At 35.1% G+C, this 144,179-nt stretch overlaps 5 protein-coding genes and 2 long non-coding RNA genes across 59 annotated transcripts; all 7 read right to left on the minus strand.

The window, feature by feature from the left end:
- Positions 1 to 11,206: 11,206 nt before the first annotated feature.
- Positions 11,207 to 13,729, minus strand: LOC127905854 (uncharacterized). The gene is made up of 3 exons (XR_008060343.1): positions 13,515 to 13,729; positions 12,563 to 12,622; positions 11,207 to 11,457 (listed from the first exon to the last, which is right to left on the minus strand). It is a non-coding gene; the product is annotated as an uncharacterized LOC127905854 (long non-coding RNA).
- A 5,562-nt stretch (positions 13,730 to 19,291) lies between these two features.
- On the minus strand, positions 19,292 to 21,824 carry LOC112328766 (uncharacterized). The gene is made up of 3 exons (XR_008060344.1): positions 21,600 to 21,824; positions 20,648 to 20,707; positions 19,292 to 19,542 (listed from the first exon to the last, which is right to left on the minus strand). It is a non-coding gene; the product is annotated as an uncharacterized LOC112328766 (long non-coding RNA).
- Positions 21,825 to 42,288: 20,464 nt separating this feature from the next.
- Positions 42,289 to 44,585, minus strand: LOC112328899 (pentatricopeptide repeat-containing protein At2g36980, mitochondrial). Its single transcript, XM_024610220.2, has one exon. It carries the CDS (start codon positions 44,259 to 44,261, stop codon positions 42,390 to 42,392), a length of 1,872 nt encoding a protein of 623 aa, XP_024465988.1. The 5' UTR covers positions 44,262 to 44,585; the 3' UTR covers positions 42,289 to 42,389.
- A 1,087-nt stretch (positions 44,586 to 45,672) lies between these two features.
- On the minus strand, positions 45,673 to 49,901 carry LOC7475389 (bifunctional 3-dehydroquinate dehydratase/shikimate dehydrogenase, chloroplastic). Its single transcript, XM_002314438.3, has 11 exons — positions 49,731 to 49,901; positions 49,395 to 49,645; positions 49,208 to 49,313; positions 48,896 to 49,114; positions 48,323 to 48,669; positions 48,042 to 48,105; positions 47,822 to 47,930; positions 47,585 to 47,728; positions 46,844 to 46,992; positions 46,037 to 46,199; positions 45,673 to 45,944 (listed from the first exon to the last, which is right to left on the minus strand). Exons 1-11 carry the CDS (start codon positions 49,752 to 49,754, stop codon positions 45,904 to 45,906), a joined length of 1,617 nt encoding a protein of 538 aa, XP_002314474.1. The 5' UTR covers positions 49,755 to 49,901; the 3' UTR covers positions 45,673 to 45,903.
- Positions 49,902 to 56,105: 6,204 nt separating this feature from the next.
- LOC7475387 (chromatin structure-remodeling complex protein SYD) lies at positions 56,106 to 82,569 on the minus strand. Of its 42 annotated transcripts, none has more exons than XM_052456647.1 (37): positions 81,761 to 82,569; positions 81,401 to 81,524; positions 81,243 to 81,304; positions 80,322 to 80,437; positions 79,534 to 80,202; positions 78,895 to 79,175; positions 78,380 to 78,546; positions 78,195 to 78,259; positions 77,151 to 77,759; positions 76,652 to 76,830; positions 76,418 to 76,515; positions 76,067 to 76,252; positions 75,718 to 75,898; positions 75,450 to 75,644; positions 75,292 to 75,335; positions 74,887 to 74,943; positions 74,594 to 74,690; positions 74,119 to 74,291; positions 73,814 to 74,027; positions 73,505 to 73,630; positions 73,295 to 73,384; positions 73,024 to 73,140; positions 72,834 to 72,914; positions 72,493 to 72,600; positions 66,968 to 67,137; positions 66,206 to 66,284; positions 66,043 to 66,117; positions 65,074 to 65,171; positions 64,869 to 64,976; positions 63,905 to 63,962; positions 63,598 to 63,828; positions 62,247 to 63,489; positions 61,552 to 62,156; positions 60,280 to 61,260; positions 57,878 to 59,493; positions 57,371 to 57,478; positions 56,106 to 56,866 (listed from the first exon to the last, which is right to left on the minus strand). In XM_052456647.1, the coding sequence occupies exons 2-37, from the start codon at positions 81,512 to 81,514 to the stop codon at positions 56,590 to 56,592; spliced, it is 9,678 nt and encodes a 3,225-aa protein (XP_052312607.1). In that variant the 5' UTR covers positions 81,515 to 81,524; positions 81,761 to 82,569; the 3' UTR covers positions 56,106 to 56,589. The 42 variants fall into 42 exon arrangements, with proteins under 42 accessions (XP_052312607.1, XP_052312601.1, XP_052312597.1 ...); XM_052456641.1 differs by having other exon boundaries at positions 56,106 to 57,118; XM_052456637.1 differs by having other exon boundaries at positions 56,106 to 57,226.
- Positions 82,570 to 87,430: 4,861 nt separating this feature from the next.
- On the minus strand, positions 87,431 to 93,532 carry LOC18102254 (lipase). 2 transcript variants are annotated; one of them, XM_006377993.3, is made up of 11 exons: positions 93,344 to 93,532; positions 93,194 to 93,265; positions 92,875 to 92,963; positions 92,716 to 92,781; positions 92,582 to 92,629; positions 92,369 to 92,436; positions 90,669 to 90,741; positions 90,420 to 90,581; positions 88,411 to 88,605; positions 87,947 to 88,035; positions 87,431 to 87,821 (listed from the first exon to the last, which is right to left on the minus strand). In XM_006377993.3, exons 1-11 carry the CDS (start codon positions 93,363 to 93,365, stop codon positions 87,614 to 87,616), a joined length of 1,092 nt encoding a protein of 363 aa, XP_006378055.2. In that variant the 5' UTR covers positions 93,366 to 93,532; the 3' UTR covers positions 87,431 to 87,613. The 2 variants fall into 2 exon arrangements, with proteins under 2 accessions (XP_006378055.2, XP_052312649.1); XM_052456689.1 differs by lacking the exon at positions 92,875 to 92,963 and having other exon boundaries at positions 93,344 to 93,523.
- A 9,722-nt stretch (positions 93,533 to 103,254) lies between these two features.
- On the minus strand, positions 103,255 to 113,243 carry LOC7475967 (uncharacterized). 11 transcript variants are annotated; one of them, XM_052456390.1, is made up of 21 exons: positions 112,962 to 113,243; positions 112,003 to 112,068; positions 111,846 to 111,913; positions 111,421 to 111,488; positions 111,161 to 111,330; positions 110,587 to 111,074; positions 110,440 to 110,506; positions 109,951 to 110,345; positions 109,795 to 109,861; positions 109,239 to 109,672; positions 108,844 to 109,167; positions 108,433 to 108,765; positions 107,975 to 108,356; positions 107,790 to 107,890; positions 107,604 to 107,638; positions 106,893 to 107,088; positions 106,057 to 106,201; positions 105,391 to 105,524; positions 104,390 to 104,588; positions 104,172 to 104,239; positions 103,255 to 103,553 (listed from the first exon to the last, which is right to left on the minus strand). In XM_052456390.1, the coding sequence occupies exons 5-19, from the start codon at positions 111,216 to 111,218 to the stop codon at positions 104,448 to 104,450; spliced, it is 3,300 nt and encodes a 1,099-aa protein (XP_052312350.1). In that variant the 5' UTR covers positions 111,219 to 111,330; positions 111,421 to 111,488; positions 111,846 to 111,913; positions 112,003 to 112,068; positions 112,962 to 113,243; the 3' UTR covers positions 103,255 to 103,553; positions 104,172 to 104,239; positions 104,390 to 104,447. The 11 variants fall into 11 exon arrangements, with proteins under 11 accessions (XP_052312350.1, XP_052312353.1, XP_052312351.1 ...); XM_052456393.1 differs by having other exon boundaries at positions 108,844 to 109,161; positions 112,962 to 113,242; XM_052456396.1 differs by lacking the exon at positions 103,255 to 103,553 and having other exon boundaries at positions 103,942 to 104,239; positions 108,844 to 108,896; positions 108,981 to 109,167.
- Between the last annotated feature and the right edge of the window lie 30,936 nt (positions 113,244 to 144,179).

The following is a 144,179-nucleotide window of genomic DNA, read 5'->3' on the forward strand; positions in this document are numbered from 1 at the left end:
TAAACAAATAAAATAAATTTATTTTTACACATCCACATATTTTTATTTTTCTAGCTAAATAAAATAAAATATAATGAATAAAAATAATATAAATTTAAACCGGTATTTTTATTCCTGACTCTGGCGTCAGTGAATAAACCAATAAATTTTTATTATTTTTATTTATGCATACACATTTTTTCTTTTTTTTCTTTTTTTATTTTTTTTCTTTTTCTATTTTTTATTATTTATGTTTTTGAGGGCTGGGCCTAGCTCAGCCCATGTGGGGGCTGGGCTGGACCCAGCCAGCCCGGCCCGGCCCGGTCACTGGCCCAAGCCAGTGACCCGGCTGGGCAACATAAAGCACGCGTGAATTAAATCACGCGTGCATGTGCAGGTAAAGGGAGTGAATTAAAATGAAAAGTGGGGGAAGTGAAGCTTACTTACCTGGTTCTGAAAAAAATCGAAAGCAGTAGCAACGATGGTGCTGGTCACGGTGGCCTTCCTCTGCTTAGGTTCTTCCCTTCTGCTTTCCTTTGCTGCCTTGCCCACCGCCTTTTCTGCTTTTTTTTCTGCGTTCCTCTGTTTTCTCAGTTCTTGAGATGAAGGAATTAAAAAGATGACGATGTCGGTTCTCTCGGGTGATTCTTCCTTTTCTGCTTGTTTTTTTCTTTGTTTTCTTGCTCTGTTTTATTCTGTGTTATGCTTGAATTCTGGGACTAAACCAAAGCTGGGTTTAGTCCTCTGTTTCCTTCCTTTGGTGTTCGTTTTCTCCCCCCTGAGTCTGCTTCATTTCCTCTGCTATGTCTCTGTGCGTTTGGTGTGTTGAGCCTGTGCTCTGGGGAGAGGGGAAATTGGAATCCCCTAAGCTGGAGTTCCGAAGGAGGGCCAGCAATCTCTCCGGCCTGTTTCAGCGTTTCTTCCTTTTTTTATTTCTGCTTGTTTATTTCTGGTCCCCCTCTATTCGTGGCTCTCTTTTTTTCCATTCGTTTCTGTGATTCCCCCCCTCTGCGCTCTCTCATCTTCTCTGGCTTTATAGCCAGAGAATGCCAAGCATCTCTACAATTGAAACGGCTTCAAAGCCATTACTGCAGAAACCGTTCCTGTGGAAGGAGACGAAGAAGGCGACGACTGATTTCTAGAAACGGCGTCGTTTGTGTGATGGGAATGGCCATTTGCAATCTAGTCACTGAAGTTCTGAAATCGTGTAATCAAGCCCCTGGATAAATTGTAATTGGACCCCTGTTTTTCAGCGCTTTTTACAAACTAATCCTTGGACTTTAATCTGTTTTGCAATCGTGCCCCCAATTAACCCCAAACTTTGCTATTTCTTCAATTAAGTCCCTGATTTCATTAATTTAATTAAATCCAAAGTCCAATTAAGTCTAAAACTTATCGATTCTTCAATTAAGCCCCTGATTGGATTAATTAAATTAATTCCAAGCTTAATTAAGTCTTAAAACTTATCAATTCTCCAATTAAACCCTTAATTGGATTAATTAAATTAATTTCAAGCTCAATTAAGTCTCAAAACTTATCAATTCTCCAATTAAACCCTTGATTGGATTAATTAGATTAATTGCAAAGTTTAATTAAACCCCAAAACTTCTAATCATGTTGCCCTTAACCCAAATTTTAATTCATTCTTCATTTATCTCATTTTACTTGTTTTTTTTATCATTATTATTTTTTTATCATCATCATCATTTTTTTTATCCTTTTCAGTAAATAAAATAATAATAATAATTAAAATAAAAGGGTCAAAAATTGGGTTATGACAGTTGCCCCCTCTTTATAATATTTACTATGCAAAGATATTGGAAAATTTCATTTTCTTTTAGCTTTATATAGTAAATTTATAAAGAAAAGAAGATACAGAAAGAACCTTTGCTTTTTTTCTTTTTCTTTTTTTTTTATCTTGAAAACTTCGAAAATAATAGATTGACACATGACCTTTACAAATAGATCAAGTTATTTGGAAGACGACCCATTTTTTTTTTTGATGGTATATTGTAATGGGTTACCTGCCCAGTATAGGATGGTATATTGTAATGGGTTACCGGCCCAGATGGTCACATTGTAATGGGTTACCTGCCCAATATAGGATGCTATATTGTAATGGGTTACCGGCCCAGATTGTCACATTGTAATGGGTTACCTGCCCAGTTGGTATATTGTAATGGGTTACCTGCCCAGATGGTCACATTGTAATGGGTTACCTGCCCAGTTGGTATATTGTAATGGGTTACCTGCCCAGATGGTCACATTGTAATGGGTTACCTGCCCAGTTGGTATATTGTAATGGGTTACCGCCCCAGATGGTCACATTGTAATGAGTTACCTGCCCAGATGGTCACATTGTAATGGGTTACCTACCTAGAGGAAAAATACGAGGATTTTTTTTTTTAATAAGACATGATAGGGCTCGAAGGCACATTATTCAATAGATGAAAACTCGAAGGAAATGAGGGCTTGGAGGCGCACTCAAAAGAAGGTAGGATAGGAAATGCACTACCTTTGATGGTCGAGGGCTCGAAGGCGTGCTCGAATTGAGGTAGGATAGGAAATGCACTACCTTTGATGGTCGAGGGCTCAAAGGCGCGCTCGAAAAGAAATAAGACAAGGGCTCGAAGGCGCGCTCGAATAGAGATAAGACGAGGGCTCGAAGGCGCGCTCGAATGGAGGTAGGATAGGAAATGCACTACCTTTAATGGTCGAGGGCTCGAAGGCGCGCTCGAAAGGAAATGAGATGAGGGCTTTGAAGGCGCACTAAAAAGGGAGGTAGGATAGGCAATGCACTACCTTAGGAATGGAATATGAAAGGTGGTGGAAAAATACAGAGATTTTTCATGTGGCCTAATTCTCATGGGCGGCTTGCCCAAGATTAAAAAATTCTCAAAAATGAAAAATTTTCAACAACAATTTCGATCTTTGGCCATTTCAAGTTGGCCTTCCATTTGATGGATTCCGTTGGAATTTCCTCATCTGAAATTTGCAAAACTCATAGTCCAATGTCTCAAAGTTTAGATGATATGCATGCATCTTTACCTGTTTTGAAATATAGGCCCCCGTTTCTTCTTAGTCTTCTTGTTGCTTGACTGATAAGGACTTGTTACCTCTGATTTGGGTCATCTTTGTCGTTTGGCTTCTAGCCTACTCGAGTTGGCCCATGTAAGTTTATTCCCAGATTTGTTTACACAACTCAACCTTTGTGGTGCCCATCGTGACCCACTTGCTTGCTAAAGATTTTCTGACTCGTCAAATAATTTGAGGAGACCACTCATTACTCCTCATTTCACTGTTAGAAACATTCGATGTCACTTGCTGAAAGGATCAAGCTGTGTTTTGTAAACCAAAATGCCCCCTTGTCTGGTTGAAGGAAATTAGAATTTTTCCTTCTAAACACAATGTTGCCCCCTTGTATTGCCCCTAAGTGTGTTCTGTCAGCGACATAGGTAAATGGTTTTAAGAGGCCATTCTCTCATTTCTCTCCTTTTCAGTTTGGTGAAGGAATATGGGTCTAGAATGAATCTTGAAATCTTGATCTCGCATTTTAAAAACAAAAATTATTTTGATGTGAATCTAAAACAATTTGCTTTTGAAATCTTGCAACTCCTTGGTTATTTTCTTTCTTGGAAAAGAAATTATTTGCTCTTGTGTTTGGCAATGAGGTCTTCGGTGAAAATACGTCATGAGATGACCTTTTGTTTTTATGGGTTTTCAAAGTGAAGGGCTCGAGAAAAAAGCTCGAGGTTTTATTTGAGAAAAAACTTGTCTCTTTTTGAACATTCATTTTTATCAGCATGAATAATAATGAGTAGTTTATTCTTGATGTCATGAATCTTATGAAAAAGTATTCTTTGCATTTTGAGAGCATTGTTTATTGTTCCAAGTTGCTTGCTTGCTTGATTAGAAAGGACTTTTACAGGCACGTAACGTAGGCTGTGGTTTTTGGCTATGAAAGAAAAGGATTCATAAGGCTCAAAGAGTGTTTCAGGGTTTCAAAGACTGAGGATCACTATCAACAGTTTGACTCTTGACGTCATTCATATTTTCTTTTGCCGCTCTTCTTTGATTTACTGTTTTTTTTCTTTTTTATTGCTTTGCTAAGGCATACTCATTTTATCTTGGAAGTCACTTTTTCTAGTGATTTGAGTATGCCCCCTAGCATTTTGAGTTTTTTGAGCTCTTATGCCTTTTTGGCTTTCTCACGGCTTTTTGTCTTTTCTCATTGAAGTTTTCTCTTGCCCCCCAGTGTGGGGTGTGATCCTAGTCGGGATTTGTTTTCATGAAAGAAAAATTATTCAGGCTCAAAAAGGGATCGCAAGGGATGTACTTATTTCAGAACGTGAAAGGAATAACAAAAATGGCCTTTCCTCATTTCAAACGCAAGCAGTTAAGATCAATAAAATTTGACCTCATCCAGTGTGATGTTTTGGTCTTTGCAAAGATGCATTTCATGGATCATGAGCAACGAGTTCACTACATACCATTATTCATACATTTAAAAACACATGATTCAAGAGTCATGGGGTAAGGGTGTTTATTCATTTTCACATTTTTTTTTATTTATAATTTAGTCACCTCAATGATGGAGTTGCTTGATTCACTTGTCATTCTACAAGTAGAATGTCAAAAATATCGTTTTTGAATAAACATCAAATTATTTTTGAAATCAAAACGCCAGATCAAATTTTCAAAACTCCAATAGGAAAACTGATTTTGGTATGAGAGATGAATTGCGTCTATGAGATCGCGTAAGGCTTCAAAGATGTGTTTGTGAGTCTTTATAAGAAAACTCTCTTAATCAGATGAATAATGCTTAGTCGTGAACACGATTGAATGACAAACTCATTATTTCATTGAAGCTTAGGAAAAGAAGTTCAACAACAAAGATCTTATGCCAACATGAACACGATTGAATGGTTTCCCTCAATTATCCTTATCCTCTCTTCTAGGACAGTCCATTTTTCCAAACCCTCTTCTTTCACCATCTTGCCCTTTTGAGATTCTTTCTTTGTAGAATCAATGGTAAACGGCATTCTCATGGGGTATGCTGGTTGAAAATGCATGGCTTGTTGAAATTCAGATGACACCCTATTTGCCCCCAGATTTTGTGGATCAAAATGAGTTACATGCATATCTTCAGGCTGAGCTATAAGTGTTGCTTTTCCAAATTTATCTCTCAAGGCCTGCTCGAGTAGACTAGTAAGCCTTGCGACTTCTTCTTTAAGATTGTCCACCTCTTTTTGATGTTGGGCTTCCAACTGAGCTTTTTCTTCGTTTTTCATTTGTCTTTTTCTTGAACGAGTGTTATAGATGGGTTTCAATGGGGAACCTATATTTCAACCTGCTAAATGTAAATCATGCAATTTATGCAAAAATATTGATTAAAAAAAATGCGTATGAAATGCGGACTTGCCCTACACGGGATGACAACCTAATAGGAAGTTCCTAATTATTGAGTGCATCAAAGGGTTGGTCATTATCTAGTTTCAAAGGGTCTCTCGCATGCTCAGTGATCGTCCATGAAAGGTCAATATGAGGCTTACAAGTAGTGTGAAGATAGAGCCCCTGAGTAATATCAGTTTGGCATATCAACCACTTCCAAGTAAACAATCAAGCGAGAGTTGGATGGTTTCACGAGTCTTATCCAGGCTAAAGCCATTGGGGTACCGTTACTCCCCCACTTATCCTAGTTTGTAAAGTGTGTGCTTCCAAAGTGATGCATGACAACATAAACAAAGATGCATGATAAAGCAGTAAATGCAGGAAAAATAAACAAATCAACAAAAAAAAAAACAATAATAAGACAAAAGACAAAGCTTAATCCTAAGGTCCCCAGTGGAGTCGCCATTTTGTCGCACCCGACATCGCGGCGGCCCTAAAAAATATTTACATGGAAAGAACAGATTTCTGGCATCTGGTTCTTTTAGGGGAAAAGTCTTGTTTAAGGAGTCGCCACCTAGTATTATGGTCACTAGGAACCCTAACTGGTCAACAGAGATTCTATGATACGGGATTGGTTACGTAAAAGGGAAGATATTATCACCCCTTAAACATTCTGCCTGAGGCAGACTGCATTGCTGATTTTGTCTTAAATTGCTAAATATTTATTGGTTTATGCTCTGATGGTTTACTTGCAATATTCCTGACTCTGGCGCCAGTGAATATTCAACTACGAATAATTCCAACTCTGGCGTTGGTAAATATTACGTAGCTATAAAATAAATTTGGATCAATATTTTTATTCCTGACTCTGGCGTCAGTGAATAAACAAATAAAATAAATTTATTTTTACACATCCACATATTTTTATTTTTCTAGCTAAATAAAATAAAATATAATGAATAAAAATAATATAAATTTAAACCGGTATTTTTATTCCTGACTCTGGCGTCAGTGAATAAACCAATAAATTTTTATTATTTTTATTTATGCATACACATTTTTTCTTTTTTTTCTTTTTTTATTTTTTTTCTTTTTCTATTTTTTATTATTTATGTTTTTGAGGGCTGGGCCTAGCTCAGCCCATGTGGGGGCTGGGCTGGACCCAGCCAGCCCGGCCCGGCCCGGTCACTGGCCCAAGCCAGTGACCCGGCTGGGCAACATAAAGCACGCGTGAATTAAATCACGCGTGCATGTGCAGGTAAAGGGAGTGAATTAAAATGAAAAGTGGGGGAAGTGAAGCTTACTTACCTGGTTCTGAAAAAAATCGAAAGCAGTAGCAACGATGGTGCTGGTCACGGTGGCCTTCCTCTGCTTAGGTTCTTCCCTTCTGCTTTCCTTTGCTGCCTTGCCCACCGCCTTTTCTGCTTTTTTTTCTGCGTTCCTCTGTTTTCTCAGTTCTTGAGATGAAGGAATTAAAAAGATGACGATGTCGGTTCTCTCGGGTGATTCTTCCTTTTCTGCTTGTTTTTTTCTTTGTTTTCTTGCTCTGTTTTATTCTGTGTTATGCTTGAATTCTGGGACTAAACCAAAGCTGGGTTTAGTCCTCTGTTTCCTTCCTTTGGTGTTCGTTTTCTCCCCCCTGAGTCTGCTTCATTTCCTCTGCTATGTCTCTGTGCGTTTGGTGTGTTGAGCCTGTGCTCTGGGGAGAGGGGAAATTGGAATCCCCTAAGCTGGAGTTCCGAAGGAGGGCCAGCAATCTCTCCGGCCTGTTTCAGCGTTTCTTCCTTTTTTTATTTCTGCTTGTTTATTTCTGGTCCCCCTCTATTCGTGGCTCTCTTTTTTTCCATTCGTTTCTGTGATTCCCCCCCTCTGCGCTCTCTCATCTTCTCTGGCTTTATAGCCAGAGAATGCCAAGCATCTCTACAATTGAAACGGCTTCAAAGCCATTACTGCAGAAACCGTTCCTGTGGAAGGAGACGAAGAAGGCGACGACTGATTTCTAGAAACGGCGTCGTTTGTGTGATGGGAATGGCCATTTGCAATCTAGTCACTGAAGTTCTGAAATCGTGTAATCAAGCCCCTGGATAAATTGTAATTGGACCCCTGTTTTTCAGCGCTTTTTACAAACTAATCCTTGGACTTTAATCTGTTTTGCAATCGTGCCCCCAATTAACCCCAAACTTTGCTATTTCTTCAATTAAGTCCCTGATTTCATTAATTTAATTAAATCCATAGTCCAATTAAGTCTAAAACTTATCGATTCTTCAATTAAGCCCCTGATTGGATTAATTAAATTAATTCCAAGCTTAATTAAGTCTTAAAACTTATCAATTCTCCAATTAAACCCTTAATTGGATTAATTAAATTAATTTCAAGCTCAATTAAGTCTCAAAACTTATCAATTCTCCAATTAAACCCTTGATTGGATTAATTAGATTAATTCCAAAGTTTAATTAAACCCCAAAACTTCTAATCATGTTGCCCTTAACCCAAATTTTAATTCATTCTTCATTTATCTCATTTTACTTGTTTTTTTTTATCATTATTATTTTTTTATCATCATCATCATTTTTTTTATCCTTTTCAGTAAATAAAATAATAATAATAATTAAAATAAAAGGGTCAAAAATTGGGTTATGACACCGGGTAAGGGGATCGCCTTGTTTTGACTAGCATACATTCAGTGTATGTTAGAATCCCGGGTAAGGGGATCACCATGTTTTCGGCTAGCATACATTTAGTGTATATTAGAATCCCGGGTAAGGGGATCGCCATGTTTCGGCTAGCATACATTCAGTGTATGTTAGGATCCCGGGTAAGGGGATCACCCTGCATCGACTCCTATGGGATGCTGATGATGATACCAGTGAAAGGGGTATCGGAAATGGGTTAAACGAAGATAATCATATTTGATCTTATAAAACCTGGAATGGAGGTTAATAGTGAAAGAGGGAACGATTATTAATAGTTTGAATAAGGAAGAGATTCTAATGAAAACCAGAAAGGAGAAGGGAACAATATATGAATGCATGTTACCCTTTTAAAATTGCTTGATTTCATGTTGTTATTTCTTTTTATGTGATAGTCACCTTTCAATAATATGTATTTTGTTTCAGGAACATCACATGCACGGCAGGAGTAGATCCTAGCTTATGTTTCCCTTCTTGTAATTTAGGTTATAAGGGGTATACCCTTATATTTTGTAAACATGAAAATGTGTGTATAACTTAATTTGTATAATTAATGTTTAAACTTGATTGAATGAACTTAATCTCTGTAGTTCATGTAACCATTTTTCATGTCTAAGTATTTACTTTTATTTTCATCCATGATGATATTTTGTTATATAATGTATATCATGAATATCGGGGGTAATAGGTCTGAGAATATTGTGGAAATTGAAACCCAAGACGATTGGGTCGGGATTTAAGTTATGAAATGCGAATTATTAGAAGTGTAAACAGGTTACATATCAATAACGTGGGACCTTCTGGTATAGGGGGGACTCCGTCGAAATTTCGGTAAATTCTAATATGAAAACCTATATATATATATATATATATATATAATTTCTCTGTTTTCGGTTGACATAAGAGTGTTGTTTTTATCTCCAAGTAGGGGATGTTACAGTTGGTATCAGAGCCCAGGTTGTTATTCCGGGGATAGGAATGATTATATGATTTTGAAATGTGTTTCAGGATGGTGAGAACAAGGCAAGGAGTCAGGACTGATCCATCCCCAGTTCGGGGAAGTGACCAGAGTTTTTGAAATGAAAGTGATCCAGACTGGGATCCCTTGGCAGACACCTCCTCTCATATACCTGCAACGTTAGTGTACTCTGAAGCTGGCGAGTCAGTGAGACTTTGAGATGATTCGTTGTCCCGTCAGGCAGATGTGTCCATGCCCGAGGTATCAGACAGACGGGGGGAAGATAATATACCCCCACCAGTGGAACCGGTAGCTGGATCAAACCCATTTTTAGATCCTGCTTTTATGGAACATATAGTCAGAGCTGTAGCAGCAGGAATGGTAGCGGGAGCCTCGGGTACAGCTCCTAGAACAGGGGGAGTAATAACTATAGTGCATTGAGTGAAGGGTATGAGAGAGATGGGTTGTATGACTTACGGTGGTGAAGAGGATGCTGAAGTTGTTGGGCATTGGCTGAGGAAAGTGGAGAGAGTTATAAATTAGATGCAGGTGCTAGAGGAGCTACGAGTGGATTGCGTGACTCAGCTATTTATTGATAGTGCCCACTATTGGTGGGAGACCATTAGAGAGAGGAAATCAGGGGAGGTATTGCGATGGAGGGACTTTCGTGAAGAATTTGAGGAGAGGTACTATTCCTGGGAACATAAGAGGGAGAAAGAACAGGAGTTCTTGGATTTGAGGCAGGGAGATTTGACAGTTCTAGAGCATGAGAGGAGATTTCAGGACTTAACAGCTTTTGCCTCCACCTACCTTCCCACGGAGCGCCACAGGGTGGAGAGGTTCCGTGATGGACTGAGGCGGGAACTGAGAATGATATTGATAGCCATGCAGTTTCAGTCTGTGCGGGAATTGGTATGGGCAGCTCAGGGTATGGAGAGGGTAATAAGGGATACCCCAAAACCAGTGGTCGAGCAGAGTCAGGTAATTGGAGCTAAAAGGAGAGATTTTGAGTTTTTAACAAGGAGACCTCCTCTCCCAAAGAAAGAGAAGAGTGGGCAATCATCAAGTCAGTTCCAGAAAAGGGGCGGGAGTTTCATCCTAGGAGGGAGCTCAGGAGGATCTAGACGGGTCAGTGGAAAAGGAGCTTGGGGAGGACAGTCTAGACAGAGAGTCAAAATTGCTAGAGGGTCTACAGAGCAAAAGGGACCAGTATATCCATTTTGTTAGAGGTGTGAGCAGCGACACCCTGGAGATTGCTCTGCGATGCCGGGGAGATGTTATATTTGTAGAGGTGAGGGGCATCGATGGAAAGAGTGCCCGCATGTAGGAAGAGGCTGTTACTATTGTGGGGACACGATTCATAGGAAGAAGGATTGTCCTCGTAGAACTACCGAGGGAGCCCATGGTCAGAGGATTGAGGTTCAAAGCCAGTAGCAATCGGTGACAGTCAATCGTCCTATCAGGCCTACCCAGTCAGGGATGAGTGCTACTCGTGGGAGGCCTAGAAATCAGGAGGGGAGGACTCAGGGTCGGGTATACCACATGACCTATGAGGATGTGAGAGCTGTATCAGATGTGGTGGCAGGTACCTTACAGTTAGATACAATGCACGTTTATGCTTTAATTGACCCTGGAGCTAGTCATTCCTTTGTATCTTATAGAATTGTGAACGACTTGCGTGTGTTATCTAGTAACTTCGATGTAGGAGTGACACTTAGTACACCTCTAGGGGAGAATATACATATTGATGATATTTATAGAGGGGTAAAACTATATATTGGGGGGTTAGAACTGAGGGTAGATCTTATGCCGTTAGAGCTATATGATTTTGATGTAATTCTGGGTATGGATTGGCTAAGTAAACATAAGGCACATGTAACAACCCCAATTTTTCTATTAGTTTATCCGTTAATCTTCCCCCCTATAAAGGGTAGATGGAGCAAAAATTTTTTTTTTTTTTTCTCGCCGAAATTTCTAACGAAATTTCGGCAGAGTCTCCTCTATACCGGGAGATCCCAAGTTATCGACAATGTACCCTGCACACATTTAGAATTACATCTCATCCACAATCACATCCATGTTTAGCACAATCAATCGCATAATTCATTCCAGATTATGCTCAGGATCATATTCATTCCCAAACTCCATCTTACATCACACGCATAAGTTAATAATTAAAATAGCCAAATTCGAGCACGAAGATTGCATATATATAACACAACATAGTTTAATATTCTAACATAGTCTAGTACATTCTAATATCCCAAGCATAGGTGGATACATTTAACATTTCAGAAACAAAATATTACGAATATAATATTCTATACAGGTTACATGTTTACTGCATGACAAAATTACACCACAAATCCCTAAGTTCTTAACTTATACAAAAAGGGATCAAAGAACTTAAAATCTATTCCTGACGTGAATGGGAGGGACCTGCAAAAATATAAATTTTCCATATAATTAAAAATAAATGATTCAAATACAAGCAATTTACGGAAGAAAAATTAAACAGCATATCTATCTACTTAAATCATAAACCCCTTTTTATGGTTATATAAGAATTCTCTTTTTTTTTTCTTTTTTTTTTCTGTTGACTACTTCTCCCCCCCCCTCCACATCAAAAAGACTATTGCCAACACCATTGGCCTCCATTAGTGTCTTTAGTTGCCCGTCCTGGAACAACTAATCAGTTTCATGAAAATGCCGACACGAACGTAACCGTTTGTGTCATTAACTATTTTTTTTTTAAAAAAAAAAACTAAAATAGTTAATCATTGTTCCATATTACCTTGGGAGGTTCTCAGGTATGCCGATGTCAAAAATTCTTAACATCATTAGCTTCCACCTCGGAAAGTTAATCAAGTCTATAAATTTTGCCGATATCGACGTCACCCGCCGATATCATTAACTATTCTGAAACCGAATAGTTAATCAAGTTTATAAATTTTGTCGATATCGACGTCACCCGCCGATATCATTAACTATTCTGAAACCGAATAGTTAATCAAGTTTATAAATTTTGCCGATATCGACGTCACCCGCCGATATCATTAACTATTCTGAAACCGAATAGTTAATCAAGTTTATAAATTTTGCCGATATCGACGTCACCCGCCGATATCATTAACTATTCTGAAACCGAATAGTTAATGATAGTTTATAAATTTTGCCGATATCGACGTCACCCGCCGATATCATTAACTATTCTGAAACCGAATAGTTAATCAAGTTTATATTTCTCCTTTCACGTACCGGTAATGTCGATGTTATCCAGCTTGGTTAACATCATCAGCCTCCCATATCAGAAACAAACAAATCAAATTTGAGAAACAGTCATTACCAAAATTCGTTGTTACTCCAAAAGAACCCATAAATTAAATCTAGTCCTCCGTTTCATTTTATTTTATTTTTCGTCATTTAACCTTTCCTTCCTCCCCCCCCCCCCCCTTTTCCTCATCAATAAGCACCAAAATTTTATAGTTCAAAAGTTAATGAAAATAATTATTAACTAGAGGAGATATAGGTACCAAGTACCTACCTGCTGTAGACGCTCGACTTGCGTTCCCCTGTGGTTGTTGTACTCCTCCCGCGGTTCCTCCTGAAACCACAAACACCCATCATTATTCCATATTAGTCCACATATCAAATGCAACAGCAACAATGGAAATAATATTCATTTCTCTTTTACCAAATCTTTTCTTTCTCACTTACATTCCTCATTATTATCCTTTAACTTTTCAGCTCATTTGTAGTCTAAGTGAACATCATAAATTCAATTTTGATTACCGTTTATTCTTTTTGAAGATCAAGACACACTTTATGAAGGGCAAGAAAACAAATTCTACCCTTAATATGGCTAAATTTCGCCGTTTTATCAACTTGGCCGAATCTGCCAACAGGGGTGGCAGCTTGACCTCTCCTCAGTTTTTTATTTGTATCTGGAGTTCTAGGACTCCAAATTAGGCGGGGTCGGATTCGTTGGAAAGCTAACACTTCCGGCTACAACTTCTATGAGGGGACCCTCCCTGAATTCTGTAGTTTTCAGGTCCAAAATCCCCCCAGAAGACAGGGCAGCGAACCTGCCCTGTTTTGCTAATGGAGAAAGTATCTCCATTTCGTCTTAAATCCCTGCTTCTTCATCAGTCACAGCCCCTTCCCTTTATTCATGGCATTCCCGTCTCATTTTATGTCCTCTTAAGGTCACTTGTACCAAATTAATTAATTAAGCATATCATACGTTCTCATTCCCCTCTGCAGTATCCAGCAGAGAACGTGCCCAAAGGAACCAAAAGTTCCCTTCCTCTCTTTTATGCACTCATTTGTTCTTCTTCTTTAAGGCACTTAGATTATTCTAATCCATTAAACCTCACTCATTTCTGCATTTTCCCAACATTTTATGTTAAAGAACCCTAATTCCCAATTCAAGAAAAGCATAAACTTCTAATCAAATTGAAGTTGATTTCATAGAAATTGGAATTAGAACTCCTTACTTGGATGGAAATCTAAACTTTACTTCACAAATTTTTAGAAGAATCTTAGCCTTCTTCTCCTTGTATGTAGTCAGCCACTCTTCCCCCTCTTTTCTTCACCAACTCTTCACTTTTCTTCTTGTTAATTCTTCCACCCGATTGTGTTCCTCCACTTAATAATTCCAAGGCTTATTTGGGTTTACTAATTTTAAGTGTTCACTCCTAGTTTTGATGAAGGAAAAATATGAAATTCTCCTCCCCTCCTTATTCTTATTATCAGCCGGCCATGGATGAGAGAAGGGATGGGTATTTATAGTCCCATCTCTTGTTAATTCCATTTTGGCCCCATCTTTCACCTTTTTTTTTTTTTTTATATTATAACAACATTTTGAATTATTATAAACCCCCCCCTCTTTGTATATTTTATTCTCGGGCTTCACATTCTTCCCTCCTAATAAAAATTTCGTCCCCGAAATTTAAACTGCATACCTGACTCAAGGAATAGGTGGGGGTATTTTTCCTTAATCTCTGATTCTCTCTCCCACGTTTCTTCCTCAATTTGTGAGTTCCTCCACAACACTCTGACTAGTGATACTCTCTTATTCCTCAATGTTTTTTCACTCCGATCCATGATCTTGACTGGCCTGGTTTCGAGTGTCAAGTCTTCTTTTACTTCCATAGGAACTGGAGGTAACACTCGGGAAGGATCCACTTCCGCCTTCCGTAATAATGATACATGAAATACATTGTGAATCTTCTCTAGGTGTGCCGGTAGCTTCAAGCGGTAAGCAACCAGCCCTATCCTAGCTATCACCTCAAATGGGCCAATGTACCTCGGAGCAAGCTTTCCTTTCATTCCAAACCGAATGATGCCCTTCCATGGTGCCACCTTTAAGAATACTCTATCCCCTATTTGGAATTCTAAAGGTCTCCTCCGGTTATCTGAATAACTCTTCTGTCTATCTTGGGCTTCCTTCATTCTTTGCCTAATAACCCTTACTTTATCAGTTGTTATTTGTACCATTTCAGGACCCAGGAGTTTCCTTTCTCCAATTTCATCCCAACATATCGGAGTGCGACATTTTCTCCCATAAAGGGCTTCATATGGAGCCATCCCGATAGTAGCTTGGTAACTATTATTATACGTGAACTCTACCAACGGTAACAAGTCTTCCCAGTTTCCCCCAAACTCTAGCACACATGACCTTAGAAGGTCTTCAAGTGTTTGGATAGTTCTTTCAGATTGGCCATCTGTCTGGGGGTGGAATGCCGTGCTCAGGTTCACCTCGGTTCCCAAAGCTCGTTGTAAGCATGGCCATAACCTCGAGGTAAATCTCGGGTCTCGATCTGACACCATTGATATGGGCACTCCGTGTAGTCTAATCACTTCGTTCACGTATAATTTGGCTAACTTGTCTACGGGGTCCGTCATTTTGATGGGCAAGAACAGAGCCGACTTTGTCAGTCGATCTACCACTACCCATATAGCATCATTGCCTTTTTTCCCCTTTGGCAATCCGGTTACGAAGTCCATGGCTATATTTTCCCATTTCCATTCTGGAATTGGTAGTGGTTGTAATTCTCCTGCCGGCCTTTGATGTTCTATCTTCACCTGTTGACATATCCCACATCTTGACACATATTCCGCTATCTCCTTCTTCATATTTGGCCACCAGTAATACTCCCTGAGATCCCTATACATCTTGGTGCTCCCAGGATGGGTTGCAAACCGAGATTCATGAGCTTCCTTCAATATCTCACCCTTTAAGGTCTTATTCTCAGGCACGTAAACTCGTTTTCCCATCGCCACCAACCCTCCTGGCAACACTTGAAGGAATAACTCTTTGCCTTGCTTTATCTTTTCCTTGATTTTCCTTACACCCTCATCCGCCAACTGAACTTCTAGAACTTTATCCCGTAACACCGATCTGATCTTCATATGAGCTAGTAGTGACCCTTCAGGACCCACACTTAATTGTATTCCCATCCTTTTTAATTCCCTCACATTCCCTTGTTCTGAAGTTTCTGTATCACCCATCACTGCTTTCCCTTTTCGACTTAATGCATCCGCCACTACATTGGCTTTGCCAGGATGGTAATCAATTATGCAATCATAGTCCTTTATCAATTCCACCCACCTCCTCTGCCGCATGTTTAATTCCTTTTGCGACATTAAATACTTCAAACTTTTATGGTCGGTAAAAATCTGCACTTGTGTTCCATACAAGTAATGTCTCCATACTCGTAGGGCAAATACTACTGCTGCAAGTTCCAAGTCATGGACCGGATAATTCACTTCATGCGGCTTTAGCTGTCTGGAAGCATATGCGATCACCTTTCCATGCTGCATCAATACGCATCCCAAACCCCTGCTTGAGGCATCACTGTAAACAATAAACCCTTCTGTTCCAGAAGGAAGGGCCAAAACGGGGGCTGATGTAAGCCTTCTTTTCAACTCCTGGAAACTCTCCTCACATTCCTTTGACCAATTAAACCTTACCTCTTTACGAGTCAACTTGGTCAGAGGCGATGCTATTGTAGAAAATCCTTCAATAAACCTCCTATAATACCCTGCGAGGCCCAAGAAACTTCGAATTTCAGTCACATTTGTGGGCTTCTCCCACTTTAGAACTGCCTCTACTTTTCCTGGATCCACACATATTCCTCCAGCTGAGATAACATGTCCCAAAAATATCACCTCTTTGAGCCAGAACTCACATTTATCCAATTTCGCATACAATTTATTTTCTCTCAATATTTCTAACACCTTCCTCAAGTGCTTCTCGTGCTCCAGATAAGAGCTCGAATATACCAGTATATCATCAATAAAAACTACCACACATTTATCCAAATAAAACCGGAACACTCGATTCATTAGATCCATAAATACTGCAGGGGCATTAGTTAACCCAAATGGCATTACTAAGAATTCATAATGGCCATAGCGAGTTCTGAAGGCAGTCTTCTGTATGTCATGTTCTCTGATTCTTAATTGATGATACCCCCGATCTCAGATCTATCTTTGAGAATACTCTCGCACCCTTTAACTGATCAAACAGGTCATCTATCCGTGGTAGCGGATACTTGTTCTTTACCGTCACTTTGTTCAGTTGACGATAATCGATACATAACCTGAATGTACCATCCTTCTTCTTTACAAATAACACCGGGGCTCCCCAAGGTGAATTGCTCGGCCGTATGAATCCTTTGTCCAACAACTCCTGAAGCTGGATCTTCAATTCGGCTAGTTCTATAGGGGCCATTCTATAAGGGGACTGTGCTATAGGGTTGACTCCTGGAAGAGTCTCAATGGAAACCTCAATTTCCCTGATTGGAGGTAGTCCTGGTAATTCCTCTGGAAACACGTCTGGAAATTCTTTTACAATAGGGATATTTGTTAATTCTATGCTTCCCTTCTTTAATTCTCTCACATGAGACAACCAGGCAGGGCATCCCTTTCTAATCAGTTTTTCGGCCGTCATGACCGAGATTATGGAGTTTGGAATTACCCTCCTCTCTCCCCTGAATACTACCCTTTTTCCACTCACATCTTGGAGGTTTACAGTCTTTGTGAAACAATCAACTCGTGCTCTATGTCTACTCAACCAATCCATTCCCAGTATCAAGTCAAAATCATCTAATGCTAAAGGCATGAGATCTGCCCTTAGCTCTGCCCCCTTAATGTTTAGTATCACTCCCTTGTATACCTCATCAATGTTTATATTTTTCCCTAAAGGTGTACTAACTACCATTCCCACATTCAATCTACTTGGTAACACATTTAAATTTCTAGTAATTCGGTGGGACACAAACGAATGACTGGCCCCAGGATCAATTAAAGCATAAACTTGTATTAAACTTAATTGTAGTGTACCTGCTACAACATCTGGCATTGCCCCCATATCTTCCTGGGTCATGTGGTATATCCTGCCCCGAGTCCTTTCCTCCTGGAATCTAGGTCGGCCTTTGTTAGCACTTGTCCCTGACTGAGTAGGTCGTACAGGCCGATCAACTGTCATTGACTGTTGCTGGCTTTGGGTAGCCATCCCCTGTCCCTGTACTCCTTCAGTGACTCTATGTGGACATTCTTTCTTTCTATGACCCGTTTCCCCACAATGGAAACAACCTCTTCCCAAATACTGGCAGTCCCTCCATCGATGCCCTTCCCCTCTACAAATATAGCATCTTCCTGGTGTGGCTGAACAATCCCCGGGGTGTTTCTGATTACATCTCATGCATATCGGATAGATAGGTCCTCTATGCTCCATGGAACCCCCTATAACACTTGCCCCTTGGCGAGTCTGACCTCCCACGGATCCCCCAACATTAACTCGTCTAACTCCTCCTGAACTCCCACCATGAACAAAACTCCCCCCTTTTTTCGGTAATGGCCCGAATGATGACCCACTCTTTCCTTTCTTCGGAGGAGGATTCCTCCCTATAGGAAGTGCGAAATCCCTTCTTTTGAATCTTGTGGTCTGACTCTGTTCACTTGTTGGCCTTGGTGTGTCATTCATTACTCTTTCTATACCCTGAGCAGCTCGCACTAACTCTCGAATCGACTGAAACTGCATAGCCACCAAAATTAATTTCAGCTCCTGCCTGAGTCCATCCCGAAACCGTTCCACTCGATGATGCTCAGTGGAAAGATGGGTGGTGGCAAAGATAGATAAATCCTGGAACCTCCTTTCATACTCCAAGACAGTCATATTCCCCTGTTTCAGATCCAGGAACTCCTGCTCTTTTTCTTTTCGGTGCTGCCAGGAGTAATACCGTTCCTCGAATTCTTCTCGAAAGTTTCTCCACCTCAAATCTTCTCCTGCCCTTCTTCCTCTAATGGTCTCCCACCAGGAGTGGGCACTCTCCGTTAACAGCTGGGTCACACAATCTACTCGGGTTTCCTCTGGCACTTGCATCTGATCTATAACCCTTTCTACCTTCCTCAACCAATGCCCTGCTACTTCGGCGTCTTCTTCCCCTGAATAGGTCGTGCAACCCATTTCTCGCATGCCTTTCACCCATTGAACCAGGGTGATTACTCTTTCCGCCCGAGGAGTAGAATTGGATGCACCTGCAGCCATCCCTGCTGCTACTGCCTTGACCAATTTCTCGAGAAATATGGGGTCCGAATAGGGATTCGGGGTGACCGTTGATGTCACTGGCGGTGGCCTGTCTTCTGATCCTGGGCCACCCAGTGTTTCAGCCGGCGACATTTCTATCCGAGAAGTGACAGGGTCATCCTGATGTCCCCCTGAATCTCCACTCTCAGAATGGGCCGACGCCACAGATTGATGGGAGGCAGTGCCCATTAATAGGTCCCTTTCGGTTTCATCCCCAGAAAGTGAGTCATACTCTCTTCCTTGTACAGGGGACGGAACAGCCCTTGCGGCTTGCCGTGTACGAGCCATCCTGCAACATTTTTTTCCAAAATCACATTAGTATTTCAATCCCTGAAACTGCAACCAAATGCTCTGATACCAACTGTAACAACCCCAATTTTTCTATTAGTTTATCCGTTAATCTTCCCCCCTATAAAGGGTAGATGGAGCAAAATTTTTTTTTTTTTTTTTTCTCGCCGAAATTTCTAACGAAATTTCGGCAGAGTCTCCTCTATACCGGGAGATCCCAAGTTATCGACAATGTACCCTGCACACATTTAGAATTACATCTCATCCACAATCACATCCATGTTTAGCACAATCAATCGCATAATTCATTCCAGATTATGCTCAGGATCATATTCATTCCCAAACTCCATCTTACATCACACGCATAAGTTAATAATTAAAATAGCCAAATTCGAGCACGAAGATTGCATATATATAACACAACATAGTTTAATATTCTAACATAGTCTAGTACATTCTAATATCCCAAGCATAGGTGGATACATTTAACATTTCAGAAACAAAATATTACGAATATAATATTCTATACAGGTTACATGTTTACTGCATGACAAAATTACACCACAAATCCCTAAGTTCTTAACTTATACAAAAAGGGATCAAAGAACTTAAAATCTATTCCTGACGTGAATGGGAGGGACCTGCAAAAATATAAATTTTCCATATAATTAAAAATAAATGATTCAAATACAAGCAATTTACGGAAGAAAAATTAAACAGCATATCTATCTACTTAAATCATAAACCCCTTTTTATGGTTATATAAGAATTCTCTTTTTTTTTTTCTTTTTTTTTTCTGTTGACTACTTCTCCCCCCCCCCCCTCCACATCAAAAAGACTATTGCCAACACCATTGGCCTCCATTAGTGTCTTTAGTTGCCCGTCCTGGAACAACTAATCAGTTTCATGAAAATGCCGACACGAACGTAACCGTTTGTGTCATTAACTATTTTTTTAAAAAAAAAAAAAACTAAAATAGTTAATCATTGTTCCATATTACCTTGGGAGGTTCTCAGGTATGCCGATGTCAAAAATTCTTAACATCATTAGCTTCCACCTCGGAAAGTTAATCAAGTCTATAAATTTTGCCGATATCGACGTCACCCGCCGATATCATTAACTATTCTGAAACCGAATAGTTAATCAAGTTTATAAATTTTGTCGATATCGACGTCACCCGCCGATATCATTAACTATTCTGAAACCGAATAGTTAATCAAGTTTATAAATTTTGCCGATATCGACGTCACCCGCCGATATCATTAACTATTCTGAAACCGAATAGTTAATCAAGTTTATAAATTTTGCCGATATCGACGTCACCCGCCGATATCATTAACTATTCTGAAACCGAATAGTTAATCAAGTTTATAAATTTTGCCGATATCGACGTCACCCGCCGATATCATTAACTATTCTGAAACCGAATAGTTAATCAAGTTTATATTTCTCCTTTCACGTACCGGTAATGTCGATGTTATCCAGCTTGGTTAACATCATCAGCCTCCCATATCAGAAACAAACAAATCAAATTTGAGAAACAGTCATTACCAAAATTCGTTGTTACTCCAAAAGAACCCATAAATTAAATCTAGTCCTCCGTTTCATTTTATTTTATTTTTCGTCATTTAACCTTTCCTTCCTCCCCCCCCCCCTTTTCCTCATCAATAAGCACCAAAATTTTATAGTTCAAAAGTTAATGAAAATAATTATTAACTAGAGGAGATATAGGTACCAAGTACCTACCTGCTGTAGACGCTCGACTTGCGTTCCCCTGTGGTTGTTGTACTCCTCCCGCGGTTCCTCCTGAAACCACAAACACCCATCATTATTCCATATTAGTCCACATATCAAATGCAACAGCAACAATGGAAATAATATTCATTTCTCTTTTACCAAATCTTTTCTTTCTCACTTACATTCCTCATTATTATCCTTTAACTTTTCAGCTCATTTGTAGTCTAAGTGAACATCATAAATTCAATTTTGATTACCGTTTATTCTTTTTGAAGATCAAGACACACTTTATGAAGGGCAAGAAAACAAATTCTACCCTTAATATGGCTAAATTTCGCCGTTTTATCAACTTGGCCGAATCTGCCAACAGGGGTGGCAGCTTGACCTCTCCTCAGTTTTTTATTTGTATCTGGAGTTCTAGGACTCCAAATTAGGCGGGGTCGGATTCGTTGGAAAGCTAACACTTCCGGCTACAACTTCTATGAGGGGACCCTCCCTGAATTCTGTAGTTTTCAGGTCCAAAATCCCCCCAGAAGACAGGGCAGCGAACCTGCCCTGTTTTGCTAATGGAGAAAGTATCTCCATTTCGTCTTAAATCCCTGCTTCTTCATCAGTCACAGCCCCTTCCCTTTATTCATGGCATTCCCGTCTCATTTTATGTCCTCTTAAGGTCACTTGTACCAAATTAATTAATTAAGCATATCATACGTTCTCATTCCCCTCTGCAGTATCCAGCAGAGAACGTGCCCAAAGGAACCAAAAGTTCCCTTCCTCTCTTTTATGCACTCATTTGTTCTTCTTCTTTAAGGCACTTAGATTATTCTAATCCATTAAACCTCACTCATTTCTGCATTTTCCCAACATTTTATGTTAAAGAACCCTAATTCCCAATTCAAGAAAAGCATAAACTTCTAATCAAATTGAAGTTGATTTCATAGAAATTGGAATTAGAACTCCTTACTTGGATGGAAATCTAAACTTTACTTCACAAATTTTTAGAAGAATCTTAGCCTTCTTCTCCTTGTATGTAGTCAGCCACTCTTCCCCCTCTTTTCTTCACCAACTCTTCACTTTTCTTCTTGTTAATTCTTCCACCCGATTGTGTTCCTCCACTTAATAATTCCAAGGCTTATTTGGGTTTACTAATTTTAAGTGTTCACTCCTAGTTTTGATGAAGGAAAAATATGAAATTCTCCTCCCCTCCTTATTCTTATTATCAGCCGGCCATGGATGAGAGAAGGGATGGGTATTTATAGTCCCATCTCTTGTTAATTCCATTTTGGCCCCATCTTTCACCTTTTTTTTTTTTTATATATTATAACAACATTTTGAATTATTATAAACCCCCCCTCTTTGTATATTTTATTCTCGGGCTTCACAGCACAAGTGGATTGTTTCACCAAGACGGTGACAATCCAAGGAATAGGTGATAAAAGAGTAGTATTTAAAGGGGAAAGAAAAATAATTCCAAGTTGTGTAATCTCAGTCTTGGTGGCTAGAAAATTACTGAGGAAGGGTTGTTCTGCTTGGTTAGCCCATGTAAGAGAGCTGGAAAAGGGAAGCATAGATTTGACTAGTATTCCCGTTGTAAGAGAGTTTCGAGATGTATTCCCAGAAGAGTTGTCGGGATTACCTCCAATTAGAGAAATTGAAGTTTCCATAGAAACTATTCCAGGAGTTTCTCCTATAGCCCAGTCTCCTTATAGGATGGCACCTATGGAATTGGCGAAACTAAAGGTCCAGCTTCAGGAATTGTTAGATAAAGGCTTCATCCGGCCTAGTAACTCGCCCTGGGAAGCTCCGGTATTGTTTGTAAAGAAGAAGGCTGGCACCCTTCGTCTGTGCATCGATTATCGTCAATTGAATAAAGTGACGGTGAAGAACAGGTACCCACTTCCACGAATAGATGACTTGTTTGATCAGTTGAAGGGTGCTAGGATGTTCTCTAAGATAAATCTGAGATCTGGATACCACCAGTTGAGAATCAAGGAATAAGACATACAAAAGACTGCATTTCGAACCCGTTATAGGCATTACGAGTTTTTAGTGATGCCTTTCGGGTTAACCAATGCTCCTGTCATGTTTATAGACTTGATGAATCGGGTGTTTTGGCCTTACCTAGACCAATATGTGGTTGTATTTATTGATGATATCTTGGTGTATTCAAACTCTCACTTGGAACATGAACAACATCTAAGGGTTGTGCTACAGACTTTAAGGGAGAATCAATTGTATGCCAAGCTGGATAAGTATGAGTTTTGGCTTCAGGAAGTGATATTTTTAGGCCATGTAATATCCGCTGAAGGAATACTTGTGGATCCAAGAAAGGTTGAGGCCGTATTAAAATGGGAAAGGCCTACTAATGTGACTGAAATTCGGAGTTTCTTGGGCCTTGCGGGATATTACCGAAGGTTTATTGAGGGGTTCTCTACCATAGCTCACCTTTAACAAAGCTGACCCGCAAGGAAGTCAGGTTTGTTTGGTCGGAAGAGTGTGATGCGAGCTTTCAAGAACTGAAGGAGAGGCTCACTTCTGCTCATGTGCTGGCCCTTCCATCAGGGACAGAAGGGTTTGTGGTATATAGTGATGCCTCAAAAAGGGGCCTAGGATGTGTATTGATGCAACACGGGCGTGTGATTGCTTATGCATCAAGACAGCTAAAGACGCATGAGGTGAATTACCCGGTTCATGACCTAGAACTTGCAGCAGTGGTGTTTGCCTTAAGAGTATGAAGACATTACTTGTATGGGACACAAGTTCAAATCTTTACCGACCATAAAAGTTTAAAGTATTTGATGTCACAAAAGGAGTTGAACATACGACAAAGAAGGGTTTGTGGTATATAGTGATGCCTCAAAAAGGGGCCTAAGATGTGTATTGATGCAACACGGGCGTGTGATTGCTTATGCATCAAGACAGCTAAAGACGCATGAGGTGAATTACCCGGTTCATGACCTAGAACTTGCAGCGGTGGTGTTTGCCTTAAGAGTATGAAGACATTACTTGTATGGGACACAAGTTCAAATCTTTACCGACCATAAAAGTTTAAAGTATTTGATGTCACAAAAGGAGTTGAACATACGACAGAGAAGATGAGTAAAGTTAATAAAAGATTACGATTGCATTATTGACTACCATCCTGGTAAGGCTAATGTTGTAGCTGATGCGTTGAGTAGGAAGGGAAAAATGGTGATGAATGATATGGAGCTGAAGGAACGGGAAAGTATAGTGGAATTAAAAAAAAATAGGCTTGCAACTAAGTGTAGGGCCACAGGGGTCACTGTTAGCTCAGTTAAAGATCCGGTCTGTGTTTCGAGACAAGGTCTTGGTGGCTCAACAACCAGATGGGAAAGTAAAAGAGATCAAGGGGAGGGTAAACAAGGGTATAAAGACATCATTTCAAATGTTATCTGATGGGCTAATAGCTATGGGAAGGCGAATTTATTTGCCTGAGGATAAGATTTTGAAAGACGAAGTATTAAGAGAAGCGCATGAATCTCGATTTGCTACTCATCCTGGGAGTACAAAGATGTATAGGGATTTAAAGGAATACTACTGGTGGCCAAATATGAAGAGGGAAATAACAGAATTTGTATCAAACTGTGGGATCTGTCAACAAGTAAAGATAGAACACCAGAAACCTGCAGGGGAATTACAGTCATTATCAATTCCGGAATGAAAATGGGAGGATATTTCTATGGATTTTATGACAGGATTACCCAGGGGAAAGAAGGGGAATGATGCCATATGGGTGGTCGTGGTCGACTAACGAAATCTCCTTTGTTTTTGCCTATGAAGATGACTAATTCGGTGGATAAACTGGCAAAATTATATGTAAATGAAGTAATCAGACTTCATGGAGTGCCAGTTTCAATTATATTGGATCGGGATCCAAGGTTCACATCGAGGTTGTGGCCTAGCTTACAACAGGCAATGGGGACAAAGTTGAATCTGAGCACGGCATTTCATCCTCAAACGAATGGTCAATCTGAAAGGACCATTCAAACTCTGGAGGATCTCCTGAGGTCCTGTGTGCTGGTGTTTAGAGGGAATTGGGAGGATCTTCTGCCCTTGGTGGAGTTTACTTATAATAATAGCCACCAAACTGCTATTGTTATGGCTCCATATAAAGCATTGTATGAGAGGAAATGTCGTACCCTAATTTGTTGGGAGGAAGTAGGAGAAAGGAAGCTTTTGGGACCTGAAATGGTGCAACTGACAACTGACAAGGTGAGGGTGATCAAAGAGAGGATGAAGGAAGCCCAGGATAGACAAAAAAGTTACGCAGATCGCCGAAGAAGGCCGTTGGAATTCCAAGTGGGGGATAAAGTATTTTTGAAGGTGGCTCATTGGAAAGGCATCATTCGATTTGGAGTAAAAGGGAAATTAGCCCCGAGATATATTGGCCCTTTTGAGATTAAGAAAAGAATCGGGCTCGTTGCTTATCAATTAGAATTGCCTATATATTTGGATAAGATTCACAATGTGTTCCATGTGTCATTGTTGTGAAAGGCTAAGATAGACCCCTCAAAGGTATTGCCACCGGTTCCTTTGAAGATTAAAGGGGATTTAACCATGAAAACTAAGCCTGTTAAGATCTTAGATCAAGATGAGAAGTTGTTGAGGAATAAGAGAGTTCCCTTGGTGAGAGTATTATGGAAAAGCTCTCGAAAAGAAGAAGAAACATGGGAAAGAGAATCTGAGATGAAGGAGAAGTTTCCACACTTATTCTCCGACATAGGTACGTAACTTAAATTTTGAGGATGAAATTTTGTTATTAGGAGGGGAGAATGTAAATCCCGAGATAATCAAGGTTGTATTAAATTAAAGAAAATAAACTAAACTAAAAAGAAGTGGGGGCAAAACGAATACATTTAAAGAAAATGGGGTCTAAATGCAAATAAGAATAATTATAGAGCATAAATACCACTCTTCTTACAAAAAAAAAAACAGATCTGGAACTATCGTGAAGAAAGAAGAGAGGGAATTTTGGTATCTATTTTTACAGATCAAGAGACAGACACCAAATTTCAAGAACCCATCCAAGATTTAGGGTTATAGGTAAAAATAAACACTGGTAGGCAAGGGATTAACAAGAAAAAAATTGAACAAGAAGAGAAGAGGGGAGGGTCGACTGTCATTAGAAAGAAAAGGAGGGATCGAGACCTTGATTCGTATCGGGTAAGATATTCTAAACATGGTCTTATGAGTTGTTTTAAAGTCGATTATGAATTGATACCTGGATGTTAAATTATAGATTTGAGTTCTATAACTCCAGATATAGTTAAAAATCTAAGGAGAGGTCAGACAGTAATAGTTCAAAAACAGACAGTAATAGTTGGACAGTAGCAGTCCAAGTGTTCGTTGATGAGTGATTTTGACTATCTTAGAGGTAGAACTGGGTTCTCCTCAAATCATAGAACTTGTAGCCTCATGTCTTATCTTTCCAACGACATAAATGTTTCTTGAATCGGAGTTCTATAACTCCAGATATAGTTAAAAATATTAGGAGAGGTCAGACAGTAACAGTTCAAAAACGGACAGTAACAGTCCAAATGTTCGTTGATTTGCAATTTTGACTATGTTAGAGGCAGAACTGGGTTCTCCTCAAATCATAGAACTTGTAGCCTCTTGTCTTATCTTTCTAACGACATAAATTTTGCCTGAATCGGAGTTCTATAACTCTAGATATAGTTAAAAATCTGAGGAGAGGTCAGACAGTAACAGTTGGACAGTAACAGTCCAAGTGCTTGTTGATTTGTGATTTTGGCTATCTTAGAGGCAGAACTAGGTTCTCCTCAAATCATAGAACTTGTAGCCTCATGTCTTATCTTTCCAACGACATAAATGTTGCTTGAATTGGAGTTCTATAACTTCAGATATAGTTAAAAATCTGAGGAGAGGTCAGACAGTAACAGTTCAAAAAACGGACAGTAACAGTCCAAGTGTTTGTTGATGAGCGATTTTGACTATATTAGAGGCAGAAATAGGTTCTTCTCAAATCATAGAACTTGTAGCCTCATGTCTTATCTTTCCAACGACATAAAGTTTTCTTGAATCGGAGTTCTATAACTCCAGATATAGTTAAACATTTGAGGAGAGGTCAGACAGTAACAGTTCAAAAACGAACAGTAACAGTTGGACAGTAACAGTCCAAGTGTTTGTTGATTTGCGATTTTGACTATCTTAGAGGCAGAACTGGGTTCTCCTCAAATCATAGTACTTGTATCCTCATGTCTTATCTTTCCAACGACATAAATTTGGCTTGAATAGGAGTTCTATAACTCCAGATATAGTTAAAAATCTGAGGAGAGATCAGACAGTAACAGTTCAAAAACGGACAGTAACAGTTGGACAGTGACGGTCCAAATATAAAGAAAGGAATGATAACTAGTATTGGACAAAGAACGACAATAATAATGAGTGAAATGAGAAAAACATAAAGTACTAAGAAATGACTGAAAGAAAGACTTATTGGTTGTTGATATGGTTATTATAAAACATATCCTTGAATGAGGAAAATTTATGAGATAAACCTGTGATTTACAGGAGGGACCACAGGCGTGGTGCAACAACAGCAGCAGGGGAGCACGAGTAGAGCTTCTATTGCAGGTAGGTGAATCACACATTTACCTTCTACGTAAATTCCATGTTTTTAATATATATTACTAATATGAAATGTGAATTACTGAATGTATGTGTACTCAATGGGAAAGGTTGTTGTGTGAATTGCTAAGTGATGAAATTATCACTAACAAATGAAATATGAGAAGTGTGATTTGAGGCGTAAACTAGCATATATTTAGTGTATGTTAGGATCCCGGGTAAGGGGATCGCCTTGTTTTGACTAGCATACATTCAGTGTATGTTAGAATCCCGGGTAAGGGGATCACCATGTTTTCGGCTAGCATACATTCAGTGTATGTTAGGATCCCGGGTAAGGGGATCTCCATGTTTCGGTTAGCATACATTCAGTGTATGTTAGGATCCCGGGTAAGGGGATCCCCTGCTCCTATGGGATGGTGATGATGATACCAGTGAAAGGGGTATCAGAAATGGGTTAAACGAAGATAATCATGTTTGATCTTATAAAACCTGGAATGGAGGTTAATAGTGAAAGAGGGAACGATTATTAATAGTTTGAATAAGGAAGAGATTCTAATGAAAACCAGAAAGGAGAAGGGAACAATATATGAATGCATGTTACCCTTTTAAAATTGCTTGATTCATGTTGTTATTTCTTTTTATGTGATAGTCACCTTTCAATAATATGTATTTTGTTTCAGGAACATCACATGCACGGCAGGAGTAGATCCTAACTTATATTTCCTTTCTTGTAATTTAAGTTATAAAGGGTATACCCTTATATTTTGTAAACATGAAAATGTTTGTATAACTTAATTTGTATAATTAATGTTTAAACTTGATTGAATGAACTTAATCTTTGTAGTTCATGTAACCATTTTTCATGTCTAAGTATTTACTTTTATTTTCATCCATGATGATATTTTGTTATATAATGTATATCATGAATATCGTGGGTAATAGGTCTGAGAATATTGTGGAAATTGAAACCCAAGATGATTGGGTCGAGATTTAAGTTATGAAATGCGAATTATTAGAAGTGTAAACATGCTACATATCAATAACGTGGGACCTTCTGGTATAGGGGGACTCCGTCGAAATTTCGGTAAATTCTAATATGAAAACCATATATATATATATATATATATATATATATATATATATATATATATATATATATATATATATATATATTTCTCTGTTTTCGGTTGACATAAGAGTGTTGTTTTTATCTCCAAGTAGGGGATGTTACAGCATATGTATTTTGTTTGGGTGATTACTTGTTTTATAGTTTTTTCTCATACAAATTTGTTGTATAGATTTATGATTTGTATATGTTAGGTTTTGTTTTAGATTTTGTAAAATTGAATTTATTTGTAAATTGATGAAACTTATGTTGAATTTCTAACTTAAGTGTTTTGTGATAAAATAAATAATGACTTATTTAACAGGTTTCTTTTATCTTTTGTTAATTTTATTACCGAATTGAAATTTTTGGTAAATGTGTAGAAATTTGAATTTATGTAGATAATTGATAATGAATTAAGATTATTATTGAAATAGATTGAATAAGTTTGAGTTAAATCAATATTGTTTTCAAATTATTTAGTTAATGTATTTAATGAATACATGTTGTCATCATTATTTTATATAGGTTTGATATAAGTAATCGATGATCGTTTATGGATGTATAGAGAGATTCATCCAAATAGTTGCAGATGGTGGATTATTGTAATGAGGTTTAGGGTTTTATTAATTAACACTATCTAATCCGAGAAATATTAGAGGAGGTGGTATTAGATGTTTATACAAGAGGTGTAAAAATAAAAAGTTTCACGATCCAAATGTTGTAACGATGCATCTTCTATAAAAGAAATTCATGGAGAAATACTTGTGTTGTTATGCACACAGAAAACCATATTTTCCTCACGATACCTTGGTAGAAAAAATGGTTGGGTCTACTTCTAGTTTTAACAACATGCATGAAGTTGTAGATGAAAATAGTGATCCTTATAGGAATATGATTATGGATGCGATGAGAATGAATCAGAATCATTTCGATTAATATATAATCATAGATGAAGAACCTAATACAGACGCGACTAGGTTATTTGATCTTTTAAAAGATTTTAACGAACCACTATGAGATTGTTGCATAAATCACAGTAAATTATTGGTCGTTGCACATGTGTTCAACATTAAGTCGGATCATGGGTTGAGTAAGGTTGGTTATGACAAAATTGTTGATTGGACAAGAAACATTTTACCTGAAGGGAATCAGTTGAAAGAGAACTTCTATGCTACTAAGTCCATGATGAAACTTCTTGGTCTAGGATACTAAAAAATTGACATGTGTCCAAATTTATACATGTTGTACTACCTTAAAAATTCAGAGTTGATCGAGTTCAGAACATATGGGCATTCTTGTTATAAACTTATGACTAGTAGGGGAAGGTCTTTTGTCGCACATAGAAAACTTAGATACTTCCAAACTTACCTAGACTGCAAAGGTTATTTATGTCACTAAAGATTGCTGGGCACATGACATGACACCAATCACATGATGTGGTGGATAGAGTGATGGTGCACCCTTTCGATGGTGAAGCCTGGACACATTTTAACAGTGTGTATCCTTAATTTTCAATGGAGATAAAGAACGTGTGTTTTAGGTTATGTACAAACGGATTTAATTCAATCAGGTCATTTGTTTCTCCATATTCTTGTTGACCGGTAATACTCACAGTTTACAACTTGCCACCAAAGATGTGTATAAGGCCGGAGTTTATGTTTTTATCTACGGTCATGCCTAGTCCTAATAGTCTAGGTCGAAATATAGATGACATCCGAGGCTTTGACTTATGATGTATTAAGGAAATAAAATTTTCTGATGAAGACAGCTTTGATGTGGACTATCAATGATTTTCCAGTTTATGAAATGATTTTTAGTTAAAGCATGCATGGAAAACTAGCATGTCTATGCTGTATGGAAAATTAACATGTCTATACTGTATGGAAAATAACAAGTCATTCACACTAACAAACAGTAGTAAAAAGTCTTTTTTTTACTGTCACTGGCAGTTCTTGCTGACGGATCACAGGTTTAGAAAGAACAAAAAGGACTTATTTGTTAGCATAGTTAAAAGGAATGTTGCACCGCCGTTTCTTTCAGGTAAAGAATTGTATAACGTGATGTTGGAGTATGGTGACATTGTGTTTGGTTTTCAATCCAGTAAGTAAAAGTTTTTTAATTTTGGTTTAACCCATAATTGGGTAAAGCGAAATATTTTCTTGGAGCTTTTTTATTGGAAGACCAATCCGTCATAACTTTAATGTCATGCACATAGTAAAGAACATGTTTAAGAATATTTTCAACACGGTTGTCACACCCGACATCGCGGCGGCCTTAAAAATTCAAATGGAAAGAACATATTTCTGGCATCTTATTCTTTTGGGGAGAAGGTATTGTTTAAGGAGTCGTCACTTAGTATTATGGTCACTAGAAACCCTAACTGGTCAACAGAGATTCTATGGTATGAGACTAGTTAAGTAAAAGAGAAGATATTATCACCCTTTAAACGTCCTGCCTGTGGCAGGCTGCATTGATGATTTTGTCTTAAATTGCTAAAAGTTTGTTAGTGTATGTTATGATAGATTGCTTGTAATATTCCTTACTCTGACGTCAGTGTTGTTAAATATTACGTAAAAAAAATATGAATGGTGTTCCTGACTCTGGCGTCAGTGAATAAACCAATAAAATAAATTTAAATCTATGCATGTATATATATATATATATTTTTTAAAAAAAGTATTGTACACCGAATTTGTATTTCACAGTAAAAATTCACAGATAAATTACATAGTGAAATACTTAAAAAAAAATGTGAGACACTTACAAATAAATTCAAAAGGGTCCACAAAATATTTTTGAATTTTTTATATAAAAAAAATTCGTTTGGCCAAATATCAAAACAAAAAAGAATAAAATAAAAGGGATTGAGCTGGGTGGGCCTGAGGCCCAACCAAGCTTTTTTTTTATTTTAATTTATTTTATTTTGTTTTATAATTTTTTTTGGATTGGGTCCAGCTTAGCCCGTGTGACTGGGCTGGACCCAACAGGCCTAAACGAGTCATTAGCATAAGCCAATGACCCGGCTGGTCAAGCAACACGCACACACACTCAGCACAATACAAGAGTAATTAAAATTACAAGTGCATAGTGACAAGTGAATTATATTTTTTTTTTTTTTTTTTTTTTTACAATTACAAGTGAATTATATTTGTATGCACAGCTAGTGAATTGAAATACAAAAGGTGAGGGAAAATGAGAGCTTACCTGGTGCAGCTGCGGGGTAAAAACGAAGACGATGGTGACGACTGGTTAGCTCTGGCAGGACGATGTCTTCTCCCTCCTCGTTTCATGTCTGTCTCTTAACCTTTTTTTCTGGGTTTTCTTCCGGTCTTCTTCTGTCCCTTGTTCATGTCTTGTTTGCTTCTCTCTCTACTGGTTTTTTTTTCGCTCAGGAAGAAGATGATGGTGATAAAGGCACGAGGTGCTGCTCGTTGAATGGAAGCTCCCTCCTCTGTGTTTTCTCGTTTTCGTCTCTATGTTAGGCTTGTTTGCCTTCCCTGGTTCTGTTTCTCCTCCCTCCCCTGGTTTTTTTTATTTGTGTTTTTGGTCCCCCTCTCTCGGTCCCTCTTCCCCTCTGGTCCTCTTTGTTTCTTGGAATTTCCTCTGTTTTTCTTCCTCAGTCCCTCCTGTATTTGCCTGTTCCCCTTTGTGTTCTAGGTTCTCTCCCCAGTTTTCCCACCCGTGTGCATGGCCTTTCCATGGCTTTTTATAGAGCCAGAGAATGCCATGCGGTCACCTCTAAATAATGAGGCGAGCGACCGCTGTTATTGCAGGAGTAATGGGGATCGTGGGGCGTCCGTTTCTGGTCAGTTTGTTAGGAGGGCAACTTCAGTAGTCAATTCCTTCTTTGAAAGATGTTTGCTTAGTAGATATTTTCTCTCTTCGATTTCAACCTCCATTTTTTATCACAATAGTGCGATTGCCCGGTAAGACATGTTGGTCCTTGATGTTTTAAAAGCTTTGCAAACAAGCCAATGGATAAACTTTAATTGGACCCCTACATCTCAGCGCCATTTACAAATTGGTCCTTGAATTTTAATTTCTTGCAATTTTAACCAAAATTAGACCTAAACTTTGATATTTTTTAATTAAGCCCCTGATTTCATTAATTAAACTAATTTCAAGTTCAATTAAGTCCCAAACTTATCAATTCTTCAATTAAGTTCTTAATTTGGTTAATAAAACTAATCCAAAGTTTAGTTAAATTCTAAAATTTCCACTCATGTTGCCCTTAACCCAAATTTTAATTCATTCTTCATTTATTTTTTTTATTTTTTTTCATCATTATTTTTTTTTATTATTATTATCATTTTTCAAGGATAATAATAATAATAATAATAATAATAATAAAAGGGTCAAACATCATCGCAATTAAAATAAAAGTTTGTGTTTTCCTGGTGATACCTCAAACATATTAAGATTGGTGAATTTAGAGGATTGCAAATTGTATGGAATGAAAAATCATGGTTGCCACGTGTTTATGCAAACACTCATTCCATTAGCTTACTGGGATTTATTGTGAAAGGGGATACTGGATGCACTCATGGAGATTAGTCACTTCTTTAGAGATATATACTCCAACAAGTTGCAAATACAACACATAGAGAGGCTTGAAATGAATATCGTCCGAACAATATACAAACATGAGATGATATTCCCTCCATCGTTTTTCGACTCAATGAAACATCTACCCATACATTTACCGTTTGAGGCAAAAGTTTGAGGTTTAATCCAATATAGATGGATGTATTCATTCAAGATGTTAGAGTTTACACATGCATCGTAATTAAAATTTTATTGTCTTTCTTTGCATATTTTAAAACATTCATTTAATTCCATGCAGGTACTTGTTCAACCTTAAGAGAAAAGTAAAAACAAGGCACATGTTGAGGCTTCGATATACGAGGCCTATATTGTTGAAGATATCTCAACATTTATCTTATACTATTTTGAGCCTCAGTTGAGAACAAGAATCAACCGCGTTTCAAGGTATGACGATGGTGGGAAAGTGCCTTTAAGTGAGAACTTGTCAATATTCTCCCATCCTGGATGACTCGTACCAAAAAATATTGTGAGGAGAAGATATTTATCAGAAATAAAATTCAGACAAGTACATAATTATGTGTTATTTAACTGCAATAAATTGAGACCTTTTATTTAGTAAGTATACTACTTAACATATCGTTATTTTAAAAAATAATTACTACAAATGCAACTATTATTGATGGGGTTTACCGACAAAACTATTTTGTCGATATATTCCTGAGAGTTGGAAAAAAATTACTATAAATATCACTGATATTGTTACCACCCCAATGAAATTACAGATGGTATTCTATCGGTGATATGTTATAGTTACTTATGGATATATCGACAGAATAAAACAAGTATAATTTTTTTAGCATGCTTTATTCGTCTGTAAATCCATTAATATGTTTATTATTGACGTACTCACCGATAATCCATAAATTATTTACAAGGTTTTTCCGACTAATTGTTTCCATCAGTAACATATTTACTAACGGACTACTAGTGTAAATACCGACATAAATTTATGTCGATAAAACTATTAAATTTGGTAGTGTGCTTAACTATTTTGTTTCCCTTGCATCGTTTTGTTACCGCCTACACCATCCATTACATGTAATCACCTCATGTATAGTTTGGATTGTTACTTTATGCATTCACATCTTTCTAGTTTTCATATCAGAATAAGCAACTTAAAAATACATTATTGTTGTTGTATAATACCTCTTTGTTTATCTAGTATATCTGAGATGTTATTTGTTATGCCCATTGCATTGATATGTTAACATTGAATCTATTATGTGTTTTCAATATAGGATTGCATCAATATTTTTGTGAGGAATTATTAGTTTCAAGTTTGTAGTTGTATGATAGTGTATTTTTTGTTATTTAAGTGAGCTGATTTTTTAGCTTGTCTTTTTGATCGACCTACACTACTGATTACATCATTCAAGAATGGTGAGCCTTGCCTCACTACTAAATTACCTAATCGTAGTTTATACTTTTAAGTCATTTTTTTCCTTTGATTCTTGTTTTGCTATAAACAATGGGTCCAAATTCTTTTCCAATACTTTTTGTTTTTAGATACAAGGTTATCTCTATGTCAAAGTTGTGTCTAAACTTGAATTTTAATTTTCTTGGATTGTTTATCTATTTTGTTGTGAGTTTCAAGATTGTTATCTTACAAGTTTGCATCAATTAATGTTATTGATGTGAACTATATGGACCATTTGGCGAGTTTTCATTTCTTACCTTATGATTTTTATTGATTCTGGTGTTATTGTGCATCTACCTTAACACATGTCTCCTTACTCTTTGCGGGTATGTCATTGCTTTATGCCTAACATCCTCCTTTAACACATGTAATTAAATAATATTATTTAGCCTTTTTATACATTATTAGCTTAATACATAAAAACAACTTTATTATAAATGAATAAGAAAATAAATATAAATAAAACATTTCCTAGTCACATATCCCCTTGACATGGATTAAATTAAACTCAATTTTGCATCATACAAAACAAAAGTTAAGACTTGACCCAACTTAATGCATTTCCATTACTAGTTACATGACTAAATCTCAAATGCGTTTAATAATTAAGATATCTTTAATACAGCAATTAGACTTGCACTGGATTGTGGGTCATCTCGTTGATCAACGGGTTGAACTAATTGATTGATTATGATTAAAAAAAAATACTATGATTCAACATAGAGGCTTATACAAGGGTCAAAAAAATACTAATTTGTTTGTTGAAAAGTGGTTTTTTCCACTATTATTAAACCCGGCCTGGCCCGGCTGGTCGACCCGGTGGCTGGACCGGTCCGAGTTTAATAAAATACCGGCTGTGGCAACAGCCCTGCCAAACTCGGGCGACCCGGCGGGTCGACTCGGAACCCAGGTGACCCGGGCGAACCTGGACGAGACCCAGTTTTTTTTTTTTTTTAAATGTGGGATTTGAAACCCATTAGTATATATACTCTATGTTCCCATGAAAAAAACCATGTTTTTTCAATGTGGGATAAAAACCTTTTGGTTTAAATATTTCAACTTAAAAGGATAACATAGTATCTTTTCAATGTGGGATTTGAAACCCTTTCATATATATACACTATGTTCCCATGAAAAAAACCATGTTTTTTCAATGTGGGATAAAAAAACCTTTTGGTTTAAATACTTCAACTTAAAAGGATAATATGGTATCTTTTCAATGTGGGATTTGAAGCCCTTTCATATATATACTCTATGTTCCCATGAAAAAAACCATGTTTTTTCAATGTGGGATTTGAAACCCATTAGTAAATATACTCTATGTTCCCAAGAAAAAAATCATGTTTTTTCAATGTGGGATAAAAAAACCTTTTGGTTTAAATACTTCAACTTAAAAGGATAATATATTATCTTTTCAATGTGGGATTTGAAACCCTTTCATATATATACTCTATGTTCCCATGAAAAAAGTTATGTTTTTTCAATGTGGGATTTGAAACCCATTAGTATATATACTCTATGTTTCCAAGAAAAAAGTTATGTTTTTTCAATGTGGAATAAAAAACTTTTTTAGTTTAAATACTTTAACTTAAAAGCTTAACATAATATCTTTTTAATGTAGGATAAAAAACTTTTTAAAATATTCTTTTAAACTTCATAATATGTATAATCTATATTTACATGGATTTTTTTCATATGAAATATTAAAACTTTAATTTGTTTTTAATTTTTCTGGGTTAATCCGGGTTGACCTGAGTTGACCCGAGTTGACCCATGAAACCCGGGACCCGGCCCCTTGGCTGGGTCAACCCCCGGGCCGGGTTTAATAATTATGGTTTTTTCTGAAAAACACTTTCCTGACTTTCTAATGTTTTGCCTACATTGTGGGAAACTAGTTAACAAAATTCACTTTGTCATTAAAGAAAAACATGAGCTTTTGAAGGAATAAAGTGTTTTCCAGTTTAAAAGATTGAAAAATACTTTCCATGAAGGACTCAAAAACTAAAATGGTATAATATTTTATTATATATATATATATATATATATATTAATTTAAAGTTTAATATTATTAGAAAATGATAAATTACTAATATACTTATATAGGAAATAATAAATTAAGATATATTAATATACAATATAAAAGTATATTAATTTGATATATTAATGCATATAATAATTTAATTTAGATAATATTGCTAGAAAATACATTCGAATACAAAACATGTTATATTATACAATAATCATACATTTTAAAATCATATAAATTATGTTATGAGATTATAATATCATAGAAAATAAATTTGTTTTCAATGTTCTCCAAACACCAAAAATTGGTTATATGTCTATAATATTATATTTAAAATATTTATATTACATGTATGGTTATATTTTGTAAAAATAAGCTATATATAAATATATGATATAATAAAAATAACTTCTACCATTACATTTTTTATATCTTATTCTTTTCTTGTAAATTGTCAAATAGTTACATTTAATATTCTATATATGTTAGATAAACTTGGAAAAAAAATATTAATAAATTATTTTTCAGCTTATTTTTCATAGCATGACCAAATACTGAAAAATATATTTTGACTCATTTTTCATTACGCTACCAAACATCGTAAAATAATTTACTTTTCAGGAAATCACTTTACAAATAAAAAATACTTTTCAGCAAACAAATAAGACCTTAATAAATGTTATTCTCAAGATCATGGTCATTTCTCCATCATGGTTCCATTATTGAGGAAAGGAAGAGTTACGAGGAAGTCAAGCTTGTGGTATTTATAGGTGATAGAGTTTATACTTGGATTTAGTGTGGTGGCTTTGCTAGGATACTTTAGGGTGGTGAATCAAAAACTCTTGAAAACAAAAAAGATTCAAGTAATGGATAGACAAGCTCATGAAGATTTGGTTCTTGATGCTTTAAGGTTTTTGATTGCCGGGGGGGAGGGGGGAGATGAGGAGAATACAGGGGGAGGAAAAAAAAAGGTAAAAAAAAGATCCAATGATATTTTAATATTTTTATTAAAATTTGAATATGGTATTGACGCGATATATAAAGTGTGATTTCTGAAACTATATGAGAAAGTGAAATCACATTCAAACCTTCAAAAGGTATGTGGGGAAGGATAGATCTAGGGTTCATAACCCATAAATCACTTGTATTTTCAATATTTTTCTCTTACTTGAAACACTATATACAGTATTAACATGTAATTGTATCATATATGTGATTAATTAACAAAGCTTTTAAAACAAAAACAAAAAGATACCAAGGTTGGGATTCTAATCTCAGTTTTTTTTTATTGAAGTCAATATTTGATCCCAATAAATTGCATAATTTAATTGAGTTAACTTAACCAATATAACTTTAAACTCGACTTGAATTGAGTTTTGGAGTCATCAAGTTTTTAAATCAAGTAATCAACCTATCATATCAAATTTAACAACTATAATCCTTATCATAACTTTTAGTCTCCAAAACCAAGGTCTGCATTAATAATTCTGTTTTTGGAATGTCGTATTTATAACTTTTAAGATAAGTAAATGAGAAGGTAATAGCTTCCGTGACTCGTATCACATGAAACTTCTCATATAGGATTTTTCTAAGAAAAATTAGAGCATTTTGACAATATTAAATATTTAGATGTAAAGTAGTCAAGCATATATAATGAGTAATTAGGGATTGTAATAAGTTAATGTCGATATCATAAGAAAAATTCTCAGGTCATTGCCAAAGATTTAGGTAAGTTAAAATGACAACAATTCGAGAAGTCAAGGATCTCACAAAACTTCCATTGAAAAAGCTCATCGATTCCTTGATGAGACATGAAATCGCCATGGATGAACGATAACGAAAAGTAAATCCAAAGAAGATTTTGGCATTCAAAATCATACACCATATTGATGATGGTGATGATAATGATAAAGAAATTGAGAGGGATATTGCACTAATCACAAGACAATTCCGTGTTAATGTAATATGCTATGTAACTATTAAGTTAGCTACATGTAACATTATTATTATTATATATATATATATATTATTAATAAATGCTTAATTTATCTTTAATATTCATATAATATTAGATTAATGAATCTAGAGTAAAGATAAAGTCCATAAGACAAAAATATTTTGCAAAGAAAATTATAAAAGTTGTTATAATTACGACATTCTTATTGCATCAAAGCATTGTTAATGAAATGTTCATAGTCGATGCTCTCTTAAATATTGGACATTCATTAAAGCCGTAAAGATCAGTACATATTTTTTTCTTTTCTTTATAAAAGAAAACAATTGTTCTCATAAACTGATGTATAAAAGATACCTAGAACTAATATGTTGGTACTTGTCATAAAACATGTACATTGAACTGACCCTCATGAGAATTTCATATGGAGAGATCATCTTTGTCTATGAAAAAGCTCACGTGACAGTTGTGTAAGTGATATTTAGACTTGAGATCATTAAGTTATCTTATACAGAGAATGTTATGCTTTGATCTCATTACATGTTATCTTAATAGAGATAATGAAAGAGCAGATATTGAGTGTAACATGAACTATATGAAGGTACTTGAGTGATCAAGAGAGGATTCATCACCCTAAGTGAATTAGGAAAAATGTTTCTTTTGTTCTCAGATAGTATTGATTGAGAAATCCTTGGCTAAGGTAGAATGAATTTGAAAAGAATTTTAAATAATATTCAAACGATCAATGATTATTATGTAGAGAGCATACATGATTTAACATGGCAGACATACTTCATGCTTTAATGTTAAATCAAAATATTATTGATGAAAGGATATTAATTACATTGAGAAATTGGTCACTTGAAGGTTAAGTCAAACCACTAATGACTTTTCTAATATTTTGAGGATTATGACACATTGCTAGACGATGCACTTAATCTTTAAATATAAATTAATCAATTGTTGAATTAATAATAAATTAAAATTTTTAATTTATTGAATTGTATTTAATTAGAATTATAATTTATATTTGAGCCAACATATTAGGAACTTAATAGGTCACACATAATAAGAATCATTAGTCAAAAATTAAACAAGGTGATTTAATTAAGTATGACTTGATTAAAATATATTTTAGAAATTAAGGACTAGAATATGATTAATACAGATATTATATTTCTAAACCTTAAAAAATCAAGTAAAGACTTGATTGAGTTAATTTCTAAAATTATCATGAATTAAATATGGATATTATTCAAGGGAAAAATTGATATTTTATCAATTTATAGAGTTTTTAGATTTTTCTATAAATAGTAAGTTATGCTTCTTATTTAGTATGGTTGTCGGTTAACTGAAAAAACTATGTAAACACAAAATTAGAAGTAACACTCTAGGCATAGGAACCCCTATCTTCTAAATAGGGATTTAGAATATTTCTCACGGGTGGTTCATGTAGATTATCGTTGGAGGCCGAATTGTGGTTTATAACAACCCAGCCTTTAAGGAATTATTCAAAGTCAAAGAAGATCAGATCTTCAGATAATAAATTCTTAAACAACTATATATCTATCTATCTAACGGGATCCTAAGGACTCCCAAATAATTTTGTTTCATAGTTTATGTTGCGTATATGATATTCGGGAAACCCAACATTCCAAAACTTCCTAAGAAAAAAACAAAGATTCTTAAATTTCAAGAAAAATAAGAATAGAAAAGATTCAAGCAAGGAACTTCCAAGATGTTTTGAATGCAACAACAAAGGACACGTCAAGGTAGATTGTTCATTTCTTCAAAACAAAAAGAAGAATCATCATCACCAGAAAGCAATGAAAGCTACATTGAGTGATGATTCAGAATGTAGCTCTAGCGATGAAGAAGAGCAAGTGATAAACATATGCTTCTCACAACTGAAAGCAAAAATGAGGTATATTATTCGAATGATGGGTTTTAATATACTTACACCCGATCTAGTATATTATAATCACTATACACTCTTACACCTTATCTAATTCTATCGAGTTACATGGAGAGTTTTGTTTATCCAATAAAAGTGACTTAATTTGAGTTTTTTTTTTACAGAAAAAAAAAATCAATATTAAAGATCAAATTCTAAAACATTAAATCATGAAATTAAAAAATTAAAAATCTCATCCATGAACCATATCACCATATAATAAAATTTATAAATAAAACCTTAAAATAAAATCCAACATACAAATCCATATATAATAAATTATACATGCATACGAAAAGAAAAATAAACGTAATAATAAGACCCCGTTTGTTTCATGAAAAATGGTTTTCTAGAAACCACTTTCCAAACTTTCCTGTGTTTGTTTGTCATTAAAAAAGTTGGTCAACGAAAAACACTTTCCAATCAAAGAAAAATTTGGTTTGGTTTTCAGGAAAGTGTTTTCCTTTTATTTTGGATGAAAAACATTTTCCAAAAGTTGTGAAAAATTTAGAAATGTCATGTTATTTATTGATTATATTAAATTTCGTCCTCAAACTTTTGATTGCTATATATTTTGTTTTGAATCTTTTTTTTTTCAATTACATCCCTTATAATTTGATTTAATTTTTTTTATATCAACTTTGATCCTTATTTTTTTATTGTTATTTACTATTCTCTAATTTTTTTTTAATTGAAATTTTTTATCTATCAGATTTGGTCCTCATTCTTTTGATTGCTATTTATTTTATTTGAAATAATTTATAAAATCATAATTATTTTTTTAATTTCATTATCTTTCAACTTTTTTATCTGTCAGATTTGTTGGTATCCGTTATTTTGATTTTTTTATTTTATTTGAGAAAATTTTTTGAAATTATTTTTTTTTCAATTTCATTCTCATTTAACTTTTTTAATTTGTAAGATTTGTTCCTCATTCTTTAAATAAACTTGAAAAAAAAAACATAATAAGTTATTTTCCGGCTCATTTTCTATGATATAACCGAACACTGAAAAATGTTTCCCAACTTATTTTTCATGACACTACCAAACATCAAAAAATAATTTACTTTTCAAGAATTCACTTTTCAAAAAAAAATTACTTTTCAGCAAACAAACAAGGCCTATCAAGTTAGAATTCAAGTTTGACAATATATCCGGTGAATCCCTTACCAATCCTAGTAAAATCAAGTTAGATTTCAACTGCACCTAATTTGACCAATGAAATTGAATAAATATTTCTTATAGCTTCCAATTGATTTATATATCCTTTTAATCCTTGTATTGTATACATAGACATGTGAAGTTGGTTTTTTTTAGATTGCATATAATAGCCTTCAAAAGAATAGTGGTGTAACGATGCATTTGATTAAAATCTTAACGTGTTTTAGATATTTACATAAATGATAACATTGCAATTGAATTTTAGAGCTGTTTATAAGTGTAGTTATGGTTATTTTTAAAATATTTTTTATTTAGAAATGTATTAAAATAATATTTTTTATTTTTTAAAAAAATTATTTTTCACATCAACATATAAAAATAAAAATAATTTAAAAACACCAATAAAATATTTGAAGAAAAAAAAAATTCAAATTTTTTCTATTCTACAAATGATAATATACAAGATGAATTGGCCCATGACTCGAAAATGTAAGATATAAAAGAATACATCAATCCTAATCTCATCACTAATTTTGAATAAATGGTTTAAATTTGAACTGCCATTCTTGCCAGTCTTTTTCTAAAAAAATTTAACCTAACGACAGGGGAGCCCACATACGCAAACGTGCTCTTCAAGATCTTGAAATGACCCCCCTGGCTCAAGGAAGGAATGTGTACTTGAGAGACGAGGATGGGTGGGGAGAGGGTACTTACAAGGACAGTTTCGTCAGTTAGTATCAATAATAAGATTTCGCAGAGAGAAGTAAACTTCAGTGGCCTGGTTAGTTTGTCAGAGTGGCAGCTGTTTGATCACTCTGATACTAAAACGACCGCTAGAGTTTAACGCGGGTCTTATTTTCAAAGAGGTGAAATGACTTGGTTCATCCATGAAATTGCTAGAGGTTAACACGAGAATTTCTTCAATTTTCACAATCAATGAAGCATGGATGTCTCATTTCTAATTCCAGGAAATGTAATGTTGTGTACAACTCTTCCATACATGGTTGTGACTGTCCTGCTACAAATGCTGTTACCTTGTTTCCCACTTCAATCCAACTACAACCAGGAATTTTCTTCAACCCTTCATCTACCATTTCCTTTCTAACCATCTCTGCTTCCTTCCATCGCCCGCTAGCGCAATACAAATTCGACCGCAACACATAATAGCTTGTCTCTTTATGAGGTTCTAAATCCTTTAACGTTTCCCCCACATTAGTCCCAGTTTCAACTTCACCATGTGTAGAACATGCTCCCAGCAGAGGTTCACAAGAGCTGGTCTTAACATCACCTGTTTTTGAATGCTTGATAGCCAACTCTTTTGCTTCTGCTAAGTAGCCACCTCGGCCAAGCATATCCACCATGCATGCCACATGATCCATGTTGAAGGATAGCCCGTGAACTAACCTCATTGATTCAAAAAACTCGAGACCTTTATCTATTAGCCCTGAGTGGCTACAAGTCAGAAACAAGCCAATGAAAGTCACTTTATCTGGTTTTATCCCAGATGCTACCATATCTTCATACAGCTGTAGAGCTTGAGTACCCTTTCCATGCAATCCAAATGCAAACAACATGGAATTGAAAGAGACCAGATCCTTCTCGTAAATATCATTGAATGCTAGATTTGACCCTTCTAAATCTCCACACTTAGCATACATGTTAACTAAACCATTGCCAATATACACATGGGCATGAAAACCATGGCGAATTACACATCCATGGACCATTCTCCCATGCCCAAGTATTGCCAAACTTGAGCATGCATGAAGGACAGCTCCAAATGTAAAATCATCAGGAAGCAAGCAATTCCTTATCATTCCAACAAAAAAGTCAAGTGCTTCTTCTCCATACCCGTTTCTTGCATACCCTGTAATCATAGATGTCCACGAAACAACATTCTTATCAGGCATGCGCTGAAATGAGAGAAATGCTTCACTGGTATCTCCTGCTTTCATAAAAACATCAATAATGGCATTCCAAGACACCTGTGTCAGAGTTCCCATGGATTCAAACACCTTCACAGCATCATTCAAGGAACCAAGTTTAGCATAAAAGCTTAGAATTGAATTATTTGCCTCCATTGCTGAGCTCCAACCAGCCTTAATAACAACAGCATGCATCATACATCCATATACCAATTCTAATGACTCGGTGCAAGCACTTATGAGGGCACTATAAGTCCATTGGTCAGGCTCACAGAAACTCTCCCTCATCTCTTTGAACATTTCCAAACATAACTCAATTTCACCATACTGACCAAGACCAGAAATCATTATATTCCAAGCAACATCAACCTTTTTAGGCATGGATTTAAAAACGGAAGCGGCTGCGTCAAACTGACCAGAATTCGTATACGCAAACAAAAGAGAACCCCAGGAAACTTCATTGGAATCGATCATTTCTTGAAAAACTTTATTGGCACTAAACGGACACAAACACTTCCCATACATGTCAATAAGCGAGTTATTAACCGGAATCGAAGATTGACATCCCAAAACAATAACTAAAGCGTGAATTTTGGTTCCATTTCGAAGCGAACTTGAAGCCCCACATGCATTTAAAGTTGTAGTGAATGTGAAGTGATCAGGCTTGGTGTTGCTGGTTCTCATTTGGCGGAAGAGAGACAAGGCTTCTTGGTGAAGACCCAGATGAGAATAACCAGTAAGCATTGAATTCCAAGCAACTGCATCTCTCTTTTTCATTTCATCGAACAGTTTACGGGCATGTGTAATGTAACCTGATCTTGCAAGGGAAGTGATTTTGGAGGTGATTTGGAATAGGATAGAATGCATATCATTTCTTCTTCTGAGGTTGCAACGAAACAGAGTTCAATAAAGCTATGAATGTTAGTCAAGGATTTGATGTTTCTCAGGCTTCGCTGTGTTTCTTTTTTCTTTTTCTTTTTTCCTGTTGTCTGAGAACGAAACAGAAGATATCTGGTGGCCATTTAATAGATTTCTCTTTTTGGAAGACCTCAATTTAGTCCCTAACTGTATATTAATTCTTAATTGCATGCCAAACTTATGGATCTTCTCAATTAGGTTCCAAACATTTCTTAATTGGATCCTTTTCTCAATTTATTTTTTTATTTTTGATAAATTTCAGTTTTAAATTAATGTCTTTTTTAAGAAAACTTGACAGCAAACTTAATGAACATTGATTGAAAGACCTGATTAGTAATTGTTTGAAAGAAGGGATCAAATTGATACCATTTATAGGTTTGGGCCCAATTGAGAATGGTTTACCTTTTTCTTTTTTCTTTTTTTCCAGCATATTATCAACTATGAATATCTCAAGTGTGGTTATTTTTCCTTTATAAACTGAGTTGTTTAATAAAAAATTAAAAAATATATAATTAAATTTATAATAATAATAATAATAAAATAATGAAGATTATGTTTTCAAAGTTTCTAAAAGAAAGTGAGAATGATTCAATCTTTTTAACGAAAATTATAGAAAATCAATGATGAAACAAAATAAAGCCAAATTGATATATATATATATATATATATATATATATATATATATATATATATATATATATATATATATATATATATATATTATTTTAAAAAAAAATATTAAGAGTATACAGAATGTTTTAAGTCTCTTAAGTCTGTCAGTCAAGCCAAACCCAAAATATTTAGGTTTGGCAATGATACCAGACTCAAGAGTCATGGATCTGACAGTCTGTTGCGTCTTATGATCATACCAGTCATGGATCTGGTACTTGGGTCAGTCATGTTATCAAACTCAAGGAAATTTAAGTCAAACAAGGCTGTCAGACTTAAATTTACTTGAATAATAATAATAATAATAATAATAATAGTTAAATTTAAGTCAAACAAGGCTGAAGACAATCACTTAATTAGCATGTTGAGAAAAGATGCAAATTGAACAGATTCAAAGATAGATCACAGAGATTGATGGAACAAGTTACCAAATTAAAAAACAAGAGAATAAAAACGAATATTTGACAAACATTAAGATAAATTTAGGGTTTTGCCATAAAAGATAAGAAGAAATTACTAAAGACCACCAGTGTTTTACACCCTTTTCACGTGAACATGAGATCCACTATAAATTTTATTCACCAATCCCTCCTTTCTATTAGAAAGCAAGAAAAAAATAGGAGTGTACTGAATAATTTTTTGGCAAGAAGAATCCCTACATGCAGCTGTGAACACGGGTTTGGAAGGGATCAGAAGAATGGTCAGACACAGCAACTGACCAAATAAACTTTCATCACTTCGCAATACATAAGGTTTCCACTAGAGTTCACATAAATCCTAATCTATTTCATCAGTGAAAAATGAGTTACAGGTTGTGGGAATTAACAGTGTTAAATCAACCAGAGATCATTTAATACTTTAAATTGAGCCACAACGGAAAAAGAAACCAGCTGCAATATAATATTGGCGTTGCACCACCACTCTAGTACTTTGACATGATCTTCTGAAAGAGTTCTTTGGGTGCTGCAAAGAGAAAATGACAGATATATAGATCTGAATGAACCAAGAGAGTAATAGGGAGCCATAGTTATACAAGCTATAACTACCAAGCTTACCAGGTAATTCAGTAAACCTCTCAAACTGTTCGTATGCTTGCCCAATGAACATCTCTAACCCTGTGACAATCTTGGCTCCAGATTCTTCTGCTTCTCTCAAGAGTCTGGTTATTTTAGGGGTGTAAACAGCATCAAAAACCAGGGAGTAAGATCTCAAAGCGTTCTGCAAACACATCAAGCCTCTCAATACTATTTACCTCTGAAGGTGCTAACAGAGTAACCATGTGCAATAAAAGAACCTTTTATTTAATCAGGAAATCACTAAAAACCTTCTATAAACTTCTAAGATGCCAAATAACATTGCAAAGTGTCTAGCACGCAATCCCCCTTTTGGTCCATGTTTCCCTTAGCTCAGTGCTCTGTACTATTTCATAAGCTATCATCATGCTCTCACATCTAAGACACTTCTAGACCATCGTGGCTCAAACTCACAACATATTTTTCTGTCATTGGTTCATATAGGCCATAGCACATGAGGAAACAACTATATGTAGCTTTCTTCGATCTCAATCACCATACCCTCACAACTCACATGCCAAATTTAATGTTCCCTTCAAATAATGAACAATGATTTATCGATGTAGGAATAGTTGGGGATGTACAGAACGTTTGCAGTTCAGCAAAAGTTTAACCAATAGGATGGGCACATATCCATACCTATGTTCTTAAGACTTCATAAATCTATACAGAAATGAAAGTGCTGGCAAAAAAATTATATGGATGATCCAAAAGAAAACAAAAGTACATTTTTCATTTAAGGAGATGCATAATAATTGACAGAAAAAAACAGCATGATGGTAGAGAAACCTTGGAAACAGGTGTTTCATCGACTTTTGGTTGCATTCCAATAGATGTTGTGTTTGCAAGAATCATGCCATCCTCTGGATGGAAATTCTCCAGATCAGCAAGAGTTATAGCATCTCCTCCAATTATGTCAGCAAGTACTTTTGCGCGCTCTAGAAGGCAAACATATAAAATTAAAAAACTAAATCAAAATAAACAGGAAAAACACGGTTTGGGTTGGTAACACAGTATCCCAAGCAGAGCAAGGAGAATAATAATCCAACCACCACAAATGTACTGTGGAATTAAATCCTGTATAAAATTCACATGCACATGTGTATCGGAGGAGGGGGGGCGTATAATATGATTTTCTTTTATCAGCATGAGCATATAATATGATGGATTAAGAAAAACAAAGTCACCCTTCACCAATGAGTGCCTTGAGTTTTCACAAATTTCAACGACAAGGGAGTTATAAAAGAAACCAGTGAAGAGCTTTGGTTGCAGAAAAGAAACAGTGAAGAGAAGTTGAAAGAAGTGAAAGAAAAACAGTTTCCCCATTACAAGACAGGCTGAGAACAGCGAGTATCAAACATAAATTTAAAAAGGCAACAGCCAAAACGGTTTCTAGACTATTGAATAAATTTCTTCAAAAACCCATGATATTTCCTCTACCAAGTATTGCTGAAACACAGATATCATGAATTAGGAAATGGCATGAGCAGGTAAAAAATATTGCACAAAGTGAATGTACAGGAACCTCACCATAGGTGCGATTGGCAATGACAACTCTTGCCCCCTTTTCTTTTGCACCATAAGCAAGTGCCTTGCCGGCACCACCAGCACCAATGACCACAAACAACTTCCCAGCTAAGGGTGAACCAACTGTATTGCTAACATTTTGTGAGGCTGCAAGAAAATGAATGGAACCAAAACAGCTTAGTGTCTTAAAGGAAGATTCTATCAAGAGAAAAAATGTGTGTTCTCTTAAGAACTAAATACCTCGCAGTCCTTCCTCAATAGCAGAAATAGCACCAACATAATCTGTATTGTAGCCAAATAGCTTCCCATCATTTTGTCTTCTTATAATGCAATTAACAGCTCCTATTGACTGTGAGAGAAGATCAAGAGTAGATAAATCATTCATGTACGAAAGAAAATGTTTCAACACCCCAAGGTGGTCATAAACTTTAAAGTTAATCAAAGAGAGATAACACATTACCTTTGCAACTGGATGAACCTCATCACAGCACTTCGCAGCATCTTCTTTGTGAGGAATTGTGCAACTGAGTTTTAAACATCACACCATCAACAACTACCACACATTGCACTTATATATACAGCACAAGTTCCTTTTCACTTTGGCCAACGACTCATTAGAAGACTACTTACCAAAGGTAACAAAATCACACAAAATGGTTTTTGATAAAACTAAAGCAGGCAGGATATTATTAATATGAAAGCATTGTATTTAACAGCCAGTGATGCAAATAGAAATATAACCTGAATCCTGCAAAATCTGTGGATGAGTAAGTCTGGAGAAAACGTGCAATGTCATCCACTAATAAATGCACATAGACCCCATTGATACCAACTGACTTGAATGCTTCATTGAATAGAACAGGTGATTTGCTGTGGCCAACAGGCTTCCCAATAATTCCGAATACTTTAGTATCAGGTCCAATTAGTCTGAAGTTGTATAGATCTAACAAATCCTTGATCGTTGGTTGACCAGGGGCTGAAACAACCCCTGACTCAAGGGTGCCGAAGGTGAGATAACCACCGAATTTAGCGCAAAGTATCCGTGAAATCAATCCCCTCTCACCCATGACAAGTCCAATTATTGGAACCTAGCAATTATAATTCATGTTACTAAAGTAAATTTAGTTAAAGTTCCAGAAAATCATAAAATTTTAGAGTTACTATTCACAACTAATAATAAATTTAGTTAAACCACCAATCTTTTAAGTAAGTTTTTGATTCATCCTCTAAGCGGAAACATATTGTTAACAAAATAATACAGCCTCCACCTTGCTCTCTAATCCATAACAAAAGCATACTACGTACGCTTCTTACTTGAGAATGAACAGTTATTTGAAAAATGCGCGCAACATCAGAAATATCCAAAGCAGTCGTGGCAATCTTAACAATATCAGCACCGGCAGCCTGTATTCTTGCCACAAGATTACCAAGTTCCTCAACCGAGGGAGTATTCTCATAGTTGTGAGAAGAAACAATGAGCTTGCACTTCCCAGGCTTGTTTCCTCTTAGCAACTCATTGAATTCATGAGCAACCTTCACCAACAAAAATCAAACCGCTAATTAATATTTTTTAAAAAAAAAAAAAATCTAGCTTCTAGTTTCAAAAAAAAAGAAAGAAGAAGCAACCTTGAGCTCAACATCAATATAATCAGCTCCGAGCTCCATGGCTAATCGAAGCGCATCCAATCGCGGTTTTTCATCGCCATTATACTGACCACCTTCCCACATTGGCCTACAACAATAATTAAAAAAAAAATAAAAAGAAAAATCGAAAAAAGAAAAGGAAACGAAAAGGGGTATGTAGGTAAGGCACCTGTAAGTGAAAAGAGTGGGTAAAGGAGAGTGAAGAATTAGGGTTTTGATATCGGAATTAGGATTGAAATCCTTTAAACTATCCAAACGAATTTCAACCAAATCAGCACCCACAGATTTAGCTTCAGCCATAAGAATCGCCATCTTATCAACAGAATCAGCCATGATCGGCGTACATATTAATGTTGGATTCCTCCTTACTCCCCCGCTCCCCATTCCCACCGCGGCAGCAGCAGAAGGTGATGAAGCTAACTGTTATAGTTCCAATTTAAATACTACTTAATCAAGCAAACAAATGCACAGCTATAATAAAAGGAAAATAAATAACGTTAATTACCAGGACGTTGCTTGCAGAATCCATCTTTTCTTTCTTTCTTTTTGCTCTAAAAGTGTCTGTGCTGTTGTGGAAATGTTGACTGAGAGTTGGCAGGGGAGGGATAGAAAAGAAAAGAGAGAGAGGAAAAGGATAATTTGGTGTTTGGTGGAGTGCTGCTATTGTTGTTGTATGGTACAATGAGATGGGGGACTAAATTATAAATTAGTAACTTTAGTTTTTCAAAGGATTAATTAATCCCTATATTTTAAAATCTATTTGTAACTTCTTTTTTTTCCTCCTTCTTCTTCTTCTTCTTCTTGTCATGGTTGTCAAAACTAGCCTCAAGACCGACACCGAAAAGAGCTTGGGTCATTGAGTCTATTCGAGTTAACAGTATCCTTTTATTTTTATAAAATAAGATTAATTTTTTAATGTTGACCTGATTAAACTTGGACATGTCAACTGGATTTCATCAGGTCTTGTTCAATTTAAAAACTAGCTTAGGTCAAGTTCTAGGTTACTGGTTTTCTCAGTCAACTCGTCAAGTAAGGTCGGGTTTAAGAACTTTTTTTTGTTCATTTTATATTTTTTTTAATTTTTTTTTATTTTTATTTCAATGAACAGAAAAGAAAAAAAAATAGATGACATTGAAAGATTGATGGGAGAAGAATACATTTTTTGAAATAAATTAGTGTTAAATTAAGCATGGTAAACACTGGTTAAGGGATTAATTAATTATTTTTTAAAATTAAAAAGGACTATTTAATTTGTTTTGTAAATTTTAAAGGACTAATATATAATTTAATTCAATAAGATGATGTGTTGGTGTTTGGTGTGTTTGGGGTTTGGTGTAGTATGTGGTGTGTCGTTCAAATTTAGGAGTTTGGTAGTGTCACTTTTCAAGCCTCTCTCTTCTTCCCTTTTGTTCTTTTACGAAAGAAACAAGTCTATGTTTGGTCGGGAAGTCGTTCTTCCAAACGGAGTCGTTTCGAAATCTTTCTCTTTTCTTGGCAACGGCAAGTTGGTGACTTGTGAGTTGGGATAGGCATTATTAATTAGTAAGGTTTTTATTTACCGGAAAGTACTTGCTGAATTCTTAAAAAATAAATTATTTTTTATATATGATAATGTTATGGAAAATGAGTGAAAAAAAATACAGTATTTGATTATGTCATGAAAAATAATCTGAAAAATAATTTATTAATATTTTAATTTATTTTCTCAAGTTTATTGAAAGAATAAATATTCTACTTAATAGATGAAAAAAGTTGAAGGATTATGAAATTGAAAAAGAAAATCAATTTCATAAATTGTTTTAAATAAAAAATAGTAATCAAAAGAATAAAGACAAAATCTGATACATAAAAAAATTTCAACTAAGAAAATGATAAGAAAAAAAATGAATAATAATTAAAAGAATGAAGTCCAAGATTGATATAAAAAAAATTAAATCAAATTCTAAAAGATAAAATTGAAAATAAAATAAATAAATAAAGATTCAAAACAAAATATATAATAATCAAAAGATTGATAACCAAATTTGATATAATCAACAAATAACAAGATATTTTTAGATTTTTTATAATTTCTGGAAAGTATATTACATCCAAAATAAAAAAAAATACTTTTATGAAAACCAAGCTAAATTTTTCTTTAACTAAAAAGAGTTTTTTATTAACTAATTTTTCTAATGATAAATAAATATGGAAAAGTTTGTTCCATAAAACAAATAGGGCATTAATAGAAAAAACTTTAAAAATATCATTGATAATTGTTAAGCCCGATCAATTTTGATCGATTGATCTAGAAAACTCTTGATGTAAAACTTGATCCAAAATAGAATTTAAGTTAGATTGGAAGAAATATTGATACGGGAAAGCTTTTAGTGACCTGGCCAAACCTGACCGATACAACACTAATGAATTTTTTTCTCTTTAATAGAAATAATTGATCTGATTAATTTGATAGCTTATAAATTGATTCTAAATAATCATTCTAAATTCTAATTTAGAATAATAAATTATAAGAAATTCTAGATTTCATTTTTAATAAATTCTAAATAAATATAATTTTGAATTCAAATAAAATGAATAAAAAATGTTATGTATAATTTTGAATTCTATTCAAATAAAATGAATAAAAAATTTTATGTACTATATAAATTAAATGTATTACATGAATCTAAATGTTGTAAGCCTTTCAAAAGGAAATGGATTTTATAAAATTTTTATGGAAACCTTTTAAATATTTAAGCTAATGATTTAAAAGTATCATTCCCAATAGACCTAGGTAGGTTGGAATGCGCTAATAAAGCTAGTCCTATTTCAACTACCAGGCATTGAGGTCGTTCAACAAAGCCTATTTGTGCATGCATACAAAGACATGCTAAATGATGTTGAATGCCACAAGTTTTATAATAATTATGTACCTGTCTATATTTACTACTTTAATCAGTATGAATAATTTTAATTTTTTTTGTCAAAATAGAGTTCAAAATATATTTGGAATTGTATAAAAATGGTTTCGACCTCAAATTTATTTGTTAAAGGGAAAAGCCAAATAAATTTTGTATGATCATCCAAAAAAAGATATAATATAGATATCTATAACAAAAAATAGCTGAACTAGCCCCAACCATCATAATAAATTAGCTCTAAAGGTTGACTTTGATGATTAACAGAGGTTGAAAAAGGTAAATTATAGCTTTTGGCTAATTCGCATTCAGGACAAACTAAGTATCTATTATTAAAACAGGCATGAAGGTTATTGGATTTTTAAAATGTTGATAAGATGAAAATAGGCATGCCTTAAATGATGATGTCAATTGCAAAAAGAAATGTAGACGCCTACGAAAGCATAAGAGAGCTTGCTAAAGAGGCTTAGAGAAGCAATAAAGTTCATATTTACTATGGATTTTATCCAGGATGTTCCTCAAGTATTCCTTAATTAGAAAAAAAAAGGTGTTGTGAAACTCAAAATAAACATAATTATCATGAGTAAATTTTAGGCATGTATAAGATTTTTGGTAATCTCAAGAACAAAAAGAATTTGATCTAGAACAAAATACTTAGAATGTGAAGGCAAGAAAGTAGTGCTAGTGTGAGTTATATGCAAACCTGAACCATCATCTACTTGAATTTAATCAGTACCCACATACTTTATGCCATGAACATTGAGATTGTTAAAATTATTGATCAAGTGATGAGTTGCTTCAGTATTAGCATGCCACTCCTAATCACCAAACATCTATTTTTGAGTAGTTGAGAGATTGACCTGAGCATTCTAGCAAGGTGATGGTGTTAAAAAGTTCAGATCAATCCGCTTGAAGCATCTCGAGGCGGTATATACAGGCTTCTTATATATTTGGAACCTTAGATTGTTAGGATTGTGAAAAAAAGAATTTCACAAGCAAATCCTTAAAAAGAAATAGTGTCATGCACCCTTGCCTCGTCAATTGTCATGTCCATAATGACTAGAAAAATCTTGTTTCTTTGTGGTAACATTAGCCAAAGGAGAAGCAGAAGGAGTTGGCCGAAAGTGATGTTGAATTTAGACTTTACATGCAAGTAACATAAAAAAGACCCCCTCAAGAGCTAGGGAAGCATCATGAGCACCAATAGTGGTGACCAAAGAATAATAATCGAGTCCCAACCCTGCAAGAAGGTATGTGATGATAACATCACATTTCAAGGGCTAACCAATAAAAGGTCATCAATAAGCTTATTAATGTGGAAAAAAAAATATTTTGTAGCTGTTTGAGTTGTCTTGCGTGCAGAGGATAGTTGAGATCGCACATGAATTGCTTAAGCCTAAGACTAGGAAGAAAAAGTTGGTGTGAGATCCATCTAAAAGTGTATTGGAGTTGGTATGATAGGTGACTTGCACCAAAACTTTGTTAGTGAGCAAGGAAGTGAAACATTTGAGAATTAAATTATCCTGAGTTTTTTAAGTGTCAAGCAAGGGGTTGGCAAAAGTGGTGTCATCAGAAACAATGAGTTGTTTGAGTGGAGGTCTAAGGTTCCATCAATGTAGCACTCTTTTGCTCTTTAGATATGGAAGCATAGTCGTTTTCCATGTGAGAAAATTTTGTCGACTAAGCTTGGAAATATTAAAAGAGAAGAAGGGATGGAAAAGAAAAAGTTATGTGGCTTGCAAGTAAATGGTAGACATTGTGAAAGAAGAGTGTGAGTAATATTGGTTGACCGACTCTAATACCATGTAAAATTAAACAATAAATAGGATGGAAAGCTCTTTTCATTCATTATTTGATGTGTACATCTTAACCTCTAAATAATACAACTTGTATAACAAACATTTGAAACTAATATAACGAACCGCATATGTTTTGTGAAATTTAAAAAATACAAATATTTGAAACTTCCCCAAGATCATGTTGCTCCTTTTCTGTTGCATGATACTCAACTAAAAACTTGATCTTCGATTCCATTATATGTGGAAAGTCTGAATGCTCCAATAACCCTAAGCCTAAATTACTAAAAAAAATGGTAGTTTTGTTTTTCATTTAACTCAAACTTTATTCTAAAACGATGAGAATTATTGATTGCTCATAACAAATTATATTATTTGTTGTTCACACATAGAACTATGATATATAGAAACCACATTGCTCCAGATCTTTACAATATTATATGATTTTTCAATTTTATTTATTTGTAGAAGAAACTTTTTTTAATTTATTAGAGTTTGATACCTTTAAGTGAGAAATATTATGATTATGTTGGTCTAAATCCACTATATAATTGGCTTTTTAAGAGATTGTATCTTGAGCTTATAATGTTGCAATAGATTTTATCCTTAAAAGACATCTCTTAAGGAGAAAGGTGATATCTCAAGTTTATAAGTTGTTTAGTCCCTCAACTTCTAGCCAATATGAGATATTGGTATCATTATAGCTCCTTTAGTGGAGGGGTTTGTGAGAGCATATTGATCTCTATGATGGACAGAAATAATAACAACCCAATCCACAATGCAAAAATAAAAGCCTTACGGGGCATTGTATGGGCTTAGGCCTAAAAACTAGATTATTGGGAACAAAGGTTTGATCATTTAGAGCAAACCATAACAGATCTAGTTCGGCTGATAGATAACGCAAACAGGCATCGTGAAGAGGAAATGAATTTTCATGAAGAGTTACCTTGAGATAGGCCTAATTCCAGACCTATTCCTGAATTTGATGAGATTTCATTCTATAATGCTAAATCTTTGAAGAAAAGATTTATGAATTTGTTGATAGAATGAGAAACTTATTTTTATTTTAACAAAGTTCTTTATCATAAAAAGTAGAACCTGTTGTACACAAACTTTCTTATGGTGATAGAAAATGATGGTTTGAATTTCTACTTTAAAACTCATATCGATATGCATTTAATTTCATATTAGTAAGATTTAAGACAATCATTAATTTTAAAATTTATACAAGATAATTATGAAGATGTTTTATATTGGATAGATAAGTAAATAGATTGTTGTTGTTATTATTATTATTATTATGTTCAACCTTCTTAAAAGGCAAGGATGAAAAACATACGAGAGTTTGATAAAAACAAAATTTTAAAGTTATCTAATCATGTTAAAGATAATATAATCAAAGAGGGTGTTAGAGTTATAGTTTCAGTCTTTTGACCTAAAGTTAGAGAAGCTAGAGGCAAACTATAATCTTTCAATAATGGATGAAGATCTTACAAATAAAGACACTGAGGACATGATAATTTCTAATAATTTTTCTAAAGATATTATGGAAGATTATCTTGGTGTTCATTTACATACAATGGTTTAAAATATTAGAGGTTATAAATGATAATGAACTCTAATTTAAAGTACAAAAATATTTGAAGGAACTATAAATGAACTTTTTAAAAAAGAAAAATATAACATTAGATTTTTTTTATCTGTATATACACATCATAAATTACAATTAAAAGTTTACATGTCAAAGACATGCAACTTCATGAATAAAATAGCTACAATGTTATGTTTGAAGTATCTTTACCTTTAAAGTGATCGAGTTTAATTTCTAATAGGTAACTTAAGAGCATTTTTTAAAAGTAGAGAAGACTAATATGAAGAAATTTCTTCCATAGACTTTGATAAATCACGCATAATTTTTAATCTAATTATTAAATCAAAATGAAATTTTAACAAACTTTTAAAGGTTCTATTTCAATCAAATATCAAGATCTTCGAATAAACTTAGAAGTTAATGTGTAGGATTATTGTTTTTATTTCCCTTGTGTTTAAATTCTTTTTTCTATTTAAATTAAGATTTTTAATTTAATTTATATTTTACTATTTAAAAATCTTAATAATAGATGAATTCTATTAATTAGATAAGTTTTAATTATAAATTATTTCTTATAAAAAAATTTAGAACTAATATAAATAGAATATTTAGTTTATTTTGATATTAAAACTATTATTCAATTTTACAAAATATGAGTTTTTTCTAAATTTATCTACAACTTAAAAATAAAAACCCTAATATACACGGTACTGTACAACCAAACCATAAATTAGATCACTTACACGGGGCAATATAAAACCAGATTAACTTAGGTGTTGTCAGTCAAGACTGTCAACCCAAATTCAGTGAGCTTAAAGATAGGCTATAATTCAGGAAATTACAGTACAGCTGTACAGCAAAATTCTTGGTTCATAAATACCTGAAACAGAAACAGCCACGGATCTTTGTGATTCCTCCAGTGCCACTGACCTCCCCAACTGGGTCCTTTTCAAATTGGCCCTCAAATCTTCCCACTGATGCTAAAAAATGAAGCCAAGCTGGATGGTACTTTCTTGGCACAATTCAAGCTGAAGACAGCTTATCACTCTACAACTTCAGATAATTTTGGATCCACCAATATTATTCAGCTGGATCTTTCTCTGATAAGACGTCAGTCTTTTCCTCCAAGAGAGAAGATGAAGGCAACATGTTCGCTGGAGCCATCCCATCACACTGAGTTTCATCATCAGTTACAGTTTCAGCTTCCTGCCTTTTTGATTCCTCTGGGACATTTAGAGAAGAGCCTTTAATCTTGTCTTCCTGCATCCCTGAGGAAGACAAGTCCTCTATCTTTTCTGGCATGTTCGCTAGAGCCATCCCACCACATTGAGCTTGGTCATTTGTTTCAGCTTCCGACCTATTTGATTCCTCTTGGACATTCAGAGATGAGCCCTCAATCTTTTCTAACATCTTAGCTAGAGCCATCCCACCAAATTGAGTTTGATTATCTGTTTCAGCTTCTGACCTATTTGACTCTGGGACATTCTGAGATGAGCCCTCAATCTTGTCTTCCTGCATCCCTGAGAAAGATACGTCCTCTATCTTTTCTGGCATGTTAGCTTGAGCCATCCCACCACATTGAGCTTGGTCATTTGTTTCAGCTTCCGACCTCTTAGATTCCTCTGAGACATTTAGACATGAGCCCTCAATCTTTTCTGACATCTTAGCTAGAGCCATCCCACAAAATTGAGTTTGATCATCTGTTTCAGCTTCCAACCTATTTGACTCTGGAAAATTCAGAGAAGAGCCCTCAATCTTGTCTTCCTGCATCCCTGAGGAAGATAAGCCCTCTATCTTTTCTGGCATGTTCGCTACAGCCATCCCACCACATTGAGCTTGGTCATCTATTTCAGCTTCCGACCTATTTGATTCCTCTGGGACATTCAGAGATGAGCCCTCAATCTTTTCTGACATCTTAGCTAGAGCCATCCCACCAAATTGAGTTCGATCATCTGTTTCAGCTTCCAACCTATTTGACTCTGGGACATTCAGAGAAGAGCCCTCAATCTTGTCTTCCTGCATCCCTGAGAAAGATATGCTCTCTATCTTTTCTGGCATGTTCGCTAGAGCCATCCCACCACATTGAGCTTGGTCATCTATTTCAGCTTCCGACCTATTTGATTCCTCTGGGACATTCAGAGATGAGCCCTCAATCTTTTCTGACATCTTAGCTAGAGTCATCCCACCAAATTGAGTTTGATCATCTGTTTCAGCTTCCAACCTATTTGATTCCTCTGGTACATTCAAAGAAGAGCCCTTAATCTTGTCTTCCTGCATCCCTGAGGAATAAGAGCCCTCGATATTTTCTGACATGTTGGCTAGAGCCATCCCACCATACTGAGTTTGATCATCTGTTTCAGCTTCCGACCTATTTGATTCCTCTGGGATATTCTGAGATGAGCCCTCAATCTTACCTTCCTGCATTTCTGAGGAATATGAGGATTTGTCTGTGTTTCCAGATGTTTCTTCTGGTCCAATGCTACCAACCTGTGTGTGTTCGAAACTGGTACCAACAACTTGACTTTCTTCACATTCCTTGCTACCAACATGAGATTCATCGTTTTCTTTTTCAAACTTTTTTGATTCCTCCATTGCTACTGAGATGTCACAAGAACTCTTCTTAGACGAGCCCTCAATCTTATCCGCCTCCATTGTTAGAGAACATGAAGACTGGCATATGTTCTCCAAAGAATTTTCAGGCCCGGTCATAGGAAAATCAGATACAGCCAGTTGGTTGCTACTTTCAGTTTCAGACTGTTTTGCTTCCTCTAGAGCAAGCAAGACGCAATGAGAACTTTTCTCATATAAGCAATTAGCGTTTTCTGCCTTTGTTTCTGAGACAGATGGCACACAACTGTTTTCCAAAGAAGTTTCATGCACAATTCCACCAACCTCAGATACTATCATTTGACTGCCCTCTTCAATTGCAGATGGTTTTGATTGCTTGGCTACTGAGCTGTCATCTTGGTGCTTCTCAGATGATCTTGCAATCTCAGATTCCTGCATCCATATGCCCGTTTTAGTTTCAGGCACAACTCCATCTACCTGAGATGGATTTACTTGAACCTCATTATTAGTAGCAGACCCTTTAGATGTCTCTAGTACTACTGAGAAGCCAAATATATCCTGCTCAGAAGAGCCCTCAACCACTGGTGCCTCTGATACCAAAGAAGATCTTGGCGAAACCATGTTCTCTGATACATTTTCTCGTACCAAAGTCTCAGCATGAGATGCATCTAGTTGCTTGCCTGCTTCAGCTTCTGACCCTCCTGAATTTTGAACTATTACAGAGAAACAAAGCGCACCCTTCTCGGATGAGCCCTCAACCTGATCTTCCTCTATTACAAGAGAAGATGGTAAGGGATCCACAATTTCTTGTACACTATCAGACACCTTCTGCGCGCCCATCTGATCATCATTTTCAACTTCAGATCCCTTTGCTCCCTCTGGCACCACCAAACAGCAAGCCGCATCATTCTCCAAAATGCCATTGATGTTTTCTTCTGCTTCCAAGAAAGATTGGGGTAGAACCATGTGTTCTGGTCTAATTTCTGGAATGATAACATTAGCATTAGATACATCCATTTTACTGGCCATTTGAGCCTCAAACCCCTTTGATGTTTCTGGTTCTATTGAGCTGCCAGCTAAACCCTGCTCAAATGGTCTACTGTCCTTTTCTTCCTCCCTTGCCAGTGGGGACGAGGGTAGAACCATGTTTTCTGACAAATCTTTTGGCACAAACGCACCAACCTGAGAATATTCTGCTTTGTTACCTGCTTCAGTTTTGTGTGGTTCCTCCACTGCTACTGAGCTTCCAACAAGATCATTCTCACATGGGCCATAGGTATTTCCTCTGAGTGGAGAAATATTTTGCAGCACAATCCCACCAAACTGAGAAAAAGCATCCTTTCGATGACTGGCTCCAGCTGCAGAACTGTTTGGCTCTATCTTGTTGGAAGAAGACAGATATTTAAGAGAAGAGGCCTGGTAATAGCATTTTATTAGTTACCAACTGAATCAATGCACAAAAATTGATACGAGGAAAAAAAACATCATACATCAATAGAGCAAGTTGTTAATCACCCACAAAGAAACAACACTCCCACGCATGCACAAACTCCAAAAAAGCCCTTCCTAGATCCTATGTTATTAGTAAAGCCCAATGACCCTCACTGAAAACTGAGTGTTTGCAATGCGAATGACTAACAGTAGATTTAAAAAACAGGCTAAAACTATCCCTAGACTTCAAGCAAACACAAACTCAAATATAAAACCAAACTGCCCCTTAAGTAATCTGCAAGTCCAGTTAGGCACAAAAAACCATCATAAAGAAAAGGAAACTGCACATGGAACAAATAATGGGCAAGTCAGAAAGTAGAACAGAGAGTTATGACAGTATAACTAAACGATATGAAACTCTAAACCCTTAAGCAGTGAAATGTTTTGGCAAATGTAACTTTTCTGTAACCAAATATCTATTAAAAAACAAATCAAAGCAAAACCGCCATATATGGTAACAAGTCACCTAAGAAGAAAACAAAGAGAAACCCCAAATGGTGTTGGAAAAAAAACCAACACCTAAGAGGAGAGCAAAGAGAAATGTCAGATGTTTGGGGGTTCCTATGCAATATTGCCAAGTCTAGTGGACACCTCATTAGAGACAATTTACCTTTAAAAAAAAAACCTCATCCAAGAATTAGAAAGATAAGCAGATGTTGTCCCTGTCTAAGAAAAATCGAGATAAGAAAAACAACAGAATAAAAAACAAACCTCTGATACAGCAGGATCAATTTGCATTTTGCAGACCTCCTCACCCTCAACCTTGGTTATATCAACCCCCGATTGAATATGAGTTTTAGCTTCATCATCTCTGATTTCAAGAGAAGAATCTAGGGACTCTTTCACAGAAGGCTTATTACTGCTTCTAGATACACTATCAGCTACACTTAGGATATTTCTTGAATCTGAATGATCTGCAACAGGAGTAACAGTCCCTAAGGAAAAATAATCAGTATAATCAGGTTTAATGGAAATTGTACGATTGCCAAGGCTAACATGTGGAGAAAACTTAGGAGATGCTTTTGAAGCCTGCGTTCTGTATCCAGAGTCACTCCTAGGGTGTTCTGTTACATCTGAAACAGATAGGGTAACCATGGGAGGATCACCACCATCACCAAGAAGACCTTCAGGAGCAGGTCTCTGAGAAGTAATATTGTCCCTGTCACCAGCATCAAGAACTGAATGATTGACTTCCATATTACTTCCCATGACTGGGTTTTCAGTGGAAGCCCGTATCAACTCTCTCATTTTTTCAACAGGGCCATGACTGGTCTTGATTTCAAGCATAGAGGGATTGATTTCAGAAGTAGGAGCCTTACCCAAAGCAGGAGTATGATCCCCTTCCATCTTGACACCATCTCCAGACCCAGGCTGTTTAGAATCATCATTTGAACTCCCCATGACTGGAAGTGTAGCTTCTAAAATTGACACAGCGGATAGTGCTTTACCCTCTGAGCTTTGGTTTTTTGCCACCTCCACAGACATCTTACTTGAAACAGGGGCACTTCTAACTTCAACTGTAGAAGAGTCACCAATTTTATTTTTTGAAGAGCAAGTCTCAGAAAAAATCTCCTTCATCACACGAGCAACATCAGTTACGTCAGCAGTCTGAATTCGGCCAACAGCCAGAATCCCACTAGCTTCTTTTCTTTTTGGATCTTGACCAACTAAACCACTGGGAATATGTGCTTCCTAAAAGTGAAAAGGAAAAGCGAAAACAAAAACAAACAATAAATATTGAATACGAAACAGCATGTAAACAAAATATAAGACTGATTTACTGTTAAAGAGTAGATGGAATACAGCTAATACAAAGAAAAAGAAATTGCCCTATTATACTTAGGATACAATATAATAGCAATAAATTTATTCAATTGTATCAACTCTAAATTGATATGATAGGGATACAATTATATATCACTATGATAGATTGATAGCAAATAATTATATTGTATTGTACCAAATCACCAAATTACAAAATACCTGAACAACATTCTTCAACTCCTTGAGTTCATTTCCTTGAGCACTCCTCAAGGATATGACCTTGCTCCCTAATGAATCTCTGGACTTATTTTGCATTTGCATTTGAGGATTTACAATGGGATCCTGACCAATTGTAGCATCCACAGCAGGTGAAATTGAACCCTGTTTCTTACCTCTTCGTCTAGGTGCTTCCCCTCTGGTAGGAGCTTTATGACCTTGCCTTTTAACTTGCATGGCTTCAGGAGTGTTAGATTGAAATACTGGAGTAACAGAAGGATAAGATGAAATTGGCTGAGAGCTGGAAGTAATCTTTGGAGCAAGCTGATGCACAGTTTTGCAAACACCTTCTACAGTGGCAGAATGGAGTAATGACTCAGTTGCAGGATAAACCACTGGGGAAGGGTTATCCTCTGAGCTTTGATTCTGGACCACCTCTGCAAAGCGCTTACTTAATTGAGGTGTAGACAGGATAACTCCACTTTCACTCCCAGAAACTTCAAGTACTTTAGCTTTTGAAGAGCTATTCACTGCTGAAACCTCCTTTGTCACAGAAGCTACATCATGCATATCAACACCATGTATTTGTCCAGAAGATCCTGCACAAGCTTTGAGTTCTTCGATTTCAGTATGCAAGATATTATCAATTGTTTCCATCACATCAATTTCAATTCCATTTAGATATCTATAAATCTTACCCATAGATCTGGTAATACCATCATGCGTTGTAAGAGTGCTGGCTGGTTGCCTATGCTGGGCTACATCATCCAAAAGCTCAGTTGCTTTTTTATCCTGGCCAACTTCTTGGGACACTTGCTCCTGGTTAACATCTCTGTCCAGAGCATCATTCTGTTGGTTACTAACCATGAAAATAGCTTTACTTCCTGATTCCCCAGATTTATCCTGTGACAACGTTGGATTGGATTTTGAAAGCTGACTGTCTGAAGCATCTGGAACAGAAGGTGATACTGGCACCTCTTTCTTTCCTTTGCGTCGAGTTGTTTCAGTGCCACTTTGAGTCTTTCGGTTTTGCCCTTTGACTTGCATAGGAACTGAAGAACTAGGAACTATGGATTGAATGGTAGGGGAGATAGAAGGGTTGGGAGGGTTTGGTTGAGAATCCAAAGCAGTCCCAGGCCCAGAATGATGAGTGGCTGCACTAATACCCTCTACAGCAGCAGCAGCAGCAGCAGGAAAATTAGTAGGATGTTGTGGCATGGGAGCACTAGAAACAGTTCCACCCATGGCAATTACTGATGGATTGACAGATACATTCTGTGATTGATCATTTATATTTGGATCAGGAACAGCAGAACTTGAAGTGGTGGGTGAAACAGCCACTTGATTCTTTCCTCTGCGCCGTGGTGTTTGAACTGCACCTTGAACCTTCCGTCCTCGACCTCTTGATTGCAATGGCACAGAAAGGGGAGCAGTAGTGATTTGTGAGCTAAGTGCAACAGAAACTGGAGTGGTTGGCTGAGCACTGGGAGCAATCCTTGATCCTAAATGAGGTGTGGCTCCACTATTACCTTCTAAATTAGGAACAGGAGAAGAATCAAGAGGAGATGTTTTTGAGGAGCCAGACTCTATTCCCTTCTGTAACTCCACATCCACTTTGCCAGTTTCAGGAGGTACTGAGAGTACCATCGCAGCTGGAGATTTATCTGAAGTTGCTCTTCTCGGCCTTCCACGCCCCCGTTTTGATGGAGGAGTTACCTCTTTGCTCTGCTGCAGCAGGAGAGGCTCCACAGGAGGTGGCAGCGGTGGCAGTTGTGGTGGAGCTTGAGGTTCTGTGCAACCAATAGCCAATAAAGACCCACTAGCCTCTTTTGGCAAGTTCCTCTCTCCTGTTTCTTCTTTCACCTTAGGAGAGTCTGGAGATTCAGCCTGACACATCTTCTCAAATTCCTCTTCTGTCCATTGCTCTTCATAAGAGCGTACCTAACAAAGTGAAAGACCAAAATTAAGAAAAAGGGAAAGTGAAGGCATAACATGCTGACATGTTAGATGGCACATGCTATGACCACGAGTCAAATATAAACGATAAACCTCTCTAGCTCGTTTGCCCCTTCCATAATGTTTAGCATCAAGGCCCCCAACATGCTGCCCCTTACGCTTCGCCCCTGCATTGGATTCTGCCCCAGCCTTTGGCATATCATACAACTTCATTGCTTCATAGAGTGCTTTCAAGTCATCATCTGTTACAAGGCGTGAAGGCAAAGGTGGTAGAGGTTCCAAAGCATCCATCCCTTGACCCGATAACAAACTCTTCCATGTTGCCTGCAGAATTAGAAGTTTTATTTAGTTGATGAACCAGAGCAGTTAAGCCATGAAGGCAGGCATATTTTAACCATACCATCTCTTGATGCCGCCTTTGTTTGTCAACTGATTCAAATACATCAATCTCTGATTCACTGCCAACGTAAGTTTTAATAAATATGAAAATTTCAACTTGACAACATAATTCAACAAAAAGGCAATGCAATTGATAGCACAAATAATACAGACTGCTTCCCAAAGTAAAGTAGGCCAAAATAGGTACATCAACAGGGAAGGGATTTCAGGATTCCATCGTATTCAAATTTCAAATCCAAAACAATAATTAGCCCTTCCAAAAGGACTGCTAAGATGGCGACTGGTGATTAAACATGGCCTTTAAAAGTAGAATGGTCAGAAATAGTCACCGAGGAAAAATTCCTCCTCTTATTTAAGTTGAAATGTTATTCAGAAAGCTGCACTTATTTACATGAGTACCCCCACTTTTTGAGACAGTGAATTATCTTAGCTCTACAATGACTCACCTTTCTTTTTACCCAACATAACGTATTGCATAGGAAACCAGAGGATACATCTTATTTGCTGATAATAATAAAAAGGCTTTACAGTCCCACTGGGTATCAGCTAGAGAAACTAATTTAGAAGCCCCAGAAGCAAAGCAACATAAAGATGCAGAAGGCACTAATGCCAGAGGCCTCTCCATTGATCAGATACGATGAGATGCAGTGAAAGGAAAACACATTTGAGTCTATCATGGATCATTTATTTCTTATACGAAAATCTTAATTTATTCAATCATGGACAAAAAGAATTGATAAGTGAATTCAAAAATAGTTTGTTTACATTGAAGCCTATACATCATTTCCAGACAATTTCTAGCCACCCCGAATGAATCAAATTTTTCAACTATGTGGACAAGCTATATATAAATTCTAAAATACAAATGAGCAGCAGCTTGTAAACCATACTATATTATGAGGGTTACCAGTCACAAGAAAATAGAATGCTGACTGACAAATCAACAGCCTTTGAAAAGGATTTACCTGCGAGCTAAGAGATCATTTAGAGCATCATCATCTAAAACAGGGGCAGCCTCCTCTTTCTTGCATTCACGCAGAAGGGACTCCAAGTATTCCCTTCGATCTTCTGCACTGTAAAAACAAGACAGAAATTTCCCCTGGAGCATCAGTTAAAAACCCTTTGGAATAATTTTAAAGAGCAAGCACTTGAACAAATATTCCCTTTAACCTTGTATTATTGTCAAAGAAACCAGCAGTAATGCTCTGATTAGCAACTCCCAGTTTATGCTCAGCAGAAGCTCTGACTTGTTCTTCAACAGTTTGGACCTTATGACAATTAAAATGGTTGAAAACAAGTTAAAAATTAAAAAACATGCATCACCTTCCACAGTCCTTGTGAAATTCAAGATCCAGGGTTCACAACAAGAGAAATCAGGCATTCCTAGCATTCACCATTTTATTTTCCTCTCGATCTTTTTGCTTTGATTCTTTAACTTTCAAGCCCAAAATCATTCTAATATTTAATTCCCCAATTAATGAAAAATCATTCAGAAATTATGCCAATTTACTCCCTTTAGAAAAACCTAAAAGGAAAGATGAGAACAGTGTATTACCAATATTTAGAACCTATGATCAGGCCCTTTCATCATCAAGTATAATTTAGATGTCGAGAAGGCATAAATGGAAGCACCACAAATACTTCTATAAAAAAACATGAAACTTCCTACATGGATGCTCATTCCGCTCCAGAGCATCGGCATTTAGACACTGCTCTGAAATAATGATATCCAAACTTAAAAAAAAGAAAAAGAAGAAAGGAGGAAATGAAGGATACCACCAAAGACATTCTAAAAGAAAAATATAGTTTATCAACTCCTTGATTCTTTTTTGTTTTATTTAGGTTTTCCTAGGGACTGGCAAAAGTACTATTTGTAATCTGATGCATTCCAGCAAAAGAAAGAAATGGCATTTATGAGATCAGTCCAAACCCTCAGCTGCCATTGTGAAAGAAAACTATGCTGGTACTGATCATTTTCAAGTCTCGTGGGGCCATGCACCCAGCCTCTCCGGTTTAACATTAATTCATTAGAAACCAGAGTCAGTTATCATAAAAAAATCTCAAATGTTCACATTTCCAAAATCAGAAAACCAATATGCACTTAGCCTGGAAAGACAAGAAGAGAAAGGAGAGAATTACTGTTTCAAATCGAAGAACAAGCACATCCCTCTTCTGGCCAATCCTATGAGCCCTTGCTTGAGCTTGAAGATCAACCTGATAAGGTACCAACATAAACTAGACCAGTTTAGATTTGGTAACCTAGATAGAAAACAAATCAAGGTGTTGCAACTTCATTTATGACCTGAGGATTCCAATCAGTATCAAATATGATCACAGTATCAGCAGCTTGAAGGTTCACTCCAACACCACCAGCCCGAATGCTAAGTCCATATATTTAAAATGTCAGGCTTATGGAAATTAATTAAACATAAGCATGAAAACACACATGTATTCAATATGCCAGGGCACATCAAAAGGTTTTTGAGATTTAATGTAATTTACTATTAACACGCAATCATAGTAATAAGAGTGAAACAATGAACTGTACAAGCTCCACTGAAATGCAATGTCTCGTTGCATAACCAACCAATCAACCATTTCATTTGCATCACAACCATTAACAAGACTAAAAAATCCCTACAAGTGTGTGCACGTGCCAAATGGTTACAATATACATGGATTACCTCCTCCAATATCCCATCTCCATGTGCACTCTCTCTTTTAAGAAGGAAGGAAACACAATGCAAATTATTAAACATCCAGAAACCAAAATTTCCTACCTGCAATATGCCAACCTCCACAATAGATAAATAGCTAGACAAACAATGTCTAGTATAATTTTGACGTTGGAAATAAAAATATTATCCCTCATCTATCTCAACCTCATCCAATTTTCTAACCTTGGCATGACTACTATACTACCATGCCTTGGTAAACACCAAAAAAGAACCTAAATATCAAGCATACATGACACATGACTCACCAGTAAGAACATAAAACAGGGAAAATCTGGTTGGTTACACAGAAATATCTAAATATCAAGTATATATGAAAAAATGATCACCTGAGCAAGAAAATAAAATATGGAGAATCTTGTTGGTTAAAACGGTCAATGAGTGAACCACGGTCACCTCCAGAGGTATGACCATCCAAGCGAAGGTATCGATACTGTTTCCAAGTGAGATACTCCTCCATAACATCAAGCAGCCTGGTCATTGTGGAAAAGAAAAGAACCTGTATGGATCCAGCAATTGGCAAATCCTCAATACTGGAAAATTAACAGATTCAAAACTAAAGCCCATGGTAATAGGAGTACTTGAAAACCAACAAAGCTTTCATTTATGAAGAAAACAACATTGAGATGTGTGGAAATCAGTCTCAAAATCAGTTAGGATCTTAGAGAAATCTTAGTATATATGGTTTAGGAAAGAGAATCTGGTATTAACTATCCAGATTCTCTAGATTATTGCTTTCTAGTTTAGTGTAGGATACTTTCCTATCTAGTATTTATTTCTTGTTTTGAGGGTCAGTAGGTTAGCTTCTCTTCCCTATTTATTGTACAAACATACTGCTAGTAATATCAAGAAAAGAGAAAGACTTCTCTCAAAATTCTTCATGGTATCAGAGCCTACTCTTGAACCCTAATCTGCTTCTCTAAGGCATGGCAGCAGCAGGACAAAGCTCTCTCTCTGAGGTGACCTCACAGCCAGGAACAGCCTCTCATGGTAGCCTTTCAGGAGGCACTGAAGGCACATCACACCAAATCACAAGACACAAACTCAATGGATATAATTATCTTCAATGGTCATCATCAGTCATGATGTTTATTTGTGGAAAGGGCAGAGATGACTACCTCACAAGGGATATCATCATACCAGAAAAGAATGATCCCATGTTCCGAACATGGAAAACTGAAAATCATATGGTAATGTCATGGCTGATCAATTCAATGACCAATGAAATTGGAGAAAATTTTCTCCTATATGGAACAGCAAAGGAAATCTGGGAAGCAGCAATAGAAACCTACTCAAGTTCTGAAAATACATCAGAACTATTTGAGATTGAGGCAGTGTTACATGATCTACGCCAAGGAGAACTTTCTATTACTCAATACTTCAACATTCTCTGCCGTCATTGGCAGCACCTAGATATGTTTGAAATTCACAGCTGGAATTGCCCTGAAGACACAGTCCTATATAGAAGAATTGTTGAGCAGAAAAGAACTTTTAAATTTCTTCTTGGGCTCAACAAGAACCTTGATGAAGTCAGAGAAAGAATAATGGGAACCAAACCTCTTCCAAATCTCAGAGAAGCATTCTCTGAGGTTAGACGTGAAGAAAGTAGAAAGAAAGTAATGATGGGACCTCACAACTCAGCTCATATAATGGAAGGATCTGCCCTTACTGCTCGAGGCTATTCAAACAGCAACTATGATAACCGACAGAGGAAAGGAAGACCCTGGTGTGATCACTGCAACAAACCAGGACATGTCAAGGAAAACTACTGGAAGATTCATGGCAAACCTGCTGATTGGAAACCATCAAAATCAATAAATGACAAAAACAGACGTGCCAACAATGTTATCTCAGATAACAACCGAGATAAGAACACCATTTTGCCAACAGAAACAAGTCCTTTCAGCAAGGAACAACTTGAGATCTTACAGAAACTCTTCAATCAGAATTCACTATCTCAACCAAGTATGTCAACCTCTGGTTCTGGATCTGGTCTGTCAGCACAAAAAGGTAAATTTTCAGCAGCCCTTACTGTTAGTAAGAAACACTCAAGCCCTTGGATCATCGACTCCGGAGCATCAGACCATATGACAAGAGATGCCACTCTTCTTAATGAATACAATCAGTGCACTAATAATTCTACAGTCCGTATAGCTGATGGGTCTTCCTCCCAAGTAAAGGGAATAGGGCTGAGTAGACTCTCAAGGGACATGATCCTAAACTCTATTCTCCATGTTCCTAACCTAGACTGCAACCTACTCTCAATTAGCAAATTGACTCGTGACTTAAATTGTGTTGCTAAATTCTTTCCTCATTTGTGTATATTTCAGGATTTGGATACGGGGAAGAAGATTGGCAGTGCTAAGATGTGTTCTGGGCTTTATCTCCTCAAAAGTGAGATTCCTCTAAAGCAAACTCAAAACAGAAGCTATGTATCATCCAAGGGTCAGTTAGCTTTAAATTTTCATGTCAATAAAGATAGTGAAGTTTTGTTATGGCACTATCGTCTTGGTCATCCAAACTCCATGTACCTTGAAAAGTTGTTTCCATCCTTCTTTTCCAATAAAAGCTCACAATCCTTCAAATGTGAAATATGTCAACTCTCTAAAAATGTTCGCAGTAGCTATCCCACCATTTCATATAAACCATCACATCCATTTGCAATGATTCATAGTGATATATGGGGCCCCTCACAAGTGCACAATATAACTGGAACTCAGTGGTTTGTCTCCTTTGTTGATGATCACACTAGATTGACTTGGTTATTCCTTATGAAAGAAAAATCTGAAGTCAGCCAAATTTTCCAAAACTTCCATGCCATGATACAAACCCAATTCCAGACTAAAATCCAAATCCTAAAAACTGATAATGCCAAAGAATATTTCAATTCTAGCCTTAATACTTATTGTCTAAATCAAGGCATTATCCATATAAGCTCGTGTTAACACTCCACAACAAAATGGAGTGGCTGAAAGGAAGAATAGACATCTGTTGGAAGTTGCTAGATCCCTTATGCTCTCTACTCATGTGCCAAAACAATTCTGAGGAGAAGCTATATTCACAGCAACCTATCTCATCAACAGAATGCCTTCCAGAGTTCTAAACTTCAGAACTCCCAGCCAAGTCCTTCTACAAGCCTTTCCACACACCAAACTACTCTCTTCCTTAGACCCTAAAGTATTTGGCTGCTCAGTGTTTGTTCATATACACCATAGAGAAAAATTAGACCCTACCTCTCTCAAGTGCATTTTTATAGGATACTCTCCACACCAAAAGGGTTATAAATGTTACTCTCCTGTTCTCAAAAAGGACTATACCTCTATGGATGTCACATTTTTTGAACACCAAGCATACTATCCCAAGTCTGATGTTCAGGGGGCAACCATGAGAGAATATCAGAATTGGGATATACAATCTAATCATGTAATTAACTCAGGAGACAACCAACAGAGTCTTGTCCAAAGTCATTTGAGTCCTTACACTATACCTCCAGCCTCAATCCAATCAGTCCCAGCACCACCAGCCTCAGTCCAATCTCCTGACCAGATTCATCCTACACCAAAACAGATCACAAATCATGAGCTTCTTACTTATTCTAGAAGGAAAAAACTTGGAAAGGAGATAGAGCACACAATACCTCTTGCACATGACCAAGATTCAGAACCAAGTCCAGATTCTGCCCCGATATACTCAAGTATGGAAACTTCTGACTGTGAGAATACTGCCTCTGTTATTGATGATTCAAATATTCCAATTGCTTTGAGAAAGGGTGTTAGATCATGCACAAGTCATCCCATCAGCAAATTTGTTTCATATGAAGGGTTATCACCAACCTATCATGCATTTGTTTCAGCCATTGACAGTGTACAGATTCCTAAGTCTATTGAAGAAGCTCTCAAAGATTCAGGGTGGAGAAAGGCAGTGAGTGATGAAATCAGTGCCTTAAACAAGAATAGAACTTGGGAAATTTCTGAACTTCCACCTGGAAAGAAACCAGTTGGGTGTAAATGGTTATTTACTATCAAACATAAGGTTGATGGAAGTATTGAAAGGTTAAAAGCTCGTCTGGTTGCAAAAGGGTTTACTCAGTCCTATGGAATAGATTATCAAGAAACATTTGCTCCAGTGGCCAAACTTAATACAATCAGAGTGCTTCTATCCCTAGCAGCTAACCAAGACTGGCCATTACATCAACTAGACATCAAAAATGCTTTCCTTAATGGAGACTTGGAAGAAGTATACATGGAGATTCCTCCAGGACTAGAAACATCCTCCAATGTCAACAGAGTATGCAGACTGAAAAAATCACTATATGGACTCAAGCAATCCCCTCGAGCATGGTTTAACAGATTTACAAAGACAGTAGCACAGTATGGATATTCCCAATGCCAAGCAGACCACACACTGTTTGTAAAAACCTCCCCAGAAAAGGAAATAGCAATCCTAATAGTATATGTGGATGACATCATCTTAACTGGGAATTATGAGGAAGAACTGGTGAGACTGAAGAAACTCTTAGCCAAGGAATTTGAGATCAAAGACCTTGGGTATCTCAAATACTTCCTTGGCATGGAAGTGGCAAGGTCAAGAAAAGATATATATGTTTCTCAACGAAAATATGTCTTGGATCTGCTAAAAGAAACAGGAATGCTTGGATGCAAACCTGCAGACACTCCAATGGATTCAACAAAGAAGATAGGAGCAGAAAATGATAGTATACCAGTGGATAGGGGGAGATATCAAAGACTTGTGGGTCGACTCATCTATCTCTCACATACCAGACCTGATATTGGCTTTGCAGTCAGTTTTGTAAGCCAATTCATGAACAACCCGACAGAAGATCATATGGCAGCAGTTAATAGAATCTTGAGGTACCTAAAAATGACTTCTGGTAGAGGCCTTCTATACAAGAAATGTGACAACAGAATTATTGAAATCTACACAGATGCAGACTGGGCAGGAAACATTATAGATAGGAGATCTACTTCTGGATATTGCTCCTATGTTTGGGGAAATCTAGTAACTTGGAGAAGCAAGAAACAACATGTGGTATCTAGAAGCAGTGCAGAATCTGAGCTGAGAGCTCTAGCTCTTGGTATCTGTGAAGGGATGTGGATACAAAGATTACTTAAAGAACTTGGCATGGAATCATTGACACCTATCCAGATGCATTGTGATAATCAAGCAGCCATAAGCATAGCAAAGAATCCAGTTCATCATGACAGGACAAAACACATTGAAATAGATCGACACTTCATCACAGAAAAGATTGAGAAGAACATTGTTCACCTTACCTACACTCCAACAAGATCTCAGATTGCAGACATCCTCACCAAAGCTCTACCAAGAACTAATTTTGAAGAATTGAGTCACAAGCTGGGCATGTATAACATATACAACCCAGCTTGAGGGGGAGTGTGGAAATCAATCTAAAAATCAGTTAGGATCTTAGAGAAATCTTAGTATATATGGTTTAGGAAAGAGAATCTGGTATTAACTATCCAGATTCTCTAGATTATTGCTTTCTAGTTTAGTGTAGGATACTTTCCTATCTAGTATTTATTTCTTGTTTTGAGGGTCAGTAGGTTAGCTTCTCTTCCCTATTTATTGTACAAACATACTGCTAGTAATATCAAGAAAAGAGAAAGACTTCTCTCAAAATTCTTCAAGATGTTTAGCATGCATTTCAACAAAATTAAGAAAAAGGTAATGGGAAAAAGTCTAGAAGCACCCTAATATTCACCCTACAGCAAAATGGTAATAATTCTGCCAGGCACTGGTTCAATTTACTCAAGAAACAAAATAAACTTCTAGCAAACATTAAGTGGCAGATTTAATACAAGAATACCCATACCCGATGGTCTGTTGCTTTCAATTTGGGTAGCAAACGATCTAGCATCTCAAGCTTTCCACAAAGTCTAATAATTGGTGGCAGAAAATGCTTAGGTATCAAAGTATCAACCTACAAAAGGTAATTTCATATTGAGGTTAATGAGAGAAGAAGCAAACTGATATCAAAATGGACACATAAGACCTTTAACCCAGATTCAGCTCCCAAAAGGAATAATAAAAAGGGCACGGGAAGTATTTTCACAAAGAAAGACAGAACTCATCATAACAGAATTTTATTTTCCTTCTTCCTTGAGTATTATATCAAGATTCAAATAAGTCAAAATAAACAGAAAAAGAGAATGCCTCATCCGCATGAAGCTGGCTAAGGTATGGATGATTGCATATGTTACGAAGCTCCATAACTGAGTTGTGCACTGTTCGAGCCTGCAAAAGATGGGTCTTCTACAGTTAAATAATGGTAATAGTTTTTAGCAGTTACTGTTCATGGAGTACAACCATCAAAAAATGAGGGAACAAAATGCATGTAGGAGACCTTTGAATTTCCAATTGAACCAAGATTCTCTTCTACTCTCTTCATAAGAAGCTTCTGATATGCAGAAGCCTCACACCGAACAAGTCTCTCAATCTTCTCAGGCAGTTGATTCTCAACCTAACAAATGAATTTGAGAATGCAAGCAAAGATGTGAGAATAAATCCCAACACCAAATGTTTCATGTCTAACAAGAAAAAAAAATCCCTTGTGATATTTGCTATGCATGCATTCAGATGCGCCAGTGTATGTAATATACAATAATTTTAAGGACCTTGTGTTTCAGTCTCCGAAGTACAAATGGTCGAAGAACTTGGTGGAGACGGTTTATGATCAACAAATTTTCCTCCTCGGAAAGTAAGGCCTACATGTGCAAACAACCAGTGATGGTTATATAAGAAATTTGAGAGAATATCAACAAAAAAAGCACTCAATACAGTGAAACATCTTAAAAAAAAAGAGTAGAACAGGTCAAAAGGCTTACTTCATCGGCTGAATTATCACCATTACTCTCAAATGGTTTGTTGAACCACTGAGAAAAATCCTCTGCTGAGTTAAATATGTTAGGTAGCAAAAAGTTGAGTAGTGCCCACAATTCCTCAAGATTGTTCTGCACGAGAGAACAATAAAATTGAATTAGATAGTAAAATCTGCAGAAAATTATCAAAGGAGGAATGTACAAGGCATGATTCTGTAACAAGAGAAGACACTTTGCATATGTTAAACCAATGCACTCGAAGAATATAAACAATCAATCCAAGAAATAGCAGAACTGAGGGGGAAATTTTGTTACCTGTAGTGGTGTTCCAGTTAATAACAACCTGTGAGAACTCTGATAATGCCTCAAGTCAGCATTCAATTTGCAAGAAGCATTCTTTATGCGATGGCCTTCATCAATTATTATATATCGCCAATGTATCTTGCTCAGTTTCGGTCTATCGTGTTTGTTCATCAGATATTCATACGTTGTCAGAAGGACATTGAATTTTTGATGCACAATCTTTTCCCTGAAAAAAAACAATGATTGCACTTACACTTGCAATTCAATAATCCAGACTGCAAAAAGATATGGAGAGTCTCATTCCCATTTGTTATTACTTAAATAGCCTGCGCCTCTCCTCCGGAGGCCCAGAATAGACAATTTTGTGGATTCCAGGTGCCCAGAAATTGATTTCAGTCTCCCAGCCAGGTAAAACTGAAGAAGGTACAACCACCAAGAAAGGCCCTCTATCATTTTTTGTTTCCATCAGGTAGCAAATTAGAGAAATAACCTACCAAAAGAAAAGAATGACTAGATCATTGGCATATACAGCTAGGAAACAGTATGACAGTAAATAGGAAGAAAACTGATCTACAAACAAATAAATCATACAAAAACTTAATACAAACTGATGTGGAAAGTGATAGCTGGTTATATGTGGGCCTTAGAAAATTGATCGAACATGAAAAGTAGCTGCCACATTACTTTGTAAGAAATTTTTGGTTGATATGTTTGTTTGAATAGTTTTAGTCAGAAAGGAAAAGAAACTAGAGTTAAAATACAATAATAATAAAAAAAATAAAAAAATTGTACCTGAACAGTTTTCCCAAGACCCATTTCATCAGCAAGAATGCCATTCAAATGATTGTTGTATAGTGAAACCAACCACCTTAGTCCATTCATCTGATACCTGAAGATCAAAACATCAACTTAAGAAATTTCAAACTGGAGAACAACAGCACAAAGTTTAACCTGAGTCTACAAGAAGGATCATTTGCATCTGATCTATTAAACAACCTAAAAGATTCTTATCACTACACCCAATGACCCAATAATCTAATAAACAGTGATACACACAGTATTTGAGCAACATGGGTTCTACTCACTCCCTTAATTTTCCGCCCAGGAGACATGTTGGCTGTTCTGCAATGCTTTCTTTTACACTGCACAAAACAATGTCCAATGTAAAATACTGTAAAATAACATAAAAATTCCAGAGTAAAATGCTTTAGAATAACATAAAATTTGAATTGTAAAAAGGGAGAGACAGGGGAGTAGCCTCGCAAGAACTTCAATGTCAAAAGACAACCTAGTAGCTCCAACAGTAAAGAACATCATAACATTTATAGGTGCGCAAAATAGACAAAAGAATTAAGAACAAATGCTGCCTAGAGCCCACAATATACATGATATCAAATGGTAAACTTAATCCACTCCCTTTTCATAAAAAGATAAATTCTTTAAATGTCAAACTAAAAAAGTTATGAAAAGATAAAAAGTGGCATTCATACCTATGAGCCATCAAATAGTACTTCTCATTGCTTTCCATGTAATGCTGCGAAGTAGATCAAAGAGAATTAAATGAGAAAAATTAAGCAAGCAAATATAGAATCAAGAATGCGCAAAAAAACAAAATAAACTTGAGAAAGTGCACATCCAAGCAGCTTGCCTTGGCCTGGTCACTTTCATCTTCATTCTCAACAGAAGTTTCATTCTTCTCAACAACAGCAGCATGCCGTGACTCATCCATATCATTCTCAAATCGGCTTGCCATAGACTTAGCTTCCTGTAGCTTGGATCCCAGCTTTTGAAGATACTTCTCCGTCTCTTTCAGCAGTTGCTTAACACGGTCTGATTTTGCATCCTGTGCAATAGGCAAAAGGAGTGAACATAGGATACCAGCCTCACATCAGAAAAATTGGCAAGCCAGATCTAACCTGCACCATTCGCAGATACCCCTCAACATCATTGATTTTCAATAAATTAATCTTCTCACGCTGGATTCTGTCAATCTTCTCCCGATGGGTACGCTCCTTCCTTTTATGGAACTCTTTGACATATTTATTGAAACCTTTCCAGCGTTCTCTCTTAATCTTAAACACATCTTCCAGTCTTTCCCTAAATTAAGGTTAACAAGCAGTGCAAAAGAAAGAAGGATATTTTATTTAGTGCAAGCCATTAGACAGAAGATAAGCATCCAACACAAAGCATTTAAAAAGAGTTCAAAAAAATATTAAAAGGTGAGGAGGGGGCAAGTGCTCTAAATTAACCCCAAGAAAAACATACTTGTGAACTTCTATCTCAGCAAAGAACTCCTTCTGCCTCTCACGTATCCTCTTTTGTCGTTCTTCCTTCATTTTCTGCTCATACCTTTCAAGTTGTTTGATCCTCCTGCCATGCTTATGTTTCTTATATGATTTCAAACGATCCATGTCATTTGTGATGGGCTTAAAAAAATCATTGAGAAAATTACTGCCGAAATTCACACAAAACAAGGTGTCAAAGAAAACAATAACTAAAATGACACTAAGCAACTAAAGCAAGCAGACATGTGGTAAACATCATGGTCTGACTGCAAATCATGATAAAACATACACAAGCTAACAAAATATAGCAAAATTTGGGAAAATCAATCACCTCCTTAGACGGCGTTGAAGCTCCAAGAGCTGAAGCTTTTTCAATTCTATTACAATTTTGGTTTTTGCAGATATGTCTTCAGACGAGCTAACAGTTTCCTGTACCGCAAATATAAGAGGAGGGGAACAAAGTGTGTGAGCAAAAACCAGCCCAGAGGAGCAAGAGAGTGCAAGAATTGGAAATGACAATAAGATGACAAAGCACCAAGCAACTAAGAAGAATCTCCAAACAAACCTTTAACTTGTCAAAACAAGTGGCAATTCTTTGTTTTGTTTTCTGCTGTTTTAGAACCCAACCTTGCTCGGTTAAAAGTTTCTTCCTCTGCTGATCCATAATCCATTTCTCTAACATGGTGTACTTTGGAGAAGGTGGTGAATCAGTAGAAGCGGCTGACTTATCATCATCATCTTGTTCTGTTGTAAAAGAGATGTCATTTCTTAATGAAACATCAACTGAAACAACCTTACACGCATCTAGAGCGTATCTTGTTTGAAATTCGAATTTTGAATCATCAGCACACAACAATTAACATAAGCAGCATGAGAATCACAAAAGCAGTTCATAGGATATTGTTTGTTCTAGAAAGCCAAATCCCCTGCTAAGACAAGTGTTTCGTATCACATCTGCATCCTTCATTTGAGCCACCATGTGAGATCATTGTCAAAGCCTGAACTAGGAGCCCAATGCTCATTTACTGAAATGTAATAGGAAACATTATGACCAGATTTGTTACCTGAAGCATTACTATTGCCAAGAATGTGAAACTGACTAGGAGCATTATCTTTTCTGTCTGGAACCAATCCGAGCTGAATGGAGCCGGATGGTAGGGATTGACTGCCAATTCTAGTCCAGCTAACTGCCTCAGGGATTGCCTGCTTATTTATGAATGTTGCAGAAGAAGCATGGTCAGTTTTTCCAACTTGAAGAAAGGCATTCCCCATGCTGTCCACAGGGTTACTCAAGGGTAAACCACCCCTTGCTGAATCAGGCTGCTGCATTGCAGTGGTGAAAACTGCCTGCGATTCCACTGCTTCCTGCCTTTGTATTTCAGCATCCAGTTTCCTTGTGGAGTACAGATATTTCCTTTCATCTGCAAGCATCGAGGGGTCAGAAGGTAGACCACTTTTGTCCTCCATCATTTTAAGTTTATCAGCTTCTTTGGATGCACAGTTTTCATCCAAGAATCTTCCCCCCAAACCGGGAAGCACTTTATCAAATTCCTTTGCATTATTCAGCCTTCCACATGGCATTAAAAGTTCAGGAATATTGGTTGGCTCATTAGAAGATTGTGCCTTTCCTTTATGATCAGTCAGCTCTTTGCGAGGACCATCCAAAGTGCCACCTGATTATCACCAAGCAAAAGATAGTTGCTGAACAACAATAACAACAAAAATAACAAGAAGAACAAAACAATAAGGAGAAGGAGAAGGAGAAAAATTAAATACATATAGCAAATAGATCAAGTGGAACTGATTGTGAGACCTAGTCTAGGCCAGGCTTTCACCTCAGGACAGAGGCATGATGCCTAGGCCACAGCCTGGTCCCACCCATGCTTATAAAGCCCAAGAGCTGTCTTAAACACAAGTTAAGCCAGTGTATTACATATGTTTTCTTAGCGCACAGGAGGCCAGGCTTCGCAGAATTTTGCGAGTCAAGGCCAGCGATAAACTTGGATAAACAAGCAAGATTCCTTTTCCAAGCCCTAGCATATTAAGCTAGGTCCACTAGCATGGCCAAGTAGAACTGCCCATGATCATCTTTAATCATGAGTTCTTACCATCTTTAGGAACAACATTTCCAAGTGCTATATCCAGATGAAGTTTCTTTGGCGGCAAAACATTTCTGCAACACAGAAACCAGGAGGACAAACCAATTAAAACCAGCAGAGCAAAACAAAGGCTTTCTCAGCATGACTCCGCATCTAAAAGGAAAAGTACATGCTCAGGGAGTAGTGCTATCTACCTGAATGCTAAAAAGACAAGGCACTGAGCTCTGAGCTGTCTCAGCTGTTGTTCATTGAAAGGCATGCCAGGAGAGACAGAACCCTGGGAAACAGGAGATTTTCCAACATCTCTAGGAGGTGTTGATCTAATCATTGTCAATTCTGAATTACTAGATTGCCTGCCACCCTGGTGATGAAAAAGAACATATAAAAAGAAGAGGCGGCCTAATACATAACGTATCAGAGAACATAGTTTCATACTCGGAACAGAATATGGTGAAATCAAGATTAAAAATGATGCATGATGAGACATTATATTTCATAATCCTAAAAATCAAGAGATCAAACATCAAATGCTAGACCACTGCAGGATAGAAAATGAATTAACACTTACTAGTCTGGCATTGCATGTGCTGTACATCACAATGCAAATGAAAACCAAAACAGAGCTAGGATAAAGACTATCATTCAACAGCAATCTTTCATTATGTCTAGAGAGGAAAAGTCATCATGGTTTTTTTTGGGGGGGGAGTACCTGGATAATTTTATTTGACTCTGCAAACATGTTTGAACTTCCTCCATCATTTTCTAAAATCTTTCCAGTTGAAAGTGAAGTGGGAAAGTCATCCACACGGTTAGCAGAAAAAAATCCTTCTGAGGTTTTCTCAGCAGAACTAGCTACAGCACCCTTTGCCAATCCATGTTTCTGATGTTCAGAACCACCATATTGCACTAGACCTGCAAACCCTGGCTCCCCCATGGGCCCTGCTGGATATGAAGTGGCAGGCATCCCTCCATGAACCTTGCTAAAAGCACCTAAAACATCAGTAATACCAAGTACCAGATCACTAATCACTAATCAATGAGTTACTTAAATAAAATGGTCAGAATCTTTCATGAGAAATGCTCGAACCCCATAAAACATTATCCATTCCCTGGTGTTCCTTGCAGTAAAGAAGAAAACATCTTTCTAGACAACCAAAAAAACAACTAAACAAAAATGTTATCAATAATATGTCCTCCAACTAAGTGATTCACTTTTTAAGTTTTTGCTCCCAGTCTTTGAACATGGTTAAGATCGGAACAAATCCTGCTTTCCCCATCAAAAAAGACCAAATTTATGATTTCTATCCAACCATATTCTTTTTATTTGATAGCATATTTTAATCCTTACTTGATCCAAGAGATGAAATTGCTGACTGCTGCAATGGAATTTCTGCTGTTGCATTACCAGAAACAGCATTCGAAGAGAACCTTGGAACTTGAGATCTTTCAAGGGGTAACCCTGCTTTATTTTGATTCCACATACACCTGGAAGTGAGACTTTCATGTGCAGATGAAAGAGAACCCCCTTGCTGTTGTCCTGCAGACACATAAGAAGATGAAACTTCCAGCTGACCACTACTAGGAACCTTATTAAAGCTGGTATTTTCACCACCTCTAACTGCATAACTCCCTGGTGAGTCAACCTTGTTCATTTTCCCCTTCCTTGGATTAACTATGGTATTGCGAGGATCAAGTTGTTGGGGATTCTCAACATGCATTTCCAAGTGTAAAGATGAATCACCCCTCTTCCTCTTAGCAACAGCCTTTTTACCATCCTTCTGATTCGCTCCTCTTTCTTGGGATTGTGAATTGGCAGACCTAGTTTCCAAACTAGAAGGACTTTCATGATCAAATGACTGGCTGCTCCTTTGAGTTCCAGATCCTTGATAATAATCATGGCCTGCACTACTTGGGCCAGCAGGGGGCCTACTGGAAGCAGAAGGATCAACTTTGGATATCTCATTTTCAGCCAATCCAGCTTTAGAGTCTTTCCCAACTCCAACTGCCTGTGAAGATCCTGCATAAGGGTATACCCATTTCTTAATGATTAATTCAATATGCTACGCACTAGCACAATAAATACAGTAAAACGATTCACTGGGCAGAATGGAGGCAGTATGAACAAAATCATGTTACCTCCATATTGTGCAGTCGAAGAATCCCCCATTTGAGTTCCACCGGTCAAAGGAAGGCGTGATGACCTCAAAGCTTCAATATCAAGACCATGCTGATTGATGACAGTCTCCATGGCCCTTGGTTTAAGAAAAAATATGTCAGAGAAACAAATCCACCACAAAAAGTTGAGCAAAGAAGAATTTCAACTAAAGAGTTGCAATTTTGCCACAACTATGATGATGACATAACAAACTGAACTGGTGGAATACCAGATAAGCAAAAAAACAACACAAAAAAAGTTAAGAACAGGTAAACCAGAGAGAGACCAAGAACAAATCAGAAAAGAGACCGTATAAAATAACCTGGCAATCCAATGGCAAATTGTGCGACCAACTCGCTGCCATATGGTACTTGACTACAGATTATCTAGTAACAACATATTCATGAAGGAAGCAGTCACCGACATCAAATATTATTCTATTTAAGTTTAATTTTTTCAACATAGGAGCACATTTGTGTTGATAATGCAGGGTTCAAACTAAAGTTTAGTATGAAACGAGAAAACTGGGACTTAACAAGTTGCAAAACTCAAATAAATCTTATTTCCTAGCCATGCCAGTGGAACCTTAATAACTGAATGACATGGTAGAAGTCGATTGTCAGGTACATGGACATCACTTCCAAAATCAAGATTTAAAAAGGAATCACATCATAATCTAACTATATAAAGAAAGTATATAAAACTCATGCCTTCTCGCAAACTCAATTAGTATTAATTATCATCTCAACCGATATAATTTAATAAATCCACCCAAGACGAGACGAGAATAAATGTCTAACAATCCCAGAATCATTTACAGTGAATAAGCTGTCTCCAGTATCTAAGAAACACGGCATCTTTAAAAACAAAGATAAAAACCAAATGCAACCAAAATGTTTCACCTTGATATTACTTGATACGGCATGGAATGTTCCTTCCCGCTTGATTTCATGTGTTGCAAAATCTAAAACACACACATATAATAAGTATGCACATAATTACCACCACAGTTCAAACATAGTAAGAAAAATGAAATTTTATTTGAGCGCAAGCTACACACCACATAGAGTTTTGTAGCCAGTTTCGCGGGCTCATCTTTAGAATCTTGAATGAGTTTGTGTAGAAACTTAGCAGCCTCCAACTCCACATTTTGTGAAGATTGTGAAGACGCCATCTCATTTCAGCTACAAAAATTAATTAAAATTAAAAAAAAAGGCTAACTATTATAATTAATGAAAAAATTACACTAAAAATATCTCAAAAAAATGTACTAATTGAATTTTTCAACTTGTAAAAAGATTCAAAAGAATTCAGCTTCATGAGCGACGATTGGCTAGAAAATTCAATTTTAAGGAAAACTATTTTTGCAAGAGGGGAAAGAAAAGTAGGCGATGAAAGACTGGAAAAAAAATGAAATTACGAGATCGTCGAATCCGAGTAGGGAATTAATTGCAGGAAAAAGATAGCAGCAGGGAGTGAGCTACATAGATAGGTTGGTACTTTCTCTCAAATGGTGAAGTAAGTTTGAAAACGACGTTCGGGAGCTGCTGAATTAGGGCGGAAAATGCTGTAAAGGAGACTGGGAAGCGTGACCCACGCGCTAGAGAGTTGCCATGCGATTGGTCGGCGGCGCGTGTATCTCACGAGCGGAGATGAACCCGCGGGAAGAAACGGGCAGAAAACGATCTGGTTATTGGGAGAAAAGGCAGCAGTCACTGTTGGATTCTTTGGTGTGGTTTCTGGTGGAATTTTGCTTCGTTTCTCGGCCTGATTTCGGGTTTTATGGTGGCTATTACGTGGTCGGGATTTGGGTTGAAAGGAGGCTGTGGTTGCTGCGCCGCGGAGAGAGAGGTCTGGGCTGCGATGGTGTTTTGGTGGTGTGTTGATTGATTAGGGAAGGCTGATCGGATGAGGCAGATGGCTGTGGGTGTGGCTGGAATCTGTGGTGGAGCTCGGTGATGGTGGTAGACGGCTGCCGGCGAAGGGCATAATGTGCGGTTGGTGGCAGCGGCGGCGCTGGTATGTTAAGGAGGTTGCCTAGGTTTTGGCCGTGGGAGAATTTTATGGCGGTCTGTTTTCCTTTTTTTTTGTTTTTTTCACTGTTTTCTTACTTTCAAATTCCTGCTCTCTTTCCCTTCCTGCCTGTCTTTTTTTCTCTCGGTGCCCTCCGCTCTCTCTTTCTCTCCGATCACTCGTTCATCTCTGGTTACTTACTTACTGTTTCACTCTATAATTTTTTTTTATATTTTTTTTTCTAACTTATCCCACCAATCAAAATAAAACAGATGAAGATGTCAAAAATTATAATTATAAAATTAACATAATTTGCTTGGATTGCATAAAAAGATATTTTGTAAAAAAATATATTTATTTAAAAATATGATAGAAATTGGTGGTAAAAATGAATTATAACAATAATCAACCTTTTAAAATAATAATAGTAAAAGTAAAAGTAATAATAAAAAGGTATTATATAGGGTTTTTGGTATTGGTTTGCATTTTCTTTGTTTTTTTTTTTAATGCCAATTAATGCAAGTTATAAAGAAATAAAGCAATTTCATTTCATTAGAATTCTAGCAGCCAAAAAAAAAACTATGTCTTTTTAAAACAATCATAAATCATTGTGTGTTTTAAAAATGGTAATTGTTAAAAGTAAAAGGAAAATTACTGATTAAAAAATAAAATCATACATGTAGAAGGGGGAAAACTATGGGTAAGTAAAAAATTAAAAAATCGATTAAACTGAGAAAATAAAAAAAATAATTGAAAAAACCGATTAAACTGATTAGAAATTTTAAAAAACCGATTGGTTCGATTCGGTTTTGATTTTATAAACCTGAAACAAAAAAACCGAATCAAAACCGGTCAGTTTGAAACCCAAACCAAAAATAACCGAGCCAAACTAAAAAAAACTAGTTTTTATTTTAAAATAACTTAACCGAACCAAAATTGCTCAGTTTAAACTAATTTAGATTAAGTTTTAATTTTAAAAAAATTAATTTAATTATTTTTTTAATAATAACCAAATCAAACAAAAATTAATCACTTCTAAAAATAAAAATAAAAATAAAAATAAACAAAATCGTGGTACCGGTAAAGTTAGAAAAAAGTTAAAGGAAACTGGGCAGTCCTGTTCGATGGGACCGGTAAAAGTGCAACCACATTGCCCTGTGAGATGGGACTGGTGATTGAAATCCAGATTGCCCTGCCCTGTGAGAAGGGACCGGTATGCGAGGAAATGGTGTCCCCTTGTTAGGGACAGAATTGATTAATAAATGATTTAATCATTGATTAAATAGACGCTTAGTAAATTATTTAAAAATATTATGTTGTTGTAATACTTGCTGTGCAAAAAAATAATTTGCTTCAATTTCAACTAATTTCCAGGATCAAGACCATCGGGTAGACTTTAGTAGCTTGGATATTTCTCTTTTGTATAAGTTAATTACATGTAATCATGAAAGTACTAAGCATGTTATTTTGGAAAAGAATATAATTGTAATTATATTCCACTCTTTTGTAATATCTCAGGGTATTCAAATTAAATGTTAAATCATGTCAAGAATAAATTTAAATTTTTTATTGGACTTAATCGTACATGTAGATATGTTTTTTTAAAATAATTTACTTGGATTTTCATATGCGTAATTGTGCAATAAATTTGGTTGTTACACTTGCATTGAGTTTTAGGATTTGTTATTTTATTTGTTTTAAAACATAATCTTTGTATTTGTGGTCATATGTTAGACCATTAAGTTTTTATTTCTTTGTGTGGACTTTATAAATACCATTTTGAAATGGAATGTAAGGGCTACAAACCTTGTTGTATGAATTATATGTGTGTTTTGAGATGATTCTCACACATTGGTTCTTGAAATAACTCAAAATTGACTTTTTAAAAAATAATTGTCTTTGTGACGTCGCTTTTTATACTTCTCCTTCGCAATTCATTATAATCATTGGGTGGAGGTTTTATTCCAATACTTTTTGGTGTCTCAGTACAAGTAATCGTTGTGTCAAACTTCTATCTTAAATTTGATTTTTAGCTTTCTCAGGTCTATGTCAATCTTCATTGTGAGTTACGTGATTGCATGATCATGGGGTTCGCATCACCCCAAAAGTGGAGTAAGGTTGAGCGGTCAGTCGTCAAAAGCACAAAACTAAAATGAAACACATTTCTGCAAAAGCTATGATATGTGCACAGACATGCAAAAACATACTTGGAGACCTCAAAAATTGCCTATGGTTGGCCGTAAGTAGTTAAAAGCGTAAGATTATAAAAAAAATATTGTTTCAGCAAAAGATATTATTTTTTAATGAGCCTATAAAAACATACCTTGAGGCCCAAAAAGTTGCTTAAGGTTGGCTGATAGGGCATCGAAAGAGCAAAATTATGAAGAAAAAAAACATTTCTGCAAAAATGTCGGGCTATTGTTTGCTCTTCAAGCTCAACAATATCGCACTTAAGCATGATCAAGTCCAATTCCATTGTGTATTCTTCTACGGTCAATCCAGATTGCATCAAATTATGAATCTTGAGAAAAGTCTCTTACATATAGTGTTTAGTTAAGAATCCCTCTCAATATCCTTTTTCATCTTCTCCTAAGACTTGATCTTACTTCTGCCCTCACGAGCCCTTTGCTTCTTAAAATTCTCTCATTATAAGGAAGCATATTTTCTAAGTTTAAGAGCCATTAACTTCACTTTTCTATCAGGATACTCTTTGAAATAAAAAATCCTCTCACTAGTTTGAAACCAATCAATGAAATTGCCCGGTTGTATTTTCCCCTCAAATTCAGGAGTATCAATTCTCACGTCAAAATCTTGATAAGCTTAGTCTTCTATGCCTTCTTTATTGATGTTGAGAAGAACAACTGTCACTAGCATCATGGTATGGTCTGCGATGGAAAGGATTGACACCCCCTTCATTATTGTTAGAGGAACTAAGTTCAGTATTATTCTTATCATCATCGTCACGATTCTTATATCGTTCAAGACATTCTTAGAGGTGCTTGATTTACCTTCTCATTTAATCCATTTCAAGAGCATGGATGTCCTTCTTGAATTCTTGCACATGACACCCGCGAACAGCCATGGTTGTAAATCCAAAGCTCTTATACCAATTTGATATCATAAAGGTATGGAAATCATAAAGGTGTAAGTCACTCACACAAATGATAATTTTTACTCATCACTCTACGGTACAAAACCAAAGAGATACATAAATAAATAACAAACTCGCCACTTTAGAGAGATGGAATGATACAATCCAAGAAAGAGTTGAATAATAAAATTCAGACTCTAGTGTAACTGTACATGTTCTCCAGTTTTATACTATCAAGTATAACTCTCAATCCAATCGTTTGATTGAACTGAAATTTAACCAAGAGTTTTCAGACATATTTTTCTACATCAAGTTAAAATTTAACCAAGGCAAGATGACAGAATTTAATAGATGCAATATGATTTTGTTATTTGTTGCTTTTTGACTTGTGAACTTTTTATTTGGAGAGGATTCTTTTTTTTTTCTCCCTAAGATAAGGCATTTGAAGAGGATTCCTTTCCTAATAATGAAAGGATATTCCAAAGCTAATTTTAAGGCTTTTTCTAATTCTACAAGGATCTTTAATGGGCATCAATATAGTTTTCAAGTGTAGCAAGGATTCCTTCAATGTTCAAAAATCTTTTTTTACAAGGATTCTTAGGCTGATTTTTTCTATTGTATATTTTTACGCTAACAAGCATAATTTTTTATTCAACCGTTGGATATAGCTAAAATTTTATCAGACGTTTCCAGAGGTCCTATTTTATATCATGTTAAAAGTTTAGATCAATCCAACATCGAGAAGGCCTTGCAATAAGATCCAGGAGCTCATGTGTGGGATTTATATTAATTTCCTAATTGATTTAAGATATTTTTTCCTATTTTATTTAGAACTTTTATTATTATTTTTTTCAGAATTGTTTACGATGTCTTTCATTTATTATAAATAGGGTTATTAGAGTGTACTTAGGTTTTTTAGTTTTCAATCATGATGTTTTGAATAAACTAGTGTTTTGCATAATGCAACATTTTTCTCTTTGTTTAAACAAACAATTGAACTTATCAAAGTATAACTGACTTTATGGTGTTCTTCCTTATACTTCTTATTCACGAATTGGTATTCATAGGGTGGGGTTTCTTATTCAAATAGTGTTGGTGTCGGGTACATGTTTTCATTGTTTCATATTCTTACGAGACTTGTTTCAGCTTTTCGGGATTCATTATCAATCTTGTTATAGGTTGCGTGATCATGATATTCGCATAACAGAGTTAAGGAATAAGTCCACCACTCATAGAGAAGATGCAAAACTTGATATTGTGCCAAAAAGCAAGTTAAAAGACTCTATTCAAATTTTATCAAAAGATCTCAATACATGATTTGATTCAATTATATATAATTGGAACAATCTTCTAAGTCTAGGTGATGTGAATCTCATGATCATGCGATTATGTAACTTACAACAAAAATCGATGACACAAACCTGGAAAAGTTAAAAATCAAATTTAAGGATAAAATGTATAACATAACAATTATCTTGAACTGAGAGCCAACATTTTTGGAAATAAACCCCCCACCCAACAATGATAACAAATCCTGACCAAGAAATATAAAGATTGATGCTAGACAATTATTCTTCAATAAATTGATTTTCAATTCATTTAAAAATCAAGATATTAGAATCTTCTAAAACATGCAATTCAAAGAGTTTTTTTCTTCTTTTTTTTTTTGGATAAGGATTAAAAAAAATTTCTCCGTTACCTTTTAAAAAGGTATTACCAAATAAAATACAAAAGCTTGAATAATATAAAAACAATTTAATTGTTTCTAAAGTTATTCTTTTCTGTACTGCTTCATATTTGGATTTGCTGATAATATTTTCATTTTTTATTTATTTGTTTCTTATTTAGGTTTAAGAGAGCCTCTCTCCAGAATATGCCCATACTTTCTTCTTTGTTGCTTTAGGTTAGGTGGGGTTGTGTCCCCCTTTCCAAGCTGTGCAGTGTTTGTTTTTTTGTTGTTTTTTTTTTTTTGTTAATATACTCCCCTTATAAAAAATATAAATAAAAAAGATTTAGATGTACAAATCAATCTATATACAGAACGCCCCCCTCGACAGTGGTCATCAGCTACACGATGGGCTCGGAATATAAAATCAAGAAAAACCTACTTGGGGAAGAGTTCACAAGTGGCCTCTCAGCCACCTTGCAGGAGAACCCAAATTCTGAATTCTACATACGATCTCCACCAATGTTTGTCTCTGTTTTCATTCTCAGAATAGAAGAATCTCTGGAAAAAACAATATTTCCTTTGACGTCCATTTTTCCGTACTCTTTGGCAAGAGAATCCATCACGATTCCACAAGATCTCCATGTCTCACACATCAGCTCAACACCAAAATAAACTAAATGATCTGCAATACTGTTCCCTGCCACCGACCTGCACAAAAAATTCAATGCTGAAGAGCTTGTAGCAACGTTTTGGGAGAAGAGTCTCTCTTAAACTGTGTTAACTATATATTAATTTCTACATATCCCAAATATCATTTACGCGGGGAAGGTCACCTGCTACAGTCTGGGTCTTCACCAGAACCATCACAGACCTTCTCCACTTCATAAACCAGACTTCCCACTCCAATGTTATGAAGCCAAACCTGCAATTAAGAGAAAGGTTATTACTGTTTTAAAAAGCTGAAGAAACCTAGTGCATGCGCATGATTCCCAAGGAACTTTTCTGTGCGGCTGTAAAGTTAGATGAGACTTGACTGGGTACAGATTGCCTATATCCAAAATCTCACGATTCAAGGACAAGGCTGAATTATCAGAAGGCTAAATTGCACAAGTGCATATTTTAATAGAAGATCCAACATGTCCAAGCAAAGTATCAACATCAATGGATTGATTTATAGCTGTGCAGACTTTTTAAAAATGGAATTATCAGAAAATTCACATGCCTTGACTATATATCCATTGCATTGCAAGCTTAATACTAAATCCATCAATCATTCACCTGAGAAAGCAAATGTTACCTCTCTTGGGAAGTGATGGTATGTCTTTTGAGGGAAATAACGATAGTATGGAGGTAGATGTGGTACAATATCATGGTCATTTGTGACTCGGATTGTGTTTGGCACAAGTTGACTGTAGTAAGATGCAAAAGCTGCATTGCCAACCCGAGGCTGTCCAAATGTCATAACCTGAACATTCTTGGCTTCAGTATTAACCTGGAGATAGATAAATGCATGTTCAATACCATTTCAAAGGCATCAACAGCCAAACGTTGCAAATAAAATACAATAGTAATAATATGGAAGTAAAGTCACACAAAATGTAGAATATAAAATGCATTAATAATATTCCAGGCTATAATTCAACTTTGGTACTTCTTGTCAACCGTCTCAATCCAGACAGCTTACACCATAGCTTCCTGTTATATTATTATTTAAGTAGATATCAATAATGAATTCTGATATGTAAATTCTGATTGAGTATATTTTAAGTTAAGATAATATCACGCTATATTAAAATAAATGACTACCTTAATGTATGGATAACTGTAAATATGTGGTGACATCGTAATACTTCTGATTGTATTGTCATTTCTCTGTGAGTATTGGTTGCATGAGCCAAATGTAGTTTGGATTGTATTGCAGATTTTAACTCGAGACAAATTTTTTTAGATAAGACCTCCGTACAAGGAAAACTTTACTGAAATTTTATTAAATTAGATAAATTCATTATTTTAAATGGTAGATCCATTGCATGGTTAATATGCTTGTGTATTGTACTATGGGTGTTATAAGTTATGTCAAAATTGTTAAAGTAGGATATAGACAAGGCAGTTCCAAAAAAATAAAAATAAAAAGATTCACTTCTTTTACCATAATGATTGTTCGCAGGGGTGTTTAAAAAAATCAATCAATCGAGAAAAACAAAAAAAAAACCGAATACCGAAGCGAGAAAACAAACTGAGAAAAAAACAATTTAAAAATAAGAAAAAGCATTTGATCCAGTCCGGTTTTGGTTTCAAAAAACTAAAACCAAGTAAACAAGTTCAACCAAAATTGAACTAACTGTCAAAAAATAAAGTATAAATAGAAAGTTTTCACCTAACCCTAAATCACTACTGTAGCCTCCCTCCACCTCCCCCTGCCCTATCTCTAGTTCTACCCTATCACTTTCCCCATTAGCCTATCTTCCTTCCACCCTCTGATTCACTTGAAGAAAATCTCTTAAGTTACTCCAGTCCTCAGCTTCTTCATTAAATAATCCTTCACTGGCTCCTCTTTTCTTCAATTTTAGTGCTAGTGCAAGCACCAGTAGACCCACTGCCATGGACTTTTGGCATTACATTACAGCCTGTACAAGAAACCATGATCGATGTATGGAAGGCATTCTATATTCTACTAGACTGAACATAGCAGCTTCACAGTGTATTGTCCTTCTTGCATAGCGTGGCCTTCTCTCTATATCCAAGCTTGATGGCTAAATGATTATACTTTATTTGCTTTTATGTGTGACATGATCCAATGGGTTCTTAATTTGATTGATATTTTTTGTTGCAAACCCTGGATTTTTAGTGCTATTTGTTGAATCTTGAAACTTGACAGGTATAAATATTTTTCCGTTGCTTCATTTTGGTTAATTACCTTTCCTTCTATTTGGAGATTCAAATGGAACAGTTCAGGCAGATTAGGGAAATGTTGGGAAATTTGAAGGCTTTGATGGTATTGGATTTTCTAGTTTTTAAAGCAAAAAAACCAACGCAGACCGAACCGATCCGATTTGGTTTGAATCGATTTTCGATTCGGTCCAGGTAATTTTTTTCAGAAATTAAAAAACCGGGTTTAGATGGATTTTTTGGCCCAAACCAAACCAAACCTAACTGGGTTTTGAACACCCCTTGTTGTGTTTTAAAATACTATAATAAAGTGAGGGGCGCTACAGCGCCAGACTAGAAAATCCACAATTCAACACCTATGAAAATTTGTTCGTGTGTGATATGTGCTTGTTTCAAGAAATGGTCACTCATAATTACCACCAAATCAAGTCCGCAAAATGCTGCCATGGCTCCTCCCATTGAATGCCCTGTCACGATGATATTAAGATCTCCATAATACTTCTTTGCTCTTTCGACTGCATTTAGAATTCCAGGTCGAATTGTTGTATTGTGATATGCAGAATAAAACCCATGGTGCACCTGAAACCAAAAAAAAGGAAAAAGGAATGAATTATGAACTCCCGCATAAACCCAATCAACAAATTCAGAGAGACTTGAAATTCACACCATTGCATCAGGCATGCCCGGGTAATTTATATCAAGTTGTTTCCAGTACAAGTCTTCAATCCAATTCTGTATGCTGTCAATATGCAATTAAACCACATTAAAAAGCAGTCAACAATAGTTCCAACAACTGACCTAACCAACTTAGACCTAATTCAGAAAGAGATGGAATCAAATTCGCATCAAGTTCTTTCTGCACTATCTGTGAGCATCAAGAACTTAATAGATTTTGCCCCTAATAAGAACCACGATACTAATCAAGCACACATCACACATAAGCAACAAGGATAATCAAGCATCAAAGACTTGTAGTTGTTTGTTGGATTCTTGTCTCAAGGACCAAACAATCAAAACATAAGACATCAAATTCAGCATGGAGGTTCTTATGGTGGCATGTAGCTTAAGTTACAAAAACAATGCTTGTCACTTTTACACCTTTCATCAATATTTGGCCGATGAAATATATACACACAAATCACATTGATTTAAATACACTACTGATGAGAACCAACAAGCACCATGAAAAGATCCATTAGGGGTATTAATTGGACTAATTACAAGGCCAAGAGCCAAGAAAATTAAAGAGGCGGTTTTGAGCTTAATTTTTTTTCTAATATACAGTTTTAAGTTAACAAACATAACTTTCGATCCAACCATTAGATTAGACTAAAATTTTACCAGAAGATTCAAGAGACCTTTTCTATAGGATTAAAATTTCATAGCAATCAGAGCTCAAAAGGGCCTTACAACAAAAACCAAAAGCTATTATGCGAGAATTGTATTATTTTTCTAATTGGTTTATGATTATCTTTCCTTTTGATTTAAGAATTCCAAAAAGGCAAGGATTCCTTTTTATCTTTGGACAATCTAGGCGACAATTTTTACATATTCAACAAAGACAACTTGGAATTGTCAAAGTTTCCATGTTGATGAAGGATTCTAAGTTAGCAGCTTTTCCAAGTCAAAGTTTCCATGTGGATGAAGGATTCAAAGTCAGCAGCTTTTCCATGTTTTTCAAGGACATTAAAAGTCAGCACGTTGAGCATTATTTGAAAGGATTACTTATTAAGGTATAACTAACATTGTGACGTCTTCGCATACTTCGAGTTTTCGATTCGTTATATTCAACGGGTCCAAGTTCAATTTTTTATAATACTTTTGGTTCTTAGGTACAAAGTTATTTTTGGCTCAAGGTTTTGTATTCAAACTTGATTTTTGGTTTTCCGGGTTTTTCATCTACTTCGTTATGGGTTTCTGGATTTTTATATCCACGGAATTCGCATCATGTTCTTTCTTGCGTGAGTTCAAGGGTTCTTACCCTCTGATTTGCATCAACTACCAAAACTTTCCATGTGCAAAGAACTCAATACAACATTAACCAATCAATTTTCTGGATACTACAAAATTTTTTGCATGTATAGGACTGCTGATATTGACATAAAAGTGTGTGATTTTGTTCCGTTGTGAGCATGCCATGCATTACTGTTTCGAATGTTCATTACGCAACATAAGAATAATATTTTGATATTTTCACCATCTAACATTTGTGTTTTATATCCTCTGGAGAGTCTGCATAGCTCAGTTGACTACACAGCTGGCTAGCAGAAATTGCGAGCAACCCCCTATAACAGTTAATTTAAGAATCGGGTTTCATTGACAAGGTAAGCATAATTGAACCAACATAATATACGCATATGACAAACCTGTGTTCCTGAGTTCCTCTGAAGGCGATGACTATAGCATTAAGATCCTTTGCAACTCCAACAAATGACTATATCCAGTCATCATAGCATCAGAATTTTTGACAAAAGAGCACCACAAAAAACAAACCTATGAGTTATAATATCAGAATAAAGCAAAGGATATCAGGATTCATTCTCTTAAATCAATATATGCAAGTCATAATAAATGCACACCTGTAAGCAGTGCTCAACATCAACAAGCAGCTCTATAATGTCAAATCCCTGTTTCCACACAAAGATTTATCAGTCCAATTTTGAAAGAATGAAAACCTGATTGAAATTGAAAATGTTACAACTAATAAGAGTACCGCAGTCAAACCAGAACACCTCGGGCATGTCCAAGTAAAAAGTTGTGTCAAATCTGACATATATACCTGCAGCCACAAAGCTTCTTTTAGTCACCAAATCATATAAATCTTTAAAAACCCCGTTCCGGTTCATACTGGTCTTGAGTTTTGTGTTATTACCGCAGAGGCATACTCAACCAATATTGTTGCAAGAGAGTGATTGTAAGCGGTTAGATGATTATCTGCGTGCTTATGCTCGGCCATAAGTTCTGCAGCAAATAATAAAACCCCTTACAATTTCTACTCCAACAAACCTCAATCTTTTCGTATATTTGCATAATAACAAGTAGAAAAAAAATATATCAACTAATATATATTCCATGCCCAAAAATCTTAAAAAAAATTGAATTGATCACACAATCTTGACCTAAAATCTTGTGCAATTACCCTTGACAGAAACAAGAGAGCAATAAATAAATGTATTAATTCATAAAATTACCTCTTCCACAAGAGAAAGCAAGCAGACATACAAAAATCGCCAAAATAAACCACCTCCTTTTCCCCATATACTCTGCAGTGATAACCCATAACAATCCATTAAAATCAAAACACACAAGCTAAATGAAAAACAAAAATTAAGCAAAAGGACCTGGTGGACCCGCTATCACCATGAATTCAGAGCTCCGATTTTAGGGTCTCCGGCGACCGTACGATTATATTAGACGGAAAGACTGCAGCCTTGTCGTGTTTTTGGATAAAATAGAGTTCGTAGCGTAAAATAATTTGATTAATTGAGGAAAAAGATAAGGAAACACTGATTGAGAGAGAGAGGGGGGGGGTAATAATATAAGAGCAAAAACGAATGTAGTTTGGTTTCCTTCGATTGTTTATTACCTATACTACCCTTTTCACTTTTCTGGTTTCCATCTCAGTTTGGGATTCTAAGGACATGTTATGGTAATTTCAAGTTACCCTTCATTTTTTTTTTTAAATATTTCTTGAACCTTACACGTTTGCGGTTTGCCCTTGTCAAATGTCAAGACCCATACTGATGATGCATTTTCCAAACGACTTGTCAAGGAGCGACGTTCTCCCCTCTTTCGTCACCTCAGAGTCCAGTGCCCCTGCGCCGTTGGGGAGCGTTTGGCTCTGCTGTTCAACCTGCTTTTCAGCGAATTTCAAATTTTTTTTATTTTTTTTTTGCTAAAATTGAGTGCGGTTTGTACCTTTTGGATCGTTTTGATATGCTGATATCAAAAATGATTTTTAAAAAATAAAAAAACATCATTGGCATGTATTTCGGCACGAAAAGCTATTTGAAAAGCAACCACTACCACACTTCCAAACACGCTATTAAGACTGAAGGCGGAGCGAAGTGCGTGAGTATCGTTCTTTTCAGACGCCAGTTTCTATTGAATGCCCTGCTTGAGGAATAGGAATAGGATTTTCTTAATCTCAATTATCTATCTTATATAGTTATTAAATCATATGTTATTCGAATATGCTAATGAACATTGTATGTGACAAAACCAAAGGTTATCCTTGCAATCTTTAAATAATTAGTGTATATGTAATGTAGTCAATCAGTTGATTACATTGCAATAACTATGTTCATATAAATATATTTAATTTATTAAAAGTTTATTTATTTTTAATATTCATCATATATTTGATTAATAAATTTAATATTTATTAATAAATCTAGAGTAAATATAAATTTATGTGGAAAAAAAATAATTTACAAATAAAATTATAAAGTTATTATAATTATGAGATTCTTATTGCATCAAATGATTATTTCTAAAATGTTCATGATCAATGTTATATTAAGACTGGATATTAATTAAAGTTGTTGAGACTGATATATATTTTATTATTTTCTATATGAAATAAAGCAATTGTTCTCACAACTTAAGGTATGAGGAATACCTAGAACTAATATATAGGTGTCAAATGACATGTACACTAAACCGACTTGCATGAGAATTCTATATGCAGAGGTCATTTGTGTTTATGGAAAGACTCACGTGACGACTGTATAAGTGATTCTTAGACTTGAGATCATTAAGTTATCTTTATATAAGGAGTATTATGTTTTGATCTTGTTACACGTTATCCTAATCAAGAGTAACAAATGGACAGATATTGAATATAACATAAATTATATAAAGGTCTTTAAATAATCAAGAGATTATTCATCAGCCTAGGTGGATTAAAAAAAATATTTCATTTGTTCTCAAATAGTATTGATTGTAAATCATTGCATAAGGTGGAATGAGATTTGAAAAGACTTTCAAATCTTGTTCAAATAATCAATGACTATGGAGTTTAGAAAAAATATTATTTAACATAATAGACACATTACATGCTATAATATCTAAATCAGAATATTATTGATGAAGGAACAATAATTACACTAAGAAATTAGTTATTGAAAGGTTAAGTTAAACTACTTATAACTTTTCTAATATTTGAGGGATCATGACAGGTTGTTAGACATTGTACTTAATCTTCAAATATAAATCAATCAATTGTTGCAACAATTGATAATAAATTAATTTATTAAATTAATTTATTTCTATTTTTTTAGGATTGTGATTTATATTTGGGTCAACTTATTAGAAAATCTAATGACTCAAATAAATAAGAACCACCGGTTAGAAATAAAAATGAAATGATTAACCATGTGTGATTTTATTGTAAATAAGTTTTAAATATAGGATTAAAGTGTAATTTATATAGAGAATTATAGTTTTAGATATAGAAAACTCAAGTAGGGACTTGATTGAATAAATTTTTTAAATTGTTCTAAAATAATATATGTGATATTATTAAGAGGAGAATTGATATTTTGCTATTTATAGGGTTTTCAAATTTTCTTATAAATAGAATGTTATGCTACTTATTTTCTAATTAGTACAACGTACAAAAACTATGTAAGTTACAAAACACCTAAAAAACATAAAAGAAAAGAGTTAGCATTCAAAGGTATAAATTAATCACTTTCTCCTAAAAGAGTTTAGGAGATTTCTCACTTCTGAATCTTGTAGATTATCATTAGAGGTTGGACACTTGGATGACTTATGGTTTGCGACAACCTAGCATTGAAGCAATTATTCAAAGTCAATAAGAACATCTGATCTTCAAGTAATCTTCGTATAAACCATAAAATCCTCTAGATTTATCTAACATGATCTTAGAACTCTAAAAAAAAAAATTAATTTATTATTCTCATTGCGTATATGTGTTTTGGAAAACTCAATTGTTGTAGCGGAGCAATCGTTAGACAATTAAAGTTGTTGATTGCATGCTTTAATTATTATTATTATTATTATTGGTGTTAATTGCGAATTAAATTTTTGTGCAAAATTATTTTCCCAAAAAAACCTTTTCTCATGATTTTTCAAAAACAAATGGCTACTACTCCGGCCAAATTTGGTTGAAAATTAATAAAAAAAAATAGTTTTAGATGGTTGCAATAGCCATTAGCAGCATTGCTGGCATGCTGGCAACGAACACAGCGGCACCAAATGTTGTTACGCATAATGTCAGCTGGTGCAACACAAGGGCTGCTGCTCTGTGCTGCCACCAAGTACAACGCCAACATTACTTCTGAAGGTTGTCGCTGGCGTGGGCAGCCTATACCATCAGTAGCTGCTGAAAAAGCAAGGAGAAAAAAATAGGGGCAAAATTACAATTCTGCCTTTAAGCTTTGTTTGGGGTTTTTTAGGATATAACTACAACACTACCCCTGTAACTTATATCTAATTACATATAGGTATATTCAGGGCTAAAATTATGATTTTACCCCTCCATATATAAAATAATGATTTTATATTAAGATTAAAATCATAAATTAAATTAATTATAGAATTATTTTTCCTAATTGGATTAATATTGAATTAAAGTATTTAACTCATAAATATTTGAGTTTGGTAATATCCTAATAGGAATAAGATTTAATTTAAAATGCTTAATTATATAATGTTTAGAAAAACAATTTTTCTAAAATAAAACAAGTTTTTAATCCAAAATTTTTTGTATAATTGATCCTAAAATAGTTTAGGATATTAATAAAAATAATATGATTAATTTTTTAAAAAAGAGTTTCAAAGAAAAAATGTAAGGTGATTATATATGTTAAAAAAAAACTAGTTTAGGATTTTAAAAATATAAGGTAATTTTAAAAAAAAATCAAAGAAATAATGTTTCATCGTCAAAACCTTGTAAAACTTTGTCAACAAGGAAGATATTATGAATATCCATTTTCCTTGCATACAAATTCTTATTTTCAACCATTTTATCCCTTTTGAGTTTCAATTGGTCATCGTAAACCTTCTTGGAACATTAAGAAACTACAACCACAAACTTCTCATCCTTCACGAATGAATATATATTCTTAAATCCATCATACATAGTTTTTCTATCATACTGTCAAGATCTACTTAATAATAAGTAATTAGCATGCATAAGAACTACATCACATAATACTTCATCATAATACTTTCCAATGAAAAGGATATAAGAACTTGTTTAAACACCTTTACCTCACCACAATCATTCAATCTATTGCAATTATAAGGAACATGATGTTTAGTGATATGCAAGTTCAATTTATCCACCAAATCCATACTAGTTATATTTGTCCCACTACCACTATCAATTATCATGCTACATACTTTATCCACCAAACATTTCTCTCTCCTCAAATTAGGTCATCAATAAGGAAAATAAGTGGTCAAATTGAATGGTGGTTATGACGCCCCTTCCTTTTAAGTTGTCTATCCACTTTAGTGGTCATATACATCATGTCCTCTAACTCTACTTAATGTTGTAGCCCTCTAATATGGACGGTCTCGCAATTCAGCCCATTTAAAAACCTAGTCATAGTGGCCTCCCTTTCCTCCACTATCTTAGCTCGAATCATCACAACCTTCATCTCTTTATGATAATCATGAATACTCTTAGTATCATAACTTAAACCCTGTAGTTTCTGATACAACTCCCTACAGTAGTGATTAGGCACAAAATGATTTCACATCAAATGCTTCATATTATCCCATTTAGCAATAAATCTCTCCCCATTCCTTTTTTAGAAGTCACAATTTGATCTCACCATATAATTATATAATCAACAAATTCACTTGCCATAAATTTCATATTTTTTTGCTTAGAATAATTATAACAACAAAAAATCTAATCTACATTTTTCTCCTACTCCAAATAAGTCTTGGGATTGTTTTTACCTTGGAAATTATGAATTTTAAGTTTGATAAAGTCCAAATCACCATCAACTTCATCATGATGCCAATAGTTTTGGAAATCCCCTATGGCTGAATTGGCCTCCATGTCTAAACTCATCTTCTCATTGGTTTATAGGTTGTCAAAAACCTTTTGTATGTCTTATGGCCTCATCCTCAAAGTCATCATCCTCACCTCATCATCAAAGTCATCCAAGTTATGGTTTACATGTCGTTTAGGTCTTCTGTCAAAGTTACCTTTTCGATTAGCCCCATTTCTTTATTCATCATTCTTATTATTGTCTTCACACTCTATCCAACATCACATGTACATTACTAATTGCCATTTTAAACCTCTATATCATTTATGTTAGCCTTTGAATCTGAAGTTTGAGGTTGTTTGTCTCCGTAGTTGGTAGTGTTTCACCATTTTCTTTAGCCATTGCGAATCTGCAAAATTCATTAATGGTAAAAAAAAATTGTGTTTCCTCACTCACTCCCTCATAGACTTCTCTCCTGTTTCAATCAAGCCTTCAATTACAAGTAATTTTAATGCCAAAAAGTCTGTATTAATGGCATTTGCAAAGATAATGTCAAGAAGGGGCAAAGACACGACAAGAATAAAGTTTATAATAAGAAAAATATTGATTTAGATCTAATTTGCAATCTGACCTTTTGGATCAAATTTGATAGAAAGCAAACAAAGGTGTTTTTGACGTAGTAACCAACCCAAAAAAACTGAATACATTGATTTTTAATGGTACTAACATGAAATTACAAGGCCTTTCAATTAACGAACATAACATATCATTTTAGACCCAAAATAACATTTTATAGGGTGTAACTTTTTTTTTACTCTAAGAATCAACACAATTAAAACATATAAACATGGACTAACACAAGAAGGAAAAGAAAACTGATCAAAACTAACTTAAGCGATTCTAACCGAAACAAAAAATAAAGAAGAAAAAATTATCGTGGAAATAAATAGATAACAACAAGAAAGATATAACCTGATTGTAGAGTCTAGTTTTGATACCAACTAACACAAACCTCATGGTCACACAACCCACAACAAATATGATAACTTCCCCAAGAAACTCAAATAATCAGGTTTGGTTAAACCTTGACCGAAGGTTAACCTGTAACTAAAAACCAGAAGTATTGGATGATTGCAAATGATGCTACAAGGTCAGTTATACCTTGATAAGTCTGATTTACACTTTGTCCCAGTAAAAAAGAAGAAGTTTGCTCAAGAAAAACTAAATTTCATTAATATCAAAAGGCTACCCAAATTTGCATCAAAACAAGACATGATATAGTCCTAGAATAATAACCCTAATGGTCTCATATTAAATTGCAAATCAATGAGCCTTAACTAAAACTCAACTAAGCACAAGTCTAATGCCTAAAACAAGCCTAGGCATTAATTTTGGACCAAAACATATCCAACAAAAATAAAAAGCTCTAAAACTAAAATATAATTATCCTAAATATTAATTAAAACAATAAATAAATCTTAAGAAATATTCAGATTAATACAAGTTATAGCAAGAACCCTAAAATCATAATGCCTTGTATTGGATCTCTTGTAGTTGAATCTGAAACTTGTATAAGAAAGAGTGTCCCTTTGTGTCGTCTATTAATCATATTTCCTTGCTTAAAAGATGTTATCTTGAATGCTAAAGTTTCTTCCCTTGTTTAGCTGAAAGTATACTTTAAAAAATAAGAAGAAAAGTGGCTGAAATGTCTCATTTAAATAGTCTTTTATAACCTCATTTTTTAATAAGAAAATCCTGCAAAAGAAAGGAAGAAAATAATAAGGATAGTTCTTCAATTCTAGCTGCCTCTTATAATCCATACTAAGGAATAATTCCTTGCATTTAAAGGACAAAATATGATAGAAAATAATTATCATATGTTGTTGCCTCTCTGTTACCATGTTAGGCATGGAATCCTTGCCTAACATGGAAAAACAATATTTCCTCTTCAAGTCAACCTTTGCCGACTCTATGTTTCCCCTTTTAATGTTAGGAAACTTCCTCTTACAAACAACTAAATAGACGTCATCCATGCATCCTAGTTTAGCTAGGATATTTGATAAATCCTTATAGAAAAAGGATCCTAACACCCCAATTAATCCAATCCAACTTTAGACTCCATGTAACCCAAACTTATATACATTAACATAACCAAAATTAGAGTTGATACAAGCTCCCAACAAGCTTATTTTGCTACCCAAATCAGACCCATTCATAGCTGCTCAAATCTTGCCAAGTACAACATTAATGGCTTTGGACTAAACTAGAGGTGATCATTTTCGGTTCGGTTCGGTTTTTATAAAAAAAAGTAACCAAAAAATCAAAAAAAATTAAAAAAAAAACCAAAACGGTTCAAACCGACCGGTTTCAGTTCGGTAAAGTTTTTTAGGACAAAAACCGGCTCAAACCGGTTTGGCTCGATTTTTTCCATTTGGCTCGATTTTTTTCCCGTTTGGCTCGGTTTTTTCCGGGTTTTTTCGGTTTCAGACTTATAAAACCGAAACTGAACTGGTCAGTTTTTCAAAATTTTAATCGGTTTAATCAGTTTTTTTTCACGATTCAGTTTTTTCGGTTATTTTTTTTTCCAGTTTTCTCGGTTTAATCGGTTTTTTGATTTTTTTGCTCACCCCTAGACTGAACCCCTTATCATACACAACCCAAGGCTGACCAAACTCACTCTATGCTAAAACCCTCTCATGGTTCATTGTATTTCAATTGGAAAACCAAGGCAAGAAACAATATTTGCTAAATGGCCTCCCATCTAAGCTGAAACACACAACTGAATGTTCAACATGAAAAATCCAATCTAAATTGTATCAACCCAAGTGTGTGGGCCGATATATTTTGTAAAAAAAATCAAATTATTTTTTTATAAAAATACTATGATGTTGGATCTGTAAACCTGACTTATTAAAAAAAGGCCTAGCCTACGCACTAGGCCTCATAATTTTTTTTATATTAAAAGACAAATGACATGTTGTCTACCCTTTATTTTTTTTTTAAAAAAAAAGACACAAGCGGCGTGTATCCTGCAACCTTAGAATTAGGCTACCGTAGAGTTGCTAAAAATCAAGGCAATGGTGTTTTATGTCCAAAACTTTGATTTTCAACCCTTTTTTTTTTTCTAAATACCATAAAGATCTTGATAAATCTATCAATGCCTCAAATAATCCTAAACTCAACGTGAATAAAAAACATTCTCGAGTTTATATCTACAATCTTAGACGATGAGAACGTTATGAATACCTCAATAAAACTTCTCTCCCTAAATAGAATCTGTTGATACAAAAATCAATTATTTTAATTGTAGGAATTAGTGTCGACTTAAATTTTCTCTCTTGATTATCAGAATTCAATGACTCTCTCCCCCCCCCTTTAAAACTAAAAAATGAAAAAAATTATATCAAAATTGAATTTTAAAAAATTAAAAAGATAAAAAATCAATTATTTAGAAAGTATGACTTAACAAAAAAAAAATTTAGTATTGTTTATTAGCGTGTTAACAGTGTGTTTTCTACGACCAACAGCTGCCTCATTTAGTTTTTTTCTTTAATAATAATTAGACCATGTCAATAGAAGACATGAAAACAAGCGATATATTTTCTTGACTTCTAAGTCTGTCAATATCTCTGGATTTATCTCCTTTCTGATTTTTATTTTCTTCCTTTTGATATGGTTAAGGGCTTGACCATATTCTTCTCGAGTGTTAATAGTTTACTGAGTGCTTGATTCCCCAGCTACTTTTGAAATCACAAAAAGATCATCAGCATTGCAAGTATTCTGTCTGGACCGTTTGATCGCCATATCAAAGGGGGTAAATGCTATAAAACATCGATTTTATTGGGCTATTCTTGTTCAAACCTTTTGTGATTCTTCTTCACCAAAATTGCAAGGGAACTTATTAGCTGCATTTCATAGATTGATGGTGAAATCACCCTAAGGTAAATCAGTTTAGTCATTTTGACTTCGTATTCTGCTTGGTTTTTTCCCTTAGATGAATGCATGATTCTCGTTTTGCCCAATGCTTCTGGAATGTCCTGATTATTGTAGACCCTGAATCGGATGTTCATCATTAATGGTTGTCCTGGATTCAGGCTTTTGTGGAGCACTATTGCTTGGAGCAACAGTTCATATCAGTTTCTGGGCAACAAATACCAGAGCAAGCAGCTCGGAGCAATCGATGCTAGGTAAATAATTTGACCTTTCCAACGCTTTCTGAACTCTCTCTTCTGAAACTCATCGTTACCTCTTTCTTTCTAACCAGTGACTTGCCGGAGATTTTTGGCAGTGCTTTGTATTTGTGCCACCAATAAGGATCCGTTGAATGATACAGCATCCTAAAGGTACAATTGCTGCTACTTGTGTTTTTGTTTTTGTTAATTACATTTCTTCGTTTTCCAAGCAATTCATAAGACAAATAAAAACATCACGTATCCTTCTCTCATTTTGATGATCCAGATGGTTCAAAATGGTGAAAGCCAAATGCCACGGGAGAACTTTTTCAGGAATTTATGAGAATGCAATTTCTGAAGATGATCAGCCATACACAACGGTATTTTAAACACCCAGTTTCACGCCAATGATTGATTGCTTAACACTTTTTTGGTAGTCTGGCAACATGAAGAAATTTTTTTCTTTCAGCGAAGAAACAGCCGTTGATGTTGCTGATTATGGCCATTCAAGGAATCATGTAGAACATCAGATTCTTTCTCCAGTTCCTGGACTAAGTTATCAGGATTCAAGTCTGACATTGGGAATTCTTAGTATTATTGAGACGAACCTTGTGATCATAAAACCACGCAATCCACAACAAAATTAATAACAAATCCTGGAAAGCCAAACAATCAGGTTTGATAGGAATGTGACACAATAAAAACATGTCTTAAGACATCAATACTATTAAAATAAAAACCTCCACCCACCGAATAGTAATTCACGAACAAGAAGTATAAAAAAAAACATCACAAAGTTAGTGATACTTTAATAAGTTTAATTGTTCTTTGTTTGACCAAGAAGAAAAGTGTTGCATAATGCAAAACATAAGTTTATTCAAAAACATCATGGTTGAAAAGCTTAATAATAGGTGAGAAACATCCTAAACAATTCTTAAAAATAAAAATAAAAAAGTAATTAAAAAAACAGGTAAAAGAATTCTAAATCAACTAAGAAACTAATATAAATCATATATAGTATTCTAGGTCTTATCACAATGAATTTTTTATATTGGATAAATCTGAAATTTTATCATGATATAAAACAAGACCTCCAAAAACATCCAGTAAAATTTCAACCCGATTCAACGATTGAATAAAAAAATATGCTTGATAGCGTAAAATTATTCATTAAAAAAAAACACCAAAAATGGAAAAAAAAAACTTAATGTTCTCAGTTCCAAACCAGAAGCCACGCCCCCTGAGAAATAAGAAATGCTGAATGCTACTATAAGGCGAGTCGTTTCTAATCATTTTCTTTTATTTTATCTGGAGCTGTTTCCAGCTGAGAAAAATCAACTGAATGTTATGTTTTTGTTTGCCCAGGCACATGAGGATGCCCTCGCTAAACAGGAGCAACTCCTAACCTACATTGACAGGAAAAAGAAAGTAGAGTTTACGTATCTCTGATATTGCATAGCAAAACTGAGTGATGCATGCAAACATTGTTCTAATTAACTATTTCTTCATGTTTTCAGATATTCGGATTTTAAATTAAGAGTTCATGCTGATGAGGTAGTAGATACTGGGCTGACAATGGTGGCTGTAGAGATTTTTAGCCCCATAAATAATACTATAATGTTTTCAGACAAATCCCGTATATGCTGCTGCTGCTATTATTATTATACAATCATCTTCATGATACGATTCTATAAATTAAACAAACAAACAGGCCCTAAAAGCACAAAAGATTTCCAAATGATTTTAAGAGCACACAAGATATTTAATAAATTCTTTTCGGTATTGATTCCAAGATTTGAATCCAAAAGGCCGAGCATATTTTTAAATTAAGAGTTTTGTGCCATGCTTGCGATTCTATATGCATCAAAATTTCCTAAATTGAGTGGGAGATCATCACATATTAAATTAGAAAGGTGATAAACCAGAAAAATAAATAAATACACGTAATAAAAAGAAAATTTGATTGGTTTGACTACAAAGCTGCATCAAGATTTACTTGGGCCTAAAATTTTTGGCACGCATACCAAAATCCTCTTGACTGTCCATGTAAGCAAGCAGCTGTTCCTGCCTCCTTGAAGCTTTCATATAGAGCCTGCTCAGGAAGCATAAGTGATGTAAGCCATCACACAACAAGAGAACAAACAGACAAGCCGTCCCATGATAACATGCATTAGATAAAAACAGAAGCACGAGATGAAACAAAACAAAATGCATTAAACGCTTTGGAGAAGGGAAAAATTACCAAAAAGCAATATGAGCAAGACTCCTCTCCCACCTTCAGCATGATACTAAGACACACTTTAATATGAACCCCATATATCATCTACGTCCTCATCGCTAACACCAGATTTCAGTGGACCATGGTGGTCTTCAGCAACATTCTTTTCCTGTTCTTCTTCAACTCCTGCATTCTCACCCTGCTCGGGTTTTGTAACTTCACCCTGCCAGCGCATCCATACATGCATTACCAATTCAGTGATTTTTATATATGAATACTGGCATAAATGTGTGATTGTTTCAAAGGTAAAAGTTGAGCCTGCAACCCTCCCACCACCCCTCCCCTCCCTATTGGTGCCCCTACTGCAGATTAGACTACTGCAACTAAGCAGCAAGGGAAACACAGGATGAGCCAATGAAAGACATAGCACTATTAACAGTGATCGTTACCATCTAGGAAAGTCACAGAAGGCCGTATCTAGGACCTGCAGTTGGGCTTCCCTTAACTTCTAAATCAAGTCAAGATAAAGTTCGCACACAGGTACTATCCTATTATGCTTGAATCTCTTTATTGTGCAAAAGCAGTCTGAGAACCACATGAATCCCAATTGGACAACCATATCAGATAATCAACAGTAGGGAAATGTCCACGAGAACAATAGAAAGCATAACATGAAATGTATAGTCAGATTCCAACACCAATGGGTCCACTCTTCCATTTTTAGCAGGTTAGTCAAGCTCTTCAAAATTTATTGTAACATATTATGTAACAGCAAACTGTATCCCAAACCAAAACCAGATGACCATTTCCATGTGAGCGTTTGCAGGTGGGACCTATTATCCTATAAATGCAAAGAACACAGCATGCAGATACACAGCAACACAACATAACATATCGATAAAACAGTAACAAATCAAGCTTCTAAACAAAGGGATATTTTGTTTTCCTTTACCTGGTAACTATAAGAGTAAACAGAGCATTTTATTCATAACAAAACAGAAAGGGGGCAGGAAAGAAAAGCATACACTAGTTTCAGCATTTAGCTCTGCATCCTCCTCGCCTGACACATCAACTAGGTCATCTTTGTAAGACTCTTGTTCTTCCTGAGTACCAGCAACTTCTTGTAGCTGCTCAATTAACTTTTCAAAATACGAATTATCTGCAAAAACATTATATTATAACACATAGTATCCAACATGGCTCATATCCCAATGATTAAAATCAGTCTTAAGTTTTGATTTCTTATTCGCTTGATCCTAGTGGGAATCCTGGAAAAACACATATATCATGCTATGTATAACACAATCTTTGGCCACGTATGAGAACAAATTATGGATTTTCACAATTTGATATCCTTTTAGGCTTTAGCTAAGCCAAATGTATATTTCCACTTCTAAGGGATTTAAAATGAAGCTACAAATCAGCAAACTAGGAGACTTTGATTTGAGATGCAGTAGAAAATGTGATACCAGGCCCATGGCCAGTCAGTAACCACTTTTGAGATGAAGCCAAAAGAGAAGAGAAGGAAAAAAAAAACATCCAGATAAAAGAAGATCTTGGAATCCCACTTCACTCAGTTCCCAAATAGTGCAGACACCATTGTGTAAAAGATATTAACTATACTCTAATACAAATTCAGCTGACTAGGAACTGAACTTTCAAAAAGAAAAAAAGTTATGTGATCTATTCACCTTTTGGACGACTGCTCAGAGCTTCATGGAGCCTTAAGGGGTGCTGACGCTCCTCCTTTTTATATTTTAACTTGACTTGATGCCGTGTTCGACCAGGAAAAAGTTGTTGGATCATCGATAAATCAGTCCCAAATTGTTGAATCCCCTAAAACACAACAGCAAATATATCAGTTGAAACTTGAAATATAAGACAAGCACAAAACACCAGGCATCATGGCATTGCATTATGTGAATTGGCTTGAAGGAATTCATTAAGTTACATAGGATTTCTATATCTTCTCTCTCTTCTAACATCTCAAATAATATATTCAGGGATAAGAGTCATAAATTTACACATTTTTTTAGCTTTTCATCACTCCAGCAATTACTTGGTAGAACTGGAATTTCTTACCAACCAGACATGATAATGCACATCACAGGGAAAACTTTCCCTTGACACTCTGATGATGTTCTGTCCACTTAACAAGTTTTCAAAATTTTCAACTTACTGGAAGAACCAGCCAAAAAAATATTTAGACTAATGAACCCAACAAAAACTGACACTTAGCCAATCATCATGACCTCTGTTCTATCCATGACTCATTTCAAATAACCAACCTAGTATGCTATCTTAATGTATCATCACATAGAACAGCTTCAACAATTTAGGCTCATAAGCACCACAAGCAATAGTGTACGGAGTTTGCATAACTAAAATATAAACAAAAGATAGAATTTAGACAAGTTTTAATTTCATGAGTACAAAAATTGAAACAGATACTTCTATTTGCTTTGTTTGTCAGTAAAACATGTGGTTAATTATGGCCTTTTAAATGCAGAATTACAACTATGTTTACCTCATAAAACAACTCTGTGTCTTGTTTTGACCATCTTGAATTGGGTGCTCTGTCCATGAAAGACTGGTAGTTGAATAAAGATGAACTTGGTTGAGCCCTAACATATGTTTGGTCATCACCATGGGTTATGTCTTGCTCCGAAGCAAACCCATCCTCTTCATTATGGGAATATTCTCCATGAAATGGATTGTCAGTGCTGCAACATAGTGAACAAAGGTACAAATCAATACACTTTAAAACTATATATAAGCATCTTCTTCCGGTGTGACGATTTTAGCAATCATTCCTGGAGGCTGGAGCATGCAGCATTATTGTCAGATTTTTCTTTTTTACTTTAATAAGACTAAACTGCTTTTCCAATTATTAGACAGATCAAATTTTACCTTGAGTTCTATGGATTTGGTCCAGAAGAAAAAAAAAAGGCAAAGCAAGTGGTGTGACATGTGATGAAACGTGCTTCCAATAAAGCAGATTACTAGAAGCAGTTGAACAATTTTTGCTTGTTTTCTATTAGAAGAAATATGGGAAAAACATATCATGCAAACAGGGCACAAAGCAACTGCCAAATACACAGGTGACATTACAGTGGCTTCCATTTATACGCAAAATTAGATGTATACATATACTGATTCAATCACAAGAGCCATGGCAGTGTGATGCAACATAACAAAAGCTCCTCAGCTAAGAATTACTCATCAATTCACACCATACCTTTGATTGTTTGGGGGAATTTTTGATGTTGTCGTCTGCATAAAAAGGACAGGAGGTCAACATAGAAACCTTGAACTTCTAAATATGCAAACATAACACGAATACAAGGATACTAATATGGAGATGACATTGATAAACCAAATCACAGTAAATTGTTGCACAAGAGAGAGGGAGAGGTACACATACTGCTAACCGCTCCTTATACTCTGCAAACAAAATGATGTCCCTGATAGGCAACCTCTTGAAATCAATCTCATCCTCTGGCATGTTAAGCAAATCCTTATTCACTGTATAAAAGAAAGCAATTTGGTAAGACCTAGATAAGAATTCATAATCTCTCCTAACAACTGACACACATATATTGAGATTACCGCATCTTTTGTTTCGACGAGTTGAATGAGAAAACTTCTTGCGAGGTTTTTGCATTGACTGTTCTGAAGTGTCATTGGATCTGTTGCGCTTTCGAACTGGTTTTTCATTTTCAGTCACTGGTTCCTTTGATTTTTTTGAAGCTCGTTTCTTTCGAGATGCAATTTCCACTTTGTTTTCATCGTCACTCTCTTCATCCCCTCTAGGTTCATAATCATTATCTTCTTCATCAACAGAACTACCAGGAGGTTCAGGTAACCCCCCATTATCATGAGCTTCATCCAGCTCATCAACAACTTGAGGGCCAGCTGCCAAGGAAGATTTTTTGGACTTCCGGGAACAATTTGATGCTGAAAAAACCTTTCTTTTTCCACTCTTAGAACTCTAAGAAGAAACCAAAAGAAGTTAAACCCAATTGTCAGAACTAAATAAGATATTTACCCATGTCAAACAGCACTACCTCCTTTTCAGGCACTACAGGAACATCCTCTGAACGCACGACATTTGCATTAGCCAAGCAATTGCTTTCTGTAAAGTCTTTCTGATTTTGATCCACTTGAAACTCAGAGGTACAAGGATCAAAAGGAAGAAAATCGCCTGGGTGCATGGATGAGTCATCATTGCCATGAGCCTCATATTCTGGCTCATCACCAAGTTGAGGGGCAGCGGCCTGCTTTGTCAGATGCCTTGATGATTTGTCATGTTCGTTCATGTCACCAGCTAAGGAAGCTTTTTGAGACTTCCAAGAACTACATGATACTGGAGCAGCCTTTCTTTTTCTACTACTAGAAGTCTTATAAGAAACCAAAAACAAGTAAGCACCCTATCTACACATCTAAGTAAAATATTTTATTCATGCAGAACTTATTACCTCCTTTTCTGGCAAATCAGAGGCATCCTCCTGATGGATAGCAGTCACATTATCTGAGCGAGAAGTTTCTGTAAGGTTTTTCAGTTCTTGGTTCATTCGAATCTCAGAAGTACAAGGATCTGGAGGAATAAAATCACCTAGGTGAGTGCATGGGGAATCAACAATATTATCTGATGGGAAGGCAGCAACTGAACACCCATCAATGTTTATGGTTTCAGAAGGAACAGGTTGAACATTTGGTGGTGGGGCCATAACAGACTCCATGACATCTGGGGACAAGAAACCTGGAGTTTCCAAGCCAGGAAATGCCCCTGATTCCTGAAACTAACCAAATTATTCCAAAACATATTTGCAAGGAAGAAATTATACAATTTAAAGAAAGCCTGTAGATTCACCTCTAATTCCAACCTTCCATTATCAACCTGAACAGCAGCTTCATTGGGACTTGAAAAATCTGTCGCCACCACATTACATTTCATGAATGCTGAAGAATCAACAAAATTTTGTGCAGGAAAGCTGGATTTTCCCTTTGAGTCCTTCTGACAAAAGACAGTAGCTAAAATTTCTGGAGGAGAAAGAAGAGCCTGGCCATTGTTTCTCCCTGGCTCTTTGGTCCCAGCACTCTCCATATTAGGCTCACTAACATGATCGGTTAGTCTACCATTTTCAACACCAGAAGATTCAACGGGCAGCATGTTATCCAAGACAGTGGAAGCTAGACCCGCCACCTTTTCTACCGCAGTATTGGGAACAGCAGAAGCAGCTAACTCAGATGTTCCCTTCCTAGGCCGGGCCTTTACCTTCGACTGTAACTTGCCAGCAGCCCTCCCTGACCAAAATAATAATAATAATAATAATAATAATAATAATAATAATAATAATTTCATCAATCATCTCATAACAAAAGCAAAAGGAAAGGGGGGGATCAAAGATTGTGCAAGCGATATATACCAGTTGATATGGCTGGTTGAGGATCCATATAATCAAAAGCGTCCAAATCTAATCTCATGGAACCAACCTACAACCAACAGAATTTCCAGAATTATCGAACTCAACCGCGCATCTTGGTGCAATATATCAAGGGCATGAGACAGATCAAACCCTCACCTCTATGGCAGATTCTACAAACCTAGAATTCAGGCCAACATCATTTCCAGACTTCATCTCTGCAAGCGGAGTATTTTGGGGGCTCACATCCTCTTCAGTTGCAATATTTTCAGATGAGGGGTTGACTAATTCCATGCAGCTGTTGTCGTTGAAATATAAAACTTCGCTGTCTTTTGATGGCTCATTACTCTTAACATTGCCCTGCTGAAGTAAAGTTGGACCATCTGGGTTCATCCTTGTATTTGCAACATCAACAGGCTCTGTGGATTGTGTTTGTTGAGAATGTGCCTTAGGTTCTTCCTCGGCACATTTAGATGGAGATGAAGAGACGGGTGCTGGATTTTCATTTCTTTGCCGAGGTTTAGCCTTAGGCTTGAATTTCCCGCCAGCCCTAGCTGTAGCAGAAGTGAATCCCACAGTGAATCTTTCAATAGAAGAACAGGGTTTCCATTAGTGACAGATCAACTATGTTGTGAAAGCGTATCTTACAATTATTTTTTAGAGATTTAGGAAGAATGTCATCCAGTAGATCTGAATCAAACCCCAATGAGCCTGCCTAAAGACAGAAGTTTCAGGACTTATCAATCCCATGGATGCAACACATCAAAAACAAGAAAGGAGAGGATGAGTTCTTACCACTCCTGCTGATTTCACAAAGCTAGATTCCTGGTCATCATTACAACCAGATATTGCAGCCTCCGAATCCATAGCACCAACAGAGCCTGCATCATTTATCCCAGCAGGGGAGAGGTTTGCTGCCTCCAAGCTTCCTATTTCCCAAGAGGACAAACCTTCCTTATATTTCAGAGGTTCTTTGACCCCAACCATGTCAGAGGTGGCTAAGGGACTCCCTGACTCTTCAACCAATTTTGTTTTTCCATCATTGCTTTTCAAGGGTTCCTTAGTCCCAGTAGGTGATGATGGAGACAACGAACCAATTTGACATGTCAACTTCTCATCCATGATACCAAAAGGCTGAACAGAAATATTTGTGTCTAAGCTAGTTTGCGATGCTGCCACAGCCTTTTCCTTGGCTTTACTTGGAGGAAAAGGAATTGGTACAAATTCCACCTTTTTTGGTCGTGGTTTGGCCTTAGGCTGAAACTTCCCACCTAACCTAGCTACTAACAAAATTAACATCAAACAACCCAATTTTTATTTAAAGCCAAAAAAAGACCATTTGTACTTTGATTTGCCAAGCATTGCTTACCATTAGTCAAGGCAGGCTTAGGAAGAATATCATCAAAAGGGTCCAAATCAGGATCCATTTGATTATCCCAACACAATATTGATGACCAGCTATATTATCTCTGTCTCCACAATCAAGTGGAAGCCCAGCAGAAAACCCCCCAAAAAGGGCACTGGTACTCTTCCAGAACGCTAAGGAAATCAAGAAATATAATCAATCAGAAGATTGCAGTCTTGAACTTTCCAATTTTCTTGGAAGACTACTTCAAGAAATGAACTTACTTATACAAACATTCCCAGCTAAATAACACTATCACTCTTCAAATTAAGTTAAGCCCTGCTCTTCAAATCTGCATGTGTTAAGAGCTCACTTGAAAACAATTTCAAACCTAAATAGTTTGCTGCCAGGTTCGAGAACCAGCCATATGAGTTAGGTCCTCTCTGTTTTTGATGTTTATCCATAAAAATTAGAATGTCAACAGCCAAGTTATATTAAAACCTAAAAGCACCAGAGAAGTGACCATCTATGATTAGATATTGTTGGTCCACTAAATCCCAACAAATAAATCAAACACTTACAATTAGAGCTGCAAACTCTCAAATATCAAGTGACAAAAGAAACCATAAGGTATGCTTAACAATTCAACATTCAGTAACAAGTAACAACATAAAACCAAATTTCATGATAGCTGAATCCCGCAACTTACGTTGAGGGGGCCTGTAGCAAGCAATAACCAAGAAAAACTGCTAGTCTGCAATCATTGCCCATACACCCCTGTGAGAAATAGCACATGAGGTATTTAACATAAGCCCGCATTTCATAGCATCGAAGCAAAAGTACCGAATTAACAAGCATGCACAAACCTTTTCACTGATGTAACAACATCACCAGATGTGCTGATCTCTGGATCAAGGGCTCCACTTGCCCATCTAGTCATGATATACAGAGACAATGAATAAAACTTGAGTGAAGAATTACAGTACTTTTTGAAATACAGTAGCAATGCATGGGTTAGGCTTTTTTTCAATAAATGCATGGTCATCTTCTGCATCGACAGCAACCAGTTATCGGAAAATATCCTATATCCTATGAAAAACAGACAAACACTCATAACTGACGCAGACGGCTTTTAGGTAGGCACAAAGCATCCCTCGGTGGGTAAACTAATAAGAAGCGTACACACAGAGCATCGATTCATTCATTAAAGATCACAGTAGCATGGCAACATTAAAAAATCTTACACTAGTAGATATGAATATGGCAAGGGCATTTTGATTTCAAAAGTCAGAATCTGGTGTCTTACTTGGTATGTTAAGCACATGTATCATCAAGACAATGAAAAACAATTAGCTAAGAGCAACTCTGAAATATAATATAGAGGAGCACCAAAGGCTATCAAATACAAATAAAGAGCTGCAACATCAGAGTTCATCACAACAGTGATTTCATTTTGATAACTTTAATCCACATGCTCATTAATTGACTACGGGATATATGAAAAGCCAAAGAAACAGCAGCCACTTTAAAAATAAGTTCAGGTTAGAAAACATAATAAAATTTGATTGAGCAAAATTTCATTAATTGACTCTGAGATTAGTAGTTGCAAGAGGAAAAAACTTGAGCTCGGCTGCTTACAATGGCTTTATTTTACCAGGTGCAAAGGATTTTTCCACATGGTTTTGTCAAGATTTAACAAAATTATTTGCCATTAGAATGACTCCCCGGCTCCCCCCTAATTAGTTTCCCAACTAAGAAAACTAATTCAGAACTCAGAAGCTCCATATACAAAAAAAAAAATCCTTCAAGGTTGCAGATCACTTACCAGTAGGTTGCAATTTGCAGATATAATTCTTTTCCACCCAGATGGAAAGCGAGGTAGATTGTACAAAAGTGGAATTTGGAAATTGGTAAGTTACGGAGAGATGGAAATTGGAGAGATGGAACGCTGGATGGTAAGTTACTTAAATGTTGCAGAGACTGTTTGTTTTGAATTTTGAAATTGGAAGTTTGGATTGGAACACTGCAACTGGAAGGACTTCGAGAAAGAGAGGCGCTAGAAGACGCTAGGTTTTTTACTTTTTTGTGCTGTTCTTGGCTTCCTGTAGTGCAGTATATATATTCCTTTTAAACACGTAAAACAGGTTCAAAATCGTGATTTTAAACGATTTCAGCCGATTTCAACGTTTTCATACGATTTTACTATAATTTTATCACTTTTCGAGTTTATAAACAGATTTAACACGATAATATATTTACTCGTAATATTATATAATTTTACTAATAAATTCATGATTTTAACAACCTTATAAATAAATATTAATTTAAAATAAATAATAATAATTTCTTAAGATACAATCTCAATATATATTTTTCACAAAAAAATAATACAAAATTAATACAAAAACATGAAGAAAATATTATTTTAAAATAAAAAAATAAAATTTCTTAGGCCTGGCATCGCAACCAACCAGACACAATTTCAACATATTTTTTGAAAAAAAAAATATAAAAACATTATAAAAATATTAATTTCAAGCAAAAAAAATAAAAAAATTTATTAATTAATTTTTTTTTACAATCATCCTATGCCGATGTTCCTAGGGTGGATTGCTTATACTATTTTGGTCCTGCAAGGTGCAGCAGCCAAAAGCATTTTGGGTCTTGTATCTGCCGGACCCATCACCCTTCGAAAGTGTTGCAGTGTCATACCCAAGACTATTGAATATGCTTGTGTAGCCAGGCCCAGCAGCCATACACCCTGGGGTCGTTCCTTGCTATGTTGTTGGTCAAAGTTTACGGGTGAGGGGTTGCCTTCTCTTCTCAAAGCTGTTGGGAGACCCAACAGAGTGTTTGACCGTGGGTTGCTGACACCAGGACCCAATGGCGTTGAGTCCTGCTCAACCTTTTAGAATTGGATCCTGCCCCAAGCAGAACCAAAGCGTTGGGGCCATTGTCTTCTTTGCCAAAAGACCCAACAATGTTAATTTTTTGAATTTGTAATTTTTAAAATAACTTTTGGCAAGCCAAGCCTAAGAAATTGAAAACAAATTAATTTATTTTAAATTAAAAAAATTTCATATATTTTTTTTAAATATATATTGAGATTATATCTTGAAAATTTTAATTTTTTTTCAAATATATAATACGATTTGTATCTTCTTCTTCTTTATTTTAATTATAATTAAATCAATTATCATTATTATATCAATTATGATTATTATTAACATGAGTCTACCATCCTCTTCTAGACCTATAAAACCGAGACTCAAGAGGTGCACCTAACCCATAATTTTAAAATACTTTAAAAAAAATTTGAAATTTTTTAATTCTATTCACTAATATTATCATATTGGAGCTCTCAATAAATTTTTAGGTTGATGAAGTGAGAATCTTGGTGCTGGACTACAATAGAAGCCGCGGCATGACATTTGCAGAATGGAGTTTACCATCCGGAACCAATTACCAATAAACTAAAACTGCTCAGTGTTTTATCTAACCCATAAATTTTTAATTCTTCTTTATTTTTAATTTTTTCTGTTTTTATTTTTTCTGTTTTTATTTTTTTTTCGTTTTCTATACCTTTATGGGTTTTTTTTTTTTACTTTTTTCTTTGTGTATTTTTCTTTTAATGAATTTTTTTTGTTTAATTTAGTTTGTTAATGCTAATTTTTTTTATTTAGTTATCAGATTTTCATAATACGGATCCCGGGTTTGACGGATTAACCTGGTTTGACGAGTTAACCCGAATTTTTTTCTTTTCTTTTTAATTAATAACATATACTAAAACTGTTCAATGTTTCAGTGTGCAGTCCACAGTGAAACGCTACGCTATTTTTTTTTGTTTTTTTTTTTTTGTTTTATTTATTTTATTTTATTGCTTTTTATGCCTTTATGGGTTTCTTTTTTTTTTTTTTGCTTTTTTTTGTGTTTTTTTTCTTTTAATGAATTTTTTTGTTTAATTTAGTTTGTTAATGTTAATTTTTTTTTTAGTTATCAGACTTTCATGACACGGATCCCGGGTTTGACGGGTTAACCTGGTTTGACGAGTTAACCCAGAATTTGTTTTTTGCTTTTTTTCTTTTTCATTAATTTTTTTTCGTTTAGTTTAGTTTTTTAATGTTAAATTTCTTTCTATTTAATTATCAGACTTTCATGACACGTATCCCGGGCTTGGCTGGTTAACCCGTCAATTTTATTTTCTATTTAGTTATCAAACTTTCATGATGTGAATCTCATGTTTGACGGGTTAACCTGGTTTGAAGGGTTAACCCAGTTAATTCAGATTTTTTTCTTTTTCTTCATTAGTTTTTTTCTTCCTATTGGTTTTTTTTCTTTGTTTTTTTTAATTAATCTATTTAATTATCACACTTTTATGACACGACCTTGCAGCCAGACCCACATTCAAGACTCTTGGGTTCGGTGTTGTAGCCAGACTCACTTAAACTTGAGTCATGTAAGTTTAATATTATTATTAATATTATAAATATTACTCTTGGGTCATGCGTTGCAGCTAAACCAAAGACTCTTGGGCATATCTTTGCAGAAAGACCCAACACTCTTAGATCTTAGCTTTTTTTGATATTTTTTATGCAAGAAAAAAAATTTAACTCGTGGCGTGTGCCTTTGTTTTTTTTTCTTTTTTCCATTTTAAGCCTTTTACTGTGGATTGCACAATACAGTTCACAGTGAAAAACTGATGTCTTTAGTTTTTTTTTGTCTTTTTTCTAATTATTTTTTTTAATTTAGTTTCTTAATATTAAATTTTTTCTATTTAATTATCAGACTTTCATGACATGGATCCCAGGTTTGACGAGTTAACCCAGTTTATTCAGATTTTTTTCTTTTTCTTCATTAATTTTTTTCTTCCTGTAGGTTTTTTTTCTCTTTGCTTTTTCCTTTTTAATTAATCTTTTTTTTTAATTTATTTCATTAATAATAAATTATTTTTCTATTTAGTTATCACACTTTCATGACATGAATTCTAGGTTTGACGGGTTAACCTGATTTGACGGGTTAACCATGTTGATTCAGATTTCTTTTTCTTTTTCCTCATTAGTTATGTTCTTTCAATTTCATCTTTTAATATTGTATGCAGTCCAAAGTGAAAAGACTAAAGCCTTTAGTTTTTTTTTTGCTTTTTTTTTATGCCTTTCACTGTGGACTGCACAGTGCAGTCCATGGTAAAAAGGCTGATGCTTTTTTTTTCTTTTAATTAATTTTTTAATTTAGTTTTTGATATTAAATTTTTTTCTATTTAGTTATCAGACTTTCATGACACGGATCTCAGGTTTGACGGGTTAACCCAGTTAGTTTAGATTTTTTTTTCTTTTTCTTCATTAGATTTTTTCTTCTTATAAGTTTTTTTTCTTTTATTGTTTCTTTTTATTTAATATTTTTTTATTTAATTTAGTTCATCAATATTAATTTTTTTTTCTATTTAGTTATCGACTGATGCCTTTAGTTTTTCTTTTTTTTTTCTTTTTCTTTTTTGCTGTTTTTATGTCTTTAACTGTGGACTGCACACTGGAGTCCACAGTGAAAAGACTGATGCCTTTTTGTGTCTTTTTCTTTTTTAATTAATTTTTTTTGTTTAATCTAGTTTGTTAATGTTCAATTTTTTTCTATTTAGTTATCAAATTTTCATGACACAGATCCCGGGTTTGACGGGTTAGCCCAGTTAATTTTGTGTTAACCCGTCAATTTTTTTTCCTATTTAGTTATCAAACTTTCATGAATCTAAGGTTTGACGGGTTAACCTGGTTTGAAGGGTTAACCCAGTTAATTCAGATTTTTTTTCTTTTTCTTCATTAATTTTTTTCTTCCTTTTGGTTTTTTTTTCTTTTTAATTAATCTATTTAATTATCACACTTTTATGACACGACCTTACAGCCAGACCCACATCCAAGACTATTGGGTCTGGTATTGTAGTCAGACCCACTTAAACTTGGGTCATGCAAGTTTAATATTATTATTAATATTATAAATATTACTCTTGGGTCAGACGTTGCAGCCACACCCAAGACTCTTGGGTATAGCTTTACAAAAAGACCTAATACTTTTAGATCTTAACTTTTTTTGTTATTTTTTATGCAAAAACCTTTGACCTGCGGCATCGCGCGGGTCATGTAACTAGTGCTATTCCATTTTAAGACAATAAAACGAAGGGATCAAATCACTCCCTACAGTGTATGCAATGGTAGACGCCTTGCAAATCCAAATGTCGTGGACAAAAATAACTTTCTTACATGCCGCTTCACAACACTGGCTCGAGAGTATGATTGCGGTTGTTTTTTAAAGTGTGTTTTACTTGAAAATATATCAAAATAATATTTTATTTTTAAAATATTATTTTTGACATCAGCACATCAAAATAATATGAAAACACTAAAAAAATATTAATTTAAAGCAAAGAAAAAAATAAAAATAAATTCAAATTTTTTCAAAAGCATTTTTGAAACACAAAAACAAACAGGGTCTTAAGGTTTGGGTCCTGCACAGTGCAACATAGTTTTGAAACCCGACCCGGTCATCAACCCGGTCAAGTGATCGGGTCACGGGTCAGATGGGTCGACCCGGGTCAACCCAAAAAAAAAAACAAAAACACCTATACAACACATTCACTTTTGTTGAATAAACACATTAAGTTCTTCTGTGTCCATAAAAGCAAAATTTGAATCAAATGTCGAAGGAATTGGGTCAATCTCGCCAAAACACCTAATAAATCATCAGCGTGCTTCTTTGAAACTTCATCATCACAATTATCTTCAATATCATTGATATTTATGACATCTATATTTCAATCACAATTAATAAATAAATATTATATATTAAACAAAATTTTATTTTAAATAATATTTATCACTAAATAATCACAAATATTCAACTCCCCACGATTATTTAAAAGTAGATTTGACATTTTCAGATCTCGATGAAGAGCCCAATTATCATGAAGATGCTTCATACCCTCCAACAACTAGAGCATTAAGCATTTAACTTCACTTTGACTAAATGGTTGTCGTATTGACTCAATGAGTCCTCTGAGGTCATGCTCCATGTACTCCATCACCATAAAAATGCTATCAAGGCTACTCCCTACCACAACTTCTTTAACATCAACAATTGAAGGATGATGAAAAGAAAGAAGAATGTTTATTTCCCTAAGAGAAGTCAGTGGAAAACCTTCACGTTCTTTCTCCATCTTTACCTTCTTCAATGCTACAATTTCCCCAGTCTTCTTTTCTCTAGCTCTATGTACAACACCATAAGTGCCCTCATCTATTTTATTTAGTCTCTCAAACTCATCAGCACTTCTACACCCCTGAAGCATGTTTACACTTCTTTGAGGTAGACCTGCAGGTTCTGGTGTTTTGCAAGAATCATCTTCATCCTCAGGTTCTGTATCAGAATCACAAATCAAGAGTCAAGTCGTCTTCTACTCCTCTGTATTTGTTTCATTAATTCAAATTGATTTGTCTTTCAGTAATTAGGTTTTCATTTGTCCCCAATTTTGCTTCGTTTTTCTTCAGCGTACGACGTCGTTTAATGTCTGTTAATATATAAAAAAATAGACCGGGTCTCACCCGGGTTTGACCGGGTGGACCGGGTCCCGGGTCGACCCACCGGGTCGATCGGGTTTCACCGGGCCAACTCCCAAGCGGGTTTTTACCTCCACCCGGACCGGTTCTAGGCCCGGGCCGGCCAGGTCCCGGGCGACCCGCCGGGCCGGTCCAGGTTTTAAAACTGTGCAGTGCAGGACCCAAGTGTGTGTTGGGTACTGCCTAATGCAGGACCCAAAATCCAATTAGATCCTCACGTGTACAGGACCTAGTTTGGTGTTGGGTCCTTCATAGTGCATGACCTAGATGGATTTGGGATCCTGCACAGGCTGGACCAGAGGGATTTTGAGTCCTGCATATGCAGCACCAAAAATCCACCCACCTCCTTGGCGAGACAAGCTACCTTTAGCTAGGAGTCTCTTTTTGCTTCTCCACGAAAACAACGTTGGACTTGCATTTGTTAAACATATAGCTAGCCTTCCTTCTAAGCCAGTTGCCGAAGACAGGACCCAAAATAGCCTTGGTTCCTGCATGGTATACGACCCAAACAGTTGTTGGGTCCTGCAAGGCGCAAGACCCACAATACCTTGGCAATATAATTTATTTGCTTCAAAATAATTTTTTGGAATTAAAAAAAAATACAAAAACATAGAAAAAATTAATTTAAAATAAAGAAGAAAAATTAAAAATTTTCAAGACACTTCTCAATATATTTTTTAAAAGAAAATATTTAAAGAATAATAGGAAAACATAGAAAAAAAGTAATTTATCAAAATATGAGCTTGCAATTGACCCGGAGTAAACCAGTCAATCTGTCGGGTCAACCCAAAACTCGGGTGATCCAGCAAAAATCTGGAAATGACCCTTTTTTTTCAATAGTGTTTTTTCTCCTACCATAGACCTTTTGATTTTTTTTCATATTTTTTAAATACAAAAAAAAATGGCATGACGAGTTAAAAAACCCAAAAATTAAAAACAATAGACAAAATATCCTCTTTTTTATTTTGTTCAGAACTCTTTTAATTTTTTTTTATTTGACCCATGGCAACGCGCGGGTCATGTAGCTAAAATTGGGTCTTATGTTTCTAAATATCATTATTTATATTGAAAATATTATTATTTTTTAATTAGAATTATATTAAAACTAATAATATTTATAACACAAATAACTATATTAACAAACCCGAAAATATTTATAACACAAATTATAATATTTTTATAATATTATAATATTTGTTTCAAAAGAACAATTCAATGTGGACTTACTTGTTTGCACTTCCTGTGGGGGAGTTCCTTTCCTGCCTCAAGCCGTTGTGGCCATAGAGTTTCTGTATATATTTTTTTGAAAATATTGAGTTTGGATCCGGCTGAGCTATCAGACCCAAAGAGAATATGAACATGTTTGGGAACGCGGTGCAAACCGCGTTCCCAAAAAATTTAATTTTTTTTTGCTAAAATTTAATATGGTTTGTACGTTTTGGATCGTTTTGATGTGCTGATATCAAAAATAATTTTTTACAAATAAAAAAACATCATTGGCATGCGTTTCGGCACAAAAAAGTTATTTGAAAAGCAACCGCTACCACACTGCCAAGCACCCTCTATATGAAGTTTGGTCCTGTATTGAGCTCTACCTATCAACCAGACCCAAGTATTTGGGTGTGGCGCACTGACAAGACCTGTTCATCCTGTCTTTTGAGTCAAGAATTGCTGTTGGGGCATGACCTTCTCTTCCTCAAGCCGTTGTGGCCATAGAGGTACTATAAGGAGGGGGGTTTAGACTGTGTTTGGAAGAGTGGTAGCTTTTGTAACCGCAGTTGGTAAAAAGTACTTTTTCAAAAATCACTTTTTTGTGTGGTTTTGTTAAGTAAATATATGTTTGGTTATTATTGTGGTTACAATTAAAGTTGTCTAAAAAGCACTTGATATGTGTTTGGTTAAGTTGCTTTTGTAAGTGCTTTTATTGGTAAAATTACCTAGAAGGACATGTGTGAATTTTGTGAAGTTGTGAGTAAAATTTGTTAGGAAATTCTTTGAATACATAAAAAAAAAACAAATGTTACATTATTGTTGTCCTCTAGTCATCCCATTAAACTATCTGCGATGCCATCACGCACATAATTCATTTGAGAAGGCCTATGGTTCCCTTGACTTTGAGAACGTGATACAACATCGGCTAAAAAATCATCAGGAATAAAATGAAGATTGCGATCATATTCTGTAAATGCAACATCTTCTTGTGACTTCCTTCTTATGTAGTTATGTAGTGCCATTGATGCCACTACAATCTACACCTGTGATTTGTAAGGATATGCCAGCATGTTCTGTAAAATTCTCCATCGTTGTTTCCACACCCCAAATGCACGTTCAATGACATTGCGGAGTGATGAATGTGCACGATTGAATCGCTCCTCCCGACTTGTTGGTTGCCCTAGACGTCAAAACTCCTGGAAGTGATACCTCTCACCTTTATATGGACCAAGATATCCATACTCATTTGGGTACCCAGTATCAACCAAATAATATTTACCTGAAATAACGATAGAGAAAATTATATCAAATGTAATAAAAAAAAAATACAAAATAAACATATTAAAAATATAAATATGTTTGAATGTAATTATTGTCCTATATGTACCTTCAGGAGGTTTTAGAAATTTTATTCGTGGATTGTCAATAGCCTCCAAAAAAATACGAGTATCATGAGCGCTCTCTTCCCATCCTGCCCAAACAAACGTGAATTGCCTATCAAAACTGCATGCTGCCATTACATTCTGTGTCGACACACCTTTTCTCCCGATAAATGGTACTTGATCTTCATGAGAAACAGAAGCACGCACATGTGTCCCGTCGATCGCTCCAATGCAATTCTACAAAACAAAACAATAACCAGCATTTCATAAGTAATTAAAGATTAATAATATAATATTAATGTTGATCTCTATAATTGCTATAAAGACTGTCTGTCTGACCTTAAAATGAGGCATAAATCTAGGATTCATCTCAATTTCTCGTGCAGTGTTTAAAAATTCAGAGTCATCAGGCTTGATTATATCTACCGCAAGCAAACAAATTGTCTTCAACACTTCATTAAAATAGCGATTCACGGTTTCACCCGAGTGTTGAAATCTTTCTTGGACTTGCCTATTTGTTGCACCTAATGCAATGGTGTACAAAAACATTGCCACCTTCTCAATAACACTTGTCCTTCTCGATGGTACTGTTATTTCCTATATTCACGCCAGCAACTAAATTGCGAACATCGTCAGTGAAATTAGGAATAACATCCTCCTCCGAATCTCCACTTCCTTCCTCCAAATTTTCTTTTTCATTAACATCACCATCCGGAGTGCTTTGACCAGCAACATAATCATCAAATAAATATCTGGAAGATGGCGTCCAAGCATGATGTCCAGTCGCCACAACATTGTTGAACATTAAATCAAACTTACTGCAAAGTGACTGTTCAATCCCAGAATGTCTAAACTTTTTGGAACCTCTGATTTCCTAAAAACAAGTGTATGAAACATCAAATGCATAAACTAAATAACACATGGTACATTGTTTAAGAATTAGGACAAGACAAAGCAAAAAAAATAGATAAAAAAAGGTATCAATAACTCACCTGAGCTTTTTTTGCCCATCACTCATCACTAGCACTAATAGTTCCAAGATCATTATTCCATCCTACATCTGTTTCAGAAATCAATTTTTTCCAAAGCCTTCAGTCTTTTTTAGCACCATCCCATTTGTTTTTAAGTTGAGTCTTACTAAAAGCATAACCAGTTTTCTCTTTAAAGGCAGCCATAACAAATTTCCATCCGACCTTATCAAAATGAGTGTTTGGCCTCATTCCTCTATCAATAGCAACAATACAAATATCACAGAATGTATGCACCATCTTTTTAGTCCAAGATGCTTTATCCGAGCTTTCAGTACCTTCCATTGATAATTTTGTTTCTAACATAATTCATCAACCAACACAATGATACATGAGCCTTTAAACTTTGTAGTGGAAGATATTATATGCAAACAAACTTTTACGAATTGATATTAAGAAATGTGATAATGCTGCCATCAATGCAGTTGATTTAAAAATGTATCCCTATTGTGTTTATTTATGCTATACACACACACACACTAATGATAATAATGAATTGAATGACCAGTCTTTAAACATGAATGAATAAATATCATGTTTATGCAAAGAGGACATGCCATCTTCGGATCAAAGGCAACAAGGTAAGCAGTATAGATCCATATATTTCAGACCATAGAACAGAACAAGGTCCATTTATGATAACCAAACTCCTATCATTTTCAGACTCCCCAACATCACCAGATCCATATATTTCATAACATAAGGCAGAACATATTATAAGAAACTGAAGGCAATTCAAGGAAACGATAGTTGCAGATATTTCATATCATTAAACACAACAAATTTTTACTGCAGTCATGGTCTCAGGGAGACCTAACGGATACCCTGTTTGGTTTGTGGACAGAAGCACACGTATTTTCTAGACTGGAAAACACTATTCATTAAACCAATTTGACTTGTCACAAACACAAATCCAAAGTGTTGCCATCTATATAGCAGTTTCACCTATAATTATTGAATATCAGACCCCATCCCATTAATCAGTGCGTGTATACACCATCATTCACCTCTAGATCAAAGTGACAACACAATCATGCAATAGCCTTAAACAATGTTCTGATAATCCTCAAACGACACACACTTTTACTAGCTTGCCTGTAACTCAAACATTGCAAACTTACTTGTCTGTTATGCAGTTTAGAACAGGCTAATCCAAGACATCAGGGTCGTGACTTCATCAAATGGACCGAAGCATATCTGCAGCATAACAAACAAATTGGTACATGCTAATAATAGGGGAACTTTAGATCAAGCAATGACGAACAAGATTGAGCAGGGTTTTGCAACAAAAAGCTGTTGGGTTAGTAGATCAGCCAAGAAGGAAAACAGATCGCGAAGGCTAAACACATGGTGGTGACATATCCAAGTTCACCGTTAAATAGTAGAGAAGACCAACACTTTTACTACATGAAAAAAGCAAACAAGAACTGAAGGAATGAACTTACCACGTTTCTGGCGAAGCTCGGGGTGGGTGTGGCTGGTAATCGCATTCATGTGCCACGGGGTAGCTTTTATACACCGAATATTAACTGGGTTTCTCAATCTGTAAAGAAGAAAACTGAAATATCGAAGGGTGAAGGCTCGCAGATGAGGAGGTTAATGGTGAAGAAACCAATAGAAGCTTTGAGAAACTGGTACATATCAAAATTGATTTGTTTGGGAGGACAGTTTTGTCCAATAAATGCAACGGTATTAAGCTATCTTAATTGTAATGTTTGGATATATAAAATTATCAGCTTTTCACGTGAAAAGCTGATAATTTTTATTTTTCCTTAACATGTGGTCACACCACTATTTTCACGTGGGGTCCACAACTTTAGCTAAATGTAAACCTCTTACCAAACAACATAATCACTGTGTTTGGGGGAGCCATATAAACCACTACTCTCCCAAACACCCTCTTAGTCGGCATGTGAGAATTGATTTCTCTTTGGGTCTTGACTAGTGCTTGACCCAAATTGCTTTGGGTCCTGATATGTGAAAGATCGAATTGGGTGTTGGGTCTTACTGTTGTTGCTGGACCCACCACAGCATGTGCAGGACCAATTGGGTGTGCCTAAAGTAAAAGAGAAGAAAATGGTAGAGACTAGAGAGACTCGGCACTTTCAGGGCAGGAAAGAGCGATTCATTTCCGGCCTAAAAACTTTGTTAGTCTTCGCAGATGAGTTTTTTTCTAGCTTGATTGCGAAGCATGCTCTTGCTACTCCGTCTAGGAAAGGGACTCACCCACCTCGGCGAGCTTCACGCCTCACATTAAACAAAGAAGAAAAGGAGCTCCTTCTAACAGAGTGAATCGTAGCATTTGAAGTAAAGGACAAACACTGTATATATGATTTTTGAAAGCATTAGCCTAACTAACCAATGGAAAAACACTGTATATTTTTTTTTATTAAAATATATGATGCAAATCAAAAAAAAATTGAGAGCTCCATCAACTTTAATATAACAATATTAAAGAACGAAATTAAAAATGATAAAAATCTTAATTTGAAGTAAAAGGAAAAAGATTTTATTTTTAAAAGACAAAAACAAAAATACTCAAATAAGAAAATCCAACCGAATCTTAAATGGAAAAAAATTATCATCTGTCATTTTTATGCAAAAAATACAAAATGGGATTCGATTTCCACGCATAAAGATGGAAGGTTAAATATCTCCGAGCAAGACCCAACAACGTTAATTTTTAACTTTTTTAATATTTTTTTAAAAAAAATATATTGAAGTTGTGCCTTGAAAATTTTTAATTTTTTCCTTTCCTTTAAATTATTTTTTTCCTATGTTTTTGTATATCCTAGCGACTTAAAGAAGTCATTAGCAAGTCGGCATGACAAGAGCTTGCCATTTAAAGCTATACCCGAGAAAATTGAAATTTTTTAATTTTTTGATTTATTTTTAATTAATATTTTTTTTATATTTTTCATATTATTTTTCCAATATTTTTTTTAAAATATATATTGAGGTTGTGTCTTCAAAATTTTTAATTTTTTTCTTTCCTTTGAATTATTTTTTTTCTAAGTTTTTGTATTATTTTTAAAAAAAAAAATTTTGAAAAAATATATTGAGATTGCATCTTGAAATTGTTTAACAATTACCATTATTATTATTGTTATATTTTTTTCAGAAAAAAATATTACTGTAGAAACTTTGGTCAGGCAAGTTTAATATTATTATTAATATGATAAATATTATTATTTGTATTCTAAATAATATTATATTTATTGTAATTAAAAGTATTAATATTAAGAATAGAAGAAAATTAAAAAAAAACTATAATAACAATTATCATTATTATTATGGTTAATACTTTGTTTTTTAAAAAAAATCTTACTATAGAAACTTTGGTTAGGCAAGTTTAATATTATTGTAAAACCCCAAGTAATATTATTGATATTAATAAAAGTCAAGATTACAAAAAATGAGGGAAAGTGATAAATTAAATTGTAAGAATGATGATATATTCGAGAATCTGAATTGAAATGTTTTGTTCGGGTGTTAAGATATATAAAAAAATAAATATAAATAAATAAATTAACACGGAAATGCAAATAAAATTTTTATGAAAGTAAATTTCACGAAACTGAAAGCACCAACAAATAATTTAGTGAAATTTAAAATGACTCAGGTAAGATTTGGTATAACTAAACGTCAGGATTAGAAAAATTTTATCAAAAAATCATAAAAGTTACTATTAAAAAACATAGAAGGTATTTTCAAAAAGTTGGGGGGTGGGGGGGGGGCATATAATTGACGGATATAGAAGGTAATTTTTTTAAAAAAGTTAAGTGTGTGTATATGTGTGTGTGTGTGTGAGAGAGAGAGAGGGAGAGAGAGAGAGAGTGTGTGCGGGACGAAAGAAAAAAAATGAACAAACTTGATTTTCAAAGGAAAAGGGAGCTCTTGGCCAGGAAAGAGAAAAATTTTCAAGCAAGGGAAAATTTCTCAATTTAAAAGTGTTAAAATTTTGGTTATTGATCGGTAAAGTGTCCTCACACTTTTAAATAAGATTTTTTAAGAATTTATGCTTTAAATTGATTGAACTTTATAAAATAAAGAATTAAGGTTCTTGATAAATTTTAGAAAAATTACAGTTAATTGTGAAAATGTGTTAAAATTATTAGAGTGAGTAGAGAAAGTAAGAAACTATTGTAATTAGAGCAAAATTTTGGGTGTTCTTGAAGAAGGGATTTTTGGCAAAATAATAATAAGAAAAATAAAATTTAAAAATTTCAATGAGATAATGAGATTGTAGAGGAAAGAGATGAAATTAATGTTAAAAAAGTGAATAGATCATGAAAAAAAATTTATGTTTTCCTTTAGTTTAAATTTTGGTCAAAAAATAATAATTAAAGAATATATATATATATATATATATATATATGTTAAAAATATCATTAATATTGAATAACAACCATAGATTTAATTTGAAGGGCGAGATTAAAAATTATTATTATTATTATTATCATATTATGATTGAAGCCTAAGATAATCCATAGCCCAGAGTCATGCATAAAAAATCTAAAGACAATAAAATATTGATGAAACTTTGAAAATTTATTGAGAGCTCCATCAACTTTAATATGATCAAATTAAATAACAAAATTAAAAAAAAAATAAACAAAGTATTTATAAAACTATAGGTCAGGTGCACCTAACACACAATCATGCGGCTAAATAAAATCCAAACCCAGTTAATAATAGTTATAATTGATATAATAATAATAATAATAATAATAATAATAATAATAATAATTAATTTTACCCTTATAATCAAAATCTATATGATTTCAAGGTAAAGTCGTCAGGGGCGTAGGTTTCGTAAGGTCTCCAAGAGAAATCTTTTTTTTTTATTGTACTGAGCTAGGTAATATGACAATATTGGAATTATTTTGAAAACAAATTCAAGAGAAAAAAAAATAAAAATCTTAACTTGAAGTAAAGGCAAACAAAATTTATTTTTGAAAGCATTTTTGAAAGGCATAAACAAAATATTAATTTGAAATAAAAAAAACAAAAAAAATCAATTTTTTTCAAAGTATTTTTGAAACGCAAAAACAAACATGTTTTAATAAAGAAATTCAATTTAACTTGAAATGAGAAAAAAAATTAAAATCTTAATTTGCATTTCGAAAATTCCTTGAAAAAAATTTGACAAATTTTAAGTCTTTTTTATTTACTTCAAATTAATATTTTTGTTATTTTTTGCATTATTTTTTTAAAAATAATATATGTTGAGATTATGTCTGACTGCGATGCCAGACCTAAGAAATTTTTAATTTTTTAATTTTTTTCTTTACTTCAAAATAATATTTTCTCCATGCTTTTGTATTATTTTTAAATATTTTTTAAAAATAACATATATTGAGATTATGTCTGGTTGAGAGGCAAGAGTCAAGAAACTGAAATTTTTTTTATTTTTTTCTTTATTTCAAATAAATATTCATTTGATTTTTTTTCTTCATTTCAAATTAATTAGATCATGTTTGATTTTTTGTTTCAAAAATTCCTCGAAATTTTTTTGACAATTTTGAAGTTTTTCTTTACTTTAAATTAATTTTTTTTATGTTTTTGTATTTTTTGTTAAAAAAAATATTGGTAGTGTGTTTGGCTGCGATGCCAGACCTAATAAATTTTTAATTTTTAATTTTTTTCTTTGTTTTAATTAATATTTTTTTTAATTTTCATATAATAATTAATAAATTTGAAAAAATTATTATTATTATCATCATTAATAAATTTAAAGAATACAATTACTACTACTAAAGAAAAAAATTCATTTTTTTAAGATTTAAAAATATAATTAAAAGTATTCATATAAAAATATAATTATTTGTGGCAGTTGATAATGTAAATAATTACGGTGGTGAGTTATTTCAGTGGTGGAGAAAGTTGTGGTTTTGAGGGGTGAGGATTTTCCTTCATTGAAGGCGACGTTACCTGCTGTGTCTAGACCAGAAAAGAAGCAAAAGGATGGGTTGAGTCAGAAACAAAAGCAGGTGTTGAGTGAGGAGTTAGGTAATGAGCAGAGGGATGGAAGGAAGGTTGTATTTAAGCATTTTCTAAACGCATTTTCATTTTATCAGCTTCGGATTTGAAGCCAAGTTGATGCTTTGCTTAATAATCGCCGGTTGAGCAGCTTCTCCTTTTACTTTTCTTCCAGCGGACATTCATAGCAGCTTGGTTGGTCCTGTTGCGGGCAGGACCCAACTCGAATGGTCCAGCAAGACTCAATGCTATTGGATCCTGGTGGAAGCTATTGGGTCCTGCTGCAGCAACTAGACCCAACAATGTTGTTCCGGCTACCAAAACCAGACTCAATAGTTCTAATGTCACCTCTACCCCTAGGAACCGAATTGTCAGGTATTGACAGCCTGATCTAATTAATTGTCTCCTTTGTCACTGCATCACTCTCATCTTAATGGCAAAAGTCAAAAAAGCCACCCGAACCACAATTCTTGATTAAAAACATAGGAAAGGAACGCCCCAACAGTGTCCAGCAAGACTCAATGCTATTGGGTCCTGGTGGAAGCTATTGGGTCCTGCTGCAGCAACTAGACCCAACAGTGTTGTTCCGGCTACCAAAACCAGACTCAATAGCTCTAATGTCACCTCTACCCCTAGCAACCGAATCGCCAGGTATTGACGGCCTGATCTAATTAATTGCCCCCTTTGTCGCTGCATCACTCTCATCTTAATGACAAAAGTCAAAAAAGCCACCCGAACCACAATTCTTGATTAAAAACACAGGAAAGGAACGCCACCCCCCCCCCCCCCGCGGCCCACCCCACCCCACTCCACCCCAACTCCTCATATGTTTTAATACATAGGAAAACTATTGTGCAAGTCCACAGTGAACTGTATCTTGGTCCACATGGCTCACCGCTATTGGATCCTGGTTCTTGGGTTTGGAAGGGGATGTCAAACCCAAGTTAATAATAATAATAATAATTGATTTTATTCTTTAAATCAAATCTATGTTTTTTAAAATAGTAATAAAACTTATTTCAAATTTAATATATTAATAATAATATTAAAGTTGTTTTGCCCAAGTTTTTATAGTTTTTAATCCATTCAAATAAAATTTATTATTTTTCTTTGATAGTAAAAATATTGTTTTTTAAATTTATTAATGACAATAATAATAATAATAATAATAATAATAATTTTTAATGACATCCTTCAAATCAAATCTATGATTGTTTTCAATATTAATGATTTTTTTTAATTCATTAATTATTATTTTATTAATATTAACTATAATAAAAATAATAATATTTATAATATTAATAATTATGTTAAACTTGTCTGAACTAAGTTTTTATATTTTCTAATTTTTTCAAATAAAATTTATGGTTTTTAATAAAAAAAATTTCTTTGAATTTATTAATGATAAAAATTACAATAACCCACGATAAAATAGAGTGAAGGGAGTTCATAGAATCTCCTGGGATATCTCATAAGAGATGATAAATCTTTCAGAGTTGCAGTGATAAGCTAACCCCATGGACCAAGGCTAACGCTCAAATCGCTGACATTTATTTTTGGCTCCGGAAAAATCTTAATCTATTTATGTTATGTAATATTAGAAAAAAAAAAAAGGTGGTTGTTCACTTGTTCCCCTGTGAAAAAAAACATAAGATAAAATAAAATCAAATTACAGTATTAGATCCTCCCCTGAGGTAGAACCTAATGCTTTTTGATGGGTCTTATTTGCCCCAGACCTAACACTGATGGATCTTTAAGGACCCAATATTGATCGTTCATGGAGGATCCACTGCCATCGGCTTGCTAGAATAACCTAGCAGCTGAGTACCTATATGAACTAGCATTATTGGGTCATGCTTACCTATCGATGTTGGGTCCTGCTGGACATGTGAGGCTGGCAGCGGAGCCCATCGTTGCTGCGTCCTGGTGCAGCATGTTCCTTCTCCTTCTTTCTGACCCTAATTTTCTTGGGTTTGGAAAGGAATGCTAAACCCAAGTTAATAATAATAATAATAGATTTTACCCTTCAAATAAAATCTATATTAATGAATTTAATAAAATTAATAATAGTAATAATAATATTAAAGTTGTTTGGCCCAACTTTTTATAATTTATAATCCCTTCAAATAAAATTTTTTCTTTTTCTTTAATAGTAATAATATTTTTTCAAATTTATTATTAAGAATAACAATAATAATTTTTAATTTCACCCTTCAAATCAAATTTATTGTTGTTTTTTAATATTAATGAATTTTTTTTCAAATTCATTAATTATTATTTCTTTTGGATGAGAGTTTCTTAAAAAAAATTGCAAATTTGAATAAGAAAAATGATTTAAGAAAATCTAAGGAGTAAGATCCGCTGGTGAGGACTTTAAGGAGAGTGTAATAGTGAATTGAATGGGCACAGTATTCTTTTCCTTGATATATAAAAGAATAATAATAATAATAAATAAAAAAAAAAAACATAATCATTGACGGAAATGGAATCAATGTTGTTATACCTTTGCCTTAGAAATGTCAAGAACTACCAAATCTGGAGCGACCGCCTTTAACACTCCCTTTTTTTTTTTTTTTTTTACAGAACCATACGTCTTGAGACACGAGTACGTATGTAGTCCTTCTATCATGGGGCTGTGAGCTCTGGATTTTCCCCGGCTTCAATTACAGTATTGCTTGCCGCATGATCTAAAGCTGATGGATCTTACAGGATTCAACACTGATAGGTCCTGCTAGTAAAAAAACCTAATATTATTGGGTCTTGATTACAACAGGACTCAACGACCTAACCATAATTTTTAACTTAGTTAATGCGTAAACATATAGTAAATACAACTAAGTAACGGTTCAAGTCCACAATAAATGTACAGTGAAGTGTCTCTTGGTCATACAAATAAGAATATTTTTAATTTCAATAACATTAATTATAATACAAAAATATTAATATTAAAAATATTATCACTTGTCTTATAAATATTATTATTTTTATTATAATACAAAATACTATTATTTTTATTATACATATTATTATTTCTATTATAATTAATATTATTAATAAAATAATCAATAAATTTGGAAAAATTATTATTCTTATTATTATTATTCTTATCATTAGTAAATTGAAAAAAATATTATTATTACTATTGAAGAAAAACCATCATTTTTTTAAAGAGTTAAAAATACAATTCAGAGTATTCATAAAAAATATAATTATTTGTGTTATAAATATTATTATTTTTCTTATAATTCAAAGTATTTATATAAAAAACATTATTATTTCTGTTATAAATATATTATTTTAATTATAATTCTAGGTATTAATATAAAAATATTATAATTTGTGTTATAGATATTTTTGAGTTTGTTAATATAATTATTTGTGTTATAAATATTATTAGTTTTAATATAATTTTAATTAAAAAATAATAATATTTATAATATAAATAATAATATTTAAAAACCTAAAACTCAATTCTCTTGTGTCCTGACGGGCATCTGCATAGGACCTGTTGCGAAGTATTCCCAGTGCAACTCCTACTCCTAAAATAAAAGGCAAAGGGAATAGAGCGATTGTTCGAATTGGAGAAGCCTGCCCCAACTGTGCATTGAGAAGTTCGTCTAAGCTCGTTTAGGCTCTTTGCAAGAGTAATAATACTTTTTATGAATTAATATACTTACTTGATTTGAAATTAATATTGAAAAACAAAAATAGATTTAATTTAAAAGATAAAATTAAAAATATTATTATTATCATCAATAAATTTTTAAAAAATAACGCCTGCCAACCTTTAATCTCTCACAATCAGGGCTTCCCGTTCATTCCTCATGAGATGTGCCACTCAAATTGGGTGTCTCCTCATGAGCTGTGCCGCTCAAATTAGGTGTTGGGACCTAAAATTGCTTTGGAACCTGACATATACAGGACCCAAAATAACATCGAGTCCTAATGTACTACATCCAATTTGGTGTTGGGTCCTGCCGGGTGCAGAAGCTTTTATGAAGCAGGATCTAATAGCGTTGGGTCCTGACTCCCACACACCATGACCCAAGAGCGAGAAAGCAACAGTGGTGGGCAATGCCTCCTACCTTACCATTACCCAAAGCCCAATTGGGCCTTGTTGCCACCAAGACCCAGCAGCTTTGGCCATGTCTTTCACCGTGACCCAATTTGGCCCTTCTGCCACCAGGATCCAACATCTTTGAACCCTTTGTAACCACGACTCAATAGCTCGTGCTGTGATTTCGACCAACCATAACACCAGGTGGCTGCTGCCTGGAGTCGCGACCAGGGGCGCATGGGCTGCCCACCCCTAGGCTAGCTGCCCAAGCGCCAAGAGTCCATAGCCCTAGGGTGTGTGACTTCAGCCAGGCGCTTGGTGCCTCTAGTAATATTTTTGTCAAAAAACAATTTTTAACAATAATAATAATGATAATTTGCTTCCCCTCACGCACCTCTGCGTGCAGTCGACCCTAGGAAAGTCATTGAGATCTAATTAATTATACTTTTAATTACAATAAAAATTACAATATTTAGAATAGAAATAATAATATTTACAATATTAATAATAATATTAAACTTGTATGACTAAAGTTTCTACAGTAAGAATGTTTTTTAAAAACAAATTATTTACCATCATAATAATGATAATTGTTATTATAGTTTTTTTTTTAATTTTCTTCTATTTTTAATATTAATACTTTTAATTACAATAAAGAAAATAATATCTAGAATAAAAATAATAATATTTATCATATTAATAACAATATTAAACTTGCCTGGTCAAAGTTTCTACATCAATATTTTTTTTTTGAAAAAATTATTAACAATAATAATAATAATAATTGTTAAAAAATTTCAAGACGCAATCTCAATATATTTTTTCAAAAAAAAATATTTTTAAAATAATACAAAAAATTAGAAAAAAATAATTTAAAGGAAAGAAAAAAATTAATAATTTTCAAGACACAACCTCAATATATGTTTTTAAAAAATATTGAAAAAATAATACAAAAAATATCAAAAAAATATTAATTGAAAGTAAATCAAAAAATTAAAAATTTTACATTTTCTCGGGTCTAGCTTTATGTGGCAAGCTCTTGTTATGCCGACTTGCTAATGACGGTCACATCAATTTATGTTATCTTTACAAAATGAAAAAAACATTTTAAGAGGAAGTACTAAAATATTATTTAATGGATGAGAATGGTAGAATTGTTAATCACGATCCGCACAATAACAACGTTTCGAATCCATTCAAATTGAATTGATATTTTTTCCGTCATAATTATTGTGAAGAAACATTCAGAATAATTACTATTTGCACTATCAGATACTAAAGGCTTTCTTTTTGGAGTGGTAGCAGCCCTCTGTCGTGATTCTCATCGTCTTCTATAGTTTAGAAGCTTGCTTACTGTTGTAACCCATTTTTGAGTCCCCGCACAAAAAAAATATAAAAAATAAAATACAAAATAAAAATAAAAAAATATTAACAAAAAAATATAACAGTGAAAAAATGATGCCAGAATGCTCAAAAAATGGTCAAAAATTGGTTGAGGAGGTTTAAAATTACAAAGATTAAAATTTGGCAGTATTTTATTGACTGATGAGAGCCCTGTTGACAAAGAAAATTCATTTTAAGGAAGAAAAGTCCAAAATCAAATGTTTATGGACTCAATTAAATTTTATTGAAGGTTTAATTGAATTTATGGAGGTTTTGATTGCAAGAAAAATTGATTTTGAAGTTAATTTGGGCTTTAATTGGAAGAAATTAAAGTTCTGGGGTCAAAATATAATTTTTGAGAGTTAATTTGGTCAAATCAGGGGCTTAATTGCATAAATATTGAAGTTTGGTGGCCAATTAGGGACTTAATTGAAGAAATCCGAGACCAAGTACCAAAATGCAAAACGCGTGCAAATTGAAGGACTAATTTTTGAATCTGACGCGTTTTTTGGCGCCATTTCCCATTTAAATGAAACGCCGCGTTTTGGGGAAAACGACGCCGTTTCATTAAAAAAAAAAGAAGAGGCCAAAACGGTGTCGTTTTGAACGGCACTGTGGGTCTTCTTCTTCCCCTGGACGCGCGAAGCGGGGGAAGAAGAAGATTTTTTCTTCCTCTATCACCGCCACCGACTCCTTCCAAAAAGACGCCGACCACTTTTCACGTGTTGGAGGGGCGGTGGAGGGGTGGCAGCACAGTGGCCGCCCCAACCATGTCTCTCCCCTGTTTTTGCCTATAAAAACAGGGGAGGAGGAGAAAAAAAAAGACGAGAGAGAGAGAAGAGGGCAAAGAGAAAAAAAAGAGAAGAGAAGAGAGCAAGAGAAAAGAAGAGAGGGAGAAGACCAAAAAAAAGAAAAGAAAAGAAGAAGAAGAAGCAGAGAAAAGAAAGAAAAACAAAAGAGAGAGGAAGAAGAAGTAGCAGCACCGCCGGCCGCCGCGAACCCCCAGCGCCGCTGCTTGTCGACTCTAGTAGCTCCGCCAACAACAACAACCACCGCAGGTCAGCCCTTCTTCCTTTTTTTTTCTCCGGCTTCATCCCTGCCTGCCCTCCATTGTTCACATAGCATGTGAACCCAGCCCACGTAGTTGGGCCAGGTTCGGCCTAACCCATTCATTTGGGCCGGCTCCGGCCCATTTCCAAAAAAAATTAAAAAATATATATTGTTCAATATTTGTGATTTCCCTACTTTTTTTTATTTATGTTTTGTTTAATCTCGATCTGTTTTTTTTTCATTTCAACAATACGAATCCGATATTAAAATACCCGGTTTTCGTCAAAACTGCCAAAAATACAAAAACATTTGAAAAAAAAATATTTTTGTGCATACGGCCAAGTGTCTCAAAAGCTAAAAAAAATCATATTGTGTTTTTCATACACCAGAAAAAAATATTTTAGCATGCATTTTGGCTTTAATAACCAGTTTATTAAAGTCAAGAGAACATTGACCAAAATTTCAAAAACAACATAAAATTTATTTTGTTTTGTTTTAATATCTGGGATTATGAATTTATACGTAAAATGTATTCCTGATATTAAAAGGGTTTTTTTGTTGACAACATAGAACAATTAGGTTTTACCCCATTAAGATAAGAACCTCCTTACAGAGGAAGGCTTTTCTTAAATTTTCGACAGACATGACCAACAATTAGAAACCACAACAAGACCTTAGATTTTATCAGACATTAAAACAATGCAGCCTACCTTAGGTAGGGCGTATTTGGGGTGCTAATACCTTCCCTTTACGCAACCAGTCTTCGTACCCGATCTCTGAGACCAGTTAGGGTTCCTAGTGACCAGAATACTAGGTGGCGACTCCCAGTCCATATTTTACTGATAAGAGACAAGAATTCCTTGTCTATTCATATTTGCCAGATAGACCATTACCATTTTTCCTTGAGGGTGGGCGATCGCCGTGACGCCGCACACATGCGACACTTACAATCATCTAGTGGTTTCACTTGCTTGCTTGCTAGGACCCTTTTGCCCACAGTCAAACACTGTTGGGTTTCAACAACCCCCATGCAATCCTTGACAAAAAAACATAGTAGGGAACGCCCGCCACGGTGTATGACCGTTGGGTTTGGCTACATAGCCATATCCACTATCTTTGGATATCGCTGCGCAGCCAGACCTAAGGGAATGGCCCCTAGGGTGCATGCCTGTTGGGTCTAGCTCCACAGCCATACCCAGTATCCTTGAGTATGGTTGCACAGCTACACCCAGTACCTTTGGAGGGTGTTGGGTCCTGCTTGTGCAGGACCAAATGGCTATAGTATAAACAATCCAACCCAGGGACATAGGCATACGGAGATTGTAAAAAAAAAAAAAACAATTGATATCCTTTGGTGTCCTCGGCCAGCCCCAGCGTCAGGTGGCAGCAGCCTGGAGCGCGTTGCCTACCCATCTCTCAGGCCTTTCAACCTAAGCACCAAGTGTCCGCATCCCCAGGATGTGTGCGTCCAGCCAGGCGCTTGAGGCCTGCAGTAATAATTTTTTCAATTTTTTTTAAGAATAATAATATTTAATACTAATACAAAAAATATTTTTTTAACAATTTCCTTCTATTTTTAATATTAATACAAATAATAATATTTTTTTAACATTCAATTGCAATAAAAATAATAATATTTAGAATACAAATAATAATATTTACCACATTAATAATAATATGAAACTTGTTTGACCAAAGTTGATACAATAATAATTGTTTTTTTTAAATGATTAACAATAATAAAAAATGATAATAATATTCAAAATACAAATAATAATATATATCATATTAATAATAATATCAAATTTGTTAATTTTTTAAAACCATACATTGGCGAGAATATTATTTTAATCTTTGTATATTTATAATGAAGAGAAAGTCATCACGCAGTATATGTTTGGTACTGCACCAGCAGGACCCAAGGATATTTGTTTCCTTCTGGTGACAGGACCCAACTCATTCATTGGGTCCTGCACCGGCAGGACCCAAATCTGTCGGGGCCTGCACCTGGCAGGACCCAACTCATGGGTTTGGTCATGTATTGGCAGGACCCAAGTACATAGTTATTTATAATATTAACAATAATTTTTAACTTGAATGCCCAGCGCGCGGCTGTAGTCCCAAGGGGCGTGCTTTCAGCCATGCTGGACAGCATGACCCAACTTTGCTGGCTCCCTTTGGAAGTGTGTTGGGTCTGGCTGCCCAACAACGTTAGGTCCCACTGCTAAGCTAGACTCAACAGCTCTTGGCATAGGATGCAATGCCCCCAACCACAATTGTTAACTTAAAACATAGCAGAGCAACGCCCCTCACCCCCCACCCCACACATACAATTGGCTGGTCTTAGCATCCTAGCTTGTAGCCAAGCGCCAGACGTCTGTTTCCAGGGTCATGCAGCGCCACCCCCTGCAGTCTTTGCAACTCTCTATGGCAAGGGCAGCCCTGCCATTACGCCTCCTCAACCCACAATGCTTTTAGCAAAGAGGAAACTCAAATAATGTAGTCCACAATGAAAGCACTCACATGTTGTTGTACCCATGCGACAATGCAAAATTTGTAGCAAAACTACTGTGCAAGTACACAGTGAATTGTGTCTTAGTCCACATTGCATGAATGTGTAGTGAAAAACCCTTGCGTTTTAGAGTTCTATTAACTAGCTATGTGACCCGCGCATTGCCGCAGGTCAAATAATCAAAAAAATTTAAAAGAGTTCTAAACAAAATAAAAAAGAGGATATTTTATCTATTGTTTTTAGTTTTTGATTTTTTAACTCATTATGCCACTTTTTTTTGTATTTAAAAAATATGAAAAAACAAAGGGTCTAGGGTAGGAGAAAAAACACTATCGAAAAAAAAAGGGTCCCTTCCGAATTTTTGCTAGATCACCCGAGTTTTGAGTTGACCCGGCAGATTGACTGGTTTACTCCGGGTCAATTGCATGCTCATATTTTGATAAATTACTTTTTTTCTATGTTTTCCTAGTATTCTTTAAACATTTTCTTTTAAAAAATATATTGAGATTGTGTCTTGAAAATTTTTAATTTTTTTCTTTATTTTAAATTAATTTTTTCTATGTTTTTGCATTATTTTTTTAAAAAATTCCAAAAAATTATTTTAAAGCAAATAAATTATATTGCCAAATGTATTGTGGGTCCTCCACCTTGCAGGAGCCAACACCCATTTGGGTCATAAACCATGCAAGACCCAAGGCTATTTTGGGTCCTGCATTCAGCAACCGGCTTAGAAGGAAGGCTAGTTATATGCTTAACACATGCAAGTCCAACGTTGTTTTCGTGGAGAAGCAAAAAGAGGCTCCTAGCTAAAGGTAGGTTGTCTCGCCCAGGAGGTGAGTAGATTTTGGGTGCTGCACATGCAGAAACCATAGCTTCTCCGTGGCCAGCCGGGTGCAGGACCCAAAATCCCTCTAGTCCAGCTTGTGCAGGACCTAAAATTCATCTGGGTCCTGCACTATGCAGAATCGAATACCGAATTGGGTCCTCTACATATTAGGAATTAATTGGATTTTAGTTCCTGCACCTAACAGTACTCAGCACGCACTTGGGTACTGCATTGTGCAAGACCTAAAGCTAATATGGATTCCGCACCCTGCAGACCCAATACCCAGCAGGACGCAATACCAAACTGTAAAACCCCCCCGCTAGTGTTGCGAAGCGGCATGTAAGAAAGTTATTTTTGTCCACGACATTTGGATTTGCAAGGCATCTAGCATTGCATACACTGCAGGGAGTGATCTGATCCCTTCGTTTTATTGTCTTAAAATGGAATAGCATTGGTTCCGGATGGGAAACTCCATGCTGCAAATGCCATTCCGTGGCTTCTCATGTATTCCAGCACCAAGATTCTCACTTCATCAACCCAATAAATCTCTTATATAATATAAAAATTTATAAAGTATATGATGTGAATTAAAAATTTTCAATTTAGTTAATTTAGTTATTATCAAGTGAACAGAATTAAAAATTTATAAAGTTTTTGTGTTTTAATAAAAAAATTAATTTAGTTATTATCAAGTGAACAGAATTAAAAATTTTCAATTTTTTTTCAAAGTATTTTTAAAACTATGGGTTAGATGCACCTCTTGAGCCTCAGTTTCATGGGTCTGAAAGGAGATGCTACACCTATGTCAATAATAATCATAATTGATATAATAATAATAATTGATTTAATTATAATTAAAATGAAGAAGAAGAAGATACAATTCGCAATATATATTTAAAAAAAAATTAAAATTTTCAAGACACAATCTCAATATATATTTTTTAAAAAATATGAAAAAAAAAATTAATATAAAGTAAATTAAAATTTTTTCAATTTCTCGGGTCTAGCTTGTCAAAAGTTACTTCAAAAATTACAAATTCAAAAAATTAACATTGTTGGGTCTTTTGAAAGAGAAGGCAACGCCCTAACGCTTTGATTCTATTGGGGGCAGGACCCAACTCTAAAGGGTTGGGCAGGACCCAACGCCATTGGGTCTTGGTGTCAGCAACCCATAGTCAAACACTCTGTTGGGTCTCCGAGCAGCTCTGGGAAGAGAAGGCAATGCCCCACCCATAAACTTTGACCAACAACATAGCAGGGAACGGCCCCTAGGGTGTATGGCTACTGAGTTTGGCTACACAGGCATACTCAGTAGCCTTGGGTATAGTTGTGTAACCATACCCAGCACCTTTGGAGGGTGATGGGTCCTGCGGATACATGACCCAAAATGCCTTTGGCAACTGCACCTTGCAGAACCAAAATAGCTACAGAAAAATTGACAATTTTTTTCAGTTTTTGTTTTTGCTTGAAATTAATATTCTCGTTATGTTTTTGTATTACGTTTTTCAAAAAATATGTTGAGATTGTGTCTGGCTGCGACGCCAGACTCAAGAATTTTTTTAATTTTTTCTTTACTTTAAAATAATACTTTCTCCATGTTTTTGTATTATTTTTTAATATTTTTTTTATGAAAAATATATATTGAGATTGTGTCTTAAAAAATTATTTTTTCTTTACTTCAAATTAATATTTGTTTGATATTTTTTTCTTTACTTCAAAGTAATTAGATCATGATTTTGCGTTTTAAAAATTCTTTGAAATTTTTTTGACAATTTTGAAGTTTTTTTATTTATTTCAAATTATTTTTTTTCAAAATATTTTTTAACAATAATAATAATGATGATTTTTATTATATTTTTTTTTCTATTTTGAATGTTAATACAAACAATAATATTTGTAACATTCAATTACAATAAAAGTAATAATATTTAGAATACAAATAATAATATTTATCACATTAATAATAATATGAACTTGTTTAATTAAAGTTGATACACTAATAATAATGATAATGATAATGATAATTGTTATTAAAAATAGGAACCTTTGGAATAAAAGTTTACTTTTTTGTGTCTAGGGAAAAATAACAATGCTCTATTCCCCTAGAGTATGGTCTACGATAGCTTTGAGTGTAGGAGAATAGCAAGGTCTCCAAGATCAATTAGTTTATTTTATTATCATATGGCCTGCGTTTTGCCACGGTATATTTATAAAAAAAATTATAATAACTTACAATCATATTCAAATTTAAATATATTAAAACTAAATTTGAAAAATATGAAATGTTATCTCAGATATTGATGCTTTAATTTGAATATAATTTTTTACCTCGTGTGGGGCTGTAACCAAATCCTCAGGTCTACCCTTAGCACCCAAGATGTGACAGACTTCATGCTAGGTGTCTGCATTCTAGGGCCTCAGCCAGCCCTAGTACCAGGTGGTAATAACCTGGAGCGTGGGCAGGCGCGCGTTGCCTGCCTATCTCCCAAGCCTAGCAGCCCAAGCGCTAGATGTTTGTATCCCCAAGGAGTGTGCATTCAGCCAGGCTCTTGAGGCCTGCAGTAATATTTTTTCAAATGTTTTTTTTAACAATAACAATAATGATAATTGTTATTATATTTTTTTTGCAATTTCTTTCTATTTTTAATATTAATACAAATACAAATATTTAATAATAATATGTTTTTTAAACTTTCAATTACAATAAAAATAATAATATTTAGAATACAAATAATAATATTTATCACATTAATAATAATATAAAACTTGTTTGACCAAAGTTGATATAGTAAAAAAAAAATTAAAATTTTTTTAGCTATAATAATAATAATAATTGTTATTATTATTATTTTAATTTTCTTGGATGCTTGACATTAAAACTCTTTTTTGGTTTTCAACAATCCCATAACAGTACAGAATATTCACTTCCAAAATCAATGGTTTGAAGTGCTTGAGTAGCTGATCGGTATTTGAAAAAAGAACCCTGTGTGTGGAACGTGGCTATTGTACATTGTAAAAAAGGATCAGGAGCTCACAGCATTGCTAACTCCCAATGGAGGAGAAATTTCTGCAGGAAAACACGATATGCACGTTCTCCAGCACGTTTCTCCCATGTTTCTGAGAGCAGACAATGGCGTAAATGAGAAAAAGAATGAACATTACCTCCTGCAGATATATCAAAGAGATAAGTGTAATTGTTAGCTACAAATTATTCTTAAAGGAATGAATATCAAATATTCTTGAAGATAAATAAAAAATGAGAAATAAATATGTAATTCTTGCTTAGCATATGAGCTCATAAACAAAGAGAAGGTGGAGCAGTATAGAGAAATAAATGATATTGTAGATGCATATCTTTTCAGGTGATGAAATGGAGAGGCGTTGCTTCTTTGGAAGTGCTGGTAGAGCACCCACATCATCTTCGCAAAGATGTTCTTTTGATGAGCCTGCATAGTCTTCAGAGGGTCTTGGCTGGGGAAGTTGGGTGCTGAATCACATATTAAAAGGAAATACTTAAGCAATTGCAAGTGTAAACAATAGGAATGAAAGGCAAAACCATTGATTTATTAGTAAAACACTTAAACAATGAATTTGAGACTGATCGATACTGAATGGATCTGCAAGGTTTGGTGTCGGAGGGCTGATAGGTTTGGAGCTTCCAGCATCAGTGGTTATCGGCGCTGTCGTGTCAGTAACTTCAATGGGGCTACTCGAGTCAATAAATGTTTCAGCCGGAATGTCATCGAAGATGTTGCAAACATATATTTCACATCTGTTGAGTGTAGATTTGTAGACTCCAAATCGAAGTTGAAATATTTTTGTTTTGTTTAATTTCTCAATCATTTGAGGTGGAACAACAAATGGGTCAGTAGATTTTTTGTCAAAAACCAAATGATGAGCTGAAGCATTGAAAAAATACTCAGCTGGCTTGTCAGAGAGAAGAAAATTCGTGACATCTTGACCATCGCTGACGATGCAATTAACTCTGAACCTAAAACAGTTTAAAAATTGTTTTAGTTAATAATGAAATAGAAGAAGCATGGGGGAAAATGTTTAAAACTTGTGAAAATGCAAGGTTGTCTTGGTATCTATATGTATTAATGGTAAGTCAACAAATAATCAAAGCCAGAGTAAAGAAAGTCTTAAAGAAAAATAAGAAACAATTGAAAGGAGTTGGGGAAAAAAGGGCACACTTTTGGAAGTATTTTGGGTCCAACATGTTAACCAAACCTAGCAATGTTGGGTCCGGCTACCACAGTCAAACCCAACGGCTTAAGATTGTATCGAGTCAAAAGAAACAGGGGGGGTTATGCAAGAAACAAATAATTGAAAATAAGTAATTTTTCTTTCCAGAAATAATTCAACAGGTTTGCTTTGCTTCTAATAAGAAATATTTAAAAGCAAAGAAAATATATACCTTGTGCTCGAATGGATCCATACAGAGGATCTCTCTGATTGTTCTCCTATTTTCATTTATTTGAGCTTCTAATGATAGAACAGCTCGTGACGATGGAGGGAGCTGGTGCAAGTCAACAAACATTTGTCCATAGCTACGTAAAGAAGAAGCCCTTTAGCATTAATTTAAATATTAATACATAAATTGGATTTGAATAAATGTGAAAGCTTGGAAGAATATAAAAGTTTACTAATGTTTGTATGCCAATAACTCTGGTATGTCTGGGTTAAAATACCAAAGTGAAGCTGCGGTGCCAATTAGGTTTGCAGATCCTATAAAACAATGCAACAGATACATAATTTGCAAAGTTTAAAAAATAGAATTATGGTAGCTTTTATCATAAAATGAAGTATACCCCTAAATTCAGAGACACGAAAACCAGTAAAAACAACGATGACTGGAGTATCTTGTTTTGCCAAAGAAGCCTCGTCAAAGCTTCGAGCTATGTCACCTCATAGAGTAATGCGAAGCTCCTTGCCTCTAGACCAAATAAAAGTATATTAGACTAATGCAAGAGGAACTAAATATAATAAATAATTTGAATTTATTATCAACAATATATTTTCAAGAATGAACTCCCTCTTGTCCTCAAGTGTTTGGCCTCGAACCAAAATCTTCTCAATAGACTGTATTGCTTTGAGTCTACCAAGAACATCTACATAACTCAGTGAATAATTGTGTTAGCCAAGAGAATAAATGATGTTCCTTACAATTTGCTACAGAAGGGTAACAGTGAAGAATACCCGTGAGAAGCCGTGATTGTTTTCCTTTGTTAAGGACATGTGCGAAATCAGTGAAATTGAAGTAATATCGTGGAACGGGAAGTGGGAGAGAATTGAGGCGAGTGATTTTGGTGTCAGACTTAAGATCAATAACAACTTCATGGCTGACAACAATATTGATGTATCGATTCTCAAAGCTGTAGAAGTTTTTAATCTCATAATAGTCACCCTCAGTAATGATTGAAGCAAAATGTGTAGCATCTCTAGATTTGGCTGATCATTGTATTGCACCACCCTTGCTCAAAAAACAATAAAAGATAACCTTGATGGGTGTAGCTCAACTGGTCAGGCTTTAGGTTTGCTCCCAAGAGATCACCAGTTCGAGTCTCACAAACCTCAGGACCACTGGAGGTTTACATGGTCGTTAACTTCAGGGCATGTGGTATTAGTCAAGATGCGTGCAAACTGGCCCGGAAACTCACGTTAATAAAAAAACAATAAAAGGCAATAATTGGTGTCATGCAGGACCCAACAACGTTGGGAAAACTAATGTTGAGCATCGTAAAGTCATTGCTTCTCTTTTTTAAGTGAAATTGAATAAGAGAATAATAAAGGTCATATTAGTACATACGTTGCATACCTCTCGATCAACAAATATACAATTGAAGTTAGTTATTTTGTCCATTTTTTTTGGAATCCAAACATGGCATACCCAAGCTCGGATCAAAGGGTATAAAACATATTTTTAATGCTCTGCAAATGAATAGCCATTACCCTGCATAAAAAAACAAAACAAGCAATAATTCAAGAAATAAGTGAACAACTAAAAATGAGA

This window comes from Populus trichocarpa, chromosome 10, assembly GCF_000002775.5.
Source record: "Populus trichocarpa isolate Nisqually-1 chromosome 10, P.trichocarpa_v4.1, whole genome shotgun sequence".
Classification (NCBI taxonomy): Eukaryota; Viridiplantae; Streptophyta; class Magnoliopsida; order Malpighiales; family Salicaceae; genus Populus; species Populus trichocarpa.

What these genes read in the sequence shown, in the direction of transcription:
- LOC112328899 (XM_024610220.2), bottom strand. Translation starts at nt 44,261, where the DNA reads ATGCATTCTATCCTATTCCAAATCACCTCCAAAATCACTTCCCTTGCA.
- LOC7475389 (XM_002314438.3), bottom strand. Translation starts at nt 49,754, where the DNA reads ATGGATTCTGCAAGCAACGTCCTG. An exon ending in ATATTGATGTTGAGCTCAAG is followed by an intron (nt 49,115 to 49,207) that starts GTTGCTTCTTCT and finishes TTGTTGGTGAAG; the next exon opens with GTTGCTCATGAATTCAATGA. An exon ending in GAGGTTTACTGAATTACCTG is followed by an intron (nt 45,945 to 46,036) that starts GTAAGCTTGGTA and finishes TTCTCTTTGCAG; the next exon opens with CACCCAAAGAACTCTTTCAG.
- LOC7475387 (XM_052456609.1), bottom strand. Translation starts at nt 81,514, where the DNA reads ATGGCGTCTTCACAATCTTCACAAAATGTGGAGTTGGAGGCTGCTAAG. An exon ending in CTTCAACGCCGTCTAAGGAG is followed by an intron (nt 76,253 to 76,417) that starts GTGATTGATTTT and finishes GAATTTCGGCAG; the next exon opens with TAATTTTCTCAATGATTTTT. An exon ending in AAAGGCGGCATCAAGAGATG is followed by an intron (nt 63,829 to 63,904) that starts GTATGGTTAAAA and finishes CTAATTCTGCAG; the next exon opens with GCAACATGGAAGAGTTTGTT.
- LOC18102254 (XM_006377993.3), bottom strand. Translation starts at nt 93,365, where the DNA reads ATGGTGATAGCGGGTCCACCAG. An exon ending in GGTGATAGCGGGTCCACCAG is followed by an intron (nt 93,266 to 93,343) that starts GTCCTTTTGCTT and finishes TTATCACTGCAG; the next exon opens with AGTATATGGGGAAAAGGAGG. An exon ending in GAAGACCCAGACTGTAGCAG is followed by an intron (nt 87,822 to 87,946) that starts GTGACCTTCCCC and finishes TTTTTTGTGCAG; the next exon opens with GTCGGTGGCAGGGAACAGTA.
- LOC7475967 (XM_052456391.1), bottom strand. Translation starts at nt 111,218, where the DNA reads ATGGATCCTGATTTGGACCCTTTTGATGATATTCTTCCTAAGCCTGCC. An exon ending in CTGTAGTGCCTGAAAAGGAG is followed by an intron (nt 108,357 to 108,432) that starts GTAGTGCTGTTT and finishes GTTTCTTCTTAG; the next exon opens with AGTTCTAAGAGTGGAAAAAG. An exon ending in TCTGAGCAGTCGTCCAAAAG is followed by an intron (nt 105,525 to 106,056) that starts GTGAATAGATCA and finishes ATGTTTTTGCAG; the next exon opens with ATAATTCGTATTTTGAAAAG.